The following is a 144,179-nucleotide window of genomic DNA, read 5'->3' on the forward strand; positions in this document are numbered from 1 at the left end:
TGGGGTTTTTTTTTCTTTCTTCTTTATACATACTACTATAGTAGCTTACTGTAGCAGTCTGCGGTGCTGCTGAGCTGACAGTGTCCAGCAGGTCCGTCATCAGTCATTACATAATAAATATATATACCTGTCCGGCTGCAGTACTAGTGATATTATATATATATATATATATTAATTTCATCTCCTTATCATCCAGTCTATATTAGCAGCAGACACAGTACGGTAGTCCACGGCTGTAGCTACCTCTGTGTCGGCAGTCGCTCGTCCATCTATAAGTATACTAGTATCCATCCATCTCCATTGTTTACCTGAGGTGCCTTTTAGTTGTGCCTATTAAAATATGGAGAACAAAAATGTTGAGGTTCCAAAATTAGGGAAAGATCAAGATCCACTTCCACCTCGTGCTGAAGCTGCTGCCACTAGTCATGGCCGAGACGATGAAATGCCAGCAACGTCGTCTGCCAAGGCCGATGCCCAATGTCATAGTACAGAGCATGTAAAATCCAAAACACCAAATATCAGTAAAAAAAGGACTCCAAAATCTAAAATAAAATTGTCGGAGGAGAAGCGTAAACTTGCCAATATGCCATTTACCAAGGAACGGCTGAGGCCCTGGCCTATGTTCATGGCTAGTGGTTCAGCTTCACATGAGGATGGAAGCACTCAGCCTCTCGCTAGAAAACTGAAAAGACTCAAGCTGGCAAAAGCACCGCAAAGAACTGTGCGTTCTTCGAAATCCCAAATCCACAAGGAGAGTCCAATTGTGTCGGTTGCGATGCCTGACCTTCCCAACACTGGACGTGAAGAGCATGCGCCTTCCACCATTTGCACGCCCCCTGCAAGTGCTGGAAGGAGCTCCCGCAGTCCAGTTCCTGATAGTCAGATTGAAGATGTCAGTGTTGAAGTACACCAGGATGAGGAGGATATGGGTGTTGCTGGCGCTGGGGAGGAAATTGACAAGGAGGATTCTGATGGTGAGGTGGTTTGTTTAAGTCAGGCACCCGGGAAGACACCTGTTGTCCGTGGGAGGAATAGGGCCGTTGACATGCCTGGTGAAAATACCAAAAAAATCAGCTCTTCGGTGTGGAAGTATTTCACCAGAAATGCGGACAACATTTGTCAAGCCGTGTGTTGCCTTTGTCAAGCTGTAATAAGTAGGGGTAAGGACGTTAACCACCTCGGAACATCCTCCCTTATACGTCACCTGCAGCGCATTCATAATAAGTCAGTGACAAGTTCAAAAACTTTGGGCGACAGCGGAAGCAGTCCACTGACCAGTAAATCCCTTCCTCTTGTAACCAAGCTCACGCAAACCACCCCACCAACTCCCTCAGTGTCAATTTCCTCCTTCCCCAGGAATGCCAATAGTCCTGCATGCCATGTCACTGGCAATTCTGACGAGTCCTCTCCTGCCTGGGATTCCTCCGATGCATCCTTGCGTGTAACGCCTACTGCTGCTGGCGCTGCTGTTGTTGCTGCTGGGAGTCGATGGTCATCCCAGAGGGGAAGTCGTAAGCCCACTTTTACTACTTCCAGTAAGCAATTGACTGTCCAACAGTCCTTTGCGAGGAAGATGAAATATCACAGCAGTCATCCTGTTGCAAAGCGGATAACTGAGGCCTTGACAACTATGTTGGTGTTAGACGTGCGTCCGGTATCCGCCGTTAGTTCACAGGGAACTAGACAATTTCTTGAGGCAGTGTGCCCCCGTTACCAAATACCATCTAGGTTCCACTTCTCTAGGCAGGCGATACGGAGAATGTACACGGAAGTCAGAAAAAGACTCACCAGTGTCCTAAAAAATGCAGTTGTACCCAATGTCCACTTAACCACGGACATGTGGACAAGTGGAGCAGGGCAGGGTCAGGACTATATGACTGTGACAGCCCACTGGGTAGATGTATGGACTCCCGCCGCAAGAACAGCAGCGGCGGCACCAGTAGCAGCATCTCGCAAACGCCAACTCTTTCCTAGGCAGGCTACGCTTTGTATCACCGGTTTCCAGAATACGCACACAGCTGAAAACCTCTTACGGCACCTGAGGAAGATCATCGCGGAATGGCTTACCCCAATTGGACTCTCCTGTGGATTTGTGGCATCGGACAACGCCAGCAATATTGTGTGTGCATTAAATATGGGCAAATTCCAGCACGTCCCATGTTTTGCACATACCTTGAATTTGGTGGTGCAGAATTTTTTAAAAAACGACAGGGGCGTGCAAGAGATGCTGTCGGTGGCCAGAAGAATTGCGGGACACTTTCGGCGTACAGGCACCACGTACAGAAGACTGGAGCACCACCAAAAACGCCTGAACCTGCCCTGCCATCATCTGAAGCAAGAAGTGGTAACGAGGTGGAATTCAACCCTCTATATGCTTCAGAGGTTGGAGGAGCAGCAAAAGGCCATTCAAGCCTATACAATTGAGCACGATATAGGAGGTGGAATGTACCTGTCTCAAGCGCAGTGGAGAATGATTTCAACGTTGTGCAAGGTTCTGCAACCTTTTGAACTTGCCACACGTGAAGTCAGTTCAGACACTGCCAGCCTGAGTCAGGTCATTCCCCTCATCAGGCTTTTGCAGAAGAAGCTGGAGGCATTGAAGGAGGAGCTAAAAGGGAGCGATTCCGCTAGGCATGTGGGACTTGTGGATGGAGCCCTTAATTCGCTTAACAAGGATTCACGGGTGGTCAATCTGTTGAAATCAGAGCACTACATTTTGGCCACCGTGCTCGATCCTAGATTTAAAACCTACCTTGGATCTCTCTTTCCGGCAGACACAAGTCTGCTGGGGTTCAAAGACCTGCTGGTGACAAAATTGTCAAGTCAAGCGGAACGCGACCTGTCAACATCTCCTCCTTCACATTCTCCCGCAACTGGGGGTGCGAGGAAAAGGCTCAGAATTCCGAGCCCACCCGCTGGCGGTGATGCAGGGCAGTCTGGAGCGACTGCTGATGCTGACATCTGGTCCGGACTGAAGGACCTGACAACGATTACGGACATGTCATCTACTGTCACTGCATATGATTCTCTCACCATTGAAAGAATGGTGGAGGATTATATGAGTGACCGCATCCAAGTAGGCACGTCAGACAGTCCGTACTTATACTGGCAGGAAAAAGAGGCAATTTGGAGGCCCTTGCACAAACTGGCTTTATTCTACCTAAGTTGCCCTCCCACAAGTGTGTACTCCGAAAGAGTGTTTAGTGCCGCCGCTCACCTTGTCAGCAATCTGCGTACGAGGTTACTTCCAGAAAATGTGGAGAAGATGATGTTCATTAAAATGAATTATAATCAATTCCTCCGTGGAGACATTGACCAGCAGCAATTGCCTCCACAAAGTACACAGGGAGCTGAGATGGTGGATTCCAGTGGGGACGAATTGATAATCTGTTAGGAGCGGGATGTACACGGTGATATATCGGAGGATGATGATGAGGTGGACATCTTGCCTCTGTAGAGCCAGTTTGTGCAAGGAGAGATTAATTGCTTCTTTTTCGGTGGGGGTCCAAACCAACCCGTCATTTCAGTCACAGTCGTGTGGCAGACCCTGTCACTGAAATGATGGGTTGGTTAAAGTGTGCATGTCCTGTTTATACAACATAAGGGTGGGTGGGAGGGCCCAAGGACAATTCCATCTTGCACCTCTTTTTTCTTTCATTTTTATTTGCGTCATGTGCTGTTTGGGGAGTGTTTTTTGGAAGGGCCATCCTGCGTGACACTGCAGTGCCACTCCTAGATGGGCCAGGTGTTTGTGTCGGCCACTAGGGTCGCTTAGCTTACTCACACAGCTACCTCATTGCGCTTCTTTTTTTCTTCTTTGCGTCATGTGCTGTTTGGGGAGTGTTTTTTGGAAGGGCCATCCTGCGTGACACTGCAGTGCCACTCCTAGATGGGCCAGGTGTTTGTGTCGGCCACTAGGGTCGCGTAGCTTACTCACACAGCTACCTCATTGCGCCTCTTTTTTTCTTCTTTGCGTCATGTGCTGTTTGGGGAGTGTTTTTTGGAAGGGCCATCCTGCGTGACACTGCAGTGCCACTCCTAGATGGGCCAGGTGTTTGTGTCGGCCACTAGGGTCGCTTAGCTTACTCACACAGCTACCTCATTGCGCCTCTTTTTTTCTTCTTTGCGTCATGTGCTGTTTGGGGAGTGTTTTTTGGAAGGGCCATCCTGCGTGACACTGCAGTGCCACTCCTAGATGGGCCAGGTGTTTGTGTCGGCCACTAGGGTCGCTTAGCTTAGTCATCCAGCGACCTCGGTGCAAATTTTAGGACTAAAAATAATATTGTGAGGTGTGAGGTATTCAGAATAGACTGAAAATGAGTGGAAATTATGGTTTTTGAGGTTAATAATACTTTGGGATCAAAATGACCCCCAAATTCTATGATTTAAGCTGTTTTTTAGGGTTTTTTGAAAAAAACACCCGAATCCAAAACACACCCGAATCCGACAAAAAAAATTCGGTGAGGTTTTGCCAAAACGCGGTCGAACCCACAACACGGCCGCGGAACCGAACCCAAAACCAAAACACAAAACCCGAAAAATTTCAAGTGCACATCCCTACAATGAACAACAAAATGCTTTATCTGAAAGGTTCATTGCAAAGGGTTATTCTAGGGATTCTTTAAAAAAAACAAGAGAAAAAGTGGATACCATTAATCGGGTGGATCTTCTCAAAAAGAAAGAAGCTTGTGATGTTGTAAAAGATCAGAATTTTCAATGGGCTTTTGTTAGCCAATTTAACTTAAGACATAAGGAGATTGAACAAATTTTTAAAAGTAATTGGAAGTTACTAAAACAGGACCCTCTATTAGGCAGTGTACTCCCTGATAGACCCCTTTTTATTTATAAAAGGGCACCATCTTTAAAGAGTCATTTGTTGAGAATAATCCCCGTCAAAGTATACGCACAAAGGGCTTTCACCGGTGTGGTGATTGCCTGATGTGCAAGACAGTTAAATGTAGGGACAAAAAAACTACGAATTTAATTATAAAAGGAAAATCTGTAGAAATCAAGGAATTCATTACTTGCCATTCCAAGAATATTATTTATATCTTGGAATGTGCTTGCGGCTTTTATTATGTGGGCAAGACCACCAGATGCTTAAAAGTAAGAGCCGCAGAGCATATTTATAATATTCGTAAAGGGTTAATCACGCACACGGTCTCCTCACATTTTAAGGTGTGCCATGAATCAAATGAATGTAAAATAAAAAGCTTTTATGGTCTACAACAGATACAACCTAATTGGCGTTCAAAAGACATAGATAAAAGACTGTCTCAATCGGAAATGAGATGGATACACCATTTGGACACACTTGCCCCTAATGGACTTAATGGTGATTTTGAGTTGAAGTGTTTTTTAACTTAATTGATCAATTGCATTCTTTGATTCTTGGTTCATTTTTCCTATTTGAATCTCCTTTTTTATATATATATATATATATATATATTTTATATTTTTTATATGTATATTGCTGCTATTGTCCACATATTTATATTTTATATGTATATTGCTGCTTTTGTCCATATATTCATATTTTTTTCTATTTGAGGTGCTGACTCTGTCCATTTAATTATGTTTATACATTAAATTAATGGTTGGACATTTGTGGAGGATTCTTCAAATATCTTGGAACTGATTGTGGCCTCCCTGGATGATTGGAATTTATAGCAGCCCAATATTGAAGGTCCCTCTATAAGGTGGAACGCACTACCACTGCAAACCTCCGGGATCGGACTTTGTGAAGAACTGGAACGCAAGCCGCTGTCAGCTTACGGGACTTCTGGATGCGGTGGAACGCACATCCATCTTGTTTCCGGTCTTGTGCATCCGGTATGCGCATGCGCGGGCGGTCCTGTACGCCGATTAGCGGCAATTGAGATCAGCTGTTTTTTGTACTAGCTAGGGTATTTAGGGAGACGGAAGGGAGAGCAGTATACGCTTCTGAAGAAGGACTATGAAAGTTTGAAACGCGTTAAGCGTGTACTCTCCCACTTTACTTGTGACCACGTTTGAGTTTTACCATCTGCACTGGACGCTGAGGGACTGTGTTGGATCCTGGTTTCCGGAGCCATTTTCCTTAAGCTGCATTTGTTTGATATCAGCGTTGGACATTGTTAGGACTGTTATCATCCAGTCCTTTGTTGCTGTACTGCCAAAGAGGATTCATTTTATATGCTACTGACCTCATCTGTTTGGTGTAAGTGCGATATTAAAATAAATTCAGGCCTTTTAAACAAAGATAATTGCACTATTGCACTTTCTTTTTGTCTTATAATTTTATGAGAATTAGATCCATCTGCCTTTAATCAACGTTGGATCTTTATTCATCTCCTGAATTACCAGTGTACGTGACCAATCGATTTTATGTATCCACTGGGTGTGTGTTTGTAAACTTGGCTTTTATGGGAGCGCTTTTAGAATTATTCAACCAGTCATTAGCTACAGGAGTAATTACAGAGGACTGGAAAAGAGCGAACGTAGTCCCACTGCACAAAAGTGGAAGTAAGGAAGAGGCAAACTACTACAGACCAGTGAGTCTTATATCAGTAGTAGGGAAATTGATGAAAACACTCTTAAAAATAAGAGTTGCAGATTATCTCAAATCCAGCAATTTACAGGATCCCAAACAGCATGTATTCACTGGGGGGGAGATCATGTCAAACAGATCTTATTGACTTTTTAGACTGTGTGACTAAAGTGATTGATAAAGGTGGAGCCGTGGATATAACTTATCTAGACTTTAGTAAGGCTTTTGACACTGTTCCACATCGTAGCCTGCTAAATAAACTTGGAAGCTTGGGAATGGATACTAGGATTATTGACTGGATAAGATCTTGGATGCAGGATAGATAACAGAGAGTTGTGGTAAATGGAGTGCATTCATAGAAGGGAAATGTTACCAGTGGAATACCCCAGGGATCTGTACTTGGACCAGTGCTTTTTAATATCTTTATTGGTGACATTGCAAATGGCATTAAAGGGAAAGTATGCCTTTTTGCAGATGACACAAAGATATGCAACAGGGTACACACACCAGGTGGGGTAAAACAAATGATTGAGGTTCTAGGTAGACTAGAGGAATGGTCAAGAGTGTGGCAATTACAGTTTAATGCCCCAAAAAATGCAAAATCATGTACTTGGGGCTCAAAAATCCAAAGGCTAAATATAGTATTAATGGCACTATAGTGGAAACTACTGAGGAGGAAAGGGATCTAGGAGTCACTATTTCAGGTGACTTAAAGGCAGGTAAGCAATGTAACAAAGCAATGAGGAAGGCTAGTCAGATGCTTGGCTGCACTGGGAGAGGAATCAGCAGCAGAAAGAAAGAAGTAATAAGACTTAAGGTGCATTCACACGGTGAGATATTAACTATATCCGATTTTGACTTTCTTTACATGAGATTTTGACTATGTGAGATTTTAACTATGTGCCAATTTTGAGTATACTATGTACTAGATAGTACACAATATAGTCAAGATTGCCTTGCCTGCACAGTCTATCTTTTCTTGCGATACTGACCCCACGGGAGCACGCATCGATATCGCAAGCTGTGTACACGCAGTGCAATTTGCACTAACTTTCCTTACTATTTTGACTATATAGTCAAAATCATAAGGTTACATTGGTGTGTATGCATCTATACATCTAAACAAGTAAACAAAAACGTAGATCTAGATGAATTTAAATACCTCCAAGTATGACTCTATACAGGCCAACTGGACTAAGTTAATTTAATAATAAAGAAATAGTTATGAAGAGCAAAAACTAACTTAGTAAAATGTTATTGGGGAAAAAAGAGAAAACTTGAAAATAAAATCCTACATCTAGTGTCACTGATATTAACCAGCTGTATGAGTCTCCAATCTGTTGACTTGTAATAGATATAAACTACTGTATAAACATATTACAATGGGGGTTATTCAGAGTTGTTAGCAAACCAAAAAAAGTTAGCAATTGGACAAAACCATGTGCACTGCAGGGGGGGCAGATATAACATGTACAGAGAGAGTTAGACTTGGGTGGGTTCTTGATAAAGGACTATGACAGGCCGAAACATGTTGACCAGCTGAGAGTGTGGACCTCCTACTATACCATTTAGGTATGAATTGTTATTGCTTTTAAAAAAAATATATATATATTTTTTTTTGCTTTTTGTATATGTCCTGGACTTTATTTTTTGTATGTTATGGATGCATAAGCCACGCTGCTATAACATCTAATGGACTTTGCATACCTTTTTATTGCTTTTGTTGTGCTCACCCCTTTTGTACGGGGCGTTTTTTAATAAAAATTAACTTTTTCATGTGGATATATCGTGATTCATATTCTTTTTGATGTCCCCTCTGGAATTTCCATACATGAGAAAAATTAGTGCCAATTATTAACATGTTTGACCATCGAAAGAAACCCAGATGCGTCTGAATATAATCTTTATTGGCGTGAGTAGGGTACGCCTTACATTCAACTTACAGAGCATGAAAGATACCTTTATGTGCTTCAACTACCCCCTTTTTGTGTGAGTGAGGTATGCTTACTTCCCCGGTGAAGAGGGTTCATCACCTAAATCTATGGTTTCTGACACAGAGGTGGATAAAAAGATACCTTTATAAGCTTTTCTCTTTCGTTTGGAAAGTGAGTTGGGGTACGCCTCATTGTGTTAAAGCCCTTGCTGTGTTAAATGTTTATAGCATTGAGAGAGACTCATCTATTATTGAAACATTACTACACATATATATATACTATTTTCGTTCCATGTTAACATCAATCTGAGGGGAGAGAATTGCTTCAGAAAAGGGGAGAAGACCATCCACATTGTGATTTGAAGTTCCATCATTTCTGCACACTCCAGGGACGTGTTGCTGAGTATATCTATATATTCATATATTTCTTTTGTCTGTATTATAAGCGCCTGTTATTCTGGGTCCCACACATTCATATTCAAATTTGTGCCATTTGAACTTATGGTGAGGTTCTGTTGTGGTGAACCGGCCTACGGGCTGCCTTTTTTGCACCATTTGCTAGGGGTTCACAAACTTTTATTTTGCTTTTGTATATTTATTGATCCTTACTCTTTTTTGAGCTGCTAAACTAATATTAACCATTATTTTGTATTATGTGAAGACGAAAGTTTTGATCTGGTCTGAACACTATTATGAAACATTTAGGCAGGAACATACAGATCACCAGAGCCCAACTGGAAGCCAAGATGGCAAATATCTCCATGGCCACGGTGTATTTACCCTGAGCACTGAGGGAGGCTGGGATAAAGGACACCCAGACACTGAGGAAGGCCAGCATGCTGAAGGTAATAAACTGGGCCTCATTGAACCTGTCTGGAAGTTTTCGAGCCAGAAAGGCTACAATGAAACTAATGGTGGCCAGAAGAAACAGATAACCCAGCATGGTCCAGAAGGCAAAGGGAGATCCCTCATTACACTCAACAATGATGAGTCCAGGTTTTATTTCAGTGTTATATTGTGGGAATGGAGAAGCTATGGACAACCAAGTGATGCACAAGATGAATTGTAACAGGAAACAGGTAATAATAATCATGTAGGACACTTGGTGGCTCATCCATCTCCTCACATTGCTGCCTGGTCTAGTGGCCATAAAAGCAAGCACCACCAGGATAGTCTTAGCCAAAATGCTTGAGATGCACAAAGTGAAGGCCAGACCAAACAGGACCTGACGCAGGAGACACGTCTTGTGGTGGGGGTAACCTATAAATACTAAAGAGCACAGGAAGCAGAGATACAGGGACATCAGTAGAAGACAACTTAGAGAGTAATTATTGGCTTTCACTACAGGTGTTTGTCTATGAAAGATGAAAAGGCTCAAAATAAGAGCAGGAATAAGTGAGGATATTATGCTGATTGCAGCTAAAGTTCCACCCAATGTATCTTCATAGGAAAGAAACTCCATGGATTTTGGAAGACATCTGGATTTCTCAGGACTTGGCCACTGATCCCAAGGACACCTGATGCAATTAAGTGAATCTGCGAGATAAAAAATATATTGTACTGTTACACATCTATTTGTCATCATTGTGTTGGATGATGTTGAAAAGAAACACTGGTGGACAAATGTAAAAGAGTGGGAGTTTCAGAAAGTGAGAGCTTTGGTAAGGTTTTTCAGGGTTTTTTTAAAGTGGCAATCATTTACACTGCAAAACCAGGTTGATCTTGCTGTGTAAATGATTGCCACTTTAAAATAAAACTGCAAAACCTTACCAAAGCTCTCACTTTCTGAAACGCTCACTCTATTACATTTGGCCCCAGGTCTGAGAATGGGGTTGGGAGTTTATAAAAAAGATTCCCACAGTAACAAATCTACAAGGTGTAAATGTGCACTACCCAAAGTGAAAAAAAAAACAAAAACGCAGTTTTTATTGAAATGCACAAATAAGATCCCAACACTAGTTCCAATATATTTATCTTGAAAAGAACAATTTAAGGAATAATGTTTTTGCACTGAGGTGCGCAGATCAAAAGAAGATGATAGACAAAGGGAACCCATCCAATTTGTAACCACTTGTTATTCTTGTCATTTACACTTTTTTACAGTGTCTGTCTCGTTTTTTAAATGACTCTAATAATAATATCGTACTGAGGTACAACAATCTGTGACCATCACCTTAATGATGACATAACGACTGTGTTGATGTCATTGACCCAGTGGCCCTCATTTCGAGTTGTTCGCTCGCTAGCTGCTTTTAGCAGCAGTGCAAACGCTAAGCCGCCTCCCTCAGGGAGTGTATCTTAGCAGAAGTGCGAACGAAAGGTTCGCTGCGCTGCTACAAAAAAAGATTGTGCAGTTTCAGAGTAGCTCGATACTTACTCCTAGCTAGCGATCACCTCAGACTGTTTAGTTCCTGTTTTGACTTCACAAACACACCCTGCGTTTGGCCAACCACGCCTCCATTCCCTCCGCCACGCCTGCGTTTTTATCTGGCACGCCTGCGTTTTTCCGCACACTCCCTGAACGGTCAGTTGACACCCAGAAACACCCACTTCCTGTCAATCACTCTGCGGCGAGCAGTGTGACTGAAAAGCGTCGCTAGACCTTGTGTGAAACTACGTCGGCTTTTGTGAAAGTACGACGCGCGTGCGCACTGCGCCCCATATGCATGCGCAGAATTGCCATTTTTTTACCTAATCGCTGTGCTGCGAACAACAGCAACTAGCAATCAACTCGGAATGACCCCCAGAGTCACTTCTACTTGTGTGCGGAATATTAAAACTCTGAAAGAGAAGAGTAGACGTGCCAAAATATTGAGTTAATAGATTTTGCAGGTGAAAAACCTGTTATGCAAAGATTAGGAAATTGTTCTCTAATTTATTTTATACATTACTGCCTTTGGTCAGAAATACATTAAGATTAATTTACACCCATCCTGCAAAAATTGTTTAACCACTTAGCTGATGATTCCCCCCCCCCCCCCCCCCAAAAAAAAAATGCTCAGAAATTGTCGGGGGGGTTAGAGATGAGCGGGTTCGGTTTTATTCGGATTTACTCCGATTTGCCCGAATCTCCTTATTGGCTATCAGACATCACGTGTTTTGGTTAGGCGATAAGAAAAATCCAGAAAATAAGAAATGGCGATAATTCTGGCATAAAGAACCGAGTAAATCCGAACGTCCTCGCTTCTAGTTTTTTTTATGAGTGAATTAGGTGAAAAACATGATTTTAACTCTATCCAAAATGCTTTTAGTTGAAAAAAAGATAAAAAATTATTATTTTTAAAAATAATTTCTGTCCCCAAACATTTGAACATCGATCGGGAACATCACGACCATCGGAACATTGGTAACACCGCGACCATCACAACTTTAGTTTTTAGAGCCTGGACAGCTACCAGGTACACAGGGGGGGGGGCTTGGGGGCGATGATTTACACTTACCAGCGGCTGCGACCAGGTCAGATAAAGCACTTGCAGGCATGGTCGCATCTGATGTGACCATGCCAGGCAAGTGGTTAAGTAATTTATAATCTCTAAAAGTACAGTGTATAAATAGTAATCAGCTGGATGGCTTACAGCAGAGGTTCTCAAACGTGGTCCTCAAAGCACCCCAATGGTCCAGATTTTAAGTTTACCCATGCTTGGCCACAGGTGACTTAATTAGTACCTCAGTAAACTTAATTTATCCATCTGTGCTGAGCCATGGCTATACCTAAAATCTGGACTGGTGGGGTGCCTTGAGGACCGCGTTTGAGAACATCTGGTCTACAGGCTCTTAAAAGTCATCATGTCAGTTGGTAGTTGGAAAATCATGAAACAAGCTAGAATACGGTCACTCATTTATTTTTTATTCTGCACTCATTACTTGTAAAGTACAGTAGTACAATAATTCTAATATGATGTATTGGTATGCAACACATTTTGTAAAAATATATTTGCACATTTTTTAACATAGATTATTTGCTTTGCCCTGGAGATTTAGGGTTTTTATTGGTTCCAATGTCTCTTCAACCTCCGAAAGTCCTGTACTTGCCTGTCTTGTTAGATATTTCTCCTTGTAGACATTGGACACAATCATAGCAGCAGACGGGGTGTCCTGATTTAGCAGCCTTCCTGTATCCTGGAGAACAGCTCTCACTGCAGGCTGACCGAGGGACCTGGGGATAGTACATTATCCTATTATATAAATGTATATATAGCTAGCATTTGCACTTGGGAGAGCACATAGGAACTACTGCTGTATCTGTGGCCTATTTCTCTCACACATCATTATTTTGAGGCTCACCCAAAGTGGGATATTTATCCATTGATCATTTGGACCAGCATGTTTTTTGGAAAGAGGTCCTTTGCTAATTTAGTCTAAAGTGTTCAACATTTTTGAGCATTAGAGTGTTTCAACCCATTGAATTCATATATGGTTGCTTCATGGACTAACCATTTGCTGTGTTGACCATCCCTCAGAAGAAGTCCACGAAGGACGAAACACGTCAGGGTTGAAGACAGAGAGAAAAGAAACCCTTCACTATTGTACATTTGACACATATTGTGATCTGTAATTGTGAAAAAGGGTTACCCCTGTCTAGATTGGGCAATACTTTGCTTTTAATAAATGTGTAAAGCCATAATCATTTGGTCAATTTTTAGTTGGTAACCAGTTAAAGTGATTGAGAGTGCCCTCTGATTCAATTGCTGGAGATATATATATATCTATATATCTCTCTCTCTCTCTCTATATATATATATATATATATATACACACACACACACACACACACACACACACACACACACACACACACACACATACATACAACCATCAGTCATCATATTTAGTTAACTGATAGGTGAAGTTGATAACATTGATTAACTCATTACAATGGCACCTGTCACGGGGTGGGATAGAGTATATTAGGTATACTCAATATTTGAAGTTGATAGGTCCATCTCTTCACAATAATTAATGTCATGTATAGACTGGTGATGTCTAATGTGATTAGAATACTGGCAGCAGGAGGGCTATCCTAGTGATCTCAATTTATTGTTAAACTCAGTAGTGTCCCTTAAATAATAGTCTATAAGTTGAAATACTGGTTGGAGCCAGAAGACAACAAATTGAGGTATGGCCTGACAGAGAGAACAACGAGAGAAAATAATCGGTCTCCCTGTAGGTCTAATTAGGGTATTGCTGACATTGGGCAAGACATAAATGAAAGATGTTTCAGGAAAGTCTTGATGTCTTCATCAAACCAATCCTCTAGAACCGCCATGCTAATAATGGGATCAATTTAATTTTTATAGGCTGAGTTTGCAAGCAGAAATATTCCCCCAATCCAATTGCTCCATCAGGCACCATATAGTGGCAGCTGTCAGGAAAAATAATTAAACTCCCCACCCCCAAAAGTGTCTGATACTTGTCTTTAAATCTCATTAATATACTCTACATTATCAAGAAGTACTACCCCACCCCCTTTCATCAAAATGTATTTTAAATGCCAAATTTTCTTCTTTGGTTGAATTAGAAAAGGAGATTCCAGATAAAAGGCAGGGTATCTGGAATTACACATCTAATCGATGTGTCAATAAAGATATTGGTGTGGCAGTGTCAAAGGAACTGGTTCTTTTAAAGTTGATACCTTGAGGTCCCTGTGTGGTGCCCTCTTCAACAAAAAAAACTTAAAGTGTGCAAAGAAAATATGATCACAAGAAATCATCGCTACAGAGAGAATCCATGTGGATTAATCACTTGAAGACACTAGTCCCAATGGCCTCAACGAGGAGCAGAATTTAGTACTTTTCCTTTTTTTAACAAAAAAAATTCTCATTATTGCATGTCCATTAAGTATACAAACATGCCAATTCAAGATTTCCAATAATATTTATGTGTTTTATATATAATCCAATCATAATAATACTATAACAAAGTTATTATAAAATATAAAATTAGTCCATTAAACCTTGACTAAAACATTTGCGTACAAAACTTTTCAATATTTATCTCAATTATTCTAAATAAAACATATAATATAACGTAGCAAACAGCACAACTCGACAAAGCATAGCATGGCATGGATGGGCACACGGGTACACCCTCCTACATGTCCGGTAAATACATATCTTAAGAATCTAAATGTATAGGTAGCTGATTTATAGTTTTTTCCGGGTCTCCTACCAAGTTTTATCTGCAAAGCAATCTCTGACTCGTCTCTGGATTGGTTCAGTTAGACATTAAATGTAACTTTTTCATATTTTTTTTAAAGAATGTACTTCTTTCATTCTGAAGGGGTGAGTCCACTCTTTACATATGGAATACAGAATATAATACAATTTATCCAAAAACAGACATGGAAGGTGGTATTAAGTGAATCCACATACTGCATGTAATGTAGTTTTCCTGGTGGCTGAAGATATTCCTAGAAGTAGTTTTTGGCTTCCCTGTGGCTATATTCCAAATATAGCCCATTTTGCAGTTATATGAAAATAATCCACCAAATGAATGTTATTGAGCCCCCCATTTGTTTTCCAAAAACGTTTAATAATTGGACAATCCCATAGGCAATGGAAGAGATCCACCCTTCTAGCTCCACATTTCAAACAATTACATGAAGCCGAAAGACCCATTTCTCAACGTTTCAACAGGGAAAGATAAGCCCTATGAAATATTTTTTTAAAACATTTCAACATAGGTTGGCCCAGATAGTAATCTAGATGTGTTTTTTAAGACATTAAGTAGAACATTCAGAGATATTTGTACAAATCTGTCTCTCTATTTACTTAATCCAATTGTAAGGACATTATAATCCAAAGGAGTCCTTAAAAGAGTATAGTGAGAAGATATTGCTTTGTGAGTTGGAGTGCAATGAAGTAGAACTTTGTCTAATACATTAGACCAATCCACATCACTAAACGTCCGAGCCACCATACTAATATAATGTTGAGCTAGAATGAATGCTAGATTTCGAGAAATGAGCCTCAAAAAAGATTCACTTGATAGTGTCGAGGTCATTGGTTTTCTTGTCTGTCTATTGATGAATTGACCAACCTAGGATAAGTCAATGATTTTCCATAGGGTTAAAGGAAATGCAGCTTCTCCCTGGAAATTTAAATTATCCAGGAAGGGTAAATGTACCATTATATATGGGTTCACTTTAAATCTATGAAGTAAAATATGTCATGTTTTCCCAGTTGTCATTAATAAATGAGTTGCGGTAATAGATGGTGTAACCCCACAATCTAGGGCATGAAGAAATGTAATAAGGTCCATATTTGGGACAAACGAGCATTCAAGCAAAGTGTAAGCATAGTTGTCATTTTCTTTTTACCAATCTCTAATGTAATGGAGTTGTGCTGAGCAATTGTAAAGTTGCAAATTAGGTAAATGTACTCCTCCATTGGACATAAATTGTTATAGTTTGAGATTACCAATTCTTGCCCGTTTCTTCTACCAGATGAATTTAGTAAATAGTGTATTCATTTCGCAACCTTCATTATGACAGAGTAAAACTGGGAGAGATTGCAGAGAGTATAATAGACAGGGGAATAATACCATTTTTATTAGATTAATTCAAACTAAGAAGTAGATAGGGAGATGACTCCAACTCATCAATTCCCTCTAGCATGTTTTTATGCATACTTTAACATTAAGACTACTGTTTATAACATACTAAAATCCTTTGGGTTCTGAACCCCTAAATATGTTTTAAACTTTGATGACCAATAGATAGGTATATCACGTGCTCATGCTGGTTTCCTATATCCATGTTTAAGAAAAATAGATACTGATTTATCAAAATTAATTGTGAATCCAGAAACCTTTCCAAATTCTCTTCCAAGAGTTCTTACACTAAGAGACTAAGGAAGGATTTCAGATTTTTTTGTAATAATTGATCGTCTGCAAATGCTGTTAATTTACTCTCTCGAGATCCAACCACAATATCTCTTAATTATGACTAATTCTGTAGATATTTTGTAGCATAGGCTCCAATACTGAATTAAATAATATCGGAGAGAGTGGACATCCCTGGTGGGTACCTTTGCTCATATACACTTTTTGACTAATGGAACCAGTAATTAACAGCGATGTGGTGGGAAACGCGTATAAAAATTGTGGAAAATCAATTAATTCTTCCCCAAATCCCCCCATTTGCAACATTTTATACAAAAAAGACCAAGATATAATATTGAATGCTTTATTAGCATCTGAACTTAGTCATATACTGGGAGTAGAAGAGTATTGAAAAAAATATGTAATAGCTGCTTTCTACATTCTTATTCCTTTGACTAAATGATGACCTGAGACAAAACCTAAATGATAGTCAGCAGTTCATAACAGATCGATTGCAATATTTTGGCCATTCTGTAATTTTAGCCAAAAGTTTAAAATCCAATTGGAATAATGCATTAGGTAGATAAGAAGACTCTAGTTGAGGTTCTTTATCTGGTTTTAATAGGTGTATTGTAAATGGATATTAAAAATAGGATAATCAGGACTATACTTATGTATATATTGAAAAAGTTAAAGTAAAATAGAAGCAATGTCCTGTTGTAATATCTTATAATATTCTAATGAGAGCCCACCAGGGCCTGTGGAGTTTTTTTTTTTTTAACTGTATAGAGGAGCGAATATCTTGTATCTCCTCCATTGTAATATCCAGATTAAGTAAATCTTTCAATGCTTCTGATAGCTTTGGGAGAAGTGATTCTTTTGTCAGATATTTCCTTAGAGGGGCATCTTGTGGGGTAGCAATATACGTATAGACTAGTATAATACTTGTGAAATAAGTTGGTGATGCCAGTACTGTTGGTTATTATTTCCCCATTTTTGGGGAATTGTATTGCATTATATCATATTTTGAGCTACAGTAGATGGTTTTTCCAGTGTAGCTAATAGTTTGCCTGCTCGAGTCCCCCACCTTCTTCGCCTGTCTTCGCTTGTAATAGTAAAAAAAAACTCTTAAGCAATTGTATATTTTGTTTATAGAACTTAAAAGAGGCCTTTGACAGGATGTTCATATATGCCTTCAAACTATCAGAGACTACTAAGAATTTCATATTTATGGGGGTGTTTTCTAGAATTAGAAAAACATGAAATAATATGACCCCTGGTGACTGTTTTTGAAGTTTACCAAAATAATATTGGGGAGTTCCTACAGTATGTCCTAAGTTATCCGTCTGAAATTCAGACCTCTTATTAGGTATACCAATCAAGGCATGATTAGAAATCAGAATTTCTGAAATTCCAGTCAGTCATATCTGTAACTAGTCTATCTGATATAAGAATATGATCTATGTGTGAGAAAGTCCTGTGTATTCATGAATAAAATGTACTGTATATGCCCGTCCTGATGAATAATCTACTAACCCATGAGAATTTTTACGTTTAGATATAAGATTATCTTGTACTGTATGTGCAGAAATATTCAACAAACTACAGATTTATCTAAAGCTGGGTCGTCAACTGTATTAAAGTGTCCCCAGGGAAAGATTTGGGCTTTCTTTTTGTAATTGCATCTGAGAAATGGCAGAAACAAATACATTTTTAGTTTGGAAACTATACATTCACAAAAGTGTTTTTGTTAGAGTATATTTGAATTGTAAGCAAAAAGTAATAACCTTCTGGATCTTCCACTCTCTCCAAAAACGTATATGACAAACCATTGGCTAATACTATGGCAGCATATCACCATTTTCCAAAATTTTGGTGAGTAGAACAAGTACCTCGTGAAAATAACATCAAAGTTCTAAAGTGAAAATATTTCCTCTGAAGTATAACTAATGCGAAAAACAAACATCAAAATGAAAAACTAAAAGACAAAACCTTTAAGGCAGAAAAATAAAAATAAACCTTTTCAATAAGTCTATCATATTTTACTATAGGCATATAATATAAAGACTCCAAGCTAATTTTTCCTTCTTTTCAAGATCTAGTAATTGAACGTGTACTTGGAGAGCCCATAGGGGAAGTTACTGGAAATAAATGAGCCTTAGCTGTTTCTGGTGTATCAAAAATTAGTATTTGTCCATTTCCCATTAGCAGGATACAAGAGCACAAATTATTTCTATTGTCTATTAGGTATTACATATCGGTTGATACGCTGTGCGTTTCTGTTGTAATGACACTAAATAATCTTGAAAAATCAATATATTAGTACCTTCAACAATTAATGGGGAATGTCTGATATGCTGTCAAAAATTTTTCTTTGGTATGGAAATCCAAAAATCTGACTATTACTGGATGAGGTCTCCTGTGAAAGCCTTCCCTTGTAGGACCAATTCAATGAGTATATTCTATTACAGTGTTTATGACATAATTTTGAAGATTTTAAGCAGTGAATATGGGGGAGATGTGCTAAGCAATGAAAGAGTGGAGAAGTGAGCCAGTGAAGAAATTGCTCATGGCAACCAATCAACTGCTCTGTATAATTTATAGTATGCAAATTATAAATGTTACTTCAATGCTGATTGGTTGCCATGGGCAACTTATCCACTGGCTCACTTCTCCACTCTTTTCACTGCTTAGTACATATTCCCCTAGGTTTGAAGTGACACAATTAGACAAAGCAGAATCAGAGACATTGGAGCAGATGTATTAAGCCTGGAGAAGGGATAAAGAAGTGATCAAGCAGTGATAACGTACCAGCCAGTCAGATCCTAACTGTCATTTTTCAAATGTATAATGATTGGCTAGTGCGTCATCACCTCGCGCTCATCACTTCTTTATCCCTTCTCCAGGTTAATACGTCTGTCCCATTGGCTGGATTTCCTATAAAGCACCGGTTATTTATGCGCTCTCTATTATCTAAGTCATCAATTCATCAAGCATGGGAGAGAGGATGAAAAATCAGCAAGAAATTGTAGCCGAAACTTTGGATAATTTTTGACCAATTTTTAAGAATAGTTGCAGCCTATTTTGAATGAAACTGACAAAAAATTGACTGACTCTAGACTTAAAAAAATAATCGGTGTTCTGTATGGGATCCGGACTGAAAGTCGACAGTAACTAGGTCGACCACTATTGGTCGACAGTAACTAGGTCGACAGGGTGTCTAGGTCGACAGGGTCTTTAGGTCGACGTGTTCTAGGTCGACAGGTCAAAAGGTCGACATGGGTTTTTCACAATTTTTTTCTTTTTTTGAACCTTTTCATACTTAACGATCCACGTGGACTACGATTGGAACGGTAATCTGTGCCGAGCGAAGCGGTAGCGGAGCAAAGGCACCATGCGAGGGGATGCGGTGCACTAATTGGGGTTCCCGGTCACTCTACGAAGAAAACGACACCAAAATAACATAAAAAACTCATGTCGACCTTTTGACCTGTCGACCTAGAACATGTCGACCTAAAGACCATGTCGACCTAGACACCCTGTCGACCTAGTTACTGTCGACCAATAGTGGTCGACCTAGACATTGTCGACCTAGTTACTGTCGACTTTCAATACCACACTAGCAAAACAGTTTGACGCTTCCATCATATTTAATTGTGTGTCTAGTATGCACATTTTGGGCAAAAATCCACATAGCGCATCTGAGTTGCCTGGAACATGGCCTGCCGAGAGGGGTTATTTGGAGCGACTTGAGCAGTAGTACATGAGGACACACAGGGGCAGTTTAAGAGAAGAGGGGGCGAATGTGTAGGCTTCGTGCAGGCCCAATTCTCTCTGCCAGGCAGGTAACTCTGGCATTGTTTCATTTATAGGTTGAAGGGAAAAGGGATAGGATCTTGAGCACAGGTTCAGTAACAAAATGTGTAAGGAGGAAAAAGTGTAATGGGTAGCTCCAGTCATGGGGAAATGTATCCTATGTAAGGAGTAATAATTCTATAATAAGGATGTGCTCCCCTGAGAGTATATTAGAGTATAGAAAGTGGCGAAGGAAAGAAAAGTACTCTCTTGCCGGGGGCAGAAACCCATTAGTAAGTATAAAACTTAGCTTTTAATAAGTCATGTCAATTGAACAGGGAAATAATTTCCCCACAGAACAAAGACGAAATACCAGACAAAACATATAAACATGTACATACAATGGCGTTACACTACAATATTTATAAGGGGAATTGACCGGAGAGTTGACAAAATACTTTCTTGGTTAGGAGTTCACACAACAAGTGCAAAATCCAGGGTCCCAGGCCACAATGATGCAACTACAAAAATTGGCTGAGTATAATGTTTTTTGTTTTGTTTTACTCCAAACAATGCGGGATAACAGATTTCCGTGAGCCAAAACTTCATGATACCAAATGGATGGGTCAATTTCATGCATAAATTTGCAGGGTGGGAAGGTTACAAAACTTCCGACTTGGAAACCCACTGTAAATATGATAGTATTCTAGATAATTATTATAGGTAAATTCCTACATTAATATCAACATCAGCACCAAAACAGTACTTGCCCTTTTAAGTGGATTATGTCCAGGAACACAGTATAATAATTCAGCCTATTACTATGACTATGCCTTCCACAAATGCTGATGTACCCATGCAAATTGTGTACCCATGCAGTATTCATACCTAGAGATAAGACCACAAGTCAGCATATAAAGGGCCTAATTCTGAGTTGATTGCAGCAGCAATTTTGTTAGCAGTTGGGCAAAACCATATGCACTGCAGGGAAGGGGGGCAGATTGAAATGTGCAGAGACAGTTAGATGTGGGTGGGGTGTATTCAAACTGAAATGTAAATTGCAGTGTAAAAATAAAGCAGCCAGTATTTACCCTGCACAGAAACAAAATAACCCAACACAAATCTAACTCTCTCTGCAAATGTTATATCTGCCCCCCCCTGCAGTGCACATGGTTTTGCCCAACTGCTAACTAACTTGCTGCTGCGATCAACTCAGAATTACCCCCAAAGAACAATAGTATAATTATGCAAATCAAGTTTATCAGACACATATGTATAATAAATCCAAAAAATATGATGTTATTGCCATGTAGCATGACTGTATTTGCAGTTGCACAGGAGATGCAAATATGGCATGTACAGTATATGCTGTACACAGGTACCAACAAACCTCAGCAGAGATAACCAGGTATATTCATAAAGGACCTCTGTTCAAGTTGCTATGCATCTGTGTATAGAAAGTGTGGATGCTGCACAAGAGGGAGATTTAGGTATAGAGATCAGTGTGATTAGACATGCAGGTAGAGTAATACCCCTTTTCCACTAGCTCAAAAAACACGGGTAAATGCACGGGGGCGCGCATTTACCCGTGTTTTTGGCAAGTGGAAAAGGGTCAACCCGGATCAAGTGACCCGTGAATCCTACCCGGCTATTTACCTGGGTAGGACACGGGAATGATCCGGGTAGGGTTCTAGTGTAAACGGGAGCCGTGTCGATGCGACACGGCTCCCGTTTACACTGTATGGAAGGGCGGCGCTGGGAGATCATGTGATCTCCCTGCGCCGCCCCTGCCGCGTCACTAGAAGCGTCACCAACCCGGCATATGCCGGGTTGTGACTGCTGATGGGAAAGGGGACGAGCACGGGTCGCAGCAGGGGGCAGCTCCCGTGTCAGGCTCCCGGCTGCGACCCGTGATCGTAAGTGGAAAAGGGGTATTAGTCATCCCATTGTCCATACACTGCAGACTGCTACTTGTCTGGTGTTCCTGTGGGGAATTGCAGACAACAATTATGGGAAGTATAAAAAACAAAAGGTACCTAGAATCCACAGATGGGCTTGATGCTAGTAAGGAGGGCAGTTAGACATGTGCTAACCCTCCATGGCATGACCAGGCAGCTGTTTCACCTCTGGGGGGGTTCTTCAGTGGTAAAATTGTGCCACTATGAATGTGCAGGTCTCCTGGCACCCGCACCGTGTTCTCAGAGACTTCTCTACTGCACATGAACAAATCTCTGGAAAATGGCCACCATGCCATTTTCCAGTGATTTGTGCTGCTGTAACACTGATGCAGGACTTTGGAGATTTAAATACTAAAAATGGGTGCAGAATATGCAGTGTGGGCCCCCGCACACTCTGCACCCATTATATATATACCAATGAGGGCAAATCTGTAACTAAATGATGTGCCCGAATCTATAGCCTTTCATACCAAAAGGATGATAAGTAACCTGTCTATGTGCATCATTCTCACCTGTAGATGTCCCATAGGCCACATCAAAAGACTTGAGTTGATGGTCAGTGTTTGTACAGAAGGTGCTGTAGTACTGTAATTGCCAATCTTCATTAACTTTACCGTCCCTTCAGGACTCTGCTGCCAGTTCACAACACTATAGATTACAGGCGGTTCTCCATTCTTATCAAAGTAGGTGTCATTGCCATTAATTAGTGCAGGCCTGACTTTCCTGATATAGTGCGTGAGCTGTGAGGAGAGTGAGAATAACATCAATCATTGACAGTAGCAGAACGATAAATTAAATCTACTTAATGTTCCACACATCATGAGTAAAACTGAATTAATCAGAGATAAGTGAGATCCCTGCTATGCCTGATTTTGACTATGTGATTTCCCTTGAACTCCCCCAGAGCCCGGATAGCACAGATTTTGACTATCTGTACTTGAGATTTTGTCTATGTACGATTTTGACTAAGTGCCAATTTTGACTATACTTTGTACTAGATAGTACACTAGATAGTCAAAAGAGACTTGCCTGCACAGTCTATCTAGCCTTGCGATACCGACCCCAAGGGAGCACGCATCGAGATCGAATCTGTATCGCAAGCTGCCTAACACCTTGAGATATGCACTAACTTTTCATAAAATTTTGACTATGTAGTCAAAATCTTACAGATTTATCTCACCGTGTGTACACACCTTAAGACATCAACTTACGTCTCACAATAATTTTGCCATTTTAAAGTTCTGGAAACACAGCAAGAAGCTGTACCACATTTTCTTTGTTTACTGTAAATGAGGCACTGAGAAACATTGGAAACATTGTTTTTAAAGTATTATATTGCATTGTATTTTCATGTTTTCAATAGAATTGTGAGCCACCAAGCTTTTTAGATTGAATTGGTCTGTTGACATGATTTTTAATGAGTGTTTTAAACATACACTGTAGAATACGAAAGATTAATTCACAGGTGCAAACATTTAAGATTTACCCTGTGATTGGTCCAGTTTGGAATAAAAACAGCCCAGAAAAGCCCTGGAAATATCCTCTGATGAAACCACTGCTTCACATTAGCGGAGAAACGCGTAAGAATGTGTGGCTACTCTTCACTGGACTCTGATATATTAATATCTCCAGTGGATCTCCCCTTAATAACGGACAGCTTATCCTAAACTCCGCTGTGCTGCAAAAGAGGTTGACAGGTATGCAAGTGACCTAATTGTGAGGTCCGTACCACTGAAAGAATCACCTCTGGCTGTGAGTATATTGGACACTGCAATACGGGCATCAGTGGCAGCAGTGGGAGTGTGGGAAACACACTGTAGCTGACTGAGAGGCAGATTTATTAAGCCTGGTGAAGTGATAAAGTGGAAGGTGATAAACGCACCAGGCAGTCACCTCCTAACTATCATTTTTCAAACCCAGCCTGTAACATGGAAGTTAGGAGCTGATTGGCTGGTGCGTTATCACCTTCCACTTTTATCACTTCACCAGGCTTAATAAATCTGCCCCTATCATACACAGCATCCTCCCCCTGTTACCATTCTTTCCCTTACGTCCTAGAGGATGCTGGGGTCCATATTAGTACCATGGGGTATAGACGGGTCCACCAGGAGCCATTGGCACTTTAAGAGTTTAATAGTGTGGGCTGGCTCCTCCCTCTATGCCCCTTCTACCAAACTCAGTTTAGAAAATGTGCCCGGAGGAGCCGGTCATAGCTAGGGGAGCTCTACTGAGCTTTTCTAGTAAAGTTTATTCTAGAGCTTATTTTTTTACAGGAGTCTGCTGGCAACAGCCTGCCTGCAACAAGAGACTGAGGGGGGGAGCAGTGTCCGACCTGAGGGATCTAAGCCACTGTCTCCGCTGACTGGTCACTGAGCTCCAGAGGGGATAGATCGCACTCCGCCACAGGGGAATGCCTGCCCCAGCAGCTGGCCACCCCCACCCCTTGCAGAGCTGAAGTGTGGCGAGCGAGACACCGACCCCCCTAACAAGCGGGGGGTTGGTGTGCGGATGGCTGCTTCAGGGTAGGAGCGCAGTGCAGCAATGTGAGGGGTGCCCTGAGCCAGCACCTGACCCTATACTGACCAAATCAAGCCTGTGGATCTCAGCCAGCACAAAATCCTCAGGCCAGTATAATCTCAGTAGAGCAGGAAGACAGCGCCATTAAGGGGGCGGAGCTTCTCCTCAGAGCGGACCCAGCAGCGTTTCAGTGCCATTTTCCTGCCTGCAATTGGATGCAAGTGGAAGATCAGTCCCTCCAGTGCAACTCCAGCTATCTGTACGGTACCAGGGGGTTGTAGAAGGGAGGGGAGGCTGTGTAAAGGCTGTGTCACCTATTAAGGGACACAGTCAGCTCTGGTTTAGGGTCTCCATATACCTAAAATAGCGCTGTGTGTGGGTTGGCTCCAATCTCTGTGTCTCTCTGCCATTCTTGGGGGGAGACTCTGCCCAGTACCCTGTGTGTATGTGGGGTGATTGGTGTGTGTTTGCAAACATGTCTATGCTGCAGAGGATTTATCTTCTCAGGAAGATCCCATCCCATGTAATCAGGATTGCACTATTGTAGCGCATATCCCAGCTAGAGAGCCGGAATGGTTAGCCTCTCTTAGGGGGACTATTTCTCAGATTTCTGAAAGAGTTGCTAGAACTGAGCATGCCACTCAGGTACTGCAATAACCTATGGTTGTATGGTCTGATACTGCTCCCTCAGGGTCCCCTGTGGTACATTCTCACAAACGCGAACTTGCTAACATCATGCAGGATGACACGGACACCGATTCTGACAACGCAGACGGTGAAGGGGATGTGTTGAGGGGGACGGCATCACTTGCTAAGGGGCTGCAGTTGATGATTGAGGCCATACGGGATGTGTTGCACATTTCTGACACAACTCCTGAGCAGGCTGAGGAGGCCTTTTTCACGGATAGTAAAAAGGTGAGTCACTTTTTTATATACTACATGCTCCCATAAAACTGGTGTGGTCACCAGACATTAACACCATTCACTGTAGAAAAATGAGGATGTCCAGGAATGGTGAAGGCCTCACCCAATCTTTCTTCCAATATTTTAAGAAGCATCTACAAACACTGGGGTCTCCACTTCAAATGATGCAGCCATTAGTAGGTTTTCTTGGTGGTGGTCTTGAGGGGTGGTATTCATGTGACTGGCGGTCATCTGACCGACAGTCACATGACCTACCCCACCATCCCGACGGCTCACTATCCCGATGGTCGGAATGCCGACCAACAGGGACTATTTCCACTCGTGGGTGTCCACGACAACCATAGAGTGGGAATAGAACCCGTGGCGACCACAGGTCGCCACCGAGCCCGCAAGGGGCTTGCTGCACTCGCCCCTCCCCGCCGAGATCCTGGCGTTGGTATGCTGCCGGGATCCTGGCGTCGGTAAGCTGACCGCCGGTCAGCCGTACTACACCCGTCTTGAGCACCAGACAATATAAACTGGCAATATGAAGTAACTGTCCTATAGATAATATAGTTATGTATGCAAACACAACATTAAAGTAGAGACTGTAAGCTCTTAGGGGCAGGTCCCTCTCCCCTTCATCGTGTGCACTTAATTATGCTGACTGCACACTGCAATTAAGTATTGAAATGAAAGCACTAGTAAGGTTGTACATACTAGATATAGTTGTCCCAGGTTTCTGACCTATATGCTTTAATGTCTGTGATTACAAAACAGATTTGGTAAGACTTTTGGGCTTTAGTAAAAGCTGTTTAAGGGTTCCTGGGGTTGTGGATGGAGAGTGAGGGTGGGCGACATCCATTAGGCCCAGTTCAAATCTTTAGGCTTTCAGCCTGTGAATAGGCTAATTAGTGCTTGGACCTGTTGATGCTAATAAAGGTATGTCAGGATTTTATTCTGTGTCTCATTACCTGGGGGAAGAGGCAGCAGCCCTGTTGAGAGACTGTTATGCACACCAGTGCCTGCAGGAAAGTACTGGTGTCAGAACTGTTATGCACTCCAGTGTCTGCAGGAATGTACTGGTGTTTGAACTGTTATGCAAAACAAATGGATTCACAGACAAACTGGGGAATATGACATAACGTACACAGAAGGTAATAGGGTAACAAAATACACACAAAGTGAACAGAGAAGTCCAGAGGCTAAGGAACTGGGTATCTCCTTTGTATTAGAACTGCACAGATGGAAAAAGCAAGATGTTGTGTTTTAATACATAGAGAACCCGAAATGCTGTTGCTAAGGGCAACAGCAAAGCCCTAAAGGGTTACCAACGGGTGTGGCAGTAAACTCCTTGGTCAGAGATGGAATGATAGACACAAGGAGAGTCTCCACAATCCTATTTCTCACTTGCAGTGCACAGGTTTTAGCTTACTGCCACTAAACTGACCCCTGACACCTAGCACAGTGAGACAGGATTAGACAGGCAAGTCTTAGAATACAGCCGCAAACTTGCTAAGTTCACAGAGTGGTAACAGAACCCCAGCAAGCTAAACGACTGACTCCAGTCTTACTGCTAGGTCTGGATTGGCAGAGTGTAATACCAAATCCCCAGGCCTATTTGCAGTAAGCAACAAACAAATACAAAGCTACACAGTACTGGCTAACTTTCATGAACTGACTAACCAACAAAGATTCAGCAGCATCTGCTTACCCTGAAAAGAGGCCTTATAAAGCAGGTGCTGTCCATGCCCCACTCAGACCTCACAGACTGTGAGCACAAAAACCAGCACCGGATCCCCTGCCGTGCACAGAGCCTATAACCACTGCACAGCAAAAGACCCGAACCGGAGTATCAGCTGCGCTCAGGTTACTCCACTAGCACTTGTCTCCCGGTTGCCATGACGACGTGGCAGCATAGGGCAGGAGACCCTAACAGTACCCCCCCTCTGACGAGGGGTCAAAGAACCCCTACCACCGGGTTTATCGGGGAACTGCGAGAAGAAAGAGCGTATCAGTCTGGGGGCATGAAGATCACAACTGCGCACCCACCACCGCTCCTCCGGGCCATACCCCTTCCAGTGCACCAAAAATGACAGCCGACCCCGAACCACCTTGGAGTCAAGAATCCTTTCAACAACAAACTCCCTCTGGCCACGTATCAGAAGAGGGGAAGGTCTTCCACTGGAAGAAGGATTACTAATCGCCCGTTTTAAAAGGGAACAATGAAATGTTTTATTGATACCCAAAGAACGGGGCAGATCTAACTGAAATGCCACCGGATTGATAACCCTGGTGATCTTATAAGGGCCGATGAACCGGGGCCCTAACTTATGAGATGGCTGTCTCAACTTCAAATTCTTGGTAGACAACCAGACGAAGTCTCCTAATTTGAAGCTGCAGGGTCTTTTCCGCTTATCAAAAACCCTTTTGGTCACTAATGACACAGACACAAGGGCTTTCTTCACTTTCCGCCAAATACCTCTAAGGACCAAAACCACAGAGGAACCACCAGGCGTGGAGTCCAGGGGGTCAAAAGAATTGGCCTTAGGATGATGCCCATACACACAAAGGAAGGGAGAGATCCCTGTAGCAGAGTGAGCCGCGTTGTTATAGGCAAACTCCGCCATGGACAGATGAGCAACCCAGTCAGTCTGACACTTGGAGACATAACACCTGAGGAACTGCTCCAAGGACTGGTTCACCCTTCCAGTCTGCCCATTAGACTGCGGATGGTAGCCTGACGACAAGCTGACAGACATCTGGAGATCGGAACAAAATGCCCTCCAGAATTTGGCCACAAACTGGGATCCGCGGTCAGAGACCACATCAAGTGGCAACCCGTGGAGACGCACAACATGCAGCATAAATAATTCAGACAGGCGTCTGGCTGATGGCAGCCCAACCAGTGGAACGAAGTGCGCCATCTTCGAAAACCTGTCAACGACAACCCAGATGGCTGTCATCCCCGAGGATTTGGGCAAGTCCACCACAAAATCCATTGAAATGTGGGTCCATGGCTTAGATGGGATAGAGAGTGGATGTAATGGGCCAACAGGAACCCCTCTAGGAGTCTTATTTCGGGCACAGATGTCACATGCCCGAACCCACTGATCCACATCCTTAGCCACCGAGGGCCACCACACCGCCCTAGATAGCAACTCCCGAGTTCTGGCAATACCCGGGTGACCTGCCGACTTCTTGGCATGGAATTCCAGGAACACTCGCTGTCTTAACCTAGGAGGCACAAACAAAAGACCTACCGGAAGGTCTAGAGGAGCCTGCTCCTGTGCTCTAAGGACTAATGATAAGAGGTCCTGGGTAATGCCCACTTTAATACATGATGGGGAAACAATGGGCAACGGCTCCTCGGTGGTCTCCTGGATTGGAGCAAAACTCCGCGAGAGCGCATCAGCCTTGATGTTTTTTGACCCAGGGCGATATGTTATCAAAAAATTAAAGCGAGCAAAAAACAAAGCCCATCGTGCCTGCCTGGCATTGAGACGCTTCGCTGACTCTAAATATGCCAGATTCTTATGGTCAGTGAGAATTGAGACCACAAACTTAGCCCCCTCAAGCCAGTGTCTCCACTCCTCGAGTGCATCCTTAATAGCCAACAATTCCCGGTTACCCACGTCATAATTCATCTCGGCAGGCGAAAATTTACGGGAAAAGTAAGCACAGGGATGAAGGCGATTATCAGGCACTCCCATCTGAGAAAGCACTGCCCCAATACCCATCTCAGAGGCATCCACCTCCACCACAAAAGGACGCTCTGGATCTGGGTGTCGCAGCACCTTGGCTGAAACAAATGCCCTTTTGAGACGGGCAAAAGCCGCTTTAGCCTCACAAGACCAGTGAGCAACATCCGCCCCTTTCTTAGTGAGTGCCACCAAGGGCGCCACTATAGACGAAAATCCAGCGATAAATCGTCTATAAAAATTCGCAAAGCCCAGGAAACGCTGAAGCGCCTTCAAACTAGTGGGCTGCACCCAATCCAGGACTGCCTGTACCTTGGAACCCTCCATTTGGAAACCTTCTGGGGAGATAATATATCCTAGAAATGCGATTTGCTGAACTTCAAATTCGCACTTCTCCAGCTTCGCCCCAAGCCGGTGGTCTCTGAGTTTCTGGAGGACTAAGCGTACATGCTTCCGATGTTCCTCCAGGGAATGGGAGAAGATTAGGATGTCATCTAAGTATACAACTAAGAATCTATCCAAATATTCCCTGAGCACATCATTCATGAAATCCTGGAAGACTGCCGGGGCATTACAGAGCCCAAAAGGCATCACCAAATATTCATAATGCCCTGAGTGGGTATTAAAGGCAGTCTTCCATTCATCTCCCTCTCTTATTCGGATTAGATTGTACGCACCGCGTAGGTCAATCTTAGAAAAAATGGTGGCAGTACGAAGCTGGTCAAACAAGACCGAAATGAGAGGCAGTGGGTATGAGTTTTTAATCGTGATACGGTTCAATTCCCTGAAGTCGATGCAGGGTCGCAACGAACCGTCCTTTTTACCCACGAAGAAGAACCCCGACCCAACTGGAGACTGTGAAGGTCTGATAAATCCCTTAGCCAAGTTCTCCTGAATGTACTCTGCCATAGCCTGAGTCTCAGGACGTGACAGGGAGTACAACCTGCTCTTCGGAAGCTTAGCATTTGGCAACAAATCAATGGCACAGTCATAGGGGCGATGGGGAGGTAGTACCTCTGCAACTTTTTTGGAGAACACGTCCGCAAAATCTGCATAACACCCTGGCAATCCTGGCAAACTTAGCTGCGAGAGCCTGACTGGAAGGCTCAAGCAACTCCTGAAACAATCAGTACCCCAACTAAGAATCTCCCTAGAGACCCAGTCAAATTGAGGATTGTGGGCCCTTAACCAGGGTAACCCCAACACCAATGGGGCAAAAGTACAGACAGTCACATAAAAGGACAATTTTTCAGAGTGTGTGGCTCCAATAAACAAAGAAATCTGGCTAGTGCAAGAGGTAATTTTACCTTGGGATAATGGTTCCCCGTTTAACCCACAAATCTCAATTTCCGATGCCAAGGGTACTAAGGGAGCAGAGTGTTTCAGGGCTAATTGGCGGTCCATAAAAACCCCGTCGGCCCCACTGTCCACAAAGGCCTCAGTCTTGACAGTTTGACCGAGGATCTTCAAGGTCACCGGAATGATAAAAGTCTTCTTGGGAAATTCTGACTTCTGGCCTGACAGGATATTTCCCATCACCCTCAGGCCCTGAAGTTTTCCGGCTTTTCTGGGCATGATACTACCACATGACCTTTATTCCCACAGTACAAACACAACCCCTGCTGTCTCCTCCGCGTCTTCTCACGCGAGGAGAGGCGGGTAGCCCAAATCTGCATAGGCTCCTCAGAAAATTCCTCAGAGTCTGAGGTTCCCTTGGGAAGGAAGGAAATCTCAGTCTCCCTTTCAAGCCTACGCTCTCTCAGCCGTCTATCCACCCGGATGGATAACTGCATGAGCTGATCCAAGCTATCAGGCAAGGGATATTGTACCAGTTGGTCCTTTATCTGGTTAGAAAGACCTCTTCGGTACTGGTGTCTCAGGGCTGGGTCATTCCACTGGGTATCATGGGCCAACCTCCGAAACTCCGTACAGTAAACCTCAACTGGCCTTCGCCCTTGCTTAAGGATCGAAATCTGAGCCTCGGCTGAGGCCGTCTTGTCAGGGTCATCATACAACATGCCCAGTGCCGTAAAAAAAGCATCAACACTTTTAAGCGACGGACAGTCAGGCTGCAACCCATATGCCCAGACCTGTGGGTCTCCTTGTAGCAAGGAAATCACTATGCCCACCCGCTGAATCTCCGACCCAGAAGACTGAGGCCTAAGCCGGAAGTATAGCTTGCAGCTCTCCTTGAAACAAAAGAACTGCGAGCGATCTCCAGAAAAACGATCCGGGAGATTTACTTTCGGCTCCTTAACCCCTGCAGGTGCTGCTGCTGCGGGAGCTCCACCAGCAGCCTGGGAGGTGTGCATTTTAATGGACAAATCATTAAATTGTCGAGTCAGGGCCTGCACCTGATCGACCACCTGTTGCAACGTATTTTGAGGGGTATGCTCCATATTCCCACAAAATTTCAACAGGAGTATTAGGCTGCTGAATATGTTATGCACACCAGTGCCTGCAGGAAAGTACTGGTGTCAGAACTGTTATGCACTCCAGTGTCTGCAGGAATGTACTGGTGTTTGAACTGTTATGCAAAACAAATGGACTCACAGACAAACTGGGGAATATGACATAACGTACACAGAAGGTGATAGGGTAACAAAATACACACAAAGTGAACAGAGAAGTCCAGAGGCTAAGGAACTGGGTATCTCCTTTGTATTAGAACTGCACAGATGGAAAAAGCAAGATGTTGTATTTTAATACATAGAGAACCCGAAATGCTGTTGCTAAGGGCAACAGCAAAACCCTAAAGGGTTACCAACGGGTGTGGCAGTAAACTCCTTGGTCAGAGATGGAATGATAGACACAAGGAGAGTCTCCACAATCCTATTTCTCACTTGCAGTGCACAGGTTTTAGCTTACTGCCACTAAACTGACCCCTGACACCTAGCACAGTGAGACAGGATTAGACAGGCAAGTCTTGAATACAGCCGCAAACTTGCTAAGTTCACAGAGTGGTAACAGAACCCCAGCAAGCTAAACGACTGACTCCAGTCTTACTGCTAAGTCTGGATTGGCAGAGTGTAATACCAAATCCCCAGGCCTATTTGCAGTAAGCAACAAACAAATACAAAGCTACACAGTACTGGCTAACTTTCATGAACTGACTAACCAACAAAGATTCAGCAGCATCTGCTTACCCTGAAAAGAGGCCTTATAAAGCAGGTGCTGTCCACGCCCCACTCAGACCTCACAGACTGTGAGCACAAAAACCAGCACCGGATCCCCTGCCGTGCACAGAGCCTATAACCACTGCACAGCAAAAGACCCGAACCGGAGTATCAGCTGCGCTCAGGTTACTCCACTAGCACTTGTCTCCCGGTTGCCATGACGACGTGGCAGCACAGGGCAGGAGACCCTAACAGAGACAATATGAATACTGGGCGTGAGTATTGCGCTTATGTTTATGTTTTGTGGCAGGGATGTTATGTCCTACCACTCTGAGGGGTCTATTTACTAAGCCTTGGATGGAGATAAAGTCGCTGCCATTCCACAGGCTGGGTTTGAAAAATGACAGTTAGGAGCCGATTGGCTGGTACTTTATCTCCAGCAACTTTATCTCCTTCCAAGGCTTAGTAAATAGACCCCTGAGAGAGAGAACCATTATGTTTAGTTAGAAGCCTAGAAAGGCTAGCAATTATTTTTATGTTTTTATGTTCTATACTGCACAGTAAAACTAGCTATGGCTAGATTGTACAAAATCCTTGGACTGTTGTGCTGTTTCCTGGCTGCTGTGTGTTTGGGAGTGCCCATCTACACCTGGAGAGGGCTCCCCTACCTTGATCTCCTCACACAGGTTAGTACTGCTCTCTCTAGTTTCCTACATTTCTCCTGCTGTGAGTACTTCTGCATTTGACCACTATATTGTGCTGCAGATAATATGTAAGTGTATGTAAGATAGTACGTAAATACTAGAAGTGCCATATGGACAGTCCGGCCCTATCCTATATTGTCGGTTCCATTTGTCTTAGTATAACATTACAATATCATAAACTATGTCTAAATCTGCATAGGGATAGATGATCCATTTTTTGATCAGTAAAAGAAAACTTTACGCCCAACTCAATCCCATGGTATTTACATTATTATATTTTCCCCCAAAATGTTATACATTTTATTACCTGCCACGGTTTTAAATTCCAAATGTCTGCACAGGTCCCATAAGAAAATGGCCCATCACCCGTCTTGCAGCTTCTCGCATCATCCAAAGCTTTAGCCAAAACCATCACAGATGAATGAGTAGCATAAGAATATTTTAAGCTGTTGATATAGGTGGAGCTGTTCTTCACATCATCTATCCTCTCTTCTCCTGTACATTCTTTTATTGGGGTCTCCAAAGAACCAGTAAGGTGCTTTCCATAAAGAAATTTGCAACTGAAATTTTTTTCCCAGTACAAGTTTTCCCAGGCACCAACAATGGACACAGAAGGACGTATCTTGCTGAGGAACTGATTTAATCCCGGAACCAAAAAATCATTACCAGCTAAACCAAGAGTTCCAGATAAGATCGGAAAATAATTTACAGCTGATAGAATGATGGATCTAGACCAATCGGCATTTCCAATAAAAATCTTCCCTGTGATGTTCTGTTTCAGCAATTCATTCGCAACAGGAATAAAATCAACATCAACACAGAATACAATAACCACCTTAGCTGATGACTCCTTAATTACCCTCACTATATGTGGAGCATTGCGGTCAGGTTGTCCTACACGACTATATTCAGTAAAAGCTATACAAGTTCCAGATTTCATTATCTCTTGTTTTAGTGACTGAATTCCCAGAAGACCATAATTATTGTCTGTAGTCACAAGACCCACCCAGCTCCAACCAAATCTCAAAACAAGCTCAGCCAGTCCTATAGACTGGAATTTGTCATTTGAAACTGTCCTGAAGAAAGACGGAAACATTTTCCGGTCACTCAGTAGAGAAATACTTGAATATGGACTGACCTGGAAGTAGAAAAAAAATGTAACTTTATGTATTAATGAAAAATATGACACAATCAGAACTTTAATTGGTTTAGCTTTGTGCATATCTTATTATCTCTGTATTGATAGACCTAGACAAATCAATACATCTTACAACATTTGGGCAGATTAAGAGGTGGACACTTGTTAGATTTTCATGCATCTGTCCAATGTCATGTACAGATTTGGTATTGTGATGTCGTACACAGTGCGGCTGAAGACATTGGGTGTGTAACAGTATGCAGCCCTTTAGGGCAGTAAGGTGGTGCATTCCAGGAAACGGGCATGTTTCCAAGTGGTCTGGTTTTATTGATTTTTTGGGGGGATTTTTGGGGGGATTTAGGATACTTTAAGTCACAACAGATTTGACATAAATTTGGTTAAAGGATAATTCAGTTTAGGTTGGAGTATCATAGGTTCAAACAATTACTTAGCTAAAGGTCAGTGACTAGGCTACCTGGATGGTCCACTGAATCCGCTCTGCCAGATGAAGTATGTCAGAGAGAAAGGAACAACATATGTATGCTTGGCAAGGGGTCCAACCTCATTCCTTAATTATACAGTGGTTTTGTATTTATTGAAAAGTGTGGATGATCATTTGATATTCATTAAATCCATGTTTCGTCTTACCTGTGGGTATCTAAAAATCCCCAAAACATTTGCCACTGCCATTGAGTTTGTGGAACCTGTGGATCCAATAATGGCCATGAAGGATGGTCTAGAACTGCATTGGCTGCTGGAGGTGATTGCTGTGAACTCAGTAAGGAATTGTAATGCTCCTTGTAATTCTGAATTTGCCATAGTACATGTGTCATACATCTGGAACCCCAGTGTTACATTTGGGAGAATATTGGGATCCCTGTTGATCTCTTCAATGGTGTGTATCAGAGTCTGAATCTGTTGGTAAAAGTCCAAACTGAACCTTTAGGATAAATAAAAGATTATATGAAATATTTCTGCTCTGTTTTCTAATTCAAATCATGTTGCACAAAATAGATTGAACAGTATTGCAACAAAATTCTAGTCAAAACATTTATAGTTCTCAAAGACACTTTTATTTTGGGGTAAAAATTGCACTACAACTTCAGTGGTTATTGCGTGAATTACTCTGGATATTTCAGTTAATTACAAAGTTGTGTTACCTTGTCCGCCTGTTGCTCTGTTGGGTTGGGTGGAGTGATCACACTGATCTCAATCCCATCTTGAATTGCCCATGGCTGAGAGGCTCAAGGTGCCCACCTTCTCGGTTCTACTAAGACTTTTTTCACATTTTTCCCTAAGGGGTGTAGCCATGCCCCCAAAATGATTTTTGAAATTATTTATCAGTTGGCGTGTACCCATCTTGTGACTACTTTTTCCTTTTGCTTACCTACAGTACAACCTTTTAACATTCTCAGAATGTCAACAGGTAAAATGTTGACTTTGGGTTAGGCTGTAGTGGATTTTAGAACTAGGCTGTCGGGGAGGTTAGTGTAAGGCTGCGGGGGGAGGTTAGGGTTATGTACTAGATGGAGGGTTAAGCTTATTGATAAGTTTTAGGGTGAGGGATAGGGGAATAATAATTACAGGAACACAGGAGGATCGTAGATCTGTGTCTAAAGTGACAATCACATGTCCGCAGGGATGCAGAAGCTGGAGCCGCTGCAGTCGTCAGAAGAATGTAAGTCACCGCTGGGCCACCAGAGAGTATATGTCAACATTCTATAATTTTAACATTTCATCTGTGTCTACATGATGAATGTTGACATGGTCAATGGATTTGGGTAAAAATAATTCCACTCATACAGTAAGATGTGTATTTTTTGGTCTTATACCCAGGCATGATTAATGGCTTTCTTTTTTTAACAGGCAAGAACTGCTGTGACTGGTGGATAACTTACACAAACAATATCCCCATCATCAACATCCTCATTAATGTCAGATGCACAAATATCCCATTCATCATGTTGCACTTCCACAGTAGCATCCCCAATTTATGTCACCATCTTTACTTGTACTGCTCATCCACACATGTTTAGAGGGTGCAGATATGGTGGAAGGAGGCTTCTCTATAGGTGCAGTGTTAGAAATGTCAGGCTTACAGATAGCTAATGTGGACACCCCTAGGCTCTACTCAGGAATTTGCGAACACTAAGTTTGTTTTCAGCCTTAGAGTTCTTCTTTTTATTGGGCACTGTTTTGTCTGTTTTAAAGGTTACACCTCTACTTCACTCAAAGAGAGAAGGTGTTGCATCATCATCGTATGAGTTTACAGAAGAAGATGCCTGAATATGTTTGGCCTCAGCTTCCATAATAGGCATTCTAGAGCAAGAAACAGCAGTAGCACTAGCAACAACAGGATCACAACTCGCAAAATGAGGTCATGGCTTGAGCCATTCCTTGCCACTGTGTGTGGTATATGGCATGTTGGCAATTTAACTTTTTTTGGAAGTAAGTTTTCCCTTTAGGATTGTTTCTTTTAACATTGTGAAATATTGTTTAGATTTCAGGTGCCCTTTCTTAAAATTTCTCCACCCTGGACCAACTTTAGTCGATGTTGAAGTATTTCATGACTGGCAGCAGCCACAGGACTAGTATTGGGTTGCTGCTCCTGCTGTTCTATTAACTAATCTATATCAACTCACAGAACTATTAGTAACAGTGGTATCTACTGATATTTTTAAGTATATTGCCTGAACAACAACACACACATTGTATGTTTTTTTTACACTGCAGTAAGTAATGGTGATGCCTATCGAACATTATTATTTTTTAAGTACAGTGCTTGAACCTGTCCTGAACACACACTTTTTTATATAATAATGATTTGCCTAACTGACTCCATCACAATGCTGCAGCCCACAGCCTTTCACTGATGATAATGGCACAATAGCCCACATCCCTTACTCTTCACTGTAACAAAATTTGCAAAAAGGAAATAAGAGCGGCTAAAGTAGAAACTGAAAAACTAGTAGCAAAGGAAAGCAAAGCGAATCCCCAAAAATTCTTTAAATACATTAATAGCAAGAGATTAAAGAAGGAGAGTATAGGCCCTTTAAAAGACAAGTTGGGAGTCTTAAGCAAAAATGATAATGACATAGCGGACACACTAAATGAGTTTTTTTCAACAGTATTCACTAGAGAGGACCCAATTCAGGGACTGACACACAATCTCAATAATGAGAATATCCCACTGATAGGTACTTATTTAAGCGAAGAAGTAGTCTGTGACCGATTAAAACATTTAAAGATTAATAAATCACCAGGGCCCGATGGTATTCACCCAAGGGTTCTAATGGAGCTTCACTCTGAACTGGCAAAACCGCTATCTTTGATCTTTAAGGATTCAGTTATATCAGGTATGGTTCCCAAAGACTGGCGTATAGCGGAAGTAGTGCCTATATTCAAAAAGGGAAGTAAAGCTGAACCAGGTAATTATAGACCAGTTAGTCTTACATCTATAGTTGGGAAAGTATTGGAAGGTATTCTAAGAGATAGTATTCAGAAGTTCCTTGAAGTCAATAAGGTCATTAAAAGGAATCAACATGGGTTTATGAAGGACAGATCCTGTCAAACCAACTTACTTGGCTTTTATGAAACAGTAAGCGCAAACCTAGATCAGGGTAAAGACGTGGATGTAATCTTTTTAGACTTTGCCAAAGCGTTCGATACTGTACCACACATGAGACTTATCTACAAGCTACAAGAATCAGGGCTAGGAAGCACAATATGCACTTGGGTCAAAAACTGGTTAGATAATAGGGAGCAGCGCATTGTGGTTAATGGATCTTTTTCAACTTGGACTGAAGTGCTAAGTGGTGTGCCGCAAGGCTCAGTATTAGGACCGCTATTGTTCAATATTTTCATTAACGACCTAACAGAAGGTCTAGAGAGCATGTTGTCAATTTTTGCAGATGATACCAAATTGTGTAAGGCTATAAATACAGAGGATGTTGCCGAGTCTCTTCAGAACGACTTAGTTAAATTAGAAGCATGGGTAGCCAAATGGAGAATGCGCTTCAACACAGACAAGTGTAAGGTAATGCACTGTGGTAACAAGAACAAAAATTACACCTACCTACTAAATGGGGTAAAATTAGGGGATTCTTTACTGGAAAAGGACTTGGGTGTCCTCATAGATAGCAAGCTAAGCAGTAGTACCCAAAGTAGGACTGCAGCAAAGAAGGCTAATAAGATATTAGCATGCATAAAACAGGGTATTGATGCTAGGGACGAGAGTATTATACTCCCGTTATATAAATCACTAGTGAGGCCACACCTTGAATACTGTGTACAATTCTGGGCACCGTACTACAAAAATGATATCCTGGAGCTAGAAAAGGTTCAGAGGAGGGCGACCAAACTAATTAAGGGCATGGAGACGATGGAATACAAGGAAAGGCTTGAAAGACTAGGCATGTTTACATTGGAAAAGCGGAGACTAAGAGGGGATATGATCAACATCTACAAATATATAAGGGGACAATACACAGAGCTTGCGTGGGACCTGTTTTTGGTTAGATCAACACAGAGGACTCGTGGACACTCGCTCAGGTTAGAGGAGAGGAGATTCCGCACAATACGGCGTAAAGGCTTTTTCACGGTAAGGACAATACGTGTTTGGAATTCCCTGCCCGAGGGAGTTGTAATGGCAGAATCTGTCAACACCTTTAAGAATGGGTTAGATAAATTCCTAATGGATAAGGATATCCAGGGGTATGGTGCATAGTCATGCATTATAGTTACTATAAATAGGGATAAAATGCAACGGCTGACAGCAGCATCAGTCAGAAATTTTAGTCAAATCATCATGCATAGGAGACCACAAATAGGTTGAACTCGATGGACAATTGTCTTTTTTCAACCTCAGATACTATGTTACTATGTTACATTCACAATGCAGCCCACAGATGACATTGACAGTCTGACACAGTCACAGACATTTCTGCAGCCCTAGTAGACTGATGATGATGATGATGATGATGATGATGATGATGACACAATAGCCCACAATCCTTAATCTTCACTGACAGCTACATTGCAGCCCAGAGGCCTTCACTGTTGACATTGAGTGTAACACAGTTACCCACAGCCCTTCGTCACAGTTACTGCAGCCTGTCCCACACCCTTTCCGTCTGGCATTCTGTGTGAAATGGTGCCCAAACCACACAATAGGGAGTTTTATCAAATCCAAAACACAGACTTGGATGTACTCTGAAAAATGACGTTTGGGTGGGCTCAATTTTCAGGAAACTGAACCCGCACATCTGTACTTTAGAAATTGGCAAACATATACATCTAGTGTAAGGTTCTGCAGTAATAGATCCAGGGCCTTAGAGAGTGGCACCAGGTCAGGTGCTGTAGGGGGGAACATTATGCTTTATACAAAAACAAAATACTAATTGCGGTGGCCACAAATGTGCTGCACAGGGGGAGCACCATTTGCCCCTCATACAGGGCAGATCCAAGGAAGGGGGGATGGGGGTGATAAGTGCCTAACCCTTACCTTGAGATGGCATGTGGGAGCATCCTCCGTGGTGATGCCATCTTTCCAGTGTATTCAGGAAGCTGGCACACGTGCACTAGAGAGCAAAGGCCGTGGCACAGTCCCCGAGTCTTTGCTTTCACTGTTCGGTGCCATCTTCCCAAAGACATCACTGGGTAACTGGCGATGCAGAGGAAGAGGGATCTGCTTACCATAACAAGGTGAGCATATACTTTGGGGAAGGGGCAGGACCTGTGCCCCCACCAGGCATCCCTCCGGTCCACAACCCACCCTGTTGTTTTCAGTGATTAGAACCAATAATGGTATTATTATGGAAAAAACTGAATTAAATGATTGTCTTAGCTTAAACACAAAGGTTTCATGATTTGCATGAGGTAACTTAGAGAAGTGAAGCCATTGTACGTCAAAATTCTTATTAATTATGTAATAAGCTACTAACCTACAAATGCTGTACAAACCAAACATAACACTGGCCCTCATTCCGAGTTGTTCGCTCGCAAGCGGATTTTAGCAGATTTGCTCATGCTAAGCCGCCGCCTACTGGGAGTGAATCTTAGCATCTTAAAATTGCGAACGATGTATTCGCAATATTGCGATTACACACCTCGTAGCAGTTTCTGAGTAGCTTCAGACTTACTCGGCATCTGCGATCAGTTCAGTGCTTGTCGTTCCTGGTTTGACGTCACAAACACACCCAGCGTTCGCCCAGACACTCCTCCGTTTCTCCGGCCACTCCTGCGTTTTTTCCGGAAACGGTAGCGTTTTTTCCCACACGCCCATAAAACGGCCTGTTTCCGCCCAGTAACACCCATTTCCTGTCAATCACATTACGATCGCCAGAACGATGAAAAAGCCGTGAGTAAAATTACTAAGTGCATAGCAAATTTACTTGGCGCAGTCGCAGTGCGAACATTGCGCATGCGCATTAAGCGGAAAATCGCTGCGATGCGAAGATTTTTACCGAGCGAACAACTCGGAATGAGGGCCACTGTGCAGATAGGTACTGTAGACCGGCATACAGCACAAGTAGAGTAATTAGCTGATCATGGAGACTTGGATGTTTAGGGGCTGATTCTAAGTCAGATGCAATTCTATTTGGCTAATGTGAGGGTCCGTGTGTCTACAAGCAGGGAGCTGCACTGCCCACTGATTTTACACTAGCCAACGCAACTGCGCTTGCACCAGCTAGGTGTTGCAGATTCATCTGAAGCAAACTTCCCTTCGCCGTATGCATGACTCAGAAATACCCACAATACTAACATAAGTCATGGTGGTTCCATGCAATCATAATTTCAACCTGTTTCTTTCCCAAAGCCCATGGCAGGCTGGGCTTGGGGGAAGGGCGCCATCTGCCCTCCGGGCCAGTAAAACAAATCTGTTTGGGGCCACAGGCATGGTGTGCATGTGCATAGATTGTGGCCAGGAGACATGCAGAGTGGGGGAGTTTTGGTGGCCTCAGAGTACTAAGGCTTTTGGGAGCGGAGTTTTGGCTGGGCGGAGCTATCTGGGTCACAGGCAAGTAAGTGACTTATGTCGAAGCCACTACCGGTGCTGCTGGCATCATGGGCGCACTGTGATGTGGCTGCAGCTGTGGTTGGTGGGATATCTCTCTCTATAGTTGCAGCATCCTGGAGTCTCACTGCCTAGTACTGCACCTCACACTACTGTTCTGTCCTCCAGAATTATTGTGCACAGCGGCTGCCAACACTGTACAGTGAATGGTCCCTACCCTGGGAGCAGCCCCCCAATGAGTTGAGCTCACTTACAGGCTGGTCCATCCTCTCCTGTTGCCCCATTACTTTTCTATTCCACACTCCAGTCTCCTCCCTGATTTCATCCTAGGACCGCCTCCTGACTTCTTTGCTCCTCTCTGTGCTCTTTGCTCCTACCTCTATTAGCTCCAGAAAGCAGGTAAGGGGCTTGTGGGGAGGAGATAAAGGTTATATGAATCAACCAAAATAATAATAAATCTTTTTATGTACGTTAGAGCAGACAGTATGTACTATATATAACTGTTGCTTTGTGCTCGGCACTCTTGTAATATAAAGTTAATGGATCTAGGTGCCTACCCTTGTGGGTATATCCAATGCCTTTGTATTATGGTGGCACTCACATCAGGACCAGATGAAAATTTTGATAAAAAAAATTAAAATACAAACACATACGGATCGAGCAAAGGGTTCAGTATTATTTACCGGTAGACAGGATGCCGGCTGTCAATATCCCGACAGCAGCATCCTACCCACCAGAATGCCGGCAGCGGGGTGAGCGCAAAGAGTTCCCTTGTGGGCTTGGTGGCTCACTGCGCTCGTCACAGGATCAATTCTCACTCTATGGGTGTCGTGGACACCCACAAGGGGGAATAATCCTGTTGCACCGGGATTCTGGCTGGCAGCATTGTTGGCTGTCGGGATTCCGGCAGCCGGCAAATTAACCGAATCTTCCAGCAACCTTTGGTTCGTCTCAGTTTCTTCCCCTACTCCATCCCATCTGCACCCGCCGCCAACCCCCACTCTCTCACTCCTTCATTCTAACACCAGATTCCATACTTATCCAGTTCAGTCGGCAGGGTCTTTCACCTCTTCAAAGCCAGCTAAGGTCCCATTTCCCTCAGAGTGGGCACTGTTGAGGTGCATGAAGGCTTCCACTATACACATACTGTATTGAGGATATGGGATATATATATATAGTAAATGGGGATGGTGTCTCAATTTGTAATGGATGGTATTTGTTACCGAACTAGTCTAAATAAAAAATGTAGGTAATCAAAATAAAATGTTTACAGGGACGCGTTTCAAACTTACTACTTCTTCAAGGGGTCCATTGACGAAGTCCTAAGGACGAAATGCATTGGGATTCCCCTTTTAAGACCTCCTGCTTAGTTAAGATCCTCTTTTGCTCTTATTTGTCTTGATTTTTTATATTTGCATTGTACTGTAATAATTTAGTTGTATTTTAAATATATTATCATAGACTCTGTTTTAATACAAATTCCCTGTTAAAATTTTATTTAGATTACCTAAATTTTTTATTTAGACTTGTTCGGTAACAAATACCATCCATTACAAATCGAGATACCAGTGGTCGCTAGAACCCTTATCCCCATTTACCACATGTTTTACAGTACTTACCACTACTGTGTATTTAAGAGACAGCTGACGCCCATGAAATTTGGGAGTGTCAACTAAATCAAACCAGTATTTATAGAGCTATATGATATATTCTCATAAGTGGTGCTGTATTCTCTTGCTTTCAAATACAGTATATTATATATATATATATATATATATATGTATATATATATATGGTGTGCGACGGCCATTTTTGGGGTTTTGTGTTTTCGATCTGTATTGGTTTTAACAAAACTGCCCTTGCGGGTTTTGGTTTCGGATCTGTATTTTTTAGAAAAAAAAATCATAAAAACAACTGTAATCACGGAATTGTGGCCTGTTTTTGTTCTACAGTATTATTACCCTCAATAACATTAATTTCCACTCATTTCCAGTCTATTCTTAACACCTTACAGCTCACAATATTGTTTTGATCCAGTTTAGGCCAAAAGGTTACACCAAGGTAGCTGGACAGGGCAGCAGCAGCCCTTGGATATACTGTATATACTGCGAGGAAAAATTATTTTAAAACAAGAATGCATTTTAAAAAATGACGCATTAGGCAAGGCTCAAGATTCAGTTCACAAAAAGATGAATAAGGCAAAAAAGAATAAAAAAGACAATAATTTAGATTTAATTAATTTATTTAATTTATCTTTGATCAAGTTCTTCTGATCCTTAAATATATATTTGAAATGCAGAAGGTGAGAAAAATGATGATTAAGGCAAAGACAAATAAAAAGACATTATGTTAGATTTATTTAATTTATTTAATTTATCTTTGATCAAGTTCTTCTGTTCCTCAAATATATATTTGATTTCAGAAGGTGAGAATAAAGATGATTAAGGCAAAAGAGGAATTTATAAAAGACAATATTTTAGACTGAATTTATGTAATTTATTTTGGATCAAATTCTTCTGTTCCTCAAAGACATATTTGATATGCAGAAGGTTCGCTATACAAGTGTGGAGAGTTTATTTATATTCATTTCATTTAAATGTACTTAATTTATCATTATTATTAATAATATTAATTTTAATTAATCACAATGTGGTGATAACAAGAATTATGAAAATAGGACAATAATACCGCTTTCACATCGCAAATGCCGGATCCCACCCGGTAAGAGAAACATGTCCTTACCGGGTGGGATCCGGCATTTGGTCTCCTTTGATGGCTTTCTGACCCGGCAATATACTTGGTCGGTTGCCATAGCAGCGGGGGGGGGGGGGCAGCAGCAGCAGGGGCGGGGGTGGAGGCGGTGCTGGGAGATGAGCTCATCTCCTGCGCCGCCTCTCCCTATGCTGTGAATGGGAACCGTGTCGCATCGACGCGGCTCCCATTCACACTGCGCCTGACCCGGTATTCGACCCGGGTATAATCCTTCTTTTATACCGGGTTGAATTACTGGTTCAGGCGACCCGCTAATTCGCCGAAAGTGCTTTCACATTGCACACTGACCCATGTCGACACGGCAATATGCCGTGTCGATACCGGGTTATTTGTGCGATGTGAAAGGGGTATCAGTATAACATAAGAATATGAGCTACAGACACAGCACCCTTAAATGGACTGACAGAACACCCCTATATGGATGGAGCAGCTGCAAAATGGTGGTTACGGTGTCGCACAAATGAGACAGAAATATATATAATAATTACACACTGCAGTTAACTTCACCGACAGCATCGCCCAAATGAGTCAGAAATATGTAGAAGTATTTATTATATCACACACTGGCGGTTAAAGTGTCGCACAAATGATTCAGAAATATATATAATAATTACACACTGCAGTTGACTGACAGCGTCGCACAAATTAGTCAGAAATATGTAGAAGTATTTCTTAAATCACACAATGGCGGTGACGGTGTCGCACAAATGAGTCAGATATATATATAATAATTACACACTGCGGTTAACTTCACCGACAGCATCCCACAAATGAGTCAGAAATATGTAGAAGTATTTTTTATATCACACACCGGCGGTTACTGTGTTGCACAAATGAGTCAGAAATATATATATAATAATTACACACTGCAGTTGACTTCACTGACAGCATTGCACAATACGTTTATAAGTAGGAAATAATATAGTGCGGTCTGAGCAGCAGTGTCACAGTACTTGTGAAAATAAACAAAAAATTGTATAGTACACTGGGGTACAGCACCCCTTTTTTAGATACAACATACAGAGAGAGCACCCCTTTTTCAGATACAGCAGACAGAGAGAGCACCCCTTTAAGATTCAACAGACAGGGCACCCCTTTCATATACAGCAGAGATAAGCCAGACAAGCAGTACTGGAGATGGACATGTCCATTCAGTACACTCTCCACAGCCGGAGTGAAGATGACGCCGATGCACGGGACTTATATAGAATCAAAAGCCTGCGAGAATCTGACAGCGGGAAGATGATGTTCAGCCTCACTTTAGGATCCAAGTAAGGTGGGAAGACCCGAGCCAAACTCGGATCCCGCCTTGGATCACAATGTTTGGGGGGAGCTTGGCAACCGGGGAACCTAACCTGCTCATCCCTAATATATATAAATTCCAACATTATGAAGCAATCACAGTAGGGACACATAGGGCCTTATTGTATGCAGGACAATGTAGAGCAATGCTTTTCATCTGTGCATCAGTAACATGCAGTGAGGTCAATGGATGATGAGGCACTCTCTGGTACAAAAGTCAGATTTACACACAATATATGAACCAAGGGGTGCATAATACTCTAATACTGTATATGTTACAAATACTGCTGCAGTTGGTTCTATGGGTCATAGTCAGGGCAGTCAAGAGCCGGGATGGGCCCAGGTACTTTTCAATGGGTGTGGCTTAATCACAGGAGGTGTGGCCATGTACCCTTTGGAAAAAATACTTTTACCATCTCCGCCCCTCTCTCGGCACCACTGGTCACAGTACTCATTTCAGAGAGAGTGAATATGCTTGAAGACTAGAGGAATATAGATCTATATTTGTGCAGTATAGGTAGCTAGTAACTATCATTACATACAGTACTGTGCAAAAGTTTTAGGCAGGTGTGGAAAACATGCTGCAATGTAAGAATTCTTTAACAAAATGCCAAGTGAATGAATCAAATCAATGGGCCTAATTCAGAGTTGATCGCTGTTGTGTGAATTCGCAAGGCGGACAATTATCGATTGTATGCGTACATATCGGGTGTGGTATTGGAGGTCGACCACACTTAGGTCGACAGTGTCTAGGTCAACCACTATTGGTCAACAATAACTAGGTCGACAGGGATTCTAGGTTGATAGGGTCTCTAGGTCGACATGGTCTATGTCGACAGGTCAAAAGGTTGTCAGGAGTTTTGAAATTTTTGTTGGTGTCGTTTTCGCTATACAGTGACTGGGGACCCCAATTAGTGCAGCGCCTCGCTCGCCATGCTTTGGGCAAGGTGCCTCGCGGGTTATCGTTCCCAATCATATTCCACGCGGATCGTAAAGTATGAAAAAGTAAAAAAAAAAGTGAAAAACTCATGTCGACCTTTTGACCAGTCGACCTAGAACATGTCGACCTAAAGACCCTGTCGACCTAGAAACCAGGTCGACCTAGTTATTGTTGACCAATAGTGGTCGACCTAGACACTGCCGACCCAGAGACCGGATAACGCACAGATCATAGTGCGCATGCACGAGGCCTAGAAAAAGTTATTTTTTTGATCGCTAGGCGTACGCAAGATGATTGACAAGAAGGCGGCGTTTGAGGGTGGTAACTTACCATTTTCTGAGAGTGTCAGGGAAAATACAGGCGTTCCCAAGCATTTTCAGGGCGGGTGTGTGACGTCAGCTCCGACCCCGATCAGCCTGACTGTTTCGCACTGTAGGAGTAAGTCTTGGGCTGCGCACACACTGCACAGACTTTAAAAATCATTAAATGGTGACGAATTTGCAGTTGACCAGTGTTTGCAGAGATTTTTGCACGGCGCACGCAGATTTGCATGGGTCGGATTTTCACTCTGGGCGGCGACTATCTGATCGCAGACCTCTGCAAATTCGCAAAGGAGCGATCAGGTCTAAATTAGGCCTTTAAGGCCCATACACACTTGACGATAAAATGAACGACGTCGTTCATTTCAGCCCTCATCAACGACGTCGCTCATTATATCGTCAAGTGTGTATGCATCCGACGACCACCGATGCACGGCCCCGCGGGACGTTAACGACCCTCGCTTATCTGTGGAGCATGTATGCTCAATTTCCACTATGGTCGTTACCGACCAGAGACGTCGTTGAATGTGTATGGTGTGAAAGACCAACGACCAACGACCAAGCCACTGTTCACCAGCCCTGTTCCCAGCTCATTATTTTAATAAACTGTTCAGCTTGGATGCTTCAACGATGAATGGTCTATGGTCTTTCGTCTTTGGTCGTTGGTAGTGTGTATGCTCATGTCGTTTGCTCAGCTGTTCAAGGGAAGTTCAAGGGAAGTCGTTAACGACGGTCGTTAACGATGTGTGCATCGTCAAGTGTGTATGGGCCTTTAGTCAGATGGGGCGGGTAGGTGATGCATATGTTTATAGCACTTTCTCATAACAAAGTTTCAGATATTTCCATAGCTGTTTAAACCAGACACACACTGGGCAAACTACTTTACAACACTTTCTGCCGCGCCCATTTTTCTGTTGCATGCGCTGGTAGAAAAGCCGAGCCACTTGCTTGCACTTGCCCCACAGACTGAAAGTTTCCAGCCAGCCCTTGTCCAAAACCCTCTATTACATGAAAAGACAGATCCAGCCAAGTTCTATCAAATTCAGCTGGGAGATAAGAAAAAATGTTGGTATCTGTGTGTAGCCGCTGTGCCCGTCTCTGAATTAGCCACTCGGGCACATTAAGGAGCAAAACCATATAGGGTGCAAATTCCCATTTGGACAAACTATACCAGGGATGCACATGCAAAATCAGGACATATCTATATATATATTTTCTTCCTGATTTTACATGTACCATAGCACACGGATATTGGTGAACTTTATCTTCATACTGTCATTTTCAGGTGTGGTATAGGAAATTTACATTCAATAGGCCTACTGTCACTAGGTCACCCCAATATGGCCGGCAGGCAAAAGATCGACATGGACAAAATATCAATGCTGGAAAAGGGCAATGAGATGGATGGGTTATATTGTTTCTGTGCAGGGTAAATACTGGCTGCTTGATTTTTACACTGCAATTTAGATTTCACTTTGAACACACCCCACCCAAATCTAACTCTCTCTGCACATGTTACATCTGCCCCACCTGCACTGCACATGGTTTTGCATGCTTTTTTTGGCTTGATAGCAAACCTGAATAAGGCCCAATGTTTTGCAAAATACAAAACGGACCTTACAGATGTATTTACTACTAACTATAATTCAGGTCCCAAAGGAATGTCAGCATTATCACACAATTTACTTACAATGCGCACGTGGTCCTGAGCGGTCTCACTTGGAATGTCAGCTTTTGGTAAGCTCTGCTAATATGGAGACCTAATAGGATTCCAATCATGATATCTCCGGGTTGTGTTACCCCTTCCATCACCGACATAGGTGGAAGTCTGCATTTCTGGTCCACGGAACAGTCCATTAAAATGCAACAGAGGATGACACATAAACAGATGGTATATGTACTGTCCATGATGTGTGAGTTATCCTGCAGGTCATCTGTAAGCAGAATATACACATCACACTTCTTGTTCTACTTTACCACGTTCATCCAATAGATTCCCTGGTTATATTTCTGCACTGTACTGTACTGTGGGGGTAATTCCGAGTTGATCGCAGCAGGAAATTTTTTAGCAGTTGGGCAAAACCATGTGCAGTGCAGGTGGGGCAGATGTAACATGTGCAGAGAGAGATAGATTTGAGTGGGGTGTGTTCAAACTGAAATCTAAATTGCAGTGTAAAAATAAAGCAGCCAGTATTTACCCTGCACAGAAAGAAAATAACCCACCCAAATCTAACTCTCTCTGCACATGTTATATCTGCCTCCCCTGCAGTGCACATGGTTTTGCCCAACTGCTAAAAAATTTCCTGCTGTGATCAACTCAGAATTACCCCCATATGTGAAGAACTCAAGTTTTGAAAATCAGTGACTTATTCACCTCGACTGCACAATTAAATAAGGTTTCCATAATATCCCTTTAATCAGGGGTATAGCCAGAATTTTGTGGGCCACGTAGCAACATTTTGAAGGGGCCCCATCCCAATGCTTCTAAAGAAACTTCTCTGCAGCAGTTGTTAATGTTATGCCCTATAATAGTGCCCTAGTTCATTTTCTGAACCATAGTAGAGCCTTATTTAATGTTATGCCCCATAGTAGTGCCCTAGTTTCTTTTATGAATCGCAGTAGTGCTTAAGTTCACCCTATGTCACATCTCAGAGCTGCCAGTACACATTATGCCGCACAGTACCCCCAATTCACATTATGGTATATAGTGCTCCCTGTTCATATTGTGCCTCATTACAGTGCCCCGGTTTATATTATATAACATTATTTAACATGCCCTCCAGTTCATTTTATACCACACTACAATGAGCAGGTCCAGGGGCATACCTAGATGTATTGCAGGCCCCAAGAAAAAAGTTTAAAAGGACCCCTACGTACCACCCAATGGCGAAAAATGTATATAACACATATAATTGTGACAGGGAAGGTGGCCCCTCTCATCTCTGGGCCCCATAGCAGCTGCACTGCCTGCACCTATGGTAGCTACGCCCCTGTGTATAACACATGTAACTGTGACAGGGAAGGTGGGCCCTCTCAGCTCTGGGCCCCATAGCAGCTGCACACCCTGCACCTATGGTAGCTACACCCTGTATATAACACATGTAACTGTGACAGGGAAGGTGGCCCCTCTCAGCTCTGGGCCCCATAGCAGCTGCACTGTCTGCACCTATGGTAGCTACACCCTTGTATATAACACGTCACTGTGACAGGGAAGGTGGCCCCTCTCAGCTCTGGGCCCCATAGCAGCTGCACTCCCTGTACCTATGGTAGCTACACCCTGTATATAACACATGTAACTGTGACAGGGAAGGTGGCCCCTCTCAGCTCTGGGCCCCATAGCAGCTGCACTGCCTGCACCTATAATAGCTACACCCTGTATATAACACATGTAACTGTGACAGGGAAGGTGGCCACACTCAGTTCTGGGCCCCATAGCAGCTGCACTCCCTGCACCTATGGTAGCTACACTCTGTATATAACACATGTAACTGTGACAGGGAAGGTGGCCCCTCTCAGCTCTGGGCCCCATAGCTGCTGCACTCCCTGCACCTATGGTAGCTACACCCTGTATATAACACATGTAACTGTGACAGGGAAGGTGGCCCCTCTCAGCTCTGGCCCCATAGCAGCTGCTATCCCTGTACCTATGGTAGCTACGCCCTGTATATAACACATATAAGTGTGACAGGGAAGGTGGCCCCTCTCAGCTCTGGCCCCATAGCAGCTGCTATCCCTGTACCTATGGTAGCTACGCCCTTGCCTTTAATCTGTGACTCCTATGATTTACACAGGGTCTGTATCTATCTAAAAGCAGGTGACATGCAGACTTTAAGTCAGCTAGACATAGAATCTGTGTAAGTCGTGAGTGTCCCTGATTAAAGGGACAGTATGACAATCTTATGTTTTAAGGTGGGTACACACTAGGCGTTGTGCTCCATGAGTGACATCGCCTAGTGTGTCCCTCTCCCGGTCTGGGAGGGGGACAGGCAGTCATGGGCAAACACATAATGCTAGCGATATCGCACAGTGACATCATGCTGCGGATGGGCCGTGCATGCAGTTTTGGGTGATAAGTCTAAATTGAGCTGCATGCACGGCCGACAATGAGGGTCGTTAAAGACCCGCGGGGACGCACACTGGCCGTCACCAGCCGGATACACATACAGTACACGATATCTCTCAGGAGAGTAAAAATTAGCAATAGTGTTTACTATGGGGGCAATTCAGATCTGATCGCTGGGCTGCTAACTTTGCTGTCCTGCGTTCAGATAGTCACCACCCATGGGGAGTGTAAATTCACCCCCAGCCAAGTGTGCGATCGCATGTGTACTCTGAGCTGCAAAAATCCAGTGTGTGCAGTCTGTGCGCAGCCCAGGACTTACAGCTACAAAGCAATGACAACGGGCTGACCGGGGCCGGAGTGGAAATCACACACCCGCCCTGAAAACGCTTGGGAAAACCTGCGTTTTTCAGGACACTCCCAGTAAATGGTCAGTTACCACCCACAAATAGCCTATTCCTGCCAATCACCTTGCAAACCCCTGTGCAATCGAAATTTTTGCACCATCCTGTCGCTGGTTTGCAATGCCTGTTGTTGTTGTTTACAACGCACGTGCATATTGCGGTGCATACGTATGCTCAGTCTATCACTGATCACCCGCTGAAACGCACAGCAACGATCAGATCTGAATCACACCCTATATCACCTACTGTGTACACCCCTTAAGTAACCCGGACATCCACTCAGCAATGAGTGAACCGTAATGGATAAGCCAAAATGTCAAAGTTATTTTATTTCCTCCTAACGCATCTTAGGGTCTGATTCTGCACTCAGCCACACTAGCCTATCTCCTAATGTCTGAATCCGCTCATGTATACCCAACATCTGTGTATTTACTAAGCTAGTGGCAATAGCATGAGAGCGTTCTTAGAATAGATGTCTTATACTTACATTGCCACAAGTGTCTATCAGTCTCTCACTGCAATCACTCGCAGCTTTATAGAGAGCCCTGTAATTATATGTAATAACCTGAATCAATGCGGAAATGGTTGTGTTCTATTCATAGTAACATTCCCTTATCATAACGAGTTAAGCTTGATGCATTCTCTGCGGCCAGTTTGCAGATGGGATCTGTGGCCATTAGAGTTTAGGGAAAGGAAATTGCAGGCGTAATTGTGCAGATGTGACTTCCCTGCGGTGTGTAGTGATACAATGTATTCCAGTAAACAAGGCTCCATTACTGACAGGCCAAAGCTTGTCGTGATTGTAATTAGAGAAGCACATCAAAGATGCACTCTGAAATGATGACGGAGAAAATTTTTAATAGGACAAATTGTGTCTTCTTTATTAGTAGTATTGAAATCATTAGCGTTTCCCATGGCATTATTAACGAGGTCAAGCGAGTAATGAGGCTCGCGCAGGTGCTGTTGTTCTTGCGGCTGCTAGCCTTTGCTGTACGCAATTGCGATTATATGCTAATATGGGTAGAAGCTAGCCTGAGCATAGGAACGCCCACTGCTGTCAAATAATTTCCATCCGACGGTGTAAAATTGCTTATACATCGGTACCATCGTTGCATATCGGATCATGTCGCAGAGTCTGAGTGCCTCTAAAGACACGCAGGCTCAGATGCGCTCCTGGGATGCAGGGGACTCTCTAGTAGCAAGTAAGATCGCAACTGCTAATTTATGCACCCCCAGAAAACTGCATCTGAACGTCCATGACACACCTGCATCTCATCTGACCTCTCCCCATTACCCCCCCCCCCCCCCCCCAAACACGGGTATGTATCATTGGATTAACCCTAACTAGGTCGACAGCCTTTAAGTCAACCACTATTGAACGACAGTGACTACGTCGACGCCTGGAATAGGTCAACAGTCATGAGGGCAACACGGAAAAAGGTCGACATGAGTTTTTGAATTTTTTGGGTGTCGTTTTCTTCGTAAAGTGACCGGGAACCCAAATTAGTGCACCGTGTATGCAAGCAAAGGTTCCTCGCTGCGCACGGCACAGGTTACAATTCCCAATCGTTGTCCACGTGGATCATAAAGTAAGAAAAAGTTTAAAAAATGAAAAAAAAATTGAAAACTCATGTCGACCCACTGACCATGTTGACCTAATGAAAGTCGACCTTCCATGGTTGACCTAGTGACTGCCGACCTAGACAGGGTCGACCTAAACACCAGATACCCCCAAGCTCTGTCTTCCTGTCATTCACCTTGCAATTAATTCCTTGGTGCAACCGCCATCGCAATCCACTATCTGCATGTGCGCACTTTGGCTCAGACGCATGCGCTGTAAGAAAACATTGAACAATGGCCCTCATTCCGAGTTGTTCACTCGCAAGCTGCTTTTAGCAGCATTGCACACGCTAAGCCGCCGCCCTCTGGGAGTGAATCTTAGCTTCTCAAAATTGCGAACTAGAGATTCTCAAAATTGCGAATAGACACCTCTTAGCAGTTTCTGAGTAGCTCCACACTTACTCGGCATCTGCGATCAGTTCAGTCCGTTTCGTTCCTGGTTTGACGTCACAAATACGCCCAGGGTTCGCTCAGGCACTCCCCCGTTTCTCCAGCCACTCCCGCGTTTTTCCAAGAAACGTCAGCGTTTTTTCACACACACCCATAAAACGGCCAGTTTACGCCCAGAAACACCCACTTCCTGTCAATCACATTACGATCACCAGAACGAAGAAAAAAACGTGAGTAAAATACCTAACTGCATAGTTACATGCGCAGTTAGCGGGAAATCGCTACGATGCGAAGAAAACTACCAAGCGAACAACTCGGAATGACCACCAATGTACGTATAATAGCCCCTTTGCAACAACATCTGAGCATCATACAGCGATTAACACTTTCACTAGATGTCCAGAAATAGTAAATTTGTCATAATGATAATATAAAATGTATTCAACGAACAATATATGATTTTTTTTTTTAGTTTCCGTAATATCTCTTCCTTGAAGTCCATCTAGGGGATGCCATCACCTCTGGGTTATGTATAGTGAGCTGTGGAGGTGGGCACTAGCTAGCTTAAAACTGACTCCCACCCAGGGGCTGACTGGCAACTTAGCCTGGGGGGCAAATGCAATCAAGTGGACCTTGCATCTATCTCTGATTGCCCCTACATAGCTGCCTCTCATTACCCCCTCCATCGATTTTTCTCACTACCAGTTCCTTTGATATAACAATTAGCCCCTCACAGCATACTTTGATATCAGCGCTTGCGATCACTTCAGTCTTTTTGGTGCCGGAAAAATTGACGTCAGACACCCGCCCTGCAAACGCCCGGACACGCCTGCGTTTTCCCTAGCACTCACAGAAAACGGTCAGTTGACACCCACAAGCGCCCTCTTCCTGTCAATCTTCTTGCGTTTGGCTGTGCGAATTGATTCTTCGCTAGATCCATTGAACAGCAACGATGCTCTTTGTACCCGTAAGACACGCGTGCGCAGTTTTGAATGTTTTTTACATGATCACTGTGCTGCGAAAATCTGCAGTGAGCGATCAACTCGGAATGAACCCCATAGTCTCCTCCACAAGCAGGTCCTCCTGAAAATCAGGCTCTTCCAGCTGCAAATTCTGCGCAGATGGTGGTAATATGCTGTTCGCACCAACAGCTCCTCCCAGTTGGGTACACTGCACCTTGGGATGAGAGAACTCTGTAAGAGTCCACATCGACTGTAGATGATGGGGGTACCTGTTCCTCTTGGGGCACCCCTGCAGGCTGGGCTACTGCTTTTCCCGCTGATAAAAGAAGCTTTCATAGTTGTTGTCTTTCATCATCTACTCTGCGACACTGATCGTGCCAGAATGGAATATCCCAATTGGACCTTATTTACCCCCAAAATGATGGAATATTTCAGCAGGATAATGAACCATGTCATCGATCCCAAGTTTTCCAGGATTGGTTTGAGGAGCATTCTAGAGAGGACCGACAAATGGTGTGGCCACCACGTTCACCCAACATGAACTCAATCGAGACTAGGCACCTATCCCATGTCTTTTGGCACTTCAATGTACACACACAGCCCAGTACAGACACTATTACACCATGCCATATATACATACACATCCCAGTACAGACACTATTACACCATGCCATATATACATACACATCCCAGTACAGACACTACTACACCATGCCATGTATAAACACACAGCCCACTACAGACACTACTACACCATGCCATGTATATACACACACAGCCCAGTATAGACACTACTACACCATGCCATGTATATACACACACAGCCCAGTACAGGCACTACTACACCATGCCATGTACACACATACACACACACACACACACACACACACACACACAAACACACACACACACACACACACACACACACAGACACACACACACACCCCAGTGCAGACCCTACTACACCATGCCATGTATACACACAGCCTAGTACAGGCACTACTACAACATGCCATGTACACACACACACAGCCCAGTGCAGACCCTACTACACCATGCCATGTATACACACACAGGCCAGAACACTACTACACCATACCATGTATACACACACAGCCTAGTTCAGACACTACACCATGCCATATATACACACAGCTCAGTAGACACTACTACACCATGTCATGTACACACACACACAACCCAGTATAGACACTACTACACCATGTATATACACAACCCACTGTAGACCCTAATACACCATGCCATGTATACACACTGCCTAGTGCAGACACTACACCATGCCATATATACACACACAGCTCAGTAGACACTACACCATGTCATGTATACACACACAACCCAGTGGAGACACTACTACACCATGCCATGTATATACAGCCCAGTACAGACACTACATCATGCCATGTATACACACAACCCAGTACAGACACTTCTACACAATGCCATGTTGTCAAAGTCGAAAAATATCGTAATACATATACTATGTACTAACACCAGGCGCATGCCCGCTGTGCGCGCGCCCATGCTGCCGTGTCTGCGCATACTCGCAATTTGCGTATGATTGCTCCCGCGTTCCTGCGCGTGGTGTGTGCATTTACGGTAGAGTTTGTGAGTGCAAGGAGGGTTATCAGAACATTTCATATTTAACCAAAATAGTGCACATTGTACACATGGCCCCCTGCACCACATCAGAAAGAAATAGCTGTTTAAAATAGTTACTGAACAAAGGAATTCACCTTTACAGGATAGGAGAGGACAGAACAAGGTTACAAGGTGGTGTTTGGTATTCAGCTGTAGGGTATTTTAAGGGAACCATTCCGGTGTTGGTTAGAGGAAGATCGCATGTTTCAGCGTATAGTTATGTGCAGAAGTAGAATATAGATATAAAACTGTATTTAACATGTATTATGTATGCGGCGGGAATCCAGAGGATACCACCCACAAGAGCAGTTGGGGAAAGACATCGTCCACCTTTTCAAATCAACCTATGACCTCTTTTGTAATGTAAGGACACATCCCTGTGTCCAATAGACAAAGGGATTACAGTGACCATTGAATTGTTTTGGATGAAGTGAATAAATAGAGCTTGCAGCAGGCTTGGTCACACAAGACTCTGAACGCTATCTGTATGACCAGCGGAGGACCGGATCCGGGAAGCGCTTGCGAACAATTCTCACGTATGTACATTCTCTGTAGCCATTATTCTCCATTATTCTGTTGTAGATTCTTCTTGTTAGCCTGTAGAGTATAAACTGTACTGTTATCCCCTTTCTATTAATCCACTGTGGTGTTAGAGCCCAGCGGTTTACTACAAAACGGTGTTGTGTCCTCATTTCCCTGCTAAGGTTTAAAGTGTATTACATTACCTAACTGTTTAAGGTTTTAGAGTGTATTGATAAGATGTGTACGCGCTGCGGATACTTTGTACCGTCAGTGCTGCGTAAGGTTTAAGGTATAACATCATTGCAGTGTATAACTGTATAAGGTTTTAAGGTGTATTAATTGGGTGTGAACGCACTGCTTGTGCTTTGTACCCACAGTGCGGCGTTTGTACGCTAAGTGCATACACGGTACGGGACTCTGTGCGCAAATAGCGTACGGAGTACGTAGCGTGAGCTAGAGACCGCAGCAGCTCCATGGTAAAGGTGTGTTTAAAGGTATAGCTTTGTGTTTAAAGGTAATATTGACATTATCAATTGAGGGCTACGTCTGGGATTTCCTCATACCCACAGCCTAGCAGGTTAAAGCAGACTCTATCTATCAGAAAAAGGGCGGACAGGTATCCTACATAAGCTTTTTTTCTGGCTGTAGAATACACTGGTAAACCCTATTTCATTGCTGATAAGATGGTGTCTGCTCTGCAAGGTTTGTTGGGATGCTGGTGGAATCCGGAAGGTAAGAACGCAAAGCTATTTTTAAAGTCTGTAAATTTCTGAATACAAGCATACACCTGTACTCTGCATATCTGATTATATTGTTGCAAAACAAGGTTCAAATGAGTCATATTGTGTTTGATTCAGATTGGATTGCTTATCTGTTTAAGTAGGTTTAAAAGTATATTTAAAAGTTGCTGCAATAGCCTTGATAAAGTGTTTTTTTTTTTTTTAACTCAGGCCTAAAAATAACTTCAGGGGCTTGCATGGTGTGTGATTTCTTTGTGACAGAGGAAGCCGCATGGTCTGGCCTCCATTTTGTGTAACCCTCATGGATGTGGAAGGGGGAGGAGCAGCGGCCATGTTGGGAAGGTCATTTTTTTTAATGGCTGATTTTCACTGCCAAGAATAATCAGCCATCCTTGGTCAAAAAGAAATCACCATTTATGAGTTACCAATGCATTTATTTAACCCATGCCATAGTCAATTACAAATAGTTTCAGATGGGGCTTAATGAAAGTTAATAGTAAGATGAATATTTGATGTAAAAACCACACACAGATATAAACAAATGTTTTTTTTTCTTTACCTCTAGGATTCAGTTAACTCTGCTTGATGTAAGATAGCCATTGGAATGCAACTTAACCTGTGTAACTGCTTTTTCCTAGCAGTGAAAAACCACCTTCACAGACAATCAAAAGCACAGCATTCATATGCAAATTAGAAGCACTTAATGGGTACATGAGTCTCAGGAGACCAGTGAATGGTACATAGATATAATATTATAATTATGTGTGTATTTCAATGTATGTTCTGCAAGATAGCTATCCAATATGAATCATACCATTGGAATTATTGATTACTAGATTCATTTAGACCTGTATTTTGTACTCTGTATACCTGCTCGCATTATTGCCATAAGCATTGATAACTAGATTCATTTTGACCTGTACTGAGAAAATTTGTTGCTATTTAGTTAAAATATAGAGTTAATATTTAAGGGAGTAAGTGTAAGCTGCACACGCAGCCTGGCTTTGTTATAAAGGTTGACACAGAGGAAACTGTGTGTAGTGTTAAATGAGCGATTATAGGTAATATCGCTTACATTTATAGAAGTGTGGGATTTGTAGTACTGCGGACGTACGGCCTTTGTACACATGTCTCGGACAACGTGCGGGACTGCGTACGCAACGTAAAGCCATACACACGTGGCGTGTTTACGCAACGTGCGTACATAGTACGACCGCTAAGTACAAATTACACAATAGCATTGTTTAGTTTAGGCGCGAATTGGTAGCCACGCGATAATAGCACAAATCAATCAGTTTCCAATATTTGGTTTAAAAAACCTTTTTACTGTAGTACCTCTGGGGAAAGCTATCAGTTAACAGGAAAATATATTTTTATGATCAGAAAACTATAGAATGTTAGTGTGGGTTGAAAAAGGTATGAATATATTGAACCTGACTTGGTGAACTTGGTGAAGCTTGGTGAAACTTGGTGAACGTAGTGAGCACGGTCTAGGTGAACACGTGCGACCGAGTGTGATTTTTTAAAGGTTTTTTTTCATGGTATTACACTCCGGCTGTTTTGGAGCACAGTGTGGAGACTCCAGTGATCCTACCACTTATAGATAACAAGTGTCTATGAGTGGTATGATTGGACCGCACGATTGTGTGGGCAATACGCGGCATAACGTGATACGAAGGTTTGCATATTTGTGCGTAAATCTCGTCATCATACGCGTTGTGTGAAGCACATGCAAGCGTGATTTGTGTAAAATAAAGGTTTTATGAGTTTTCTCAGGGGATATAGGCTGAAGTAGGGCCTACAACGGCTACACGTGTCTGCTAAAAAGGGCGGATCCATGATACTCGGAGCAGAAGAAATTTAGTGGAAGAACTTTAAGGATTTCCACCGTAGACTACTGTGTTTGGAGCATTTTAGGCAGTTTTCCCGTGTTAGAAAGGTCCACAATGGAAGCCAAGTGCACAACACAGGGATGTTCCTCAGCCAGGGTTCAGGCAGCAGAGATGAGACCCAGGGGGTCAGCTCAGTTAGTAATGTGGGGGAATTATGGTCCCCACACTGAGACCTTTTGTAATGAAAGGACACGAATGACTGTGGGGGATGAAGCATCATTTCCTGGGATAGGTAGTTTTGAACCAGAGGTATTGCAGAATTTAAGGATTAGGATATGTCTGCTAAAATCCAGAAAACAAAGGATTAGACATACAGATTGTTTACATTTATGGCAACGAGAGAGTAATATACAGAGGGAACTAGCTCACTGTTAGGGTCTCCTGCCCTGTGCTGCCACGTCGTCATGGCAACCGGGAGACAAGTGCTAGTGGAGTAACCTGAGCGCAGCTGATACTCCGGTTCGGGTCTTTTGCTGTGCAGTGGTTATAGGCTCTGTGCACGGCAGGGGATCCGGTGCTGGTTTTTGTGCTCACAGTCTGTGAGGTCTGAGTGGGGCGTGGACAGCACCTGCTTTATAAGGCCTCTTTTCAGGGTAAGCAGATGCTGCTGAATCTTTGTTGGTTAGTCAGTTTCTGAAAGTTAGCCAGTACTGTGTAGCTTTGTATTTGTTTGTTGCTTACTGCAAATAGGCCTGGGGATTTGGTATTACACTCTGCCAATCCAGACCTAGCAGTAAGACTGGAGTCAGTCGTTTAGCTTGCTGGGGTTCTGTTACTACTCTGTGAACTTAGCAAGTTTGCGGCTGTATTCTAAGACTTGCCTGTCTAATCCTGTCTCACTGTGCTAGGTGTCAGGGGTCAGTTTAGTGGCAGTAAGCTAAAACCTGTGCACTGCAAGTGAGAAATAGGATTGTGGAGACTCTCCTTGTGTCTATCATTCCATCTCTGACCAAGGAGTTTACTGCCACACCCGTTGGTAACCCTTTAGGGTTTTGCTGTTGCCCTTAGCAACAGCATTTCGGGTTCTCTACGTATTAAAACACAACATCTTGCTTTTTCCATCTGTGCAGTTCTAATACAAGGGAGATACCCAGTTCCTTAGCCTCTGGGCTTCTCTGTTCACTTTGTGTGTATTTTGTTACTCTATTACCTTCTGTGTACGTTATGTCATATTCCCCAGTTTGTCTGTGAGTCCATTTGTTTTGCATAACAGTTCAAACACCAGTACATTCCTGCAGACACTGGAGTGCATAACAGTTCTGACACCAGTACTTTCCTGCAGGCACTGGTGTGCATAACACTCACGCAGACGGTTCCAAACATAGCAGGAAACTGATGGCAACCGCACCACCACCACCGTATATTACAGGGAAGAAAGTGGCTACAGACAATGGCATACTGATAGATGATAAGAGTAAAACTGATAAATGTATTAATCCTAACCCGTGTAACTTGCATCCCATTTTAAACTTCCCTCAGGACTACGAACAAGAAGAGGAGCCCAGCACAATATCGTCTCTCTCTCTCTCTAGCAGCCACCATACAAGACACCCAAGTGGGCACGGCCCAACCATTAAGAGCAGTAGCAAGGGCCCCTAGCGGAGGGACAGGTGAGGTTGTGTCCACAGGTAAGTACGGTACTGTACATTATGCAGAGACAATAGCACCTCGCATTGTAGAGTCAACTAAAATGTACATAATAGGGAGGTAGCTGTGTCAGTATTAATGGACGGATTAAAAGAAACGTTGAGAACAAGGGTACAAACCACTCAACCTAATTGGAGAGGTATCTCGGTGGCTGCATTAAGAGAGTCCGCTATCGAGCACGATCGGAACATCATTAAACACAGGGAGTCACAGGGGGATAAGCTGATGACAGTAAGTATAAAAGCCCTGACAACGAAGCCACATCAGCCGAAACCCCAGACCCCTGATGGTAAGTCGTATGTAGTAAAATGTTATAACTGCCAGAAGGAAGGACATTACGCACGGAACTGTAATTATAAAAGCACACATAAGATATACCGATCCCCTAGACAAGAAAATGAGCAAAGTTATGATACACGTAATTGGGATCAGGGACCACATAGTAGAGATGAGCGCCGGAAATTTTTCGGGTTTTGTGTTTTGGTTTTGGGTTCGGTTCCGCGGCCGTGTTTTGGGTTCGACCGCGTTTTGGCAAAACCTCACCGAATTTTTTTTGTCGGATTCGGGTGTGTTTTGGATTCGGGTGTTTTTTTCAAAAAACCCTAAAAAACAGCTTAAATCATAGAATTTGGGGGTAATTTTGATCCCAAAGTATTATTAACCTCAAAAAACATAATTTACACTCATTTTCAGCCTATTCTGAACACATCACACCTCACAATATTATTTTTAGTCCTAAAATTTGCACCGAGGTCGCTGTGTGAGTAAGATAAGCGACCCTAGTGGCCGACACAAACACCGGGCCCATCTAGGAGTGGCACTGCAGTGTCACGCAGGATGTCCCTTCCAAAAAACCCTCCCCAAACAGCACATGACGCAAAGAAAAAAAGAGGCGCAATGAGGTAGCTGTGTGAGTAAGATTAGCGACCCTAGTGGCCGACACAAACACCGGGCCCATCTAGGAGTGGCACTGCAGTGTCACGCAGGATGTCCCTTCCAAAAAACCCTCCCCAAACAGCACATGACGCAAAGAAAAAAAGAGGCGCAATGAGGTAGCTGACTGTGTGAGAAAGATAAGCGACCCTAGTGGCCGACACAAACACCGGGCCCATCTAGGAGTGGCACTGCAGTGTCACGCAGGATGTCCCTTCCAAAAAACCCTCCCCAAACAGCACATGACGCAAAGAAAAAAAGAGGCGCAATGAGGTAGCTGACTGTGTGAGAAAGATAAGCGACCCTAGTGGCCGACACAAACACCGGGCCCATCTAGGAGTGGCACTGCAGTGTCACGCAGGATGTCCCTTCCAAAAAACCCTCCCCAAACAGCACATGACGCAAAGAAAAAAAGAGGCGCAATGAGGTAGCTGACTGTGTGAGAAAGATAAGCGACCCTAGTGGCCGACACAAACACCGGGCCCATCTAGGAGTGGCACTGCAGTGTCACGCAGGATGTCCCTTCCAAAAAACCCTCCCCAAACAGCACATGACGCAAAGAAAAAAAGAGGCGCAATGAGGTAGCTGTGTGAGAAAGATAAGCGACCCTAGTGGCCGACACAAACACCGGGCCCATCTAGGAGTGGCACTGCAGTGTCACGCAGGATGTCCCTTCCAAAAAACCCTCCCCAAACAGCACATGACGCAAAGAAAAAAAGAGGCGCAATGAGGTAGCTGTGTGAGTAAGATTAGCGACCCTAGTGGCCGACACAAACACCGGGCCCATCTAGGAGTGGCACTGCAGTGTCACGCAGGATGGCCCTTCCAAAAAACCCTCCCCAAACAGCACATGACGCAAAGAAAAAAAGAGGCGCAATGAGGTAGCTGACTGTGTGAGTAAGATTAGCGACCCTAGTGGCCGACACAAACACCGGGCACATCTAGGAGTGGCACTGCAGTGTCACGCAGGATGTCCCTTCCAAAAAACCCTCCCCAAACAGCACATGACGCAAAGAAAAAAAGAGGCGCAATGAGGTAGCTGTGTGAGTAAGATTAGCGACCCTAGTGGCCGACACAAACACCGGGCCCATCTAGGAGTGGCACTGCAGTGTCACGCAGGATGTCCCTTCCAAAAAACCCTCCCCAATCAGCACATGATGCAAAGAAAAAGAAAAGAAAAAAGAGGTGCAAGATGGAATTATCCTTGGGCCCTCCCACCCACCCTTATGTTGTATAAACAAAACAGGACATGCACACTTTAACCAACCCATCATTTCAGTGACAGGGTCTGCCACACGACTGTGACTGATATGACGGGTTGGTTTGGACCCCCCCCAAAAAAGAAGCAATTAATCTCTCCTTGCACAAACTGGCTCTACAGAGGCAAGATGTCCACCTCATCTTCACCCTCCGATATATCACCGTGTACATCCCCCTCCTCACAGATTATCAATTCGTCCCCACTGGAATCCACCATCTCAGCTCCCTGTGTACTTTGTGGAGGCAATTGCTGCTGGTCAATGTCTCCGCGGAGGAATTGATTATAATTCATTTTAATGAACATCATCTTCTCCACATTTTCTGGATGTAACCTCGTACGCCGATTGCTGACAAGGTGAGCGGCGGCACTAAACACTCTTTCGGAGTACACACTTGTGGGAGGGCAACTTAGGTAGAATAAAGCCAGTTTGTGCAAGGGCCTCCAAATTGCCTCTTTTTCCTGCCAGTATAAGTACGGACTGTGTGACGTGCCTACTTGGATGCGGTCACTCATATAATCCTCCACCATTCTATCAATGTTGAGAGAATCATATGCAGTGACAGTAGACGACATGTCCGTAATCGTTGTCAGGTCCTTCAGTCCGGACCAGATGTCAGCATCAGCAGTCGCTCCAGACTGCCCTGCATCACCGCCAGCGGGTGGGCTCGGAATTCTGAGCCTTTTCCTCGCACCCCCAGTTGCGGGAGAATGTGAAGGAGGAGATGTTGACAGGTCGCGTTCCGCTTGACTTGACAATTTTGTCACCAGCAGGTCTTTCAACCCCAGCAGACCTGTGTCTGCCGGAAAGAGAGATCCAAGGTAGGCTTTAAATCTAGGATCGAGCACGGTGGCCAAAATGTAGTGCTCTGATTTCAACAGATTGACCACCCGTGAATCCTTGTTAAGCGAATTAAGGGCTGCATCCACAAGTCCCACATGCCTAGCGGAATCGCTCCGTGTTAGCTCCTTCTTCAATGCCTCCAGCTTCTTCTGCAAAAGCCTGATGAGGGGAATGACCTGACTCAGGCTGGCAGTGTCTGAACTGACTTCACGTGTGGCAAGTTCAAAGGGCATCAGAACCTTGCACAACGTTGAAATCATTCTCCACTGCACTTGAGACAGGTGCATTCCATCTCCTATATCGTGCTCAATTGTATAGGCTTGAATGGCCTTTTGCTGCTCCTCCAACCTCTGAAGCATATAGAGGGTTGAATTCCACCTCGTTACCACTTCTTGCTTCAGATGATGGCAGGGCAGGTTCAGTAGTTTTTGGTGGTGCTCCAGTCTTCTGTACGTGGTGCCTGTACGCCGAAAGTGTCCCGCAATTTTTCTGGCCACCGACAGCATCTCTTGCACGCCCCTGTCGTTTTTTAAAAAATTCTGCACCACCAAATTCAAGGTATGTGCAAAACATGGGACGTGCTGGAATTTGCCCATATTTAATGCACACACAATATTGCTGGCGTTGTCCGATGCCACAAATCCACAGGAGAGTCCAATTGGGGTAAGCCATTCCGCGATGATCTTCCTCAGTTGCCGTAAGAGGTTTTCAGCTGTGTGCGTATTCTGGAAAGCGGTGATACAAAGCGTAGCCTGCCTAGGAAAGAGTTGGCGTTTGCGAGATGCTGCTACTGGTGCCGCCGCTGCTGTTCTTGCGGCGGGAGTCCATACATCTACCCAGTGGGCTGTCACAGTCATATAGTCCTGACCCTGCCCTGCTCCACTTGTCCACATGTCCGTGGTTAAGTGGACATTGGGTACAACTGCATTTTTTAGGACACTGGTGAGTCTTTTTCTGACGTCCGTGTACATTCTCGGTATCGCCTGCCTAGAGAAGTGGAACCTAGATGGTATTTGGTAACGGGGGCACACTGCCTCAATAAATTGTCTAGTTCCCTGTGAACTAACGGCGGATACCGGACGCACGTCTAACACCAACATAGTTGTCAAGGACTCAGTTATCCGCTTTGCAGTAGGATGACTGCTGTGATATTTCATCTTCCTCGCAAAGGACTGTTGAACAGTCAATTGCTTACTGGAAGTAGTACAAGTGGGCTTACGACTTCCCCTCTGGGATGACCATCGACTCCCAGCGGCAACAACAGCAGCGCCAGCAGCAGTAGGCGTTACACGCAAGGATGCATCGGAGGAATCCCAGGCAGGAGAGGACTCGTCAGACTTGCCAGTGACATGGCCTGCAGGACTATTGGCATTCCTGGGGAAGGAGGAAATTGACACTGAGGGAGTTGGTGGGGTGGTTTGCGTGAGCTTGGTTACAAGAGGAAGGGATTTACTGGTCAGTGGACTGCTTCCGCTGTCACCCAAAGTTTTTGAACTTGTCACTGACTTATTATGAATGCGCTGCAGGTGATGTATAAGGGAGGATGTTCCGAGGTGGTTAACGTCCTTACCCCTACTTATTACAGCTTGACAAAGGGAACACACGGCTTGACACCTGTTGTCCGCATTTCTGGTGAAATACCTCCACACCGAAGAGCTGATTTTTTTGGTATTTTCACCTGGCATGTCAACGGCCATATTCCTCCCACGGACAACAGGTGTCTCCCCGGGTGCCTGACTTAAACAAACCACCTCACCATCAGAATCCTCCTGGTCAATTTCCTCCCCAGCGCCAGCAACACCCATATCCTCCTCATCCTGGTGTACTTCAACACTGACATCTTCAATCTGACTATCAGGAACTGGACTGCGGGTGCTCCTTCCAGCACTTGCAGGGGGCATGCAAATAGTGGAAGGCGCATGCTCTTCACGTCCAGTGTTGGGAAGGTCAGGCATCGCAAACGACAGAATTGGACTCTCCTTGTGGATTTGGGATTTCAAAGAACGCACAGTTCTTTGCGGTGCTTTTGCCAGCTTGAGTCTTTTCAGTTTTCTAGCGAGAGGCTGAGTGCTTCCATCCTCATGTGAAGCTGAACCACTAGCCATGAACATAGGCCAGGGCCTCAGCCGTTCCTTGCCACTCCGTGTGGTAAATGGCATATTGGCAAGTTTACGCTTCTCCTCCGACAATTTTATTTTAGGTTTTGGAGTCCTTTTTTTTCTGATATTTGGTGTTTTGGATTTGACATGCTCTGTACTATGACATTGGGCATCGGCCTTGGCAGACGACGTTGCTGGCATTTCATCGTCTCGGCTATGACTAGTGGCAGCAGCTTCAGCACGAGGTGGAAGTGGATCTTGATCTTTCCCTAATTTTGGAACCTCAACTTTTCTGTTCTCCATATTTTATAGGCAGAACTAAAAGGCACCTCAGGTAAACAATGGAGATGGATGGATTGGATACTAGTATACAATTATGGACGGACTGCCACGGTTAGGTGGTATAAAAAAACCACGGTTAGGTGGTATATATTATAATAATAATACAATTATGGATGGACGGACTGCCTGCCGACTGCCGACACAGAGGTAGCCACAGCCGTGAACTACCGCACTGTACACTGGTTGATAAAGAGATAGTAGTATACTCGTAACAACTAGTATGACACTATGACGACGGTATAAAGAATGAAAAAAAAACCACGGTTAGGTGGTATATATTATAATAATAATACAATTATGGATGGACGGACTGCCTGCCGACTGCCGACACAGAGGTAGCCACAGCCGTGAACTACCGCACTGTACACTGGTTGATAAAGAGATAGTAGTATACTCGTAACAACTAGTATGACACTATGACGACGGTATAAAGAATGAAAAAAAAACCACGGTTAGGTGGTATATATTATAATAATAATACAATTATGGATGGACGGACTGCCTGCCGACTGCCGACACAGAGGTAGCCACAGCCGTGAACTACCGCACTGTACACTGGTTGATAAAGAGATAGTAGTATACTCGTAACAACTAGTATGACACTATGACGACGGTATAAAGAATGAAAAAAAAACCACGGTTAGGTGGTATATATTATAATAATAATACAATTATGGATGGACGGACTGCCTGCCGACTGCCGACACAGAGGTAGCCACAGCCGTGAACTACCGCACTGTACACTGGTTGATAAAGAGATAGTAGTATACTCGTAACAACTAGTATGACACTATGACGACGGTATAAAGAATGAAAAAAAAACCACGGTTAGGTGGTATATATTATAATAATAATACAATTATGGATGGACGGACTGCCTGCCGACTGCCGACACAGAGGTAGCCACAGCCGTGAACTACCGCACTGTACACTGGTTGATAAAGAGATAGTAGTATACTCGTAACAACTAGTATGACACTATGACGACGGTATAAAGAAAGAAAAAAAAATACCACAGTTAGGTGGTATATATTATAATAATAATACAATTATGGATGGACGGACTGCCTGCCGACTGCCGACACAGAGGTAGCCACAGCCGTGAACTACCGCACTGTACACTGGTTGATAAAGAGATAGTAGTATACTCGTAACAACTAGTATGACACTATGACGACGGTATAAAGAATGAAAAAAAAACCACGGTTAGGTGGTATATATTATAATAATAATACAATTATGGATGGACGGACTGCCTGCCGACTGCCGACACAGAGGTAGCCACAGCCGTGAACTACCGCACTGTACACTGGTTGATAAAGAGATAGTAGTATACTCGTAACAACTAGTATGACACTATGACGACGGTATAAAGAATGAAAAAAAAACCACGGTTAGGTGGTATATATTATAATAATAATACAATTATGGATGGACGGACTGCCTGCCGACTGCCGACACAGAGGTAGCCACAGCCGTGAACTACCGCACTGTACACTGGTTGATAAAGAGATAGTAGTATACTCGTAACAACTAGTATGACACTATGACGACGGTATAAAGAATGAAAAAAAAACCACGGTTAGGTGGTATATATTATAATAATAATACAATTATGGATGGACGGACTGCCTGCCGACTGCCGACACAGAGGTAGCCACAGCCGTGAACTACCGCACTGTACACTGGTTGATAAAGAGATAGTAGTATACTCGTAACAACTAGTATGACACTATGACGGTATAAAGAATGAAAAAAAAACCACGGTTAGGTGGTATATATTATAATAATAATACAATTATGGATGGACGGACTGCCTGCCGACTGCCGACACAGAGGTAGCCACAGCCGTGAACTACCGCACTGTACACTGGTTGATAAAGAGATAGTAGTATACTCGTAACAACTAGTATGACACTATGACGACGGTATAAAGAAAGAAAAAAAAATACCACGGTTAGGTGGTATATATTGTAATACAATTATGGATGGACGGACTGCCTGCCGAGTTCCGACTGCCGACACAGAGGTAGCCACAGCCGTGAACTACCGCACTGTACTGTGTCTGCTGCTAATATAGACTGGTTGATAAAGAGATAGTATACAATACATACAACAATATACTACTATACTGGTGGTCAGGCACTGGTCACCACTAGTCACACTGGCAGTGGCACTCCTGCAGCAAAAGTGTGCACTGTTTAATTTTAAATTAATATAATATTATGTACTCCTGGGGGCTCCTGCTATAACAACCTGCAGTGCTCCCCAGTCTCCCCCACAATTATTATAAGCTTTGCCTTTTATACATTGATGTGCAGCACACTGGGCTGAGCTGAGTGCACACAGACTGAGTCACACTGTGTGACTGGCTGCTGCTGTGTATCGTTTTTTTTCAGGCAGAGAACGGATATAGCAGAGAACGGATATATTATATTAAAATAAATAAAAGTTAACTAACAACAACTGCACTGGTCACTGTGGTAAACTCTGTCTGACTCTGCACAATCTCTCTCTCTCTTCTAATCTAATTTCTAATGGAGAGGACGCCAGCCACGTCCTCTCCCTATCAATCTCAATGCACGTGTGAAAATGGCGGCGACGCGCGGCTCCTTATATAGAATCCGAGTCTCGCGAGAATCCGACAGCGTCATGATGACGTTCGGGCGCGCTCGGGTTAACCGAGCAAGGCGGGAGGATCCGAGTCTGCTCGGACCCGTGAAAAAAACATGAAGTTCGTGCGGATTCGGTTTCAGAGAAACCGAACCCGCTCATCTCTACCACATAGGAAAAATTTTGGGCCGCACTTGTAGTCTGCAGCCAGTGAAGTTGATTGCTAGCCTTGGAAGTGAACCTGAGGTCACAGTTGATGTAGTTGGTAGATCATTCCTTGCAGATACAGGAGCGACCAGGTAAACTCTGTGATTTATCTTTAAAAGTTTCCTCTTCATCTCAGACGTTCACCGACAGGTTTACAGCTCAATCGTTACATATCTACTCGGTCTTTTCAGAGGTCTGCCCAACCCCGGTAATATCTCACCAGCATCATTGTGCCTGGCCATGCACAGAGGGTGGAGAGTGGAAATACTGGTGAGGGGAGATTGTGCAGAGATACCGATAGACATGATGGTGTGACAGCCCTGATGGTGAACGCAAATCTGACAAATGTTCTTTTTATTATTCCCTCTCTCTCTCTCTTTTTCCATTTTCCACGGATGGTTTACTTCACACAACTGATAATACACAACAGATTCATGTTCCCTACAGAAAGGTCGCTGACTCGGTAGAGGAAATCGTATCACTGGAGAGGCTGTTCCGGGAAGGCTGAGAGGCAGTACTGTTGAGAGGGCACCTGAGCACTGAGAATAATAAGACCAGAGGCGGCTGTCGCACCAGTTTTCTTTTTCCCTTTTATTATTTTCTCCAGCTCCCATTACCCTCCTTTCCTCCCCCCTTCTTATTCTTTTCCTCTTCCTTTAACAAGATGGACTTACCCCAGGAGACTGCATCCCGGGTTTTCCTGTTGACCCTGTTGTTGACCAGAGCAGTCTGTTTCGGTGAGAGTACCAGAGAGGTCGAGAAAGGATCTGGAATGGGTTCTGATGGCAAGGACGGATTAGTAGAATTCCAAGAGCAACACAACCATCGTGCAAAGGCAAGTATCAGAAAATGATCTGGTAGTCATGAAGCTAAGAGACACTGTGAAGGATTGTTAGCTGAGGAGAATTGTATTTGTAGGAACTGTGAAAACATAGTTGAGGACGGTTGCATACAGAGATGTCAGTCCAGCCTTAATATTAACATGGACCGTGATCCATTGAGTGATTATCACTCGTTAGTGGGTAAGGTCCTAAACCAAACAGAATGCTGGGTGTGTTCACAAGTACCTCAAGGTCAGAGTCAGTCAGGACTAGTGCCATATCCTTTAGCAATAGATGAGGTACTTGAATTACGGGGTGGGAGACCGGTGGACAGGAAATTTAATATTTCTACGCCCCCTAGTCTGAAGCTCCACCAATATCATGTGGATAGGTCCTCAGTATGTTTCATCATTTCCAATCCCCGAAAGCCGGGAAATTGGAAAGTGACATGGAATAACCAAATCATGGTATTTTCACACAGAGCCGACAGAATGCCCGTAGACCCTGAACTTATACGCCAGATAGCCAATAGTGGAAAGTATTTTCGGTATAGGTATACTTTAGGAAGTAAGGCCATGCGGGTTGGAGAAGTATCAACAGGATACTGTGCGCATATCATACAGCCTGATACGTGTACTGAACAAATGAGAGAACTAGGGATAGGATTTTTCACTTGGAAAGTTTGCAATATGGTAATGTCATATTCTGTCCCATATGTTCTCCCCGATGATGCTTATTTCATATGTGGGAGAAAGGCGTATAAGTGGCTTGCCCCAAACTCAGAGGGATTGTGTTACATTGTAAGAGTGTTGCCAGAAGTAATGACCATAACCCATAATAAGATGAAAGACGTTCACCGCAATGCTCAAGCTCCTTACACTCACACTCACTATGAACACATCGTTAAAAGACACCTTATAGATAGGACAGAGCATGCAGCCTCTGATTTGATCCACGAATCCACCGGGATTCAATTCCTACTCGCGTTAGATATCACCCGTACCGCCAGAGGAATTATAAATTATAGGTATATTCTTGCGCTAGCGAACCTAATAGATAATATCACCGAGATGTATGATGACACCTTCAGGTATACAGGGAGAGAGTTGCAAGCCTACAAAACGGAACTGATCCAGCACTGGATGGTTCTCAATTACATCACAGCGGTGACAGGCGGGTACTGCGTCACTTTAGCAACACAGTATGGTGTGAAGTGCTGCACGTATATTACAAACAGCACTGATGATCCAACCGAGGTCATAGATCAAAAGATGGACGATATCTTACAGTTGAAGTGGGAGTTCCGAAAGAGACACAACCTTACCCTTACTGCTGTGAGTAATGAACTGACATCATGGTTGAACCCACGCAATTGGTTCTCAGGTTTAGGAGGATGGGCTCAAAATGTTATTATGAGTGTAGGAAAGTTTCTCCTTTGTATCCTGGAAGTTGTCATAATGATTGGCTTGATATTTAGGTGTGTTCAAGTTTTAACACGGCGCAAGCACGGTACCAAAGTGATGAGTTTAAGGAGCGGGGGCATTGTTACAACAGCTGATTTAATTTATGACCCATCAATAGAGACAATGTTGTGATAAGATATGATTCCATGATCCGTTTCTTTCACCCATTTCTCCTTTGTTTTCCCTCAGCGAAAATACATCCATCCAGAAAAGACTTTTTGATGAACACTTAAAACAAAGACACACCCATCCGGAAAATAATTTAATGGACACTCAAAAGACTTTTAATTGACACTTTAAAGACTTTAATGGACACTGACAGCAAAGACACACCCACACGGACAATCAACACCAAAGAACGATTGCACAAATGTTATGTGAATGTATTTATGATACTTGTCTTATCTTCATCTCTACAACCTTCAGGTAGTATCACACATAGTCGAAAAGTGATATCCACATATATTAGCATTCAAATATGTTCCCCCTCCATGTATCATCAACTAAATGTGCACCCCATTTGTTGGAACCAGAAGCAAAAAAGAGCTCGGTAGAGTTTGTTAGCCCATTTACAGACCCTTAATACGGGATAAGAAGGATTTAATGTATACTTCGCAATTCCTCAAAGCTTATCTAGAACATATACGGCACGATGATACATGCCCCTCAGACATGGATTTCATACATACATGCTTTTTACTATCCCACTAGGTCATACATTTCCCACGTACATCTCTCCCCCCTACCGTCCAATTAGCTGTAGATAATTTGTATTATATGTTTTTATGTTTTATCCAATTAACTGTAGATATTGTATTGTATATTTTTGTGTTCATTGTTTAGATAGTGGCAGTTATGGTTTACTGCCAAAGGGTGGACTGTCAAAGTCGAAAAATATCGTAATACATATACTATGTACAAACACCAGGCGCATGCCCGCTGTGCGCGCGCCCATTTGCTGTATGTGCACATACTCGCAATTTGCGTATGATCGCTCCCGCGTTCCTGCGCGTGGTGTGCGCATTTACGGTAGAGTTTGAGAGCGCATGGAAGGTTATCAGAACATTTCATATTTAACCCAAATAGTGCACATTGTACACATGGCCCCCTGCACCACATCAGAAAGAAATAGCTGTTTAAAATAGTTACTGAAAAAGGGACATTGATGTCCCGAAACTTTTTGGTGTCTGCCTACCAGTGCTCTGGACTTCCAAGGACGTTTTATGGACTCAGTTTATACCACAGGGAAAATCTCGCCTTCCGGAGCCTTATGCAGGGTATCTTTCCCGGGTATACCTTGCATATAACACCTGCGGCTCCAGCCACCATCTTGGTAGGATTCCCAGTGTTATCTACTTCCATTTTATATGTGTTTTGATTTTAAGTGTTTGTTTAAATTAAAACAGAGATTGTTTTTACATAACACTAGACACATGCCTTATTTCCTACCAATCACGGCTCAATCATAATGTTTTATGTGGGTGTTATTTGACAAGAGCCAATCAGGAGTGGTCCTCCTTACGTATTGCATATATCCATTTCTATTTTTGGGCTCAACAGGGGAGCCCTGTGACTACCCCTAGGCCAGCTAAAGTCTATACAGCACAGTTTTTCTACCTCAACCCCATTTTGACATATAACTGTATAAGGTTTTAAGGTGTATTAATTGGGTGTGAACGCACTGCATGTGCTTTATACCCACAGTGCGGCGTTTGTACGCTAAGTGCGTACACGGTACGTAGCGTGAGCTAGAGACAGCAGCAGCTCCATGGTAAAGGTGTGTTTAAAGGTATAGCTTTGTGTTTAAAGGTAATATTGACATTATCAATGTATACACACATAGCCCAGTACAGACACTACTACACCATGCCATGTGTACACACCGCCCAGTACAGACACTACACCATGCCATATATACACACACAGCCCAGTACAGACACTACTACACCATGCCATGTATACACATAGCCCAGTACAGACACTACTACACCATGCCATGCACACACACAGCCCAGTAGACACTACTACACTATGGGGGTAATTCCAAGTTGATCGCAGCAGGAATTTTTTTTTAGAAGTTGGGCAAAACCATATGCACTGCAGGGGAGGCAGATATAACATGTGCAGAGAGAGTTAGAATTGGGTGGGTTATTTATTTCTGTGCAGGGTAAATACTGACTGCTTTATTTTTATACTGCAAATTTGTTAGGGTCTCCTGCCCTGTGCTGCCACGTCGTCATGGCAACCGGGAGACAAGCGCTAGCGGAGTAATCTGAGCGCAGCTGATACTCCGGTTCGGGTCTTTTGCTGTGCAGTGGTTACAGGCTCTTTGCACGGCAGGGGATCCGGTGCTGGTTTTTGTGCTCACAGTCTGTGAGGTCTGAGTGGGGCGTGGACAGCACTTGCTTTATAAACCCTCTTCTCAGGTTAAGCAGATGCTGCTGAATCTTTGTTGGTTAATTAGTTCCTGAAAGTTAGCCAGTACTGTGTAGCTTTGTATTTGTTGTTGCTTACTGCAAATAGGCCTGGGGATTTGGTACTACACTCTGCCAATCCAGACCTAGCAGTAAGACTGGAGTCAGTCGTTTAACTTGCTGGGGTTCTTTTGCTACTCTGTGAACTTAGCAAGTTTGCGGCTGTATTCTCAGATTTGCCTGCCTAAATCCTGTCTCACTGTGCAAGGTGTTCAGGTGTCAGTTTAGTGGCAGTAAGCTGAACCTGTGCACTGCAAGTGAGGATTAGGATTGTGGAGACTCTCCTTGTGTCTATCATTCTATCTCTGACCAAGGAGTTTACTGCCACACCCGTTGGTAACCCTTTAGGGTTTTGCTGTTGCCCTTAGCAACAGCATTTCGGGTTCTCTACGTATTAAAACACAACATCTTGCTTTTTCCATCTGAGCATTCCTAATAATAGGGAGACACCCAGCTTCTTAGCCTCTGGGCTTCTCTGTTCACTTTGTGTTTATTTTGTTACCCTATCACCTTCTGTGTACGTAATGTCATATTCCCCAGTCTGTCTGTGAGTTCATTTGTTTTGCATCCCTATCCGTTCAGACACCAGTACATTCCTGCAGGCACTGGTGTGCATAACATATTCAGCAGCCTAATACTCCTGTTGAAATTTTGTGGGAATATGGAGCATACCCCTCAAAATACGTTGCAACAGGTGGTCGATCAGGTGCAGGTCCTGACTCGACAATTTAATGATTTGTCCATTAAAATGCACACCTCCCAGGCCGCTGGCGGAGCTCCCGCAGCAGCAGCACCTTCAGGGGTTAAGGAGCCGAAAGTAAATCTCCAGGATCGTTTTTCTGGAGATCGCTCGCAGTTCTTTTGTTTCAAGGAGAGCTGCAAGCTGTACTTCCGGCTTAGGCCTCAGTCTTCTGGGTCGGAGATTCAGCGGGTGGGCATAGTGATTTCCTTGCTACAAGGAGACCCACAGGTCTGGGCATATGGGTTGCAGCCTGACTGTCCGTCGCTTAAAAATGTTGATGCTTTTTTTTTTTTACGGCACTGGGCATGTTGTATGATGACCCTGACAAGACGGCCTCAGCCGAGGCTCAGATTTCGATCCTTAAGCAAGGGCGAAGGCCAGTTGAGGTTTACTGTACGGAGTTTCGGAGGTTGGCCCATGATACCCAGTGGAATGACCCAGCCCTGTGACACCAGTACCGAAGAGGTCTTTCTAACCAGATAAAAGACCAACTGGTACAATATCACTTGCCTGATAGCTTGGATCAGCTCATGCAGTTATCCATCCGGGTGGATAGACGGCTGAGAGAGCGTAGGCTTGAAAGGGAGACAGAGGTTTCCTTCTTTCCCAAGGGAACCTCAGACTCTGAGGAATTTTCCGAGGAGCCTATGCAGATTTGGGCTAAAAGCCTCTCCTCGCGTGAGAAGACGTGGAGGAGACAGCAGGGGTTGTGTTTGTACTGTGGGAATAAAGGTCATGTGGTAGTATCATGCCCAGAAAAGCCGGAAAACTTCAGGGCCTGAGGGTGATGGGAAATATCCTGTCAGGCCAGAAGTCAGAATTTCCCAAGAAGACTTTTATCATTCCGGTGACCTTGAAGATCCTCAGTCAAACTGTCAAGACTGAGGCCTTTGTGGACAGTGGGGCCGACGGGGTTTTTATGGACCGCCAATTCACCCTGAAACACTCTGTTCCCTTAGTACCCTTGGCATCGGAAATTGAGATTTGTGGGTTAAACGGGGAACCATTATCCCAAGGTAAAATTACCTCTTGCATTAGCCAGATTTCTTTGTTTATTGGAGCCACACACTCTGAAAAATTGTCCTTTTATGTGACTGTCTGTACTTTTGCCCCATTGGTGTTGGGGTTTCCCTGGTTAAGGGCCCACAATCCTCAATTTGACTTGGTCTCTGGGGAGATTCTTAGTTGGGGTACTGATTGTTTCAGGAGTTGCTTGAGCCTTCCAGTCAGGCTCTCGCAGCTAAGTTTGCCAGGATTGCCAGGGTGTTATGCAGATTTTGCGGACGTGTTCTCCAAAAAAGTTGCAGAGGTACTACCTCCCCATCGCCCCTATGACTGTGCCATTGATTTGTTGCCAAATGCTAAGCTTCCCAAGAGCAGGTTGTAATCCCTGTCACGTCCTGTGACTCAGGCTATGGCAGAGTACATTCAGGAGAACTTGGCTAAGGGATGATTGTTTCAGGAGTTGCTTGAGCCTTCCAGTCAGGCTCTCGCAGCTAAGTTTGCCAGGATTGCCAGGGTGTTATGCAGATTTTGCGGACGTGTTCTCCAAAAAAGTTGCAGAGGTACTACCTCCCCATCGCCCCTATGACTGTGCCATTGATTTGTTGCCAAATGCTAAGCTTCCCAAGAGCAGGTTGTACTCCCTGTCACGTCCTGTGACTCAGGCTATGGCAGAGTACATTCAGAAGAACTGGGCTAAGGGATTTATCAGACCTTCACAGTCTCCAGTTGGGTCAGGGTTCTTCTTCCTGGGTAAAAAGGACGGTTCGTTGCGAACCTGCATCGACTTCAGGGAATTGAACCGTATCACGATTAAAAACTCATACCCACTGCCTCTCATTTCGGTCTTGTTTGACCAGCTTCGTACTGCCACCATTTTTTCTAAGATTGACCTACGCGGGGCGTACAATCTAATCCGAATAAGAGAGGGGGATGAATGGAAGACTGCCTTTAATACCCACTCAGGGCATTATGAATATTTGGTGATGCCTTTTGGGCTCTGTAATGCCCCAGCAGTCTTCCAGGATTTCATGAACGATGTACTCAGGGAATATTTGGATAGATTCTTATTTGTATACTTAGATAACAACCTAATATTCTCCCATTCCCTGGAAGAACATCGGAAGCATGTACGCTTAGTCCTCCAGAAACTCAGAGACCACCGGCTTGGGGCGAAGCTGGAGAAGTGCGAATTTGAAGTTAAGCAAATCGCATTTCTAGGATATATTATCTCCCCAGAAGGTTTCCTAATGGAGGGTTCCAAGGTACAGGCATGTCACGATCCGGGTATCTGGACGCCATTACTTACCCTTCAGATGCCTCCTAAGGCTGGCTCAGCATTCCAGGACCGGATCCCGCTGTTCCTGAGTTTCCACATGCAGAATGTCAGAGTGGTGATTTCATCAGCCGCGGCCTCCGCTGTGCCCGCGTGGTTAAATGTGCGCTTGTCAGTCTGGCGTCTCCTGTCTCCTGTGGCCGGCGTCGCCATTACTGTTTCAATTCTCACATGGATTACAAACCAAACTTCCCTCCAAGTGTCTGCATGGGCGCAGCCATCTTGGATTTTGTCATCTGATCATTTCCACCAATCTGCTGTCTGTATTGTTGATTTGCATAATTGCCTAGCCAACCCCTTCCTTGCTGCAGGTATAAGTAAGCTGTGCCTGAGCAAGGAAGGCGTCAGTGCTTTGGTTGTCTAACCTAGTTCCAGTTTGTCTCTCTCCTGTGGTTGTCTTCCAGGTTCCAGCTCCTGTCTCCAGACTTCTGCTATAGAGACCCGCACCAGCATTCCATCTGCGGTGTAGCCTGACTCTCCGATCCATTCTGGACTCACCTGTTTCCAGTTACAACAATCACCTGCTTCCAGCCCAGCTTCCAGCAGTGTACAGCTTCTCTTAAAGGGCCGGTGTCCTTTCTGCAGTTTACCACTCTCCACCGGTATTATTATTTCACCGCCCTCAAACTCCAAACTTCATTATCAATCACCTGCTTCCAGCCAAGCTTCCAGCAGTGTACAGCTTCTCTTAAAGGGCCAGTGTCCTTTCTGCAGTTTACCACTCTCCACCGGTATTATTATTTCACTGCTCTCAAACTCCAAACTTCATTATTATTTCATCGCTCTCAAGTTCGTTTATTATTTAACTGGTTCCAGCCAGTATCCACTCCGTACCAACAACAGTCTGGTTCCAGCCAGTATCCACAGCAGCCGTTTTATCTTCAGCAGCCCAGCCTTTCCTGGAACACCAGCTGGTATGATCCTGGGTTCTCTCCATTGCTACAGTCAGGCCTGGTAAGGACTTTCCAACTAGAAGATTATAAGAACTGTCTCACACTACCAGTGCCTGTGGCCCTTGCCACCCTGTAGTACCCAGGAATTGTATTTATCCTCTGTTGACTTTTATGTTTCCTTTACTGCTGCTGTGTTACGGAGTTTGTCATAATAAACATCATTGACTTTTATCCTGGTTGTCGTGGTCACGCCTTCGGGCAGTTATTCTACATGTTACTTACATGTCTAGGGGTCTGATACAACCTCCCAGGTTCCGTTACATCTCAGCCCCTACAACTGAGGCTGCCTCCCGTCAGCTCAGGCCCTCAGTTGTGACAAGGCAGTCCTGGATTGGGTGCAGCCCACTAGTTTGAAGGCGCTTCAGCGTTTCCTGGGCTTTGCAAATTTTCATAGACGATTTATCGCTGGATTTTCGTCTATAGTGGCGCCCTTGGTGGCACTCACTAAGAAAGGGGCGGATGTTGCTCACTGGTCTTGTGAGGCTAAAGCGGCTTTTGCCCGTCTCAAAAGGGCATTTGTCTCGGCCAAGGTGCTGCGACACCCAGATCCAGAGCGTCCTTTTGTGGTGGAGGTAGATGCCTCTGAGATGGGTATTGGGGCAGTGCTCTCTCAGATGGGAGTGTCTGATAATCGCCTTCATCCCTGTGCTTACTTTTCCCGTAAATTTTCGCCTGCCGAGATGAATTATGACGTGGGTAACCGGGAATTGTTGGCTATTAATGATGCACTCGAGGAGTGGAGACACTGGCTTGAGGGGGCTAAGTTTGTGGTCTCAATTCTCACCGACCATAAGAATCTGGCATATTTAGAGTCAGCGAAGCGTCTCAATGCCAGGCAGGCACGATGGGCTTTGTTTTTTGCTCGCTTTAATTTTTTGATAACATATCGCCCTGGGTCAAAAAACATCAAGGCTGATGCGCTCTTGCTGAGTTTTGCTCCAATCCAGGAGACCACCGAGGAGCCGTTGCCCATTGTGTCCCCATCATGTATTAAAGTGGGCATTACCCAGGACCTCTTGTCATTAGTCCTTAGAGCACAGGAGCAGGCTCCTCCAGACCTTCCGGTAGGTCTTTTGTTTGTGCCTCCTAGGTTAAGACAGCGAGTGTTCCTGGAATTCCATGCCAAGTCGGCAGGTCACCCGGGTATTGCCAGAACTCGGGAGTTGCTATCTAGGGCGGTGTGGTGGCCCTCGGTGGCTAAGGATGTGGATCAGTGGGTTCGGGCATGTGACATCTGTGCCCGAAATAAGACTCCTAGAGGGGTTCTTGTTGGCCCATTACATCCACTCTCTATTCCATCTAAGCCATGGACCCACATTTCAATGGATTTTGTGGTGGACTTGCCCAAATCCTCAAGGATGACAGCCATCTGGGTTGTCGTTGACAGGTTTTCGAAGATGGCGCACTTCGTTCCACTGGTTGGGCTGCCATCGGCCAGATGCCTGTCTGAATTATTTATGCTGCATGTTGTGCGTCTCCACGGGTTGCCACTTGATGTGGTCTCTGACCGCGGATCCCAGTTTGTGGCCAAATTCTGGAGGGCATTTTGTTCCGATCTCCAGATTTCTTTCAGCTTGTCGTCAGGCTACCATCCGCAGTCTAATGGCCAGACTGAAAGGGTGAACCAGTCCTTGGAGCAGTTCCTCAGGTGTTATGTCTCCAAGTGTCAGACTGACTGGGTTGCTCATCTGTCCATGGCGGAGTTTGCCTATAACAACGCGGCTCACTCTGCTACAGGGATCTCTCCCTTCCTTTGTGTGTATGGGCATCATCCTATGGCCAATTCTTTTGACCCCCTGGACTCCACGCCTGGTGGTTCCTCTGTGGTTTCGGTCCTTAAAGGTATTTGGAGGAAAGTGAAGAAAGCCCTTGTGTCTGTGTCATTAGTGACCAAAAAAGTTTTTGATAAGCGGAAAAGACCCTGCAGCTTCAAATTAGGAGACTTCGTCTGGTTGTCTACCAAGAATTTGAAGTTGAGACAGCCATCTCATAAGTTAGGCTCCCGGTTCATCGGCCCTTATAAGATCACCAGGGTTATCAATCCGGTGGCATTTCAGTTAGATCTGCCCCGTTCTTTGGGTATCAATAAAACATTTCATTGTTCCCTTTTAAAACGGGTGATTAGTAATCCTTCTTCCAATGGAAGACCTTCCCCTCTTCTGATACGTGGCCAGAAGGAGTTTGTTGTTGAAAGGATTCTTGACTCCAAGATGGTTCGGGGTCGGCTGTCATTTTTGGTGCACTGGAAGGGGTATGGCCCGGAGGAGCGGTCGTGGGTGCGCAGTTGTGATCTTCATGCCCCCAGACTGAAACGCTCTTTCTTCTCGCAGTTCCCCAATAAACCCGGTGGTAGGGGTTCTTTGACCCCTTGTCAGAGGGGGGGTACTGTTAGGGTCTCCTGCCCTGTGCTGCCACGTCGTCATGGCAACCGGGAGACAAGTGCTAGCGGAGTAACCTGAGCACAGCTGATACTCTAGTTCGGGTCTTTTGCTGTGCAGTGGTTACAGGCTCTGTGCACGGCAGGGGATCCGGTGCTGGTTTTTGTGCTCACAGTCTGTGAGGTCTGAGTGGGGCGTGGACAGCACCTGCTTTATAAGGCCTCTTTTCAGGTTAAGCAGATGCTGCTGAATCTTTGTTGGTTAGTTAGTTCCTGAAAGTTAGCCAGTACTGTGTAGCTTTGTATTTGTTGTTGCTTACTGCAAATAGGCCTGGGGATTTGGTACTACACTCTGCCAATCCAGACCTAGCAGTAAGACTGGAGTCAGTCGTTTAACTTGCTGGGGTTCTTTTGCTACTCTGTGAACTTAGCAAGTTTGCGGCTGTATTCTCAGATTTGCCTGCCTAAATCCTGTCTCACTGTGCAAGGTGTTCAGGTGTCAGTTTAGTGGCAGTAAGCTGAACCTGTGCACTGCAAGTGAGGATTAGGATTGTGGAGACTCTCCTTGTGTCTATCATTCCATCTCTGACCAAGGAGTTTACTGCCACACCCATTGGTAACCCTTTAGGGTTTTGCTGTTGCCCTTAGCAACAGCATTTCGGGTTCTCTACGTATTAAAACACAACATCTTGCTTTTTCCATCTGAGCATTCCTAATAATAGGGAGACACCCAGCTTCTTAGCCTCTGGGCTTCTCTGTTCACTTTGTGTTTATTTTGTTACCCTATCATCTTCTGTGTACGTAATGTCATATTCCCCAGTCTGTCTGTGAGTTCATTTGTTTTGCATCCCTATCCGTTCAGACACCAGTACATTCCTGCAGGCACTGGTGTGCATAACAAAATTAGATTGCAGATTGAACACACCCCACCCAAATCTAACTCTCTCTGCACATGTTATATCTGCCTCCCCTGCAGTGCACATGGTTTTGCCCAACTGATAAAAAAATTCCTGCTGCGATCAACTTGGAATTACCCCCTATGTCATATAAACACACACAGCCCAGTGAATACACTACACCATGCCATATATATACACATAGCCCAGTAGACACTACTACACCATGTCATATACACACACACACACACACACACACAGCCCAGTTGACACTATTACACCATGCCATGTATACACACACAGCCCAGTACAGACACTAGTACACCATGACATGTATATACACACAGCCCTGTACAGACACTAGTACACCATGACATGTATACACACACAGCCCAGTACAGACACTACTACACCATGCCATGTATACATATACAGCCCAGTACAGACACTAGTACACCATGACATGTATATACACACAGCCCAGTACAGATACTAGTACACCATGACATGTATACACACACAGCCCAGTACAGACACTATTACACCATGCCATGTATACACACACAGCCCAGTACAGACACTAGTACGCTTAGTACAGACCATACTTGCAGTGTCGTAACTAGGCATTTTAGCGCTGTGTGCAAGAAACGACAGTGGTGCCGCCCCACCCTCCCATGCAAGATAGGGGCAGTGAGCGGGTAGGCGTGCAAAAAATTTATAGGGGCATGGCTTCATGGGGAAGGGGCGTGGCAACAAAATAATAGCAATTCATACTACGGTGCACAGTAGTCTACATTATTCAAATTACGCTGCACAGTAGCGCCACTACACCAGGTAGAGCCCCTTTTACACATTACCGCAGACAGTCTCCCTTTTAACACATTGCGGGAGCCAGTCCCCCTTTTTTACACAGTGCGGCAGACAGCGTCCCCTTTTTTAACATTACGGCAGACAGAGTCCCCGTTTTTACACATTACGGCAGACGGTGTCCCCCTTTATACACATTGCGGCAGCCAGTCCCCCTTTTTACACATTACGGCAGCCAGTCCCTCTTTTTACACATTGCGGCAGCCAGTCCCCTTTTTACACATTGTGGCAGCCAGTCCACATTTTTACACATTGTGGCAGCCAGTCCCCTTTTTACACATTGCGGCAGCCAGTCCCCATTTTTACACATTGCGACAGCCTGTCCCCTTTTTACAAATTGCGGCAGCCAGTCCCCCTTTTTACACATTGGGGCAGCCAGTCCCCCTTTTTACACATTGCGGCAGCCAGTCCCCTTTTTACACATTGCGGCAGCCAGTCCACAGTCCCCCTTTTTACACATTGCGGCAGCCAGTCCCCCTTTTTACACATTGCGGCAGCCAGTCCCCCTTTTTACACATTATGGCAGACGGTGTCCCCCTAAAAGAGAGAGAGAGAGAGACATACTTACCATCTCCCCGCTGATAGGCTCCTCATGCAGCTTCCTCGGTGCAGGCAGGTGAGAAGGAGGAGGAGGGAGGGGGACTGGAGCCGCAGCAGCGCTATTTCATTGGTAGTAAGCGCCGCTGCAGCATCCCCCTCTCCTTCCGTATTGGCTGCCCAGCACTGCTGTGGATGCTGGAATGGAGGAACCGCATCCCAGCATCCACAGCAGCGCCGGGCAGCCAATACGGAAGGAAAGGGGGATGCTGCAGCGGCACTTACTACCAATAAAATAGCGCTGCTCCCCCTCCCTCTTCCTCCTTCTCAGCTGCCTCCGGCGCTTCTCCCTCCTCCAGCGCGGCGCACGGCACAGAACAGGCGGCATGCAATGAGTCAATTTGACTCATTACATGCCGTTGGCCGTGCGCCCTCAGGGCAACTGCGCTGTGTGCCAAGCCCACTTGGCACACACATAGTTACGGCCCTGCATACTTGCTTAGCCTGCAACATTTTTCAACCCCAAAAAAAGGTGCACCTGAACCACCAGAAGAGGTGTGTCTTTGCCACCCAGGGACGTGTCAGCAAAATGAGCTGTGTCTTGCAACACCCATGAGGTGTGTTTTTCCCTACCCTCATTTTCCACTTATACCCCTTTCACACAGCCCAAAATTTCCCGGGTTAAAACACATGAAAGCGCATCAACCCGGGAAATTTCTCGGTGTGAAAGGGTACAGGGACAAAAACCCGGAATTTCTGTCCCTGCATTTCAACCCTGCAATCGACCAGGGTTGGTCCCGGGATGATCCCTGGACCCTGGACAGTGTGAGTGGTGCAGGGACATGTCACACCTTCCCGGGTTCTCTATACTGATGCTGATTGGCTCTTCAGGGCACTTCCTGGTCTTGTTTTTTTTCTCTGTGGCGCGCAGAGGATGCACAGCAGCGTGGAGGCACGTACTGTCAGCTCTGTGGCACATCACACCCCTGCTGCGCAGGTATACCACTGCTGCCCTGCAATGTCTTGGACAAATGCTGAGGTGAGGGAGCTTTTAAGTATCAGAGGGGAGAAGGAGATCCGGCGCCAAGTCACAGGCACTGTGAAGGGTGCCCAGATATACCACAACATAGCGAAGATGCTGGTCTCGCAGGGCATAATCCGTACCCAACAACAAGTGGTAAATAAACTGAAATCGCTGAAAAAGCAGTTTAATCGCATCCATGACCACAACAGGAACAAGTGGTGCTGCAAGGCGCAACTGAATGTTTTATGATCAATGTGCATCTATTTTTGGCAGCACTGCGCTCACTGACCCCATCAGCCTGTCATCCTCCAGCACAGCCACTCCCTCACCCTTTGTGGTTGCTGATGAGAGTGAGTACAGCATGGAAAGTACCCAATCTGGGCCACCATCATCATCCCCCATACTATTCCCAGATGACCCTGGCCACCCGATCTGGACTCATCTGTCAACCAGACTGATGACAATATGTCAGGTTCGGTTTGGCATGTGTCCCCGGAGGGGGCGCTAGTGGGTCAGTGGAGGTAGGATGGAAGAAGTGAGGAGGCTGGATTGGATTTCTGCGCATGTGCGCTATGTTGTTTATTAACAGAAAAGTTTAGACAATAAGGCAGCAGAAATACTTGCAGAAATAAACAATAAGGAATGCAATGGTAATGATGCAGCGTGGAAGCTGAGAGTCTATGGCAAAGTAGTATGACAGAGTAATTGAACAATATGCTGGTATGGGAACCAGAGTAGTTTAAAACGTGGAGCCAGCAGAGATGGTGAGAGTGGTAGCAAACCTGGTAGCAGATGCAGGAGACTTGATGTTAAAGTTCACAGTGCTGTTGGAAATGCACAGGCAGCTTGCAATCTGATTCACAGGTGAGATGATGAGATGCACCTGGAGAGAGAGTCTCTACTGCTGAAGGCTGGAGCACACTGTAGCTGTAGAAGGTGTGGAGCCAGGTAAGTAATGCAGGTAATGCTGGTGCTTGTAGTTCCACGGGAGTATCAGAACAGACAGGAGGATAACCAGGAACACGGAGGAACAGGAGAGCAGATCCAGACACATGGGTCGCAGGAGTGACACAAAGTTCAGGACAACCACTGACTCACCCTGCAGCTCCTGATATACCCCCTGATCAGCAGGCATTGGCTGGAGTGGAACGAGGAGGTGCGGCCAAGCTCCGGATTGGCTGCCGCACTCACACTGAGGGAAACTGTCATGGCGACGCCCATGCCGCGGCCCGGTGGGAACGCGGCGTGCTCACACGCCCGCTGACAGCAGGAGTGCTCCCAGGCCCGGAATGACATCCAATGACAGGGAGATGGGCGACAGCAGAACGCAGGAACCCCGGACGGAGTCCGCACCGACGGACAGATGTAGCTGTGGTGAGTCGAATCCTGACATTACCCCCTCCTTTATGGGTGGGCACCGAACACCCACGTGGCTTGGAAGGATGAGTTCTGTGGAAGACACGGACCAACCTTGGAGCATGAACATCTACGGCATTCACCCAACTTCTCTCCTCAGGACCATAGCCGGCCCAGTCGATGAGGTATTGCAGATGACCATAACGCAACGGGAATCCAGAATCTTCTCTATCTCGAACTCTACGCTCCGCTGAGTTCGTATTCTGGGACCAACTGGAAGAGCTCTTTGGAAGCGATTCAGGACTAACGGTCTGAGGAGAGAGACATGAAAGGCATTAGGAATTCGTAAAGAAGGAGGTAATTTGAGCTTGTAGGCCACAGGACTAAGAACTCTTTCAATGGAGAAAGGACCGATGAAGCGTGGTGCAAACTTCATCGACGGCACTCTAAGACGAAGGTTCCGAGTGGACAGCCAAACCTTGTCACCAGGTTTCAGGCTAGGAACTGCACGTCTTTTGCGGTCGGCAAAGAACTTATACCGAGCAGAAGCCTTTTTGAGAGAAGTATGAATCTTCCTCCAAATTGAAGAGAACTGACTAAGAACAGCAGTGGCAGCAGGAACATCAATGCTGGAAGGTCTTGGAAATCTGGAACACGAGGATGTTGTCCATATACAGCAAAAAACGGAGTAGTTTCTGTGGCAGTATGGTAGCGGAAGTTGTGAGCAAATTCAGCCCACGGAAGCAGATCCACCCAGTCATCTTGGGAAGATGAAACATACAGTCTTAAGAAGGTTTCCAACTCCTGGTTTACCCTCTCCGTCTGCCCATTCGTCTGAGGGTGGTAGGCTGACGAAAACTTGAGATGGACTTGCATGGCAGAACAGAAGGCTCTCCAAAACCTTGCCACAAACTGAACTCCACGGTCAGATATAATTTCAGTGGGCAGTCCATGTAACATAGAAACATAGAATTTTCTGGCAGATGAGAACCACTTGGCCCATCTAGTCTGCCCCTTTGTTGTTGTTTTTTATATTATTTTTTATCTCTAACCTTATTTGATCCTTATTTCTTTGTAAGGACATCCTTATGTCTATCCCATGCATGTTTAAATTGCTCTACTGTCTTAGCCTCTACCACCTCTGATGGGAGGCTAATCCACTTGTCCACTACCCTTTCTGTGAAATAATTTTTCCGCAAATTTCCCATGAACCTCCCCCCCTCCAGTCTCAGTGCATGTCCTCGTGTCCTATTGCTTCTCTTCATTTGGAGACTGTTTCCCTCCTGGACTTTGTTAAAACCCTTGATATATTTGAGAGTTTCTATCATGTCCCCCCTTTCTCTTCTCTGCTCCAAACTATACATATTGAGATTTCTTAGTCTTTCTGGGTATGTTTTGTGATGTAGGTCATGCACCATTTTAGTTGCCCTCCTTTGTACAGTTTCTAATGTATTAATATCCTATTGAAGATATGGCCTCCAGAACTGAATACAGTATTCTAGATGAGGCCGTACCAATGACCTATATAGTGGCTTTATTACTTCTTTTTTTCTGCTGCTGATTCCTCTCCCAATGCAGCCAAGCATCTGACTAGCCTTCCTCATTGCTTACCTGCCTTTAAGTCATCTGAAATAGTGACTCCTAGATCCCTTTCCTCCTCAGTAGTTTCCAGTATAGTGCCATTATATAAGATTTTACTCACCGGTAAATCTATTTCTCATAGTCCGTAGTGGATGCTGGGAACTCCGTAAGGACCATGGGGAATAGCGGCTCCACAGAATACTGGGCACAACTAAAAGAAAGCTTTTAGACTACCTGGTGTGCACTGGCTCCTCCCACTATGACCCTCCTCCAAGCCTCAGTTAGGATACTGTGCCTGGAAGAGCTGACACAATAAGGAGGGATTTTGAATCCCGGGTAAGACTCATACCAGCCACACCAATCACACCGTACAACTCGTGATAAGAAACCCAGTTAACAGTATGATAACAATGAAGCCTCTGAACAGATGGCTCTCAACAAAACCCCGATTTGTTAACAATAACTATTTACAAGTATTGCAGACAATCTGCACTTGGGATGGCCGCCCAGCATCCACTACGGACTACGAGAAATAGATTTACTGGTGAGTAAAATCTTATTTTCTCTGACGTCCTAGTGGATGCTGGCAACTCCGTAAGGACCATGGGTATTATACCAAAGCTCCCAAACGGGTGGGAGAGTGCGGATGACTCTGCAGCACCGAATGAGAGAACTCAAGGTCCTCCACAGCCAGGGTAATAAATTTGTAGAATTTTGCAAACGTGTTTGACCCTGACCAAGTAGCAGCTCGGCAAAGTTGTAGAGCCGAGACCCCTTGGGCAGCCGCCCAAGAGGAGCCCACCTTCCTCGTGGAATGGGCTTTTACAGATTTAGGATGCGGCATTCCCGCCGCAGAATGCGCAAGCTGAATTGTGCTACAAATCCAGCGAGCAATAGTCTGCTTAGAAGCAGGAGCACCCAGTTTGTTGGGTGCGTACAGGATAAATAGCGAGTCAGTTTTCCTGACTCTAGCCGTCCTGGAACATACATTTTCAGGGCCCTGACTACGTCCAGTAACTTGGAATCCTCCAAGTCCCTAGTAGCCGCAAGCACCACAATAGGTTGGTTCACGTGAAAAGCTGATACCACCTTCGGGAGAAACTGAGGACGAGTCCTCAACTCTGCCCTATCCATATGGAAAATCAGATAAGGGCTTTTACATGACAAAGCCGCCAACTCTGACACACGCCTGGCCGAAGCCAAGGCCAACAGCATGACCACTTTCCACGTGAGATATTTAAAATCCACGGTTTTAAGTGGCTCAAACCAATGTGACTTTAGGAAACTCAACACCACGTTGAGATCCCAAGGTGCCACTGGGGACACAAAAGGGGTCTGAATATGCAGCACTCCCTTAACAAAAGTCTGAACTTCAGGCAGCGAAGCCAGTTCTTTCTGGAAGAAAATCGACAGAGCCGAAATTTGGACCTTATTGGAACCTAATTTTAGGCCCATAGTCACCCCTGACTGTAGGAAGTGCAGGAAACGACCCAGCTGAAATTCCTCCGTTGGGGCCTTCCTGGCCTCACACCAAGCAACATATTTCCGCCATATGCGGTGATAGTGTTTTGCTGTAACATCCTTCCTAGCTTTAATCAGCGTAGGAATGACTTCCTCCGGAATGCCCTTTTCCTTTAGGATCCGGTGTTCAACCGCCATGCCGTCAAACGCAGCCGCGGTAAGTCTTGGAACATACAGGGCCCCTGCTGTAGCAGATCCTGTCTGAGCGGTAGAGGCCATGGGTCCTCTGATACCATTTCTTGAAGTTCTGGGTACCAAGCTCTTCTTGGCCAATCCGGAACCACGAGTATCGTCCTTACTCCTCGTCTTCTTCTTATTCTCAGTACCTTTGGTATGAGAGGCAGAGGAGGGAACACATAAACCGACTGGTACACCCACGGTGTCACTAGAGCGTCCACAGCTATTGCTTGAGGGTCCCTTGACCTGGCGCAATATCTCTCTAGCTTCTTGTTTAAGCGGGATGCCATCATGTCCACCTGTGGCCTCTCCCAATGGTTTACCAGCAGTTGGAAGACTTCTGGATGAAGTCCCCACTCTCCCGGGTGTTGGTCGTGTCTGCTGAGGAAGTCTGCTTCCCAGTTGTCCACTCCCGGAATGAACACTGCTGACAGTGCTAACACGTGATTTTCCACCCATCGGAGAATCCTTGTGGCTTCTGCCATCGCCATCCTGCTTCTTGTGCCACCCTGTCTGTTTACATGGGCGACTGCCGTGATGTTGTCTGATTGGATCAGTACCGGCCGGTTTTGAAGCAGGGGCCTTGCCTGACTTAGGGCATTGTAAATGGCCCTCAGTTCCAGAAAATTTAGGTGTAGAGAAGTCTCTTGACTTGACCAAAGTCCTTGGAAGTTTCTTCCCTGTGTGACCGCCCCCCAGCCTCGAAGGCTGGCATCCGTGGTCACCAGGACCCAGTCCTGTATGCCGAACCTGCGGCCCTCTTGAAGATGAGCACTCTGCAGCCACCACAGCAAAGATACCCTGGTACTTGGAGACAGGGTTATCAGCCGATGCATCTGAAGATGCGAGCCGGACCAATTGTCCAACAGGTCCAACTGAAAAGTTCTTGCATGGAACCTGCCGAATGGGATTGCTTCGTAGGAAGCCACCATTTTTCCCAGGACTCGCGTGCAGTGATGCACCGATACCCGTTTTGGCTTCAGGAGGTCTCTGACTAGAGATGACAGCTCCTTGGCTTTCTCCTCCGGGAGAAACACTTTTTTCTGGTCTGTGTCCAGAACCATCCCCAGGAACAGTAGACGTGTGGTAGGAACCAGCTGTGACTTTGGAATGTTTAGAATCCATCCGTGCTGTTGTAGCACTTCCCGAGATAATGCTACCCCGACCGACAACTGCTCCTTGGAACTCGCCATTATAAGGAGATCGTCCAAGTACGGGATAATTAAAACTCCCTTTTTTCGAAGGAGTATCATCATTTCTGCCATTACCTTCGTAAACACCCTTGCAGCGGTGGACAGTCCAAACGGCAGTGTCTGGAATTGGTAATGGCAATCCTGTACCACAAACCTGAGGTACTCCTGGTGAGGATGGTAAATGGGAACATGCAGATAAGCATCCTTGATGTCCAGGGATACCATGTAAGCCCCCTCGTCCAGGCTTGCAATAACCGCCCTGAGCGATTCCATCTTGAACTTGAATTTCGTTATGTATGTGTTCAAGGATTTCAAATTTAAAATGGGTCTGACCGAACTGTCCGGTTTCGGCACCACAAACAGAGTGGAATAGTAACCCCGTCCTTGTTGAAGTAGGGGCACCTTGACTATCACCTGCTGGGAATACAGCTTGTGAATTGCCTCTAGCACAGCCTCCCTGCCTGAGGGAGTTGTCGGTAAGGCAGATTTGAGGAAACGGCGTGGGGGAGACGTCTCGAATTCCAGCCTGTACCCCTGAGATACTATTTGAAGGATCCAGGGATCCACCTGTGAGCAGGCCCACTGATCGCTGAAATTTTTGAGGCGGCCCCCCACTCTACCTGGCACCGCCTGTGGAGCCCCACCGTCATGCGGTGGACTTGGAAGAAGCGGGGGAGGACTTTTGTTCCTGAGAACCTGCTGCTTGTGGCAGTCTTTTGCCTCTACCTCTGCCCTTGGGCAGAAATGACCCGCCTTTCCCCCGCCTGCTTTTCTGGGGTCGAAAGGACTGTACCTGATAATACAGCGCTTTCTTAGGTTGTGAGGGAACATGGGGCAAAAAAGCTGACTTCCCAGCTGTTGCTGTGGAAACTAGGTCAGAGAGACCATCCCCGAACAACTCCTCACCCTTATAAGGCAAAACTTCCATGTGCCTTTTAGAATCTGCATCCCCTGTCCACTGCCGAGTCCATAAGCCTCTCCTAGCAGAAATGGACATTGCACTTATCTTAGATGCCAGGCGGCAGATCTCCCTCTGTGCATCTCTCATGTATAAGACAGCGTCTTTTATATGCTCTATGGTTAGCAATATAGTGTCCCTGTCTAGGGTGTCAATATTTTCCGACAGGGAGTCTGACCACGCAGCAGCAGCACTGCACATCCATGCTGACGCAATAGCTGGTCTCAATATAATGCCTGAGTGTGTATATACAGACTTCAGGATGGCCTCCTGCTTCCTATCAGCAGGCTCCTTGAGGCCGGCCGTATCCGGGGACGGTAGTGCCACCTTTTTTGATAAGCGTGTGAGCACTTTATGCACCCTAGGTGGTGTTTCCCAACGTGACCTATCCTCTGGTGAGAAAGGGTATGCCATTAGTAACTTTTTAGAGATTACCAATTTCTTATCGGGAAAAGCCCACGCTTCGTCACACACTTCATTTAATTCTTCAGATGGGGGAAAAACTACTGGAAGTTTTTTCTCTCCAAACATAATACCCTTTTTTGTGGTACCTGGGGTAATATCAGAAATGTGTAATACCTCCTTCATAGCCTCAATCATGTAACGAATGGCCCTACTGGACATTAAAGTAGTCTCATCGTCGTCGACACTGGTATCTGAATCCGTGTCTGCCATCTGAGGTATCGGGCGTTTTAGAGCCCGTGATGGCTTTTGAGGCGTCTGGGCAGGCACGAGCTGAGAAGCCGGCTGTCCCGCATTTGGCATGTCGTCAAATTTCTTATGTAAGGAGTCGACACTAGCTCGTAATTCTTTCCATAAATCCATCCATTCAGGTGTCTGCCCCGCAGGGGGTGACATCACATTTACAGGCATTTGCTCTGCCTCCACATAACTCTCCTCATCAAACATTTCGACACAGCCGTAACGACACACCGCACACACACAGGGAATGCTCTGATCGAGGACAGGACCCCACAAAAAGCCCTTTGGGGAGCCAGAGAGAGAGTATGCCAGCACACACCAGAGCGCTATATAATGCAGGGACTAACTGAATTATGACCCCTTATAGCTGCTTATTGTATTAACTGCGCCTAAATTTTTTACCCTTTCTGTAGTGTAGACTGCAGGGAAGAGCCAGGAAGCTTCCTTCCAGCGGAGCTGTGAGGGAAAAATGGCGCCAGTGTGCTGAGGGACATAGCTCCGCCCCTTTTTCGCAGACTTTTCTCCCGCTTTTTTATGGATTCTGGCAGGGGTAATTATCACATATATAGCCTCTGGGGCTATATATTGTGATTGTTTAGCCAGCCAAGGTGTTTTTATTGCTGCTCAGGGCGCCCCCCCCCCCCCCCCCGCTCAGGGCGCCCCCCCCCCCCCCCAGCGCCCTGCATCCTCAGTGACCGGAGTGTGAAGTGTGTATGAGGAGCAATGGCGCACAGCTGCAGTGCTGTGCGCTACCTTGGTGAAGACAGAAGTCTTCATGCCGCCGATTTTCCGGACCTCTTCTTGCTTCTGGCTCTGTAAGGGGGACGGCGGCGCGGCTCCGGGACCGAACACCAAGGACGGGTCCTGCGGTCGATCCCTCTGGAGCTAATGGTGTACAGTAGCCTAAGAAGCCCAAGCTAGCTGCAAGCAGGTAGGTTCGCTTCTTCTCCCCTTAGTCCCTCGGTGCAGTGAGCCTGTTGCCAGCAGGTCTCACTGTAAAATAAAAAACCTAAAATATAATTTCTCTCTAGGAGCTCAGGAGAGCCCCTAGTGTGCATCCAGCTCGGCCGGGCACAAAAATCTAACTGAGGCTTGGAGGAGGGTCATAGTGGGAGGAGCCAGAGCACACCAGGTAGTCTAAAAGCTTTCTTTTAGTTGTGCCCAGTCTCCTGCGGAGCCGCTATTCCCCATGGTCCTTACGGAGTTCCCAGCATCCACTAGGACGTCAGAGAAATACTGTATTTAGCTTTTGGATTTTTGAGACCCAAGTGCATGATTTTGCATTTTTTGGCATTAAACTGTAATTGCCAGACTCTTGACCATTCCTCTAGTCTACCTAGATCCTCAATAATTTGTTTTACCCCACCTGGTGTGTCTACCCTGTTGCATACTTTTGTGTCATCTGCAAAAAGGCATACTTTCCCTTTAATGCCATTTGCAATGTCACCAATAAAGATATTAAAAAGCACTGGTCCAAGTACAGATCCCTGGGGTACTCCACTGGTAACATTTCCCTCCTGTGAATGCACTCCATTTACCACAACTCTCTGTTTTCTATCCTTCAACCAAGATTTTATCCATTCAATAATCCTAATATCCAATCCCAAACTTTCAAGTTTATTTAGCAGTCTGCGATGTGGAACGGTGTCAAAAGCCTTACTAAAGTCTAGATAAGCTATATCCATGGCTCCACCTTTATCCATCACTTTAGTCACACAATCAAAAAAGTCAATAAGATTTGTTTGACATGATCTCCCCCCAGTGAATCCATGCTGTTTGGGATACAGTAAATTGCTGGATTTGAGATAATCTACAACTCTTTCTTTTCAGAGTGTTTCCATCAATTTCCCTACTACTGATGTAAGACTCACTGGTCTGTAGTTGTTTGCCTCTTCCTTGCTTCCACTTTTGTGCAGTGGGACTACGTTTGCTCTTTTCCAGTCCCCTGGAATTACTCCTGTAGCTAATGACTGGTTGAATAATTCTGTCAATGGTGCTACCAGCACCTCTTTAAGTTCTTTTAGTATCCTTGGATGTATCCCATCTGGCCCCATAGATTTGTCCACTTTCAGCTTTGAGAGTTCTGTTAGGACCTTCTCCTCTGTAAATGTACTTGTTTCATTTTCCTGAATATCCCTGCAACTTAACTGTGGCCCCTTACCCTCTCTTTCAGTAGTAAATACTGAGCACAATATTACAAACCTGTTAGGGTCTCCTGCCCTGTGCTGCCACGTCGTCATGGCAACCGGGAGACAAGTGCTAGCGGAGTGACCTGAGCGCAGCTGATACTCCGGTTCGGGTCTTTTGCTGTGCAGTGGTTATAGGCTCTGTGCATGGCAGGGGATCCGGTGCTGGTTTTTGTGCTCACAGTCTGTGAGGTCTGAGTGGGGCGTGGACAGCACCTGCTTTATAAGGCCTCTTCTCAGGGTAAGCAGATGCTGCTGAATCTTTGTTGGTTAGTCAGTTTCTGAAAGTTAGCCAGTACTGTGTAGCTTTGTATTTGTTTGTTGCTTACTGCAAATAGGCCTGGGGATTTGGTATTACACTCTGCCAATCCAGACCTAGCAGTAAGACTGGAGTCAGTCGTTTAGCTTGCTGGGGTTCTGTTACTACTCTGTGAACTTAGCAAGTTTGCGGCTGTATTCTAAGACTTGCCTGTCTAATCCTGTCTCACTGTGCTAGGTGTCAGGGGTCAGTTTAGTGGCAGTAAGTTGAACCTGTGCACTGCAAGTGAGAATTAGGATTGTGGAGACTCTCCTTGTGTCTATCATTCCATCTCTGACCAAGGAGTTTACTGCCACACCCGTTGGTAACCCTTTAGGGTTTTGCTGTTGCCCTTAGCAACAGCATTTCGGGTTCTCTACGTATTAAAACACAACATCTTGCTTTTCCAATCTGAGCAGTTCTAATACAAGGGAGATACCCAGTTCCTTAGCCTCTGGGCTTCTCTGTTCACTTTGTGTGTATTTTGTTAACCTATCACCTTCTGTGTACGTTATGTCATATTCCCCAGTCTGTCTGTAAGTCCATTTGTTTTGCATAACAGTTCAAACACCAGTACATTCCTGCAGGCACTGGAGTGCATAACAGTCCTGACACCAGTACTTTCCTGCAGGCACTGGTGTGCATAACATATTCAGCAGCCTAATACTCCTGTTGAAATTTTGTGGGAATATGGAGCATACCCCTCAAAATACGTTGCAACAGGTGGTCGATCAGGTGCAGGTCCTGACTCGACAATTTAATGATTTGTCCATTAAAATGCACACCTCCCAGGCTGCTGGCGGAGCTCCCGCAGCAGCAGCACCTGCAGGGGTTAAGGAGCCGAAAGTAAATCTCCCGGATCGTTTTTCTGGAGATCGCTCGCAGTTCTTTTGTTTCAAGGAGAGCTGCAAGCTATACTTCCGGCTTAGGCCTCAGTCTTCTGGGTCGGAGATTCAGCGGGTGGGCATAGTGATTTCCTTGCTACAAGGAGACCCACAGGTCTGGGCATATGGGTTGCAGCCTGACTGTCCGTCGCTTAAAAGTGTTGATGCTTTTTTTACGGCACTGGGCATGTTGTATGATGACCCTGACAAGACGGCCTCAGTCGAGGCTCAGATTTCGATCCTTAAGCAAGGGCGAAGGCCAGTTGAGGTTTACTGTACGGAGTTTCGGAGGTTGGCCCATGATACCCAGTGGAATGACCCAGCCCTGAGACACCAGTACCGAAGAGGTCTTTCTAACCAGATAAAGGACCAACTGGTACAATATCCCTTGCCTGATAGCTTGGATCAGCTCATGCAGTTATCCTTCCGGGTGGATAGACGGCTGAGAGAGCGTAGGCTTGAAAGGGAGACTGAGATTTCCTTCCTTCCCAAGGGAACCTCAGACTCTGAGGAATTTTCAGAGGAGCCTATGCAGATTGGGGCTACCCGCCTCTCCTCGCGTGAGAAGACGCGGAGGAGACAGCAGGGGTTGTGTTTGTACTGTGGGAATAAAGGTCATGTGGTAGTATCATGCCCAGAAAAGCCGGAAAACTTCAGGGCCTGAGGGTGATGGGAAATATCCTGTCAGGCCAGAAGTCAGAATTTCCCAAGAAGACTTTTATCATTCCGGTGACCTTGAAGATCCTCGGTCAAACTGTCAAAACTGAGGCCTTTGTGGACAGTGGGGCCGACGGGGTTTTTATGGACCGCCAATTCGCCCTGAAACACTCTGTTCCCTTAGTACCCCTGGCATCGGAAATTGAGATTTGTGGGTTAAACGGGGAACCATTATCCCAAGGTAAAATTACCTCTTGCACTAGCCAGATTTCTTTGTTTATTGGAGCCACACACTCTGAAAAATTGTCCTTTTATGTGACTGTCTGTACTTTTGCCCCATTGGTGTTGGGGTTACCCTGGTTAAGGGCCCACAATCCTCAATTTGACTGGGTCTCTGGGGAGATTCTTAGTTGGGGTACTGATTGTTTCAGGAGTTGCTTGAGCCTTCCAGTCAGGCTCTCGCAGCTAAGTTTGCCAGGATTGCCAGGGTGTTATGCAGATTTTGCGGACGTGTTCTCCAAAAAAGTTGCAGAGGTACTACCTCCCCATCGCCCCTATGACTGTGCCATTGATTTGTTGCCAAATGCTAAGCTTCCCAAGAGCAGGTTGTACTCCCTGTCACGTCCTGAGACTCAGGCTATGGCAGAGTACATTCAGGAGAACTTGGCTAAGGGATTTATCAGACCTTCACAGTCTCCAGTTGGGTCGGGGTTCTTCTTCGTGGGTAAAAAGGACGGTTCGTTGCGACCCTGCATCGACTTCAGGGAATTGAACCGTATCACGATTAAAAACTCATACCCACTGCCTCTCATTTCGGTCTTGTTTGACCAGCTTCGTACTGCCACCATTTTTTCTAAGATTGACCTACGCGGTGCGTACAATCTAATCCGAATAAGAGAGGGGGATGAATGGAAGACTGCCTTTAATACCCACTCAGGGCATTATGAATATTTGGTGATGCCTTTTGGGCTCTGTAATGCCCCGGCAGTCTTCCAGGATTTCATGAATGATGTGCTCAGGGAATATTTGGATAGATTCTTAGTTGTATACTTAGATGACATCCTAATCTTCTCCCATTCCCTGGAGGAACATCGGAAGCATGTACGCTTAGTCCTCCAGAAACTCAGAGACCACCGGCTTGGGGCGAAGCTGGAGAAGTGCAAATTTGAAGTTCAGCAAATCGCATTTCTAGGATATATTATCTCCCCAGAAGGTTTCCAAATGGAGGGTTCCAAGGTACAGGCAGTCCTGGATTGGGTGCAGCCCACTAGTTTGAAGGCGCTTCAGCGTTTCCTGGGCTTTGCGAATTTTTATAGACGATTTATCGCTGGATTTTCGTCTATAGTGGCGCCCTTGGTGGCACTCACTAAGAAAGGGGCGGATGTTGCTCACTGGTCTTGTGAGGCTAAAGCGGCTTTTGCCCGTCTCAAAAGGGCATTTGTTTCGGCCAAGGTGCTGCGACACCCAGATCCAGAGCGTCCTTTTGTGGTGGAGGTGGATGCCTCTGAGATGGGTATTGGGGCAGTGCTTTCTCAGATGGGAGTGTCTGATAATCGCCTTCATCCCGGTGCTTACTTTTCCCGTAAATTTTCGCCTGCCGAGATGAATTATGACGTGGGTAACCGGGAATTGTTGGCTATTAAGGATGCACTCGAGGAGTGGAGACACTGGCTTGAGGGGGCTAAGTTTGTGGTCTCAATTCTCACTGACCATAAGAATCTGGCATATTTAGAGTCAGCGAAGCGTCTCAATGCCAGGCAGGCACGATGGGCTTTGTTTTTTGCTCGCTTTAATTTTTTGATAACATATCGCCCTGGGTCAAAAAACATCAAGGCTGATGCGCTCTCGCGGAGTTTTGCTCCAATCCAGGAGACCACCGAGGAGCCGTTGCCCATTGTTTCCCCATCATGTATTAAAGTGGGCATTACCTAGGACCTCTTATCATTAGTCCTTAGAGCACAGGAGCAGGCTCCTCCAGACCTTCCGGTAGGTCTTTTGTTTGTGCCTCCTAGGTTAAGACAGCGAGTGTTCCTGGAATTCCATGCCAAGAAGTCTGCAGGTCACCCGGGTATTGCCAGAACTCGGGAGTTGCTATCTAGGGCGGTGTGGTGGCCCTCGGTGGCTAAGGATGTGGATCAGTGGGTTCGGGCATGTGACATCTGTGCCCGAAATAAGACTCCTAGAGGGGTTCCGGTTGGCCCATTACATCCACTCTCTATCCCATCTAAGCCATGGACCCACATTTCAATGGATTTTGTGGTGGACTTGCCCAAATCCTCGGGGATGACAGCCATCTGGGTTGTCGTTGACAGGTTTTCGAAGATGGCGCACTTCGTTCCACTGGTTGGGCTGCCATCGGCCAGACGCCTGTCTGAATTATTTATGCTGCATGTTGTGCGTCTCCACGGGTTGCCACTTGATGTGGTCTCTGACCGCGGATCCCAGTTTGTGGCCAAATTCTGGAGGGCATTTTGTTCCGATCTCCAGATTTCTGTCAGCTTGTCGTCAGGCTACCATCCGCAGTCTAATGGGCAGACTGAAAGGGTGAACCAGTCCTTGGAGCAGTTCCTCAGGTGTTATGTCTCCAAGTGCCAGACTGACTGGGTTGCTCATCTGTCCATGGCGGAGTTTGCCTATAACAACGCGGCTCACTCTGCTACAGGGATCTCTCCCTTCCTTTGTGTGTATGGGCATCATCCTAAGGCCAATTCTTTTGACCCCCTGGACTCCACGCCTGGTGGTTTCTCTGTGGTTTCGGTCCTTAGAGGTATTTGGCGGAAAGTGAAGAAAGCCCTTGTGTCTGTGTCATTAGTGACCAAAAGGGTTTTTGATAAGCGGAAAAGACCCTGCAGCTTCAAATTAGGAGACTTCGTCTGGTTGTCTACCAAGAATTTGAAGTTGAGACAGCCATCTCATAAGTTAGGCCCCCGGTTCATCGGCCCTTATAAGATCACCAGGGTTATCAATCCGGTGGCATTTCAGTTAGATCTGCCCCGTTCTTTGGGTATCAATAAAACCTTTCATTGTTCCCTTTTAAAACGGGCGATTAGTAATCCTTCTTCCAGTGGAAGACCTTCCCCTCTTCTGATACGTGGCCAGAGGGAGTTTGTTGTTGAAAGGATTCTTGACTCCAAGGTGGTTCGGGGTCGGCTGTCATTTTTGGTGCACTGGAAGGGGTATGGCCCGGAGGAGCGGTCGTGGGTGCGCAGTTGTGATCTTCATGCCCCCAGACTGATACGCTCTTTCTTCTCACAGTTCCCCGATAAACCCGGTGGTAGGGGTTCTTTGACCCCTCGTCAGAGGGGGGGTACTGTTAGGGTCTCCTGCCCTGTGCTGCCACGTCGTCATGGCAACCGGGAGACAAGTGCTAGCGGAGTGACCTGAGCGCAGCTGATACTCCGGTTCGGGTCTTTTGCTGTGCAGTGGTTATAGGCTCTGTGCATGGCAGGGGATCCGGTGCTGGTTTTTGTGCTCACAGTCTGTGAGGTCTGAGTGGGGCGTGGACAGCACCTGCTTTATAAGGCCTCTTCTCAGGGTAAGCAGATGCTGCTGAATCTTTGTTGGTTAGTCAGTTTCTGAAAGTTAGCCAGTACTGTGTAGCTTTGTATTTGTTTGTTGCTTACTGCAAATAGGCCTGGGGATTTGGTATTACACTCTGCCAATCCAGACCTAGCAGTAAGACTGGAGTCAGTCGTTTAGCTTGCTGGGGTTCTGTTACTACTCTGTGAACTTAGCAAGTTTGCGGCTGTATTCTAAGACTTGCCTGTCTAATCCTGTCTCACTGTGCTAGGTGTCAGGGGTCAGTTTAGTGGCAGTAAGCTGAACCTGTGCACTGCAAGTGAGAATTAGGATTGTGGAGACTCTCCTTGTGTCTATCATTCCATCTCTGACCAAGGAGTTTACTGCCACACCCGTTGGTAACCCTTTAGGGTTTTGCTGTTGCCCTTAGCAACAGCATTTCGGGTTCTCTACGTATTAAAACACAACATCTTGCTTTTCCAATCTGAGCAGTTCTAATACAAGGGAGATACCCAGTTCCTTAGCCTCTGGGCTTCTCTGTTCACTTTGTGTGTATTTTGTTAACCTATCACCTTCTGTGTACGTTATGTCATATTCCCCAGTCTGTCTGTAAGTCCATTTGTTTTGCATAACAGTTCAAACACCAGTACATTCCTGCAGGCACTGGAGTGCATAACAGTCCTGACACCAGTACTTTCCTGCAGGCACTGGTGTGCATAACAAAACCCTATATGGATAGACAGAGAATACTCATCTGCTGCTGTTTCAAACTCACTTAATAAGCCAAGCCTCACTTTATAATGCACGCCTCTCACAATGAGCACACTCACCGAGTCTGGTCACTGTTTATATAGTTTCTCAGATAGCTGTTCTATTCAGCCCCTCCTCCTAATCACTTCACACCTAGATTCAGCCACTCCTCCTCCTAGTTTCTTTTCACACTCTAAGAAAGCACAAGTGAAAGCACATAGACAAACACAGCCAAATTCTCACTCCTTTTTCCCACAATATTACAATCCCTATATGGATAGACAGAGAATACTCAGCTGCTGCTGTTTCAAACTCACTTAATAAGCCAAGTCTCACTTTATAATGCACGCCTCTCACAATGAGCACGCTCATTGAGTATGGTCACTGTTTATATAGTTTCTCAGCTAGCTGTTCTATTCAGCCCCTCCTTCTAATCACTTCACACCTAGATTCAGCCACTCCTCCTCTTAGTTTCTTTTCACACTCTAAGAAAGCACAAGTGAAAACACATAGACAAACACAGCCAAATTCTCACTCCTTTCTCCCACAATATTACAATCCCTATATGGATAGACAGAGAATACTCACCTGCTGCTGTTTCAAACTCACTTAATAAGCCAAGCCTCACTTTATAATGCACGCCTCTCACAATGAGCACGCTCACTGAGTCTGGTCACTGTTTATATAGTTTCTCAGATAGCTGTTCTATATGTAAACGGAAAATCTCCCGTAGGAAGATTTGAGCAAGTCTTGGAGCAGAAGGAAGTCCTTGGAGTGGAACAAAATGGGCCATTTTGGTAAACCTGTCAACCACTACCCAAATGGTATTAAATCCTTGAGAGGAGGGAAGGTCAGAGATGAAATCCATGGACAGGTGTGACCAAGGATGGCTGGGAACAGATAATGGCTGTAACTGACCTGCTGGAGACTGACAAGGAGTCTTGTGCTGCGCACACTTAGGACAGGATGCCACGAAGTCTTTGATGTCAACTTTCATCTTCGGCCACCAGTATGTTTCAGAGAGGAACTTGAAGGTCTTTAGGACACCAGGATGCCCAGTGAATTTGGACTGATGAGCCCAAGACAGCAACTTGGAACGGAGTTCAGGAGCAACAAAAGTCTTACCAGGAGGTGGAGCAGGAGAAACTTGAGATGAGGCAAATACAACAGGATTCAGGACAGAATGCAGGACTGGATCGGACGTCTCTTCTTTGGATTCCAAGATCGGGACAAAGCGTCTCCTTTGGTATTCTGAGAACCTGGGCGGAAATGAAGCTTGAAGTTAAATCGGGAGAAGAACATAGCCCACCAGGACTGGCGAGGATTAAGGCACTGGGCTGCCTTTAAGTAGAGCAGGTTTTTATGATCCGTGTAGATGTTAAATGGAAACTTCGCTCCTTCCAGGAGATATCTCCATTCCTCAAGGGCCAGCTTGATCGCCAGTAGTTCTTGATCACCAATGGAATAGTCAACTTCTGCAGGAAGGAATTTGCGAGTGAAGAATCCACAAGGATGAACCTTCCCATCAGCTCCTATTTGGGAGAGAACAGCTCCAACTCCTACTGTGGAAGCATCCACCTCCAACTCAAAAGGCTTGTCAACATCTGGCTGCAACAAAACTGGGGCGGTCATGAAAGCCAGCTTGATTTTTTGAAACGCAGCCAAGGCATCTTCTGACCAGTTGGAATGATCTGCCCCTTTCCGAGTTAAGCTGGTAATAGGAGCAATGAGAGTTGAGAAACCTCGGATGAACTTCCTATAATAATTGGCGAATCCCAGGAATCGCTGAATGGACTTGAGAGTATTCGGAATGGACCAATTGGCAATAGCTTCCAATTTTGTCAGGTCCATCTGGAGATCCGATCCGGAAATCATATACCCCAGGAAGGGTGTGGAAGGGATTTCGAAAGTACACTTGGATAACTTGCCGCAGAGACGGTTCTCACTAAGACGTCGGAGGACCTCACGGACTTGTAGACGATGAGAAGAGAGATCTTGAGAGAAGATGAGGATATCATCCAGGTAAACTACGAGATACTTATACAGAACGTCACGGAAGATTTCGTTGACGAAGTGCTGGAACACTGCTGGGGCATTGCTCAACCCGAATGGCATTACTAGGTACTCGTAATGACCATCCCGAGTATTAAAAGCTGTCTTCCATTCGTCACCGCTACGGATTCTGATGAGATTATAGGCACCGCGGAGATCTAGCTTGGTGAAGATGCGGGCTCCCTTGACTCTATCAAACAATTCGGTGATGAGAGGTAATGGATAGCTGTTTTTGATGGTAATATCGTTGAGTCCCCGGTAGTCAATGCATGGACGTAATCCTCCATCCTTTTTTTTAACAAAGAAGAAACCCGCACCAGCGGGTGAGGATGAGGGGCGGATGAATCCTTTCTGTAGGTTCGCTCTGATGTATTCGCTCATCGCCTCGGTTTCAGGAACAGATAGCGGGTAAGTACGCCCCCTAGGTGGTTTCTTGCCGGGAATGAGGTCAATGGGGCAATCCCACTCTCTATGGGAAGGCAGAACATCAGCGGCCTTTTCACTGAAGACGTCAGAGAAATCTTGGTAGGCCACAGGAAGACTTAACTGGGATTTAACTTCAGAAGTTTTTACAGGGCAAACTTGGGCTAAGCAGGACTGACGGCAATGTGAACCCCAGGAAGTGAGTTGTAACGTAGACCAATCAATCTGCGGATTATGTAGTTGGAGCCAGGGCATACCCAACACAATCTCCTGGGTTGCCTGAGGAATGACTAGAAACTTTATTAACTCAGAATGCAGGAACCCGACTCACAGTACCATTGGCCCGGTTTGATATACCCCTTGGAAATTCGGCTACCATCCACTGCAGTGATGTAGACTGGATATGAGAGCTCACAGACTGGTAAACAAAACTTATCCACCGCAGCTTGAGTGATGAAGTTCCCAGCTGCTCCACAGTCCATTAACTCAGTTGCAGATTGGAGTCCAGCCGCAGTCTCTAAAGTCACAGGAAGAATGAGATCTCGGGTAGAAGGAGCTTGTCTAGAAGATCCCAACTTGACTCCCCCTTTACAAGTCAGGATCTGGCGTTTCCCGAACGCGCTGTACAAGAATTGATTTGGTGACTTGTCGCCGCACAATAAAGACACAGTCTCTCACGAAGTCTCCTTGACCACTCCTCAGGAGTTAAGCGGGACCTAATAATTTGCATAGGCTCGTCAGAAGGTGGAGGCTGAAACTGTACTGAAGGTACCATTCTTGGTTTGCGAAACTCACTACGAGCACGCTCAACTTGATACACAGGGAGATTAACTCAGGTAATTGCTCAGGAATATCACGGGTTGCCAGTTCATCTTTAATCCGATCCGAGAGTCCATGCCAGAAGGCTGCATCCAGGGCTTGATTATTCCACTGAAACTCTGCGGCTAACGTCTGGAACTGGATGACGTATTGGCCCATACTACGGGTACCTTGACGAAGCTGGATAAGATATGCGGAGGCTGATGTTGCACGACCCGGTTCATCAAAGATGCGTCTGCAGGTTGACACAAATTTCGGCATAGTTGTTCATCAGCGGGTCAGTACGTTCCCACAGAGGAGACACCCAACTCAGGGCTGATCCAGAAAGCAGTGAAATTATGTAGGCAACCTTGGATCTTGGTGTGGGGAAATTGTGAGGTAATAATTAAAACTGGATTTCACGTTGGTTGAGGAACCCGCGACATAACTTCGGACTGCCATCATATTTGCTAGGCACGGGCAGGTGCAAGCATGACACTGGGGTTGATGCAGCCGGTGAAGACGAACCCACAACACCTGCAGGTGCTTGGGTAACTGGAACTGGAGAAGCAAGTACACTTGGCAAAGATTGTTGTAGTGTATCAATCCGGGAGGACATCCCTTACAGAAACTGGAACATCTGCTGCTGCACAGCCTCTTGACATCCAAACGGGAGACAAGATTTTGTAAGGCCCCTGACCCCACACTCTGACCACCGTCCGAGTCCATCGGTCCAGAACTTACTGTCAGGTTCGGTTTGGCTTGTGTGGCTAGTGGGTCAGTGGAGGTAGGATGGAAGAAGTGAGGAGGCTGGATTGGATTTCTGCGCATGTGCGCTATGTTGTTTATTAACAGAAAAGTTCAGACAATAAGGCAGCAGAAATACTTGCAGAAATAAACAATAAGGAATGCAATGGTAATGATGCAGCATGGAAGCTGAGAGTCTATGGCAAAGTAGTATGACAGAGTAATTGAACAATATGCTTGTATGGGAACCAGAGTAGTTTAAAACGTGGAGCCAGCAGAGATGGTGAGAGTGGTAGCAAACCTGGTAGCAGATGCAGGAGACTTGATGTTAAAGTTCACAGTGCTGTTGGAAATGCACAGGCAGCTTGCAAGCTGATTCACAGGTGAGATGATGAGATGCACCTGGAGAGAGAGTCTCTACTGCTGAAGGCTGGAGCACACTGTAGCTGTAGAAGGTGTGGAGCCAGGTAAGTAATGCAGGTAATGCTGGTGCTTGTAGTTCCACTGGAGTATCAGAACAGACAGGAGGATAATCAGGAACATGGAGGAACAGGAGAGCAGATCCAGACACATGGGTCGCAGGAGTGACACAAAGTTCAGGACAACCACTGACTCACCCTGCGGCTCCTGATATACCCCCTGATCGGCAGGCATTGGCTGGAGTGGAACGAGGAGGTGCGGCCAAGCTCCGGATTGGCTACCGCACTCACATTGAGGGAAACTGTCATGGCGGCGCCCATGCTGCGGCCCGACGCGAACGTGGCGTGCTCACACGCCCGCTGACAGCAGGAGTGCTCCCAGGCCCGGAATGACATCCAATGACAGGGAGACGGGCGACAGCAGAACGCAGGAACCCCGGACGGAGTCCGCACCGTCGGACAGATGTAGCTGTGGTGAGTCGAATCCTGACACAATATACCCGACATCAGTGCGGAAGCTGTGATTGGACAGGAAACAAATGTGGATGCGACAAATCCCCCTGTGATGCGCACCAATAGTAAGTATATATGCTTGCTTAGCTTTATTTATGCATAAAAAAATAAGAATTTACTTACCGATAATTCTATTTCTCGTAGTCCGTAGTGGATGCTGGGGACTCCGTCAGGACCATGGGGAATAGCGGCTCCGCAGGAGACAGGGCACAAAAAAGTAAGCTTTTAGGATCACATGGTGTGTACTGGCTCCTCCCCCCATGACCCTCCTCCAAGCCTCAGTTAGGTACTGTGCCCGGACGAGCGTACATAATAAGGAAAGATCTTGAATCCCGGGTAAGACTCATACCAGCCACACCAATCACACCGTACAACTTGTGATTTGAACCCAGTTAACAGTATGATAACAACGAAGTAGCCTCTAAAAAGATGGCTCACAACAATAATAACCCGATTTTTGTAACAATAACTATGTACAAGTATTGCAGACAATCCGCACTTGGGATGGGCGCCCAGCATCCACTACGGACTACGAGAAATAGAATTATCGGTAAGTAAATTCTTATTTTCTCTAACGTCCTAGTGGATGCTGGGGACTCCGTCAGGACCATGGGGATTATACCAAAGCTCCCAAACGGGCGGGAGAGTGCGGATGACTCTGCAGCACCGAATGAGAGAACTCCAGGTCCTCTTTAGCCAGAGTATCAAATTTGTAAAATTTTACAAACGTGTTCTCCCCTGACCACGTAGCTGCTCGGCAAAGTTGTAATGCCGAGACCCCTCGGGCAGCCGCCCAAGATGAGCCCACCTTCCTTGTGGAGTGGGCATTTACAGATTTATGCTGTGGCAGGCCTGCCACAGAATGTGCAAGTTGGATTGTGCTACAGATCCAACGAGCAATCGTCTGCTTAGACGCAGGAGCACCCATCTTATTGGGTGCATACAGGATAAACAACGAGTCAGATTTTCTGACTCCAGCCGTCCTGGAAACATATATTTTCAGGGCCCTGACAACATCCAGCAACTTGGAATCCTCCAAGTCGCTAGTAGCCGCAGGCACCACAATAGGTTGGTTCAAGTGAAAAGCCGAAACCACCTTAGGGAGAAAATGAGGACGTGTCCGCAGTTCTGCCCTGTCCGAATGGAAAATCAGATATGGGCTTTTGTACGATAAAGCCACCAATTCTGATACTCTCCTGGCTGAAGCCAGGGCCAGTAGCATGGTTACTTTCCATGTAAGATACTTCAAATCTACCGATTTGAGAGGCTCAAACCAATGGGATTTGAGAAAATCCAAAACTACGTTTAGATCCCACGGTGCCACTGGAGGCACAATCGGGGGCTGTATATGTAGTACACCTTTGACAAAAGTTTGTACTTCAGGCACTGAAGCCAATTCTTTCTGGAAGAAAATCGATAAGGCCGAAATTTGAACCTTAATAGACCCCAATTTGAGGCCCATAGACAATCCTGCCTGCAGGAAATGTAGGAATCGACCCAATTGAAATTCTTCCGTTGGGGCCTTCTTGGCCTCACACCACGCAACATATTTTCTCCAAATGCGGTGATAATGTTGTGCGGTCACTTCCTTCCTGGCTTTAATCAAGGTAGGAATAACTTCCTCTGGAATGCCCTTTTCTTTTAGAATCCGGCGTTCAACCGCCATGCCGTCAAACGCAGTCGCGGTAAGTCTTGGAACATACAAGGTCCCTGCTGAAGCAGATCCCTTCTTAAAGGTAGAGGCCACGGCTCTTCCGTGAGCATCTCTTGAAGTTCCGGGTACCAAGTCCTCCTTGGCCAATCCGGAGCCACGAGTATTGTTCTTACTCCCCGTAGCCGTATAATTCTCAGTACCTTTGGTATGAGAGGCAGAGGAGGAAACACATACACGGACTGGTACACCCACGGTGTTACCAGAGCGTCCACAGCTATTGCCTGAGGGTCTCTTGACCTGGCGCAATATCTGTCCAGTTTCTTGTTGAGGCGAGATGCCATCATGTCCACCTTTGGTTTTTCCCAACGGTTCACAATCATGTGGAAGACTTCTGGATGAAGTCCCCACTTTCCCGGGTGAAGATCGTGTCTGCTGAGGAAGTCTGCTTCCCAGTTGTCCACTCCCGGAATGAACACTGCTGACAGTGCTATGACATGATTTTCCGCCCAGCGAAGAATCCTTGCAGCTTCTGTCATTGCTCTTCTGCTTCTCGTGCCGCCTTGTCTGTTTACGTGGGCGACTGCCGTGATGTTGTCCGACTGGATCAACACCGGCTGACCCTGAAGCAGCGGTTCTGCCAGGCTGTAGATCGCTCTTAGCTCCAGTATATTTATGTGAACAGACGTCTCCAGGTTTGACCACACGCCCTGGAAGTTTCTTCCCTGTGTGACTGCTCCCCAGCCTCGTAGGCTCGCATCCGTAGTCACCAGGACCCAGTCCTGTATGCCGAATCTGCGGCCCTCTAACAGATGGGCACTCTGCAACCACCACAGAAGAGACACCCTTGTTCTTGGTGACAGTGTTATCCGCTGATGCATGTGCAGATGCGATCCGGACCATTTGTCCAGCAGATCCCACTGAAATATTCGTGCGTGGAATCTGCCGAATGGAATTGCTTCGTAAGAAGCCACCATCTTTCCCAAGACTCTTGTGCATTGATGTACTGACACATTTCCTGGTTTTAGAAGGTTCCTGACTAGTTCGGATAATTCCCTTGCTTTCTCCTCCGGGAGAAACACCTTTTTCTGAACAGTGTCCAGAATCATTCCCAGGAACAGCAGACGTGTCGTCGGGGTCAATTGAGATTTTGGAAGATTCAGAATCCACCCGTGTTGTTGAAGCACTACTTGAGTTAGTGCTACTCTGACTTCCAGCTGTTCTCTGGACCTTGCCCTTATCAGGAGATCGTCCAAGTAAGGGATAATTAATACGCCTTTTCTTCGTAGAAGAACCATCATTTCGGCCATTACCTTGGTAAAGACCCGAGGTGCCGTGGACAAACCAAACGGCAGCGTTTGAAACTGATAATGACAGTTTTGTATCACGAACCTGAGATACCCTTGGTGTGAAGGGTAAATTGGGACATGCAGATAAGCATCTTTTATGTCCAGGGACCCCATGAAGTCCCCTTCTTCCAGATTCGCTATCACTGCTCTGAGTGACTCCATCTTGAACTTGAATTTCTGTATGTACAGGTTCAAGGATTTCAGATTTAGAATAGGTCTTACCGAACCGTCAGGCTTCGGTACCACAAATAGTGTGGAATAATACCCCTCTCCCTGTTGTAGGAGGGGTACCTTGACTATCACCTGCTGAGAATACAGCTTGTGAATGGCTTCCAATACCGTCGCCCTTTCTGAGGGAGACGTTGGAAAAGCAGACTTTAGGAACCGGCGAGGGGGAGACTTTTCGAATTCCAACTTGTAACCCTGAGATACTACTTGCAGGATCCAAGGGTCCACCTGTGAGCGAGCCCACTGTGTGCTGAAAGTCTTTAGTCGACCCCCCACCGCCCCTGAGTCCGCTTGTACAGCCCCAGCGTCATGCTGAGGGCTTTGCAGAAACCGGGGAGGGCTTCTGTTCCTGGGAAGGAGCTGCTTGCTGCCCTCTCTTACCCTTTCCTCTGCCTCGGGGCAGATATGACTGTCCTTTTGCCCGCTTGTTCTTATAGGACCGAAAGGACTGCGGCTGAAAAGACGGTGTCTTTTTCTGTTGGGAGGGGGTCTGAGGTAAAAAGGTGGATTTCCCGGCAGTTGCCGTGGCCACCAGATCTGATAGACCGACGCCAAACAATTCCTCCCCTTTATACGGCAATACTTCCATATGCCGTTTGGAATCCGCATCACCTGACCACTGTCGCGTCCATAAACTTCTTCTGGCAGATATGGACATCGCACTTACTCTCGATGCCAGAGTGCAAATATCCCTCTGAGCATCTCGCATATAAAGAAAAGCATCCTTTAATTGCTCTAAAGTCAATAAAATACTGTCCCTATCCAGGGTATCAATATTTTCAGTCAGGGAATCCGACCACACCACCCCAGCACTGCACATCCAGGCTGAGGCTATTGCTGGTCGCAGTATAACACCAGTATGTGTGTATATACTCTTCAGGGTAGTTTCCAGCCTCCTATCAGCTGGATCCTTGAGGGCGGCCGTATCAGGAGACGGCAACGCCACTTGTTTTGATAAGCGTGTGAGCGCCTTATCCACCCTAGGGGGTGTTTCCCAGCGCGCCCTAACCTCTGGTGGGAAGGGGTATAGTGCCAATAACTTCTTAGAAATTAGCAGTTTTCTATCTGGGTTAACCCACGCTTCATCACACACGTCATTCAATTCCTCTGATTCTGGAAAAACTACAGGTAGTTTTTTCACACCCCACATAATACCCCTTTTTGAGGTACCTGCAGTATCAGAGATATGCAAGCCTCTTTCATTGCCGTGATCATATAACGTGTGGCCCTATTGGAAAATACGTTTGTTTCTTCACCGTCGACACTAGATTCATCTGTGTCGGTACCTGTGTCGACTGACTGAGGTAAGGGACGTTTTACAGCCCCTGACGGTGCCTGAGACGCCTGGGCAGGTACTAACTGGTTTTCCGGCCGTCTCATGTCGTCAACTGACTTTTGCAGCGTGCTAACATTATCACGTAATTCCATAATTAAAGCCATCCATTCCGGTGTCGACTCCCTAGGGGGTGACATCACCATTACCGGCAATTGCTCCGCCTCCACACCAACATCGTCCTCATACATGTCGACACACACGTACCGACACACAGCAGACACACAGGGAATGCTCTTATCGAAGACAGGACCCCACTAGCCCTTTGGGGAGACAGAGGGAGAGTTTGCCAGCACACACCCAAGCGCTATAATATATATGGTAACAACCCTATATAAGTGTTGTTCCTTATAGCAGCTTAAATATATCAAAATATCGCCAAAAGGTGCCCCCCCCTCTCTGTTTTACCCTGTTTCTGTAGTGCAGTGCAGGGGAGAGTCCTGGGAGCCTTCCTCACAGCGGAGCTGAGCAAGAAAATGGCGCCGTGTGCTGAGGAGAATAAGCCCCGCCCCCTTTTCGGCGGGCTTTTCTCCCGGAGTTTTAGATATCTGGCATGGGTTAAATACATACATATAGCCTCAATGGCTATATGTGATGTATTCTTTTGCCCTAAAGGTATTAAATATTGCTGCCCAGGGCGCCCCCAGCAGCGCCCTGCACCCTCCGTGACCGTTTGGTGTGAAGTGTGTGACAACAATGGCGCACAGCTGCAGTGCTGTGCGCTACCTTCATGAAGACTGAAGAGCCTTCTGCCGCCTGTTTCCGGACCTTCAATCTTCAGCATCTGTAAGGGGGGTCGGCGGCGCGGCTCCGGGACGAACCCCAGGGTGAGACCTGTGTTCCGACTCCCTCTGGAGCTATGTGTCCAGTAGCCTAAGACTCCAATCCATCCTGCACGCAGGTGAGTTGAAATTCTCTCCCCTAAGTCCCTCGATGCAGTGAGCCTGTTGCCAGCAGGACTCACTGAAAATAAAAAACCTAAAAACTTTTTCTAAGCAGCTCTTTAGGAGAGCCACCTAGATTGCACCCTGCTCGGACGGGCACAAAAACCTAACTGAGGCTTGGAGGAGGGTCACGGGGGGAGGAGCCAGTACACACCATGTGATCCTAAAAGCTTACTTTTTTGTGCCCTGTCTCCTGCGGAGCCGCTATTCCCCATGGTCCTGACGGAGTCCCCAGCATCCACTAGGACGTTAGAGAAAGCTGTATTGCTTTGAACATTAATTCTGCACTATATGACACAGTAACCGCCCACAATTAAGTTTATTCTGTAGAGTTTACAGTGTATCTAGTGAAGGTGGTAGGAGGCCCCAAACATGTACAAAAACAACATGTTAGGGTCTCCTGCCCTGTGCATCCACGTCGTCATGGCAACCGGGAGACAAGTGCTAGCGGAGTAACCTGAACGCAGCTGATACTCCGGTTCGGGTCTTTTGCTGTGCAGTGGTTACAGGCTTTGTGCACGGCAAGGGATCCGGTGCTGGTTTTTGTGCTCACAGTCTGTGAGGTCTGAGTGGGGCGTGGACTGCACCTGCTATATAAACCCTCTTCTCAGATTAAGCAGATGCTGCTGAATCTTTGTTGGTTAGTCCGTTCCTGAAAGTTAGCCAGTACTGTGTAGCTTTGTATTTGTTGTTGCTTACTGCAAATAGGCCTGGGGACTTGGTACTACACTCTGCCAATCCAGACCTAGCAGTAAGACTGGAGTCAGTCGTTTAACTTGCTGGGGTTCTTTTGTTACTCTGTGAACTTAGCAAGTTTGCGGCTGTATTCTCAGACTTGCCTGCCAAAATCCTTTCTCACTGTGCAAGCTGTTCAGGTGTCAGTTTAGTGGCAGTAAGCTGAACCTGTGCACTGCAAGTGAGGACTAGGATAGTGGAGACTCTCCTTGTGTCTATTATTCCATCTCTGACCAAGGATTTTACTGCCACACCCGTTGGTAACCCTTTAGGGTTTTGCTGTTGCCCTTAGCAACAGCATTTCGGTTTCTCTACGTATTAAAACATAACATCTTGCTTCTTTCCATCTGAGCATTCCTAATACTAGGGAGACACCCAGTTTCTTAGCCTCTGGGCTTCTCTGTTCACTTTGTGTTTATTTTGTTACCCTATCACCTTCTGTGTATGTAATGTCATATTCCCCAGTCTGTCTGTGAGTTCATTTGTTTTGCATCCCTCTCCGTTCAGACACCAGTACATTCCTGCAGGCACTGGTGTGCATAACACAACACTGCTTGTTCTTACATGCCATTTTATTCCCCTTGCAGTACAGGTTGAGTATCCCATATCCAAATATTCCGAAATTTGGACTTTTTGGAGTGAGAGTGAGATAGTGAAACCTTTGTTTTTGATAGCTCAATGTACACAAACTTAGTTTAATTAATACACAAAGTTATTAAAAATATTGTATTAAATGACCTTCAGGCTGTGTGTATTAGGTGTATATGAAACATAAATGAATTGTGTGACTGTACACACACTGACACACACTTTGTTTAATACACAAAATTATAAAAAATTTGGCTAAAATTACCTTCAGGCTGTGTGTATAAGGTGTATATGGAACATAAATGCATTCTGTGCTTAGGATTTAGGTCCCATCACCATGATATCTCATTATGGTATGCAATTATTCCAAAATACGGAAAAATCCGATATCCAAAATTCCTCTGGTCCCAAGCATTTTGGATAAGGGATACTCAACCTGTATATACAGTTCCCAAGAGGAGATGCAGAGCCACCAAATTGGAGATTGCTGCAGGTCAATGACCTCTGTACTGGTTGCAGAACTGCGCGACATGGATACCAACATGCAGCACCAGGAGGATGCCCGCCAACTCCGTTTTATAGAGGCAGAAAGAGAGCGGCAGCAATCCTTCATTACACAGATAATGGGACATTAAGAAAGCATCTTGAGACAATACCAAGAGCGGCAGTTTAAGTTCATGGAACACTTCTTGCCACACAATGAGGGCCACAATATGTACCCACATAACCACCCCAACCAAGCCCCCCCTGTCCCAGAGCACAGTTATCCATCGTATTCTCGAGGCCACTACTATGACCCCCCCAACCATAACCCCACCCCTAACACGACCCCTAATATTTCATCTCCAGAATACAAAATCTATAGGCAACTGCCATAGTCAGTCTTTGGAATGTATACTTGTCATTTTCTTTCACACTTTTGTGCTGTTATAGGCCACTATTTTCATGTTTGGGGGTGTGTGTGTGTGTGTCCATGTTTGGGGGTGTGTGTGTGTGTGGTGGGGGGGGGGGTTGTGTTTGAAAGTTTATTTTATTATTTAAAGTTTGCATTGTGCCTGTGCATTTAACAGGTTACTTTTGCACCATTAAAACAAAACTTTGCTAAACTTTTGTTTATGTACAATTATTTATATTAGGAATCCAGTAACATTTCTTTATGGTGGGTACAAATGTATTCACTGTTTGCCACTCATCTTTGTGCCCCTTAAAGAGGGCATTTCTAATGGCATTCTTCCTAAAATTAAGGCCCATCCCGGGTTCTGTATGAAAGGTGCAGACTCGGGATGTCTCAGCTCCAAATGCTGGTGTGAAAGGTGCTAACCCGGGAATGTAACTGCATGAGCCCGTGGCAGAATTCACAGGTTTTGTCCCTGCATTTCTGATGTGAAAGGGGTATTATATAAATAAAAATATAATTTTTAGTTATAAATTTAAACAGCAGGTATAGGGTTAATGCAGGTGTTAACACCACAGTACAGTACACATACCAAGGTATTAGTGTATAACAGTGGCAGCCTCATGCAAACAGGGTATGCTGGGCATGGTAGTACATTTGGTGCAGAATGCACTAGGGATAGCCATCGACGATTCAAAATCATCGATGGCCTATAACCGATGATGAATACTTTTACCATCAATGGGTGAGAACCAGATGGTTTCCCGCCATCAATGGTTCAGTGCTACCAAATGTTGTTTTCCCTCAGTGTCAGTGCACGGAGCTTAGTCCACTCCCCTGACATCCATGAAGCCACACCTCCAGGCTCTGATTGGCCCACAGTTCTGTTAACAGGAATGCAGGGGTGATCATTGATGTGTAAAACCATCGATGGTTCATTTACAGATGGTTTTACACCAGGTTATCCATCAGTGGTACCATCGATTGCCATCCCTAGAATGCACCTACAGGCTGCACACTTACTGTGATTGGTAGTGGGGTGCATATGCACCTAAGCGATGGCGATACAGTGGTCTTCTGAAGCCCTTCGGGCTGATGCATAGTGACTTGTCCAGAGAGAGAAGCAGAGCTGCTGCCACATCCGTAGACCCCAGAGGAGGAGACTCATAGCAGAGCCGCCCGCACATGTGCAGTAGCTCATGTAGGAGGTTGGACCGCTGCAGCCATGGCAGGTCCTAGTGCCCACTGGCTCCGGCCAACAGATACAGTCGCATACATTGCTGCGGTTGCTCTAATTTCCGGTACAGGTCGGTGCAGACAGATTTGCCGGTAAATACCATTAAAAACGGCAATGTAGTGGCCAAAGAGGTGCTGTTAGAGGGTATGTACTTGCCTACTTTTGAAAAGTATTTTCAGGCAGACTATAGCTGGCACTGTAATGCGCCAAGCACATTCTTTAACATCACCAGTGCCAAATGACACTTGCGACGAGTTTAAAGGAGCTTTTACCCATTGATAAATGGAAGCCTTAATGTGTGATTAAGAGGACAGCTTGGGCTTTGTGCAGCCATTTATTCCAGGAACGAGTATTTGTATTTGGAAGTTGTGTTTTTTTTTAAAACTCGTTTGGAACTAGGATGGCCAATCCCAGGACCTAGGCCCTAAAAAAAATTGCCCGTGTTTCAATCCCGGGATTGGAAGCTCCTATCCCGGTTATTTCACGATCAGGCAGTCTTTTGTTTTTTTCTTAATGCCAGGCAGCGTTGAAAGTCCTCAGGAGTATCAGATGCTGCCCGGCTCTCTCCTTACAGCTCCCCCTGTGCAGCGTGACGTGAAGTCAGAGGTAATGGTGCGCAGCCACCTGCCGCATGGACCTCACCAAACTGGATGAAGTGACCCACCCACCTTTCCTGGTAATATGGAGGTCAGTTGTGTGCGGTGCGTGGACACAGGAAACAAACCAAACCCAGGATTGACCATTTTGCACACCTGATACCCGGAATTTTAAAAATGGCCCAGGATTGGCCATCCAATTTAGAACACTTGGCCTCTCGGTGGGGAAGAGGAATTTCCAGTGCAGGCGGATGGCCTCTGTTGGGAAATGTTGAATGAAAATCCAATAGTCAGATGCGTGCATGCCGTATAACCATCTCCCCTTGAAACTCAGTGCCGTATCGTGGATGCTGTCATGCGCTGGGCACGTTTGTGGAGCTGCCGGCTGTGCACGTGCAGGACGCTTTCAAAGCAAGTGTGTAGAAATGGTGCCTATTGGTGACTATCCGCATTTAGTGCTACACACAAACCGTGGTGTCCTGGCTGTCCCAAATGTGCAGCCCTGCTCCCCGTCTCACCCTGCAGGCACTCTGTGGTTTAACATACTCACTGTATGTCATACACACAGCAGCAATCTATAGGATCACACAACAACCTCACAGAAGCACATGAGAAGCATCTGCGCCGCCATTGCTGCTGCACAGTCACATGACCTGGCGGTGACGTCAGCAGAATCCCCGGCGGCGGGAAACCCAGCTCCGTGCGACTGAGCGACGGGGGAGCGCAGCAGCTTCCACGTGTCTCCCGGCCAGTCACCTCCCTCTAACACGTGTTCCTACCCAGTCTCCTCCCCCATTCCACCTGTCTCCGCCCAGTCTCCTCCCCCACTCCACCTGTCTCCGCCCATCCTCCTCCCCCATTCCACCTGTCCCCGCCCAGTCTTGTTTTACAATCCTCTTGTCCCCGTCCCGTCCGTCCTTTCCACGTGTCCGCGAGCAGTCTCCTCCCCAGTTCCAGGTACCACGCCCAGACTCCCACCCCGGCTCCTCCTCCTCACTGACCTGGCCGGCGACGAGCGCTCGGGGCACAGGTTGGAGACGGCGGGAACGCGGTTGTGAGGGAGAGTCAGGCTGTACTGTAGCGGCGGGGAGTGAGGTGAGTGCGGGGCACCGTGTGATGTGAGGCGGGAGAGAGGGCGTTAGGGGAGTCCCCCTGTCCCTGTAGTGTCATATGGGGGAGTGACGGGATTCCCTCAGATATAGATGTATAGTTGCTTTTGCTGCACGACGCCCACAGGACTGACATAGGAACAGTATCTAGGAGCCCAGACCTCAGTCCTGTGAGGGATGTACTAAAAGGATGATCACAGAAAGGGATGATCGGGATGATTACATGCAGTTCACCTCCAAGACACTAGATGTCAGAATTTTTTACTTAATTTAAAGATTAACAAACAAAAAAAACATCATATAACATCAAATTTTATATAAATCAGGCCCGAAAAGTGATTTATAATATCTTTATAATTTGCAGTAAAAAGAACATTATCCCACATGTATTATATAGTATAATATATGTACACATACACAAACCATTGCATAAGGTGTTAAAGTACATCTAATTTCTGTTCTATAAACTGTATAAAAATCGATTAAAATTGACATTGGATGACCGCGTTATAATCACATTTCCGTATACCTGGGACTGTTTTCTATGCGTTTTCCAGTGGGATTATGGCTATATCTTTTTGATTTACGTGGGATGATCACGTTTTTAGCGCAGATATACATACCTGGGACTGTTTTCTATGCGTTTCCAGTGGGATGATGGCTATATCTTTTTGATTTACGTGGGATGATCACGTTTTTAGCGCAGATATACATACCTGGGACTGTTTGATATGCGTTTCCAGTGGGATGAACGCTATATCTTTTTGATTTACGTGGGATGATCACGTTTTTAGCGCAGATATACATACCTGGGACTGTTTTCTATGCGTTTCCATTGGGATGAACGCTATATCTTTTTGATTTACGTGGGATGATCACGTTTTTAGCGCAGATATACATACCTGGTACTGTTTTCTATGCGTTTCCAGTGGGATTATGGCTATATCTTTTTGATTTACGTGGGATGATCATGTTTTTAGCGCAGATATACATACCTGGGACTGTTTTCTATGCGTTTCCAGTGGGATGAACGCTATATCTTTTTGATTTACGTGGGATGATCACGTTTTTAGCGCAGATATACATACCTGGTACTGTTTTCTATGCGTTTCCAGTGGGATTATGGCTATATCTTTTTGATTTATGTGGGATGATCACGTTTTTAGCGCAGATAAACATACCTGGGACTGTTTTCTATGCGTTTCCAGTGGGATTATGGCTATATCTTTTTGATTTACGTGGGATGATCACGTTTTTAGCGCAGATATACATACCTGGGACTGTTTTCTATGCGTTTCCAGTGGGATTATGGCTATATCTTTTTGATTTACGTGGGATGATCATGTTTTTAGCGCAGATATACATACCTGGGACTGTTTTCTATGCGTTTACAGTGGGATGAACGCTATATCTTTTTGATTTATATGGGATGATCACGTTTTTAGCGCAGATATACATACCTGGGACTGTTTTCTATGCGTTTCCATTGGGATGAACGCTATATCTTTTTGATTTACGTGGGATGATCACGTTTTTAGCGCAGATATACATACCTGGGACTGTTTTCTATGCATTTCCAGTGGGATGAACGCTATATCTTTTTGATTTATATGGGATGATCACGTTTTTAGCGCAGATATACATACCTGGGACAGTTTTCTATGCGTTTCCAGTGGGATTATGGCTATATCTTTTTGATTTACGTGGGATGATCACGTTTTTAGCGCAGATATACATACCTGGTACTGTTTTCTATGCGTTTCCAGTGGGATTATGGCTATATCTTTTTGATTTATGTGGGATGATCATGTTTTTAGCGCAGATATACATTAGAGATGAGCGCCTGAAATTTTTCGGGTTTTGTGTTTTGGTTTTGGGTTCGGTTCCGCGGCCGTGTTTTGGGTTCGACCGCGTTTTGGCAAAACCTCACCGAATTTTTTTTGTCGGATTCGGGTGTGTTTTGGATTCGGGTGTTTTTTTCAAAAAACCCTAAAAAACAGCTTAAATCATAGAATTTGGGGGTCATTTTGATCCCATATTATTATTAACCTCAAAAACCATAATTTCCACTAATTTTCAGTCTATTCTGAATACCTCACACCTCACAATATTATTTTTAGTCCTAAAATTTGCACCGAGGTCGCTGGATGACTAAGCTAAGCGACCCTAGTGGCCGACACAAACACCTGGCCCATCTAGGAGTGGCACTGCAGTGTCACGCAGGATGTCCCTTCCAAAAAACCCTCCCCAAACAGCACATGACGCAAAGAAAAAAAGAGGCGCAATGAGGTAGCTGACTGTGTGAGTAAGATAAGCGACCCTAGTGGCCGACACAAACACCGGGCCCATTTAGGAGTGGCACTGCAGTGTCACGCAGGATGTCCCTTCCAAAAAACCCTCCCCAAACAGCACATGACGCAAAGAAAAAAAGAGGCGCAATGAGGTAGCTGACTGTGTGAGTAAGATAAGCGACCCTAGTGGCCAACACAAACACCGGGCCCATTTAGGAGTGGCACTGCAGTGTCACGCAGGATGTCCCTTCCAAAAAACCCTCCCCAAACAGCACATGACGCAAAGAAAAAAAGAGGCGCAATGAGGTAGCTGACTGTGTGAGTAAGATAAGCGACCCTAGTGGCCGACACAAACACCGGGCCCATTTAGGAGTGGCACTGCAGTGTCACGCAGGATGTCCCTTCCAAAAAACCCTCCCCAAACAGCACATGACGCAAAGAAAAAAAGAGGCGCAATGAGGTAGCTGACTGTGTGAGTAAGATAAGCGACCCTAGTGGCCGACACAAACACCGGGCCCATTTAGGAGTGGCACTGCAGTGTCACGCAGGATGTCCCTTCCAAAAAACCCTCCCCAATCAGCACATGACGCAAAGAAAAAAAGAGGCGCAATGAGGTAGCTGTGTGAGTAAGATTAGCGACCCTAGTGGCCGACACAAACACCGGGCCCATTTAGGAGTGGCACTGCAGTGTCACGCAGGATGTCCCTTCCAAAAAACCCTCCCCAATCAGCACATGACGCAAAGAAAAAAAGAGGCGCAATGAGGTAGCTGTGTGAGTAAGATTAGCTACCCTAGTGGCCGACACAAACACCGGGCCCATTTAGGAGTGGCACTGCAGTGTCACGCAGGATGTCCCTTCCAAAAAACCCTCCCCAATCAGCACATGACGCTAAGAAAAAAAGAGGCGCAATGAGGTAGCTGTGTGAGTAAGATTAGCGACCCTAGTGGCCGACACAAACACCGGGCCCATTTAGGAGTGGCACTGCAGTGTCACGCAGGATGTCCCTTCCAAAAAACCCTCCCCAAACAGCACATGACGCAAAGAAAAATAAAAGAAAAAAGAGGTGCAAGATGGAATTGTCCTTGGGCCCTCCCACCCACCCTTATGTTGTATAAACAGTACATGCACACTTTAACCAACCCATCATTTCAGTGACAGGGTCTGCCACACGACTGTGACTGAAATGACGGGATGGTTTGGACCCCCACCAAAAAAGAAGCAATTAATCTCTCCTTGCACAAACTGGCTCTACAGAGGCAAGATGTCCACCTCATCATCATCCTCCGATATATCACCGTGTACATCCCCCTCCTCACAGATTATCAATTCGTCCCCACTGGAATCCACCATCTCAGCTCCCTGTGTACTTTGTGGAGGCAATTGCTGCTGGTCAATGTCTCCGCGGAGGAATTGATTATAATTCATTTTAATGAACATCATCTTCTCCACATTTTCTGGATGTAACCTCGTACACCGATTGCTGACAAGGTGAGCGGCGGCACTAAACACTCTTTCGGAGTACACACTTGTGGGAGGGCAACTTAGGTAGAATAAAGCCAGTTTGTGCAAGGGCCTCCAAATTGCCTCTTTTTCCTGCCAGTATAAGTACGGACTGTGTGACGTGCCTACTTGGATGCGGTCACTCATATAATCCTCCACCATTCTTTCAATGGGGAGAGAATCATATGCAGTGCCAGTAGACGACATGTCCGTATCCGTAATCGTTGTCAGGTCCTTCAGTCCGGACCAGATGTCAGCATCAGCAGTCGCTCCAGACTGCCCTGCATCACCGCCAGCGGGTGGGCTCGGAATTCTGAGCCTTTTCCTCGCACCCCCAGTTGCGGGAGAATGTGAAGGAGGAGATGTTGACAGGTCGCGTTCCGCTTGACTTGACAATTTTCTCACCAGCAGGTCTTTCAACCCCAGCAGACTTGTGTCTGCCGGAAAGAGAGATCCAAGGTAGGCTTTAAATCTAGGATCGAGCACGGTGGCCAAAATGTAGTGCTCTGATTTCAACAGATTGACCACCCGTGAATCCTTGTTAAGCGAATTAAGGGCTCCATCCACAAGTCCCACATGCCTAGCGGAATCGCTCCGTGTTAGCTCCTCCTTCAATGTCTCCAGCTTCTTCTGCAAAAGCCTGATGAGGGGAATGACCTGACTCAGGCTGGCAGTGTCTGAACTGACTTCACGTGTGGCAAGTTCAAAGGGCATCAGAACCTTGCACAACGTTGAAATCATTCTCCACTGCGCTTGAGACAGGTGCATTCCACCTCCTATATCGTGCTCAATTGTATAGGCTTGAATGGCCTTTTGCTGCTCCTCCAACCTCTGAAGCATATAGAGGGTTGAATTCCACCTCGTTACCACTTCTTGCTTCAGATGATGGCAGGGCAGGTTCAGTAGTTTTTGGTGGTGCTCCAGTCTTCTGTACGTGGTGCCTGTACGCCGAAAGTGTCCCGCAATTCTTCTGGCCACCGACAGCATCTCTTGCACGCCCCTGTCGTTTTTTAAATAATTCTGCACCACCAAATTCAAGGTATGTGCAAAACATGGGACGTGCTGGAATTTGCCCATATTTAATGCACACACAATATTGCTGGCGTTGTCCGATGCCACAAATCCACAGGAGAGTCCAATTGGGGTAAGCCATTCCGCGATGATCTTCCTCAGTTGCCGTAAGAGGTTTTCAGCTGTGTGCGTATTCTGGAAACCGGTGATACAAAGCGTAGCCTGCCTAGGAAAGAGTTGGCGTTTGCGAGATGCTGCTACTGGTGCCGCCGCTGCTGTTCTTGCGGCGGGAGTCCATACATCTACCCAGTGGGCTGTCACAGTCATATAGTCCTGACCCTGCCCTGCTCCACTTGTCCACATGTCCGTGGTTAAGTGGACATTGGGTACAGCTGCATTTTTTAGGACACTGGTGACTCTTTTTCTGAGGTCTGTGTAAATTTTCGGTATCGCCTGCCTAGAGAAATGGAACCTAGATGGTATTTGGTACCGGGGACACAGTACCTCCAACAAGTCTTTAGTTGGCTCTGCAGTAATGATGGATACCGGAACCACGGTTCTCACCACCCAGGATGCCAAGGCCTCAGTTATCCGCTTTGCAGTAGGATGACTGCTGTGATATTTCATCTTCCTCGCAAAGGACTGTTGGACAGTCAATTGCTTGGTGGAAGTAGTAAAAGTGGTCTTACGACTTCCCCTCTGGGATGACCATCGACTCCCAGCAGCAACAACAGCAGCGCCAGCAGCAGTTGGCGTTACACGCAAGGATGCATCGGAGGAATCCCAGGCAGGAGAGGAATCGTCAGAATTGCCAGTGACATGGCCTGCAGGACTATTGGCATTCCTGGGGAAGGAGGAAATTGACACTGAGGGAGTTGGTGGGGTGGTTTGCGTGAGCTTGGTTACAAGAGGAAGGGATTTACTGGTCAGTGGACTGCTTCCGCTGTCACCCAAAGTTTTTGAACTTGTCACTGACTTATTATGAATGCGCTGCAGGTGACGTATAAGGGAGGATGTTCCGAGGTGGTTAACGTCCTTACCCCTACTTATTACAGCTTGACAAAGGGAACACACGGCTTGACACCTGTTGTCCGCATTTCTGGTGAAATACCTCCACACCGAAGAGCTGATTTTTTTGGTATTTTCACCAGGCATGTCAACGGCCCTATTCCTCCCACGGACAACAGGTGTCTCCCCGGGTGCCTGACTTAAACAAACCACCTCACCATCAGAATCCTCCTGGTCAATTTCCTCCCCAGCGCCAGCAACACCCATATCCTCCTCATCCTGGTGTACTTCAACACTGACATCTTCAATCTGACTATCAGGAACTGGACTGCGGGTGCTCCTTCCAGCACTTGCAGGGGGCGTGCAAATGGTGGAAGGCGCATGCTCTTCACGTCCAGTGTTGGGAAGGTCAGGCATCGCAACCGACACAATTGGACTCTCCTTGTGGATTTGGGATTTCGAAGAATGCACAGTTCTTTGCTGTGCTTTTGCCAGCTTGAGTCTTTTCATTTTTCTAGCGAGAGGCTGATTGCTTCCATCCTCATGTGAAGCTGAACCACTAGCCATGAACATAGGCCAGGGCCTCAGCCGTTCCTTGCCACTCCGTGTGGTAAATGGCATATTGGCAAGTTTACGCTTCTCCTCCGACAATTTTATTTTAGGTTTTGGAGTCCTTTTTTTACTGATATTTGGTGTTTTGGATTTGACACGCTCTGTACTATGACATTGGGCATCGGCCTTGGCAGACGACGTTGCTGGCATTTCATCGTCTCGTCCATGACTAGTGGCAGCAGCTTCAGCACGAGGTGGAAGTGGATCTTGATCTTTCCCTAATTTTGGAACCTCAACATTTTTGTTCTCCATATTTTAATAGGCACAACTAAAAGGCACCTCAGGTAAACAATGGAGATGGATGGATACTAGTATACAATTATGGACGGACTGCCGAGTGCCGACACAGAGGTAGCCACAGCCGTGAACTACCGTACTGTACTGTGTCTGCTGCTAATATAGACTGGTTGATAAAGAGATGTCGTAGTATGTACGTATAAAGAAGAAAGAAAAAAAAACCACGGTTAGGTGGTATACAATTATGGACGGACTGCCGAGTGCCGACACAGAGGTAGCCACAGCCGTGAACTACCGTACTGTACTGTGTCTGCTGCTAATATAGACTGGTTGATAAAGAGATGTCGTAGTATGTATGTATAAAGAAGAAAGAAAAAAAAACCACGGTTAGGTGGTATACAATTATGGACGGACTGCCGAGTGCCGACACAGAGGTAGCCACAGCCGTGAACTACCGTACTGTACTGTGTCTGCTGCTAATATAGACTGGTTGATAAAGAGATGTCGTAGTATGTACGTATAAAGAAGAAAGAAAAAAAAACCACGGTTAGGTGGTATACAATTATGGACGGACTGCCGAGTGCCGACACAGAGGTAGCCACAGCCGTGAACTACCGTACAGTACTGTGTCTGCTGCTAATATAGACTGGTTGATAGAGAGATGTCGTAGTATGTATGTATAAAGAAGAAAGAAAAAAAAACCACGGTTAGGTGGTATACAATTATGGACGGACTGCCGAGTGCCGACACAGAGGTAGCCACAGCCGTGAACTACCGTACTGTACTGTGTCTGCTGCTAATATAGACTGGTTGATAAAGAGATGTCGTAGTATGTATGTATAAAGAAGAAAGAAAAAAAAACCACGGTTAGGTGGTATACAATTATGGACGGACTGCCGAGTGCCGACACAGAGGTAGCTACAGCCGTGAACTACCGTACTGTGTCTGCTGCGACTGGATGATAAATAATGATATAAAAAATATATATATATCACTACTGCAGCCGGACAGGTATATATATTATATAATGACGGACCTGCTGGACACTGTCTGTCAGCAGAATGAGTTTTTTATAGAAAAAAAAAAAAAACACCACACAAGTGAAGTCACACGACGAGTGTTTAACTTTTTCAGGCAATCACAATATAGTATACTACTAACTATACTGGTGGTCAGTGTGGTCAGGTCACTGGTCAGTCACACTGGCAGTGGCACTCCTGCAGCAAAAGTGTGCACTGTTTAATTTTAATATAATATGTACTCCTGGCTCCTGCTATAACCTATAACTGGCACTGCAGTGCTCCCCAGTCTCCCCCACAATTATAAGCTGTGTGAGCTGAGCACAGTCAGATATATAATATATACATAGATGATGCAGCACACTGGGCTGAGCAGTGCACACAGATATGGTATGTGACTGTCTTGTACTCCTGGCTCCTGCTATAACCTATAACTGGCACTGCAGTGCTCCCCAGTCTCCCCCACAATTATAAGCTGTGTGAGCTGAGCACAGTCAGATATATAATATATACATAGATGATGCAGCACACTGGGCTGAGCAGTGCACACAGATATGGTATGTGACTGAGTCACTGTGTGTATCGTTTTTTTCAGGCAGAGAACGGATATATTAAATAAAACTGCACTGTCTGGTGGTCACTGTGGTCAGTCACTAGTAAACTCTGCACTCTCTTCTACAGTACTCCTAAGCTCCAGTAAATCAGGTCAATCTCTCTCTCTCTCTCTCTCCTAATCTAAATCACTGTACTCCCTAACAGCTGCTCCCCGTCCCCAATCCTCCCCACAATTATAACTAAGTCACTCAGTCTTTACTCTTTTCTACTATAACGGAGAGGACGCCAGCCACGTCCTCTCCCTATCAATCTCAATGCACGTGTGAAAATGGCGGCGACGCGCGGCTCCTTATATAGAATCCGAGTCTCGCGAGAATCCGACAGCGTCATGATGACGTTCGGGCGCGCTCGGGTTAACCGAGCAAGGCGGGAAGATCCGAGTCGCTCGGACCCGTGAAAAAAAACATGAAGTTTGTGCGGGTTCGGATTCAGAGAAACCGAACCCGCTCATCTCTAATATACATACCTGGGACTGTTTTCTATGCGTTTCCAGTGGGATTATGGCTATATCTTTTTGATTTACGTGGGATGATCACGTTTTTAGCGCAGATATACATACCTGGGACTGTTTTCTATGCGTTTCCAGTGGGATTATGGCTATATCTTTTTGATTTACGTGGGATGATCACGTTTTTAGCACAGATATACATACCTGGGACTGTTTTCTATGCGTTTCCAGTGGATTATGGCTATATCTTTTTGATTTACGTGGGATGATAACGTTTTTAGCGCAGATATACATACCTGGGACTGTTTTCTATGCGTTTCCAGTGGGATGAACGCTATATCTTTTTGATTTACGTGGGATGATCACGTTTTTAGCGCAGATATACATACCTGGGACTGTTTTCTATGCGTTTCCAGTGGGATTATGGCTATATCTTTTTGATTTATATGGGATGATCACGTTTTTAGCGCAGATATACATACCTGGGACTGTTTTCTATGCGTTTCCAGTGGATTATGGCTATATCTTTTTGATTTACGTGGGATGATCACGTTTTTAGCGCAGATATACATACCTGGGACTGTTTTCTATGCGTTTCCAGTGGGATTATGGCTATATCTTTTTGATTTACGTGGGATGATCACGTTTTTAGCACAGATATACATACCTGGGACTGTTTTCTATGCGTTTCCAGTGGGATGAACGCTATATCTTTTTGATTTATATGGGATGATCACGTTTTTAGCGCAGATATACATACCTGGGACTGTTTTCTATGCGTTTCCAGTGGGATGAACGCTATATCTTTTTGATTTACGTGGGATGATCACGTTTTTAGCGCAGATATACATACCTGGGACTGTTTTCTATGCATTTCCAGTGGGATGAACGCTATATCTTTTTGATTTATATGGGATGATCACGTTTTTAGCGCAGATATACATACCTGGGACTGTTTTCTATGCGTTTCCAGTGGGATGAACGCTATATCTTTTTGATTTACGTGGGATGATCACGTTATAAGCGCAGATATACATAACTGGGACTGTTTTCTATGCGTTTCCAGTAAGATGATGGCTATATCTTTTTGATTTACGTGGGATGATCACGTTTTTAGCACAGATATACATACCTGGGACTGTTTTCTATGCGTTTCCAGTGGAATAATGGCTATATCTTTTTGATTTACGTGGGATGATCACGTTTTTAGCGCAGATATACATACCTGGGACTGTTTTCTATGCGTTTCCAGTGGGATGAACGCTATATCTTTTTGATTTACGTGGGATGATCACGTTTTTAGCACAGATATACATACCTGGGACTGTTTTCTATGCGTTTCCAGTGGGATGAACGCTATATCTTTTTGATTTATATGGGATGATCACGTTTTTAGCGCAGATATACATACCTGGGACTGTTTTCTATGCGTTTCCAGTGGGATGAACGCTATATCTTTTTTATTTACGTGGGATGATCACGTTATAAGCGCAGATATACATACCTGGGACTGTTTTCTATGCGTTTCCAGTGGGATGATGGCTATATCTTTTTGATTTATATGGGATGATCACGTTTTTAGCGCAGATATACATACCTGGGACTGTTTTCTATGCGTTTCCAGTGGGATTATGGCTATATCTTTTTGATTTACGTGGGATGATCACGTTTTTAGCACAGATATACATACCTGGGACTGTTTTCTATGCGTTTCCAGTGGGATGAACGCTATATCTTTTTGATTTATATGGGATGATCACGTTTTTAGCGCAGATATACATACCTGGGACTGTTTTCTATGCGTTTCCAGTGGGATGAACGCTATATCTTTTTGATTTACGTGGGATTATCACGTTTTTAGCGCAGATATACATACCTGGGACTGTTTTCTATGCATTTCCAGTGGGATGAACGCTATATCTTTTTGATTTATATGGGATGATCACGTTTTTAGCGCAGATATACATACCTGGGACTGTTTTCTATGCGTTTCCAGTGGGATGAACGCTATATCTTTTTGATTTACGTGGGATGATCACGTTATAAGCGCAGATATACATACCTGGGACTGTTTTCTATGCGTTTCCAGTGGGATGATGGCTATATCTTTTTTATTTACGTGGGATGATCACGTTTTTAGCGCAGATATACATACCTGGGACTGTTTTCTATGCGTTTCCAGTGGAATAATGGCTATATCTTTTTGATTTACGTGGGATGATCACGTTTTTAGCGCAGATATACATACCTGGTACTGTTTTCTATGCGTTTCCAGTGAGATTATGGCTATATCTTTTTGATTTACGTGGGATGATCACGTTTTTAGCGCAGATATACATACCTGGGAAAGTTTTCTATGCTTTTCCAGTGGGATGATGGCTATATCTTTTTGATTTACGTGGGATGATCACGTTTTTAGCGCAGATATACATGCCTGGGACTGTTTTCTATGCGTTTCCAGTGGGATGAACGCTATATCTTTTTGATTTACGTGGGATGATCACGTTTTTAGCACAGATATACATACCTGGGACTGTTTTCTATGCGTTTCCAGTGGGATGATGGCTATATCTTTTTGATTTACGTGGGATGATCACGTTTTTAGCGCAGATATACATACCTGGGACTGTTTTCTATGCGTTTCCAGTGGAATAATGGCTATATCTTTTTGATTTACGTGGGATGATCACGTTTTTAGTGCAGATATACATACCTGGGACTGTTTTCTATGCGTTTCCAGTGGGATTATGGCTATATCTTTTTGATTTACGTGGGAAGATCACGTTTTTAGCACAGATATACATACCTGGGACTGTTTTCTATGCGTTTCCAGTGGGATGAACGCTATATCTTTTTGATTTATATGGGATGATCACGTTTTTAGTGCAGATATACATACCTGGGACTGTTTTCTATGCGTTTCCAGTGGGATGAACGCTATATCTAAAACTTGATCATCCCACATAAATAAAAAAAGATATAGCCATCATCCCACTGGAAACGTAATAGAAAACAGTCCCAGATATGTATATCTGCGCTAAAAACATGATCATCCCACGTAAATCAAAAAGATATAGCCATAATCCCACTGGAAACGCATAGAAAACAGTACCAGGTATGTATATCTGCGCTAAAAACGTTATCATCCCACGTAAATCAAAAATATATAGCCATAATCCCACTGGAAACGCATAGAAAACAGTCCCAGGTATGTATATCTGTGCTAAAAACGTGATCATCCCACGTAAATCAAAAAGATATAGCCATAATCCCACTGGAAACGCATAGAAAACAGTACCAGGTTTGTATATCTGCACTAAAAACGAGATCATGCCACGTAAATTAAAAAGATATAGCCATAATCCCACTGGAAACGCATAGAAAACTGTCCCAGGTATGTATATCTGCGCTAAAAACGTGATCATCCCACGTAAATAAAAAAGATATAGCCATCTTTCCACTGAAAACGCATAGAAAACAGTCCCAGGTATGTATATCTGCGCTAAAAACGTGATCATCCCACGTTAATAAAAAAGATATAGCCATAATCCCACTGGAAACGCATAGAAAACTGTCCCAGGTATGTATATCTGCGCTAAAAACGTGATCATCCCACGTAAATAAAAAAGATATAGCCATCATCCCACTGGAAACGCATAGAAAACAGTCCCAGGTATGTATATCTGCGCTAAAAACATGATCATCCCACGTAAATAAAAAAGATATAGCCATCTTTCCACTGGAAACGCATAGAAAACAGTCCCAGGTATGTATATCTGCGCTAAAAACGTGATCATCCCACGTAAATAAAAAAGATATAGCCATCTTTCCACTGGAAACGCATAGAAAACAGTCCCAGGTATGTATATCTGCGCTAAAAACGTGATCATCCCACGTAAATCAAAAAGATATAGCCATCATCCCACTGGAAACGCATAGAAAACAGTCCCAGGTAAGTATATCTGCGCTAAAAACGTGATCATCCCACGTAAATCAAAAAGATATAGCCATAATCCCACTGGAAACGCATAGAAAACAGTCCCAGGTATGTATATCTGTGCTAAAAACGTGATCATCCCACGTAAATCAAAAAGATATAGCGTTCATCCCACTGGAAACGCATAGAAAACAGTACCAGGTATGTATATCTGCGCTAAAAATGTGATCATCCCACGTAAATCAAAAAGATATAGCCATAATCCCACTGGAAACGCATAGAAAACTGTCCCAGGTATGTATATCTGCGCTAAAAACGTGATCATCCCACATAAATCAAAAAGATAGAGCCATAATCCCACTGGAAACGCATAGAAAACAGTACCAGGTATGTATATCTGCACTAAAAACGTGATCATCCCACGTAAATCAAAAAGATATAGCCATAATCCCACTGGAAACGCATAGAAAACTGTCCCAGGTATGTATATCTGCGCTAAAAACGTGATCATCCCACGTAAATCAAAAAGATATAGCCATAATCCCACTGGAAACGCATAGAAAACAGTCCCAGGTATGTATATCTGCGCTAAAAACTTGATCATCCCACATAAATAAAAAAAGATATAGCCATCATCCCACTGGAAACGTAATAGAAAACAGTCCCAGATATGTATATCTGCGCTAAAAACATGATCATCCCACGTAAATCAAAAAGATATAGCCATAATCCCACTGGAAACGCATAGAAAACAGTACCAGGTATGTATATCTGCGCTAAAAACGTTATCATCCCACGTAAATCAAAAAGATATAGCCATAATCCCACTGGAAACGCATAGAAAACAGTACCAGGTATGTATATCTGCACTAAAAACGTGATCATCCCACGTAAATCAAAAAGATATAGCCATAATCCCACTGGAAACGCATAGAAAACAGTCCCAGGTATGTATATCTGCGCTAAAAACGTGATCATCCCACGTTAATAAAAAAGATATAGCCATAATCCCACTGGAAACGCATAGAAAACTGTCCCAGGTATGTATATCTGCGCTAAAAACGTGATCATCCCACGTAAATAAAAAAGATATAGCCATCATCCCACTGGAAACGCATAGAAAACAGTCCCAGGTATGTATATCTGCGCTAAAAACATGATCATCCCACGTTAATAAAAAGATATAGCCATCTTTCCACTGGAAACGCATAGAAAACAGTCCCAGGTATGTATATCTGCGCTATAAACATGATCATCCCACGTAAATCAAAAAGATATAGCCATAATCCCACTGGAAACGCATAGAAAACAGTCCCAGGTATGTATATCTGCGCTAAAAACGTGATCATCCCACGTAAATCAAAAAGATATAGCGTTCATCCCACTGGAAACGCATAGAAAACAGTACCAGGTATGTATATCTGCACTAAAAACGTGATCATCCCACGTAAATCAAAAAGATATAGCCATCATCCCACTGGAAACGCATAGAAAACAGTCCCAGGTATGTATATCTGCGCTAAAAACGTGATCATCCCACGTAAATCAAAAAGATATAGCCATAATCCCACTGGAAACGCATAGAAAACAGTCCCAGGTATGTATATCTGCGCTAAAAACGTGATCATCCCACATAAATCAAAAAGATATAGCGTTCATCCCACTGGAAACGCATAGAAAACAGTCCCAGGTATGTATATCTGCGCTAAAAACGTGATCATCCCACGTAAATCAAAAAGATATAGCCATAATCCCACTGGAAACGCATAGAAAAGAGTCCCAGGTATGTATATCTGCGCTAAAAACGTGATCATCCCACGTAAATCAAAAAGATATAGCGTTCATCCCACTGGAAACGCATAGAAAACAGTACCAGGTATGTATATCTGCACTAAAAACGTGATCATCCCACGTAAATCAAAAAGATATAGCCATCATCCCACTGGAAACGCATAGAAAACAGTCCCAGGTATGTATATCTGTGCTAAAAACGTGATCATCCCACGTAAATAAAAAAGATATAGCCATAATCCCACTGGAAACGCATAGAAAACAGTCCCAGGTATGAAAATGGTAGAGGGTGCCAGGACTCAATATTGATATTAGGATGCTGGTTTCCTTATTTAATTATATGCCTTTGTTGATATAAACCGATGCAGAAACAATATAAATGCTGCAACTTTTTTTTAACTATGAATATATAATTTAAAAGCTTTATGTGCTTGCTGTAGTTTGTAAATTCTCAGTTGAGGTTAAAAAATATAGTGACCTCTAGAGGTGTGAATAGGAACTACAGGCAATCATCCCGATCATCCCTTTCTGTGATCATCCTTTTAGTACATCCCGTCCTGTGATCACCATCCATCAAATTTAATTATATACTTGTGCTACATGTGAAAGTCCTCCATGCCGTACTGATGCTGCATTGGGTGCTGGTCTCTACACACTGTAATTAATAAAAATATTTTTTCATACATATGTGGTGTGTGTGCGTGTATATGTGTGTATATATATATATAATATATATATTTTATTATTAATTTTATTATTATTAAAAAAAAATTTTTTTTTTGCATCCCAGGCACTGTGGTTGTCCACAACGGGATTGTCTTGCTCCTGTTGTGCAATTCCTTAATGGCCCATACACATTAGACGATGTCGCTCACAGAGCGACATCGTCTACTGTTTCCCCCTCCCGGGGCGGCCGGCCGGCGGCCGACTGTGCACACTGAGCGATATGACGGCTCATATCGCTTAGTGACGTCACGCCCTCGCCAGCCCTGCAGGAAGGTCGTGGACGACAGTCCACATCCTTCATGCATGCCCTACCGACAGCGACGATCGTTGCCGACCCGCGGGGCCGCGCATTGTCCGTCGCTGGCGGCATACACACTTAAAGATAAAATGAGCGACATCGCTGAAGGAGGGGGGAAAATGAGCGATGTCGCTCATTTAATCGTTAAGTGTGTACGGACCTTTAGACGTGGTTTTCTATTATTTTCTGAGTGCCGCCTCTCTTTTTTTCAGATATAGGTGTGTATATGTGTGTGTATGTTTATATAAATATTTATACCGCAGTGCTGATCCGGGATATTCTTGGATTGGCACCATTTACACTGCACCCTGGTGCAGTGTCTTGTTGGCTGGCGCTTAGAGATGATGTCATCTCTAAGGACTGGGAAACACTGCAGACCGGTGCTCTGGAGCGTGTCGCCGGGGGCAAGCCCAGCAATCTGGAAGCTGCTGTGCTGCCCTCCAGCGCTTCCAGGCGCTGCTGTCTGCATAAACAGCATGTGCCATGTCCTCAGCCGCTGCATGGCAACCAGCATGGCGCACACTGTCTGTATAGACGGCGTGTGCCATGACCTCCCAACCGCCCGCCGGACACTGTGGTATGGGAGATTTGCCATGCTGTAAATGGGTGCCAGGTCGGCTGACCGGCTTGCCTATTTACACCGCCTCCTACCCGGGTCTTACCCGTGTCCAACTCTGCACAAGACGGGTTGGATTCCCGTGAAAGTGGACCCGGGTTTAGGAGAAGGACCTTTTACACTGCCTGCAGTCCCGGGATTTTGCGCGCTCCCATGCAAAATCCCAGGATATTTCAGGCGGTGTAAAAGGGGTATTAGTGATGTAAATGCTAAGCTGTGAATAATAACATATGTAGCAATTGACAACATTGTGACAAATGGTGCAGCTGATACAGCGAATGTGACAAAAAGTCTTGTGACTGTATCACTGATTCTTAGTGAATTTTTAAGAAACTGGCACAATGTAAGTGATTTATAATATTAAGATAGATCGTGAACAGCTTCTCAATATAATTGTTTATCTACATCTAAGAATAAGAACAGGACATGAGATCATTTTAATAGTTATTTCTCTGGCTGGGTCCACAGGATTATCCACAGGATAACATTGGGATATTGTCGAGCGACAGCGAAAATGGCACCAACACGGTCACAAGCTTTCTGGCCTCCCAGGATGCATTGGGGCCTCCACTATATAGTCCCGCCCCCTGACTCAGTCAGATCAGTTTTTTGCTTGGTGCGGCAGGAAGCCGCATGGTCAGGGCTGCTGTGAAAGCAGCCTCAAGTTTTCATTACTTTATTTCTCTGACGTCCTAGTGGATGCTGGGGACTCCGTCAGGACCATGGGGAATAGCGGCTCCGCAGGAGACAGGGCACAAAAAGTAAGCTTTTAGGATCACATGGTGTGTACTGGCTCCTCCCCCTATGACCCTCCTCCAAGCCTCAGTTAGGTTTTTGTGCCCATCCGAGCAGGGTGCAATCTAGGTGGCTCTCCTAAACAGCTGCTTAGAAAAAGTTTTTAGGTTTTTTATTTTCAGTGAGTCCTGCTGGCAACAGGCTCACTGCTACGAGGGACTTAGGGGAGAGAAGTGAACTCACCTGCGTGCAGGATGGATTGACTTCTTAGGCTACTGGACACCATTAGCTCCAGAGGGATCGAACACAGGGCCCAGCCATGGAGTCCGGTCCCGGAGCCGCGCCGCCGACCCCCCTTGCAGATGCCGAAGTTGAAGAGGTCCAGAGGTCCAGAAACAGGCGGCAGAAGACTTTCAGTCTTCATAAGGTAGCGCACAGCACTGCAGCTGTGCGCCATTGTTGTCAGCACACTTCACACCAGCGGTCACTGAGGGTGCAGGGCGCTGGGGGGGGCGCCCTGGGCAGCAATGTATAATACCTTTTTTATGGCTAAAATACATCACATATAGCCCTTGAGGCTATATGGATGTATTTAACCCCTGCCAGATCTCACAAACTCAGGGAGAAGAGCCCGCCGTTTTAGGGGGCGGGGCCTATTCTCCTCAGCACACAGCGCCATTTTCCTGCTCAGCTCCGCTGTGAGGAAGGCTCCCCAGGCTCTCCCCTGCACTGCACTACAGAAACAGGGTAAAACAGAGAGGGGGGGCATTTTTTGGCGATAATATATATATTTAAGCGCATATAATAGAAACAACACCTTATAGGGTTGTTTATATATAATTTTATAGCGCTTGGGTGTGTGCTGGCAAACTCTCCCTCTGTCTCCCCAAAGGGCTAGTGGGGTCCTGTCTTCGATAAGAGCATTCCCTGTGTGTCTGCTGTGTGTCGGTACGTGTGTGTCGACATGTTTGAGGACGATGTTGGTGTGGAGGCGGAGCAATTGCCGGTAATGGTGATGTCACCCCCTAGGGAGTCGACACCGGAATGGATGGCTTTATTCATGGAATTACGTGATAATGTTAGCACGCTGCAAAAGTCAGTTGACGACATGAGACGGCCGGCAAACCAGTTAGTACCTGTCCAGGCGTCTCAGGCACCGTCAGGGGCTGTAAAACGCCCCTTACCTCAGTCAGTCGACACAGGTACCGACACGGACGAATCTAGTGTCGACGGTGAAGAAACAAACGTATTTTCCAATAGGGCCACACGTTATATGATCACGGCAATGAAGGAGGCTTTGCATATCTCTGATACTGCAGGTACCTCAAAGGGAGGTATTATGTGGGGTGTGAAAAAACTACCTGTAGCTTTTCCAGAATCAGAGGAATTGAATGACGTGTGTGATGAAGCGTGGGTTAACCCCGATAGAAAACTGCTAATTTCAAAGAAGTTATTGGCATTATACCCTTTCCCGCCAGAGGTTAGGGCGCGCTGGGAAACACCTCCTAGGGTGGATAAGGCGCTCACACGCTTATCAAAACAAGTGGCGTTACCGTCTCCAGATACGGCCGCCCTCAAGGATCCAGCTGATAGGAGGCTGGAAACTACCCTGAAGAGTATATACACACATACTGGTGTTATACTGCGACCAGCAATAGCCTCAGCCTGGATGTGCAGTGCTGGGGTGGTGTTGTCGGATTCCCTGACTGAAAATATTGATACCCTGGATAGGGACAGTATTTTGTTGACTATAGAGCAATTAAAGGATGCGTTTCTTTATATGCGAGATGCTCAGAGGGATATTTGCACTCTGGCATCGAGAGTAAGTGCGATGTCCATATCTGCCAGAAGAAGTTTATGGACGCGACAGTGGTCAGGTGATGCGGATTCCAAACGGCATATGGAAGTATTGCCGTATAAAGGAGAGGAATTATTTGGGGTCGGTCTATCGGATCTGGTGGCCACGGCAACAGCCGGAAAATCCACCTTTTTACCTCAGGTCACCTCCCAACAGAAAAAGACACCGTCTTTTCAGCCGCAGTCCTTTCGTTCCTATAAGAACAAGCGGGCAAAAGGACAGTCATATTTGCCCAGAGGCAAAGGAAGGGGTAAGAGGTTGCAGCAAGCAACTACCTCCCAAGAACAGAAGCCCTCCCTGGCTTCTGCAAAGCCCTCAGCATGACGCTGGGGCTGTGCAAGCGGACTCAGGGGCAGTGGGGGGTCGACTAAAGATTTTCAGCACACAGTGGGCTCGCTCACAGGTGGACCCTTGGATACTGCAGGTAGTATCTCAGGGTTACAAGTTGGAATTCGAGAAGTCTCCCCCTCGCCGGTTCCTAAAGTCTGCTTTACCAACGTCTCCCTCAGACAGGGTGACGGTATTGGAAGCCAATCACAAGCTGTATTCTCAGCAGGTGATAGTCAAGGTACCCCTCCTACAACAGGGAAAGGGGTATTATTCCACACTATTTGTGGTACCGAAGCTGGACGGTTCGGTAAGACCTATTCTAAATCTGAAATCCTTGAACCTGTACATACAAAAATTCAAGTTCAAGATGGAGTCACTCAGAGCAGTGATAGCGAATCTGGAAGAAGGGGACTTCATGGTGTCCCTGGACATAAAAGATGCTTATCTGCATGTCCCAATTTACCCTTCTCATCAAGGGTACCTCAGGTTCGTGATACAAAACTGTCATTATCAGTTTCAAACGCTGCTGTTTGGTTTGTCCACGGCACCTCGGGTCTTTACCAAGGTAATGGCCGAAATGATGGTTCTTCTACGAAGAAAAGGCGTATTAATTATCCCTTACTTGGACGATCTCCTGATAAGGGCAAGGTCCAGAGAACAGCTGGAAGTCGGAGTAGCACTAACCCAAGTAGTGCTTCAACAACACGGGTGGATTCTGAATTTCCAAAAATCTCAATTGACCCCGACGACACGTCTGCTGTTCCTGGGAATGATTCTGGACACTGTTCAGAAAAAGGTGTTTCTCCCGGAGGAGAAAGCCAGGGAGTTATCCGAACTTGTCAGGAACCTCCTAAAACCAGGAAATGTGTCCGTGCATCAATGCACAAGAGTCCTGGGAAAGATGGTGGCTTCTTACGAAGCGATTCCATTCGGCAGATTCCACGCACGAATATTTCAGTGGGATCTGCAGGACAAATGGTCCGGATCGCATCTGCACATGCATCAGCGGATAACTCTGTCGCCAAGGACAAGGGTGTCTCTTCTGTGGTGGTTGCAGAGTGCCCATCTGTTAGAGGGCCGCAGATTCGGCATACAGGACTGGGTCCTGGTGACTACGGATGCCAGCCTGCGAGGCTGGGGAGCAGTCACACAGGGAAGAAACTTCCAGGGCGTGTGGTCAAACCTGAGACGTCTCTTCACATAAATATACTGGAGCTAAGAGCGATTTACAATGCTCTAAGCCTGGCAAAACCGCTGCTTCAAGGTCAGCCGGTGTTGATCCAGTCGGACAACATCACGGCAGTCGCCCACGTAAACAGACAGGGCGGCACAAGAAGCAGGAGACCAATGAGAGAAGCTGCAAGGATTCTTCGCTGGGCGGAAAATCATGTCATAGCACTGTCAGCAGTATTCATTCCGGGAGTGGACAACTGGGAAGCAGACTTCCTCAGCAGACACGACCTCCACCCGGGAAAGTGGGGACTTCATCCAGAAGTCTTCCACATGATTGTGAACCGTTGGGAAAAACCAAAGGTGGACATGATGGTGTCCCGCCTCAACAAAGAACTGGACAGATATTGCGCCAGGTCAAGAGACCCTCAGGCAATAGCTGTGGACGCTCTGGTAACACCGTGGGTGTACCAGTCCGTATATGTGTTTCCTCCTCTGCCTCTCATACCAAAGGTACTGAGAATTATACGACTAAAGGGAGTAAGAACAATATTCGTGGCTCCGGATTGGCCAAGATGGACTTGGTACCCGGAACTTCAAGAGATGCTCACGGAAGAGCCGTGGCCTCTACCTCTAAGAAGGGATCTGCTTCAGCAGGGACCTTGTATGTTCCAAGACTTACCGCGACTGCGTTTGACGGCATGGCGGTTGAACGCCGGATTCTAAAAGAAAAAGGCATTCCAGAGGAAGTTATTCCTACCTTGATTAAAGCAAGGAAGGAAGTGACCGCACAACATTATCACCGCATTTGGAGAAAATATGTTGCGTGGTGTGAGGCCAGGAAGGCCCCGACGGAGGAATTTCAATTGGGTCGATTCCTACATTTCCTGCAAGCAGGATTGTCTATGGGCCTCAAATTGGGGTCTATTAAGGTTCAAATTTCGGCCCTATCGATTTTCTTCCAGAGAGAATTGGCTTCAGTGCCTGAAGTACAGACTTTTGTCAAAGGTGTACTACATATACAGCCCCCGGTTGTGCCTCCAGTGGCACCGTGGGATCTCAACGTAGTTTTGGATTTTCTCAAATCCCATTGGTTTGAGCCACTCAAATCGGTAGATTTGAAATATCTTACATGGAAAGTAACCATGCTACTGGCCCTGGCTTCAGCCAGGAGAGTATCAGAGTTGGCGGCTTTATCGTACAAAAGCCCATATCTGAATTTCCATTCGGACAGGGCGGAACTGCGGACACGTCCTCATTTTCTCCCTAAGGTGGTTTCGGCTTTTCACTTGAACCAGCCTATTGTGGTGCCTGCGGCTACTAGCGATTTGGAGGACTCCAAGTTGCTAGATGTTGTCAGAGCATTGAAAATATATATTTCAAGGACGGCTGGAGTCAGAAAGTCTGACTCGCTGTTTATACTATATGCACCCAACAAGATGGGTGCTCCTGCGTCTAAGCAGACGATTGCTCGTTGGATCTGTAGCACAATCCAGCTTGCACATTCTGTGGCAGGCCTGCCACAGCCTAAATCTGTAAATGCCCATTCCACAAGGAAGGTGGGCTCATCTTGGGCGGCTGCCCGAGGGGTCTCGGCATTACAACTCTGCCGAGCAGCTACGTGGTCAGGGGAGAACACGTTTGTAAAATTCTACAAATTTGATACCCTGGCTAAAGAGGACCTGGAGTTCTCTCATTCGGTGCTGCAGAGTCATCCGCACTCTCCCGCCCATTTGGGAGCTTTGGTATAATCCCCATGGTCCTGACGGAGTCCCCAGCATCCACTAGGACGTCAGAGAAAATAAGATTTTACTCACCGGTAAATCTATTTCTCGTAGTCCGTAGTGGATGCTGGGCGCCCATCCCAAGTGCGGATTGTCTGCAATACTTGTATATAGTTATTGTTACAAAAATCGGGTTGTTATTGTTGGAAACCATCTGTTTAGAGGTTTCTCTGTTATCATACTGTTAACTGGGTTCAAATCACAAGTTGTACGGTGTGATTGGTGTGGCTGGTAAGAGTCTTACCCGGGATTCAAGATCCTTCCTTATTGTGTACGCTCGTCCGGGCACAGTATCCTAACTGAGGCTTGGAGGAGGGTCATAGGGGGAGGAGCCAGTACACACCATGTGATCCTAAAAGCTTACTTTTTGTGCCCTGTCTCCTGCGGAGCCGCTATTCCCCATGGTCCTGACGGAGTCCCCAGCATCCACTACGGACTACGAGAAATAGATTTACCGGTGAGTAAAATCTTATTTTTTATAGACTTACTGTTTTGGTTTGAGCGACTTCTCTTAACAGCGTCTTAAACGTGTATTAGAAAGAGTCGCTCCGACAACTCTCCACCGGGTCGCAACAACGCTTACCTTCGCGGTACAGTGCTGTCTCGACGGGCGTCTGTGTCGGATGTTCTAGCAGGTCCAGCAGACGTTACCAGGCTGTGGCCGGAGCATGGGGAGACCGTGAGTATATGGACTTCCTCTTACTAGAGGGGTCAGGACACAGCTACGCTGATTTGGTGGAGACTACAAACAGCATGTTGATGCGCCGAACATCTCGAGTGTGACAGCGCTACGCTCCGGGGATCATAGGCGCCAGGACTAGGTGAGGCCGCGATCCTGGGAGTTTAAGTCAACAGGGGGTTTCAGACGCTCTCCTGGCCGTCCCTCCTCCGAGTTCATGGCCATTTCCCGCGGGTCTCTCGTTTCATGAACTGAATGACCTCACTTCCGGCTCAGACGCTACCACAAGGGTACTCGGTCGCAGCTTAGACGCTGCGGTTGTGTACACTGGATATAAACCCGCCAGACCGAGTCGCAGGCCTTTAGTGTCTGCATGCACGTGGAGTCGCTCAGCGTCCGTGTCCGTTGGTGAGCGTCCGTGTCCGTTATCAGTTACCAAGAGCGGCAGTGTACACCAGTAGCGTCTGAATCCACTCAGCGTCTTTCGAGCGTCTTTGCTTGGATATGGAAGTGTGGTGAGTCTCCCTGTATCCCGCTCCCTGGAGGCAGGGTATACAGTACTAAAAATTCCTTCTACTTCTTACTGTGCACTGTTAATTTTTAGTACCTATTGCATATTAGACCTGTATATTACTGTGTTTTCTGCATGTTATGTTGAAAAAGAACCAGTTAAACAGAAGTACAATTTTCCTACTTATGTATAAGTTATTATGGAGGTTGTATTCTCATATGACAATGTCTAATGCTTTAACATGTGACTGACTGCTAGTATGTGTGCTGACTTTTCTGTGTAATGTCAGTCCTGTTCTGACCCTCAAATCAGGTGCACTGTGGTCAGATTGATTCCACCTCTATATACTGATTATAGGGTGTGGTTCAGTCACAAAATTGTGTAGTCCAATATCAGAAAAAATGTCTGTGAGCGGCAAAAGTGATGAGGAGAATTTGTCAAGCACTCCTACAGCCCTAACATGCTTATCTTGTAAGTCAGGGGTAAGTGATATGATTCAATTGGTCACTTATGAGGGTTTGTGTGCAAACTGTTTCGCTTTTCAGCGAAGTAAAAAACAGGAGTTAGTTCAACCTCCAGTAGAGCCACCATGGAATATGTTCGCAAAGACTCTGTCTTCAATAACGGACAGGTTAGCTCCAGTAGCACCACCTCAGGGGTTAGGTTACACTATGAACCCATACATGCAGCTCCCTTCCTATGGTTTGGTTCCAGTAGCCTCTACAAGCAACCAAGGGGTAGGTAAGACTAAGACAGATACGTCTGTATGGCAGACTACACAAGAGGATACATCAGATGATGATGCGGAAACAATAGATTCAACTCCGTATGATGATCAGTCGCAGAGCTTTAGTTCAGATGATGTAGCTGAACTCATTAATGCCGTAAAGGCTGTGCTTTCTCTGGAAGAACCAGCCAAGACAGCGTTAAAAGCAAAAGCACCTGTATTCAAACGAACAAAGTCAGTGAAAGCTGAATTTCCAGCGTCAGAGGAGTTGACGGAAATGATGGATGAGTCTTGGGCAGCGCCCGGTAAAAAGTATAAGATTCCTAGGAGATGGGATTCTTATTATCCATTTCCTGCTGGAGATTGTTCGAAGAGAGAAGTTCCTCCAAAAGTAGATGCACATGTTCTGCGACTCGTGCACAAATCTGCTTTGCCACTGTCATCTACCTCTTTGAATGATGTCACAGACAGGAGGGTAGAGAGCCTATTGAAAAATATTTTTTCTCTTGTGGGTGCAGTGGTAAGACCTGCTATGGCTTCGGCCTGGGTAGCAAAGGCAATGGGCGAATGGATAGAGGAACTAGAGAATGACATCCCCTCTCCTACTAGGGAGCAAGAGGATCGTCTTTGCCGTTTAAGACAATCTGCCCAGTATTTAGAAGAAGCAACCATTGATGTAGGCACTGTTGCTTCTAAAGCTTCAGCCCTGGCAGTAGTCGCTCGCAGAGCAGTCTGGCTACGGACCTGGAAGGCAGATGCGGAGTCCAAGAAGGAATTGGAAGCATTGCCTTTCGTGGGTAATATATTATTTGGAAAACCTTTATCGGATATCCTAGAGTCAGAGGCTGAATCGAAGAAGGTCAGATTTCCGGCTACCTACAACCCTAAGTCCAAGGGTTTAAAATTTCGCTCATTTCGCTGGCAAAGCAAAGCGAAAGGTAAAGAGGAGCCTAAACAACCCCAGTTTAAATCCAGGGGTAGGAAGCAGTGGAAATGCGAGAAAATATACCAATAGGTAATGGATCGGGCGCTGTAGGTTGCCGCAACTCTAATGCTGCTGCTAATTCAAATGGGGTAGTCACACCCAAAAACTGGTAAAACACAAACAAAACTATAGCAGCGCTGATAAATGATTATCACATAGGATTGAGGTAAAAATATATAACAATTTAATATAGTGGCAATTTCTGCCTAATAAAACAAAGGTGCACAGCTTTTATCTAAACACTATTAATCAACCATAAGGTAATGTGATGTGTTTTAGTTTATGAGTAGTTCCATGGAAGTAATATTTTAGTATATGAGTTAATTATCAAATTACTAAAAATAATTCATTACATCCCCTAAAAGAACAATAAAAGCAATAAATAAGTAAAAAGTAATTTAATATATGTACATTTATATAAAAAATTTATGTTAATAATTTTTATAATATGGTTTATTGTTTGCAATATAATCGTAAGAATTTTGGCTGTAAAAACACCATTTTATATCTCTCATGATCACGTGATCAACACTAAATCAGTTCATAAATCGTAATAGTTAAGCGCTGAGTTTTTCCCCACGGGACTCCGTAATTGGGTCACATGATCGGACTCATTGAGTCAGGTGACCGTGAGTGGAGAGCCGCGGTCAGTTGTATGACACCTCGGTGGGTGGATAAGGAAATACTCCGTAACTAGGTCACATGATCGGACTCTTTGAGTCAGGTGACCATGAGCAGAGAGCCATGTTGAGCCGCATGACGCCGTGGAGGGCGGACAGGAAATGATATTTTCTGTTTGCGTTCCACAAGGCGGAAGTTAAAGAGGCCGATACACGGAGGTTCACCAAGAGAAAATGGACATAACCAGACCAATGCAATATTACGTTCTGAATTTGAGCATCTCTATCTGTGTAAATATGCACTAATAAGAGATTTCTTTACATATTAAAATGAATTAAGAAATAGTTGCTGTATTATTATGAACTACATGTCACATGTTGATTTTAACCCGGAAGTAATTTTTACACAATACTACGAATTTTAATAAATATATTGTATAGAATAGAAATGTCTTGTTTAATCAGGTGAGTCTGTCCATGAATTCTAAATAGAATATAACTGTTATGGTATATATACGTTTTGAACACTATATCTGTTTATTAGTTGGATTGAGTGTACAGGTGCAGATAGTTCAGCTAATCAATACTGGTATAAATATCTGACCAGTCTAGCCACAAACTTATCCTTTGAAAAAGCTGTAGGTTGTACAGTGAAACGCGTCAGGAACCACCGCACTGGGTCATCATCTGCCATCTTATTGCCTATATCCGGACCAGAACTGGACATTACTGCTGCAGATACACGGAGTAACCAACTCTCCAACATCCCGCTATTTATCACCTTTAACAAAAGGACACCGCATCATACTGAGGAAACCCGTTTGGATGTACAATACCACAATTATTCCCAAGGGACTTCACCTCTAGCGGCACGGGTAAAGTTGGTTGGTTAGACTGCGCAGTCAGTCTTCACTCTCAATTGTTTATCTGCTTATCCAGTTCATGTAAGAGGAACGGACTGCTCATCAAAGGCATTCTTACAAATGAGACCCAAGTTATTTTTAATATTTTAAGTATACTAGCTGTGCACCTTTGTTTTATTAGGCAGAAATTGCCACTATATTAAATTGTTATATATTTTTACCTCAATCCTATGTGATAATCATTTATCAGCGCTGCTATAGTTTTGTTTGTGTAGGAAGCAGTGGGCTAGCAAAAAGCCAGCTTCCAAACCTGAACAGAAGCCCTCAGCCTGAAGAGACGGGCCTCCGCCTGGAGGATTCCAGGGTTGGGGGTCGACTCCTGCAATTTGCACACACATGGCAACAGTCAACAACAGATGCCTGGGTGCAGAAGGTAGTATCTCAGGGGTATGGGTTCCCATTCAGGAGGCAGCCTCCTCAAAGATTTTTTTGCACCAGCCCGTCTCGTATAGAGTCGAAGGCCAATGCCCTGCAAGAAGCAGTCCAAAAATTACTGCAGTCAGGTGTGATTGTCCCAGTACCTCCATCACAAAAGGGACAGGGGTATTACTCCAATCTGTTTCTAATACAGAAACCAAATGGGTCATATCGACCAATTCTAAATCTGAAGATGTTGAACAAATACATATGGATCCCGAAGTTCCACATGGAGACGTTATGCTCCATAATGTTGGCTATGGAACCGAGAGACTATATGGTATCTCTGGATGTGCGGGATGCTTACCTACATGTGCCTATAGCACTATCACATCAGTGTTACCTCAGGTTTGCCATCCTCAAGGAACACTTCCAGTTCCAAGCTCTGCCCTTCGGGCTAGCTACAGCACCCAGGGTGTTTACCAAGATCATGGTGGTTATGGCAGCTTGTCTGCGCAAACAAGGCATAAGGATATTCCCATACCTAGACGACCTATTAATCTTAGCACAGTCGCAAGATTTACTGTTGAGCCATCTCCAACAGACGATAGTTTGTTTACAGAGACACGGGTGGCTCATAAATTGGGAGAAGTCGTCCCTGAATCCATCACAGCGGATGGTTCATTTGGGAGCCATATTGGATTCAGACCTACAGAGAGTTCTCTTACCAGAGAAGAAAATAGTCAAGGTGCAGGTCATGGCTCAGGAAGCGTTGCAAGCCCAGACAATGTCAGTCCATGCAGCAATGCAACTGTTGGGTCTGATGGTATCAACGTTCGACATGGTGGAATATGCGCAATTCCACTCCAGACCATTGCAGCATCTCATTTTGACAAAATGGAACGGAAATCATCAAACAATAAAGAAGCAAATGATAAAGATTCCAGTAAATGTAAAAAGGTCTCTAGCATGGTGGCTACAGACAGATTATTTAAACAAGGGGAGACCCTTTTTGGATAAAAGAGTGGCAAGTCCTGACGGCAGATGCCAGCCTGCAAGGTTGGGGGGCGGTACTCGGAAGCCTATGGTTCCAGGGAAAATGGACCTTAAGGGAAAGTCGCCTGCCGATAAATCTGTTAGAAATAAGAGCCATTTACTTGGCCCTAGTTCAGGCAAAGGAAAATCTACAAGGAAGACCAGTCCAGATCCGCTCAGACAATGCGACGGCAGTAGCATACCTAAATCATCAAGGAGGGACTCACAGCAAGAGTCTGATGGAGGAAGTAACTCCCATTCTAAAGTGGGCAGAACTCCATCTCCCAGCATTGTCAGCAGTATTTGTCCCGGGTGTACTAAATTGGGAAGCGGATTTTCTCAGTCGGCACACCATTCAAGAAACCGAATGGGCACTACACCCAGAAGTGTTTCAGACACTGGTGAACAGATGGGGTCTACCGGAGATAGACCTTATGGCGTCTCGTCTAAACAACAAAGTTCCGAGGTATGGATCAAGAACAAGGGACCCAGGAGCAGTCCTGGTAGACGCACTGTCAGTAGAATGGAGGTTTCAGCTGGCATATCTGTTCCCTCCAATATCTCTGTTACCCAGAGTAGTGAGAAAGATAAAACAGGCAAAAGGAGCAATCATTCTAATAGCTCCAGCTTGGCCAAGAAGGCATTGGTACACAGATCTGTGGAGAATGTCTGTGGAAGCTCCGATACTGCTCCCTCAACGTCCAGATCTGTTAATGCAGGGTCCTTGTTGTCACAGTCATCTGGATCGCCTGTCTTTGACGGTGTGGCTGTTGAAACCTCTATCTTAGAGGCTAAAGGATTTTCAAAGCAAGTAATCCAAACCATGCTTAGAGCAAGAAAGCCTTCTTCGGCCCGTGTATATCATAGAATATGGCAAGCCTATATTCATTGGTGTTCTGGAAAAAATTACAATCCAAGATCCTTTAAAGTAGCTAGAATTTGGGATTTTCTGCAGGCAGGATTGGATAAGGGGTTGAAGGTTGCTTCCTTGAGGGTGCAAGTCTCAGCGTTGACTGTATGGTTTCAGCAGAAGATTGCTGACCTACAGGATTTACGTACTTTTTTCCAAGGAGTAGTACATATTCAACCTCCATTTGTTCCTCCTGCAGCTCCCTGGGATTTGAATTTAGTTCTTACATTTCTCCAGGGTCCTTTGTTTGAACCACTTGAGAGAGCAGATCTTAAGTGGTTAACGGTTAAAGTTCTTTTTTTACTGGCAATGGCGTCAGCCAGAAGAGTGTCAGATTTAGGAGCATTATCATGTAAGTCTCCTTTCCTAAGTTTTTTTCCAGACAGAGCAGTTCTCAGAACGAGATCTAGTTATCTTCCAAAGGTGGTGTCAAAGTTTCACCTGAATGAAGAGATTGTAGTCCCAGCTTTTCAGGTATCGGGACTATCTGCGGGAGAAGCGTCACTGGACGTGGTCCGGTCTTTAAAAATCTACATAGATCGTACTAGTGCCATCAGGAAAACAGATTCCCTCTTCATCCTCTACGAATTCCATAGGAGAGGTTGGCCTGCTAGTAAACAGACGCTGGCGAGATGGCTCCGAATGGTAATATCTGAAGCTTATTCTCATGCAGATCTCCCTATTCCGGCTAATGTCTCTGCACACACTACACGTAAGGTAGGTCCTTCTTGGGCAGCACAACAGGGTGCATCAGCAGAACAGATATGTAAGGCAGCCACATGGTCTTCCATAAACACATTCATCAGACATTATGCCTTGGATACTTTTGCCTCTCATGACGCAGACTTCGGGCGAAAGGTCCTCCTGTGCAATCAGGAGCGTCCCCACCACTAAA

The 144,179-nt window shown here is 45.2% G+C and overlaps 1 protein-coding gene across 1 annotated transcript; it reads right to left on the reverse strand.

Annotated features, from left to right (window-relative positions):
• Positions 1–9,096: 9,096 nt before the first annotated feature.
• On the reverse strand, positions 9,097–101,890 carry LOC134934188 (extracellular calcium-sensing receptor-like). Its single transcript, XM_063929679.1, has 9 exons — positions 101,745–101,890; positions 100,324–100,644; positions 100,059–100,192; positions 39,386–39,470; positions 34,764–35,055; positions 33,285–34,115; positions 22,549–22,776; positions 12,495–12,618; positions 9,097–9,998 (listed from the first exon to the last, which is right to left on the reverse strand). Exons 1-9 carry the CDS (start codon positions 101,888–101,890, stop codon positions 9,097–9,099), a joined length of 3,063 nt encoding a protein of 1,020 aa, XP_063785749.1.
• Positions 101,891–144,179: the final 42,289 nt, after the last annotated feature.

This window comes from Pseudophryne corroboree, chromosome 6 (genome assembly GCF_028390025.1).
Source record: "Pseudophryne corroboree isolate aPseCor3 chromosome 6, aPseCor3.hap2, whole genome shotgun sequence".
Lineage (NCBI taxonomy): Eukaryota > Metazoa > Chordata > Amphibia > Anura > Myobatrachidae > Pseudophryne > Pseudophryne corroboree.

Excerpts from the sequence above, each read along its gene's own strand:
- LOC134934188 (XM_063929679.1), bottom strand. The coding sequence starts at position 101,890 with ATGGACTGTGGAGCAGCTGGGAACTTCATCACTCAAGCTGCGGTGGAT. Across the intron at positions 100,193-100,323 it reads TATCTCCTGGAAGGAGCGAA|GTTCTCAGAATACCAAAGGA; the intron begins GTTTCCATTTAA and ends ATTTCCGCCCAG. Across the intron at positions 35,056-39,385 it reads TATGTTTGCCAATTTCTAAA|GTTCAGTTTGGACTTTTACC; the intron begins GTACAGATGTGC and ends TTTATCCTAAAG.